A 138,697-nucleotide genomic window follows, 5' to 3' on the forward strand; every position below is an offset into this window, starting at 1 on the left:
TTTGCCATGTCATCTCACTTGCAGGAAAAAAATGAGGGCTAGATTTCACTTTGAAATGAGGATGTCCAGTATGTGTCAAAACATGTTGCCTCTTTTATTAATTTCTTCCCATAAGCATTTCAACTACTCTGGTTTAAATTAAAATTCAAAAGTGAAATGATTTTGAATAAGGCATAGTCAGTACCTGCAAGGACAGAGTCCCTTTAAGGCCTTGCAGTCGGCCCCATTAACATTCCAGTTTTATTGCATGTACCTGGTCTGAAGAGAGTCAGTAGCCACTGGGTGTAGCATAAATTTTTGGCCTTCAGCAAAATGAGCAGCTGAAATGCACATGGTACCTGACCATGCTTGTTAGGCTATTTGCTCCTTTAATCACAGGCTGTGCTAGTGAATGCCTGCCATTCAATTATCTTCAAAACCTTCATCATGTCACTAGACAATAAAATGTGACAGGTCAGGTATTACTGTGTTATGGCCATTTGATATCTAGAAGTGTCCAATTATTTCCTTCAGTGATTAGCTACAATTACTGCTTTAAACTAAGCATTTAAGGACTTAACTAAGTCTTTCAAATATTCATCATGGGATGCCTTGTAAGCTGGAGAAGTGTTCACAGAGAAAGGACCAGGGTAAGCACACCTTGCCTGTGCTGAATAGCAAGTGATACCAGAGCTTTTAGGAAGGATCCATATGCAACACCCATCTTGGGTCATTCTTTCTTGCCCTAAACCACTCCAGTCAGGGATGATGGAATAGTTGGAGGCCAAAGATTCGACTGAAGCACTCTTCTTCCACAGCTAATCCCACAGAAGCCACCAGAAGGTTGCTCCTGTGTATGCAGGCTACGTTGGCCCCAAGGAAGCTGTGTTTCCCCCTCTGGTAAAACAGGCATGCCTTGCCCCAAAGTTACTGCAGTTTCTGTATTTCATTTGAGAATTTGTGTACAGATTTAAGATTTAACCATCTTTTTGGTTAAGCTGGGGCAGTCCTATAATAGCAAAGTCACTTCAACCAATTTAGGACCAGGGCAGGTTTTCCTGGCATCAGGAAATAGCAAGTTGCAATAGGAAGAACAAAAAAAAAAATTTGCATGATCCCACATTGCTTGAGTTTGGGTAGATTATGGAACTCCTTGAATTCAAACTCTTTGCTTCATTCAAGCCACACTGTTTATGATGAGTAACAGGCAGTGGAGTCTTCTGTCTAGGAAGAGAGAGTCCTACAGGCAAGGAAGAGCAGAGGAGGTAGAGCTGGTGTTCCTGCAATAGGAAGGCTATTTGGCAAGGAAAGGGCATGACAGACCCATGGTCTAACACTTCTCAATAAATCTAAATTACATCCACGGTCAAACTAATGCTGCCTCTTTCCCTTTCACCCTGCTCAATGTGAGTCAAACTCTGACGAAGGGGAGAATTTATTGTGATCTTTGAGTTCAAAGGCAAGACACACATTTCACAGAAGGAGCTAGAAATAATACCTGCATAAAGCAGTAAACAAGATCAGCTGGCCTTTCACTGGGGAAAGACAATTTCAAAGGCACATTGCCAATCGAAACCTCTCTCCCACTGCTATCGAGAGTGGCTCCTCTGTTTGGTCTGCCTTCACATCACATTCAGTGTGACAAACTAATAACCACAGCTGGCACTGCCACTGGTAAAGTCAGCCGTTACCTCAGGCAGATGACTGGTAGGAACAGCAAAATAGCTTTGCTTTGCCTACAGCAGAGCCCTGGAAAGTTGAGTGAGGGGATGTGGCAGATGTCCCACCCCAGAAGCAAAGAAAGAGCAAGCCCGGCTCTCCAGGACTTGCCTTGATTCCAGCCCTTCCTTCGTCCTTCCCTGTCCAGCAGCAGGACAAGCCCAGTCCTCCCACATTGGGGCTGCAAAATTCCATTCTGCCAGCACTGCTGAGAGGCTCTGAGCTGGCCCCGTGGATAACGCAGCTCATTGCAAGAGAATGAGTTGCCAGTTTTGTTTCTTGTGGTACAATGAAACTTATTTAAATAAAATCCTGATTAAGACAGGCAGACATGGACTTGATTCACAGCAGGGAAAGCTGAAAACTGCTTGCGACATGCCGTTAAATTACCAATTTCTACCATTTTATTTTTAAAGCAGAGAGCTGTTTCTTTGAACTGGGAACAACACGGCATGCACATCATTTTGGATAATGTTTATGAAAGGTCACTTTGTTTATTTGTTGTTATCAAGTCCAAAGTAAGAAGCACAGGGGACTTTTTCCTCTCCAGTCCAGGAGTATTTTTTGATATGTACCCTATGGCAGGAAAAGATCTGGCCCAAGATGTACAAATGGTGAAGCAAGACAGCCCACCCCACAGTAGGGACCAGTGGGAATCATGCAGCTTCCACAAGCCATTCTCCTGTTCCGGGGATGCATCAATGAGGTGAAACAAACTGTAGTTCTCCCTTCTATTCCTCACATTTAAGTCACAGCCGCTACAGGGCACAGTTTGTATTTGCAGATCATCTCTTTCTGTCTCAGTTGCAGAGGACCTGTTACACATAGCAGGCACAGATGGCAAAAGTTTAATTAGAAACACATTAAGATAGACTAGAACTGTGCACCAAAAATTTAATTTAATGCTAACTGCAAATAACTTGTCACATTTTGGCCATATTTTCTTCTAAATCTTATCTAGCTAATGACTTATCAACTTGCAATCAAATTGCCTGGCTATTATGACTATTCTCATGTGTGTCCATGCAGCTTTTCTGTAGCTGATCATTTCAGATCATTTCCATTTCCTACTGGGATAAGCATGTGAGCAATCCTGAAGCAAACACTCAAGGGTACTTCATACAGATATCTACATACTTCATACTAGTGGTATCTAGAGACAGGAACACAAGAGCTTCCATGTAAAATGGCTATAAATAGAGCCTGACCATGAATTTAAAAATGTAACTACTGGAATTCATATTTGTTAGTCCTTCGAGTCCTTCTCAGATCTTCCTCAGAAATATTTTATCTCTCATCAACTAGCCTAGCTATGGGTTATGGGTCCTGTTTGTACCCTCTGTATTCAGCTGTGGCAGAAAGTCACAGGAAACATGTACAATAGTTACTGCTTTGTGCTCATCTGCAGACAAGAGGAACATGTCATATATACTACCCAATGTAACTGTTGTGCTTGTTTTCAGTGCCCAGGCAGAGAATTAATGGTGTTGATTTTTAGATATCTAGGTTTTAGGTAACTATGTTTTAGATGAAGGTGCGGTGCACAGCACAGAGGAGTTTGCATTGCTGTAAGAGTGAACACTCAGTCTTTGAAACTCATCCCTGGCCTCTATGCTGATAAACCCTTATAGATGTAGCTGTATCCTATAATAACAATTTTTGATGAAACCAGCTTCCCTCAGCAATGCCATATTTTAAGGGATACAGTTATTTAAGTCATGTTCCCTTCCTCTGCAGAGTTACAAGGGGGCAATGACAGCTCACCGTCACCATCCTGCTGCAATTCCACTTGAGGCTGTGATGCAGAACAGTCAGCCCTGGCAGCTGCCACCTCAGAAAGCTTTCATGTTTGAATCACGTTAGATCTTTCAGCAGTTCTAGACCTGGGGTTGCCTAAATAGCACTGATAACAAGCCGAAGAAATCTGAAGCATGCAAATGAAGAAGTGCTGTGCTGAAACTGCTTGTTCCCTCTTATCAGATTTTTTTACTGGGCTTTGGGGAGTATCTATAAATCCCTCCTCTGGTGCTTTGTATTGTTATACCCCTGCCCCTTATCTCCAAGCCATCTTACATAGCTGTTTGTGCAAAATTCCATTTATTCCATACCAAGAATGCTCAGGTAACATGTAGCTATGTGTCCATCTCTCCCTGGGAAGCCTTCTCTCCTCACCAAAAAGCCCTTTCTCCTGTGAGACAAGCAGACAGACAGAGGGATGAGAACAAAAAAAATTGTCCTAGGAAAGCAGGGAGGGTGAGGTAAAAAAGAGAGGTGAACTTGCCAATGCATATTAACCTGGAGGCCAACAGGGCAACACAAAAACTCCATGTCCTACTAGACACCAAGACGTTGGTCACGAAGTTATTTTCAGCTGACTACACTGAGGCTTCTTCTCATCACCATAATGATCAGTACAGCAGCAGCAGTGGATATGTGTTGATTATTTCAACTTAGTTACATAGTTCTGCATCCAAGTGTTTGGCCATGATGCCATGGCTTGTGCTCACTGTACCTGGAATTTCTGTATGGTCATTTGAGTCCCCTGGTAAGGCCTGAGCGTGCTTACTTTCCAAAGCAGGTGAGAATTGAATTCATTCAGCTAATTATGGGTGAGGCTTACTGAATTCTTTATTGTAGTAGTGCTTCAGTGGAACCCTGCAGCTCTGAGTGATTCCCAGCTAGGGACTCTGCTTACATGGCACTACTGAGACTTGCATTACAATAATAAGCCATTGGAAAAATTATTTATTATATGTAATTAAGATGTTGGTTAACCATGACATCCAGAATGAGCATTAGAGCAAAGACACTATGCTAAATTTGCAGCGGTATTCCAACCCATCAAGATATCAGTGTGATTGACAGATCAGATAATCTCCTTAGTAATCCTCTGAATTCTAAACACAGACACCCATAACTCATCATCAGATAAGAATATGCTACCGTTATGCTTTACTATGATGAAGAACGGAGTTTCAGTTGACTGCCTTTATCGCCTCAGTGTTTGCACAAGGTTCTTAGAGCATCTCTGTTTAAAAACAAAGTTTAACTTTAACTTTACTAAAGTCTGGCATATTCATTAATATCAATGACAAATTCTTGCAGGAGTTCTGCTTTTTTTTTTTTTTTTATAAGGCAGTAATGATGTAATAAAGATTAATTAATTTAAGTTATAGTGGCTGAAGTGTATACCTTCAAGCTGTTAAATGTGTCAGTGGAGATCCATTATGACAACAACGGGCATATTATTCTCAATAGGGATTGCTCTATTTGCCAGTATGAGATGTGTGTGCTTGTTATTAAGACAAAACCAGTGAGGAGAGCTCAGATCTGAATGCAGCTGAAATAAGAGCCTTGCTTTACACAGCATGATAAGCCTTGATTTTGTAAACACTATTACTTTGCTTTCATTACATATTCCTGCTGGTATTATTTCAGATCGTCTGCTATTTTATAGGCTTTTATCTGTCATCATACAAAATCAGGCCAACAAAACATGCTTAGCACTTTGCAGCTACAAAAATAAATAAAAACATCTTTATGATTTATGAAGAATAAGTAGTTGAATTTCAAATAGGGTCTGTGTATCCATATCAATATCTGCCTAGGCTTAGGTGGCCCATCAGATTAAATAGGTTCAAACTTATTTAGTTACTACAGCCAACAGCATACAAGGGTCTGTTGGCCTTCATGGAAGAACATTCAGATACCGAGATTAGATATCCTTTTCTGTGTTTTTCTGTTTTGTTTGTTTGCTTGTTTACTTGCTTGTTTTTAAGTTGTAGTCTGTGAAAAGGCTCATTGCCTCACTCTTCTGTGAGTTGAAGTTGGATCAAAGAATTTCCTCAAACCTGCAGCAGGAAAAAAAAAAAAAAAAAGTCTTGTATGACCTGGGATCAAGCATGAAAGCTTTCATGGAGTCTGCTTTCAGAGTCTGAAGCAACAGGATAGCTTTCCATAGGTAGAAATCCAGAGTAATGCCTGTGTCTCGCTGTATATAAGTATGAAGGAACAACTAGTGAATACAATGTCACAACCTAAGCAAGTCTGAAAGATTGGGTAGCACACCAAAAAATATTTCCCAGTACTGTCAGGAGTTGAAGAGTTGGTGGACTATGGCTCAACAGAGCTATGAAAGCCCAAAACATTGTGTATACTTCATTGACTGTGATCTGTTTGTTTGATTAAGGTCTCCAGATTGAAGCCATGTAAGGGAGAAACCCTTTCCACAGAATCTTTCTCAGAAACAGAGGGGCTATTCTGACCTGTATGTAATGAAATCACAGCTTCCTGAAAAAAGACAAAGTGTCAGGGTAAGCCACCCTGCAGGAGCACAGACAGACACACTGAGAGTGGGCAGTGTTTGTAGATGAGGTGAGGGTTCCCCTGTACAGACTTGGCCACTGCAACGTGGCCAGTCCTGGGCCATCAGCCACAGCTCCCACTGATGCTCATTGAGCTACAGATCAGGAATGCTATCAAAGTGCCAGCATCTGGCTTGGCTTTCTGTTGCAGAAGAACAACTGGAATTACTACTGTGGTATTGATTAGCCATCCCATTTGTGGAAGGTACTGAATAAAGAACCAAATATCCTTTCCTTCATAGGTTTAAATTTAGAATAAGACTTAAACTATCATAAGGTTTCCTACCTTGCAGTCTGTAGTCTGTAAATTAGCACATCTAAACTACAGCTCATGCTACTTTCCATATAGTCATCATTCCTAGAGTTCAAAATGTTTTTATTTCCTTCATATAAATCCATTAATATACTGGTATGAACATGTATTTACTGAAGATCACATCTGTGCTTTGGCATATTTATAATTAGTTGTACAGTTTATCAGGCAGTTACAGATCTGTATCTAGCTCCAATCCACTTAAGGATTCGAACCATGTAACTTCCTTTTTTTTTTTTTTTTTTTTTTGTAAAGCAATCATTGCTACTACTTAGAACTGTATATTAAAAAATGCCTGAATTATGTGCATTTCACTATGAATGAACCTATTTCTAATAAAAGCATTGCACCTGGAGTAATTAAATAGCTGTAGAGCTTATAATCACAAGAGAAATTGAATTCTCAGTTGACATATCCAAGGTCCTATTGATGAAGATTCCTGCTGATTACAATTCCTATTGATTGAAAGTGATTTTAATCAGTTCAGTTGTTTTTTTAGGGGATTGACCACAAAATAAATACTCTTTTCCCGTACAAGAATATTTGCATTGCTAGGACCCATAAAGGGATGAAGCTTAAAACTCAGTCTTGGTTTACCTTACCTAGCTGTCCCCCCTGAAAAGATAAAAGCAATTCTTGTTTGAAGACACTGCACCAAATTTTAAGTGCATGGATGTATCTATTCTCTATGGATAAAACATCATAAAATTTTAACATTCCATTTCTGGGATTGCAATAAAGCTCAGCCAGTGCAAACAAGCAGTGCTTGCTTGAGTTCCTATTCATTGAGCAAGCATGGAAATTAACTATAAGAAAATCAAAGCTAATGGCTTATCAAATTTAAAACTCAGTTTCACTATGTAACAAGTAAGTCTCTAAAGAACAACTAATTTGTTCATATTATATGCCTGCAGTATTTTTTTTCTTTTTTTTTTCCTGAGAAATGTAAAACCTGTACTTACAAACCAAACAGCTGCCTAGGAAACAGCTGCCTAGGAGACTTGGAGACAACTCACTGACTGACTCTGTTTCAGGGGCATGAATTTCACCTCCGGAGCAGAAGTTTTGCCAGCAGCCTGCCTATTCAGGGGTATGTGGAAGTAGGCTTAATGAGTCATTGAAGAAGCAGCACTGAAGTCTCCACCCAAATAAAAATTCATCTGTAAGTCAGTCAGATCTAGCCTGTAGAATATAAGACCATAATATGTGGTAACATAGCTGAGCTGATCTTGTCCTAAACCAGAACACTTTCCTGACTTTTCCATGATCAGTACAAGTATAGTCAAGTCAAAAATTCCACCACAGCAGGGAGTATTCACCTTCTCTCACTCTTAGGCACAGTAAGGACAGGCTTACAAAAATGTCTGTAACTGAAGCCCTGAAAACTCAAACTTCAATAAAGAACCATTGTCAAAATACAGGAAGCTTGTATTTGCCTCTAATATCTTAAATGGTTCCTTTTCATAGAAAAATATCTTTGTTTAATAACTATAGTGCAAAAGTCTTCGTAGAAGGATCTTGGATAAGATGAGCTAATGCTCAGTTTTTTAATCTTTTTAGTACCTTGATTCCATAAATTGTTATTTACTGACAACTCCAGAATACTGCGATATTGTGAATTCGTCTTAGTGACTAGCACCAGGCGGGGGATGCACTTTGCTTCCCTCGCATTGTAGTGCTATAGCTGAGGACAAAAGGTATAACATCTGTAAGTGTTTTGATAAACCAGGTTCCTCTAAAGATACTTTTTTTATTATTTAAAAAAATATTTTTAAAAAATATTGAGTGAATTAAAACCATTTGGATAGTGTGATAAATTATCAGAGAAACTGTGAAATACAGAAAAGATTCAGGATGCAGAGTCTGTCAATTTCTTTAAAATTTCACACAAGCCAAGATGACAAACAGATGGTACAGTTAGGAAAATCTAGAAGGCAAAATATAGCCCCCATGTCACTTTAATGATGCCTGTGCTTATCACAGCCTATATTTTAGATCAACTTATAAAGTATTTTTCTAAGTCATAGAACTCTCTTGAGCTCTATTTGCTAAAGACAAACTGGTCTGTAAAGATGCATCAGTCAAGCAGAAGATTAATTCCTGTTGTACCAAGTTGTTGTTTTTGGCACAGAAGTCAATATTTATAAGACAGAAAGCAGCTGTAGTGCACAAGTTAGCATAGTGCATAAATCTTTGCAGCAGGTTATAGCAAGATTATGATACTATCCACAGGTAATACGGTGGAAGCGCTGCCACAACAGAGCCTTCCTAATGTTGGTCATCCATTTACCAGTGTGAGCTGAGCTAATGAGGTCACGCTGAATCACTTTGTGTCGTTCCCCCTTTGGAAGCAATCAGCCCAAATATAAACCAGCCATGTATTAGGAGAGGTCACCCCGTGCAGCAGCTCTGTGAAGAGTGAGCTGTTTGTACAGGACTCCGAGCCAAGTTCAAGCTTGCCCAGAGCAATAGGACGTGTGGCTACCGACATGGGGGCCCGGGAAGCAGATTAACCCCCCATCCCCTCGGAAGCTGTTGGAAGTGAAGAGCCGCTCCCAGCCTTGCCTGCGGTGCAGTACTTCATCGCGCCGCTCTCCTCACCCTGACATGTCGGCCGAGGGGCAGTGGGGAAGGTGGGGGGTTAATGCTCAATTTTCCTTCTGCTGATTGAAGCCTTCACCTCCTGCCTGGCATAGCTGGACCCTGGGGCAGCAGAGGAACTGGGGCTCCACAACGCCTGAGGCTCCAGCAGCCGTGATTGTGCCTTCCTCACGGAGACTTGTCCTCCGACAGACATGATGCTCCCGCCTCTCTCCTGCACCACACCAGCAGTTAGCAACCACCTCAGGTATTACTAACCACTTGGCTTGTGTTGTCAGAGACCATGCAGCACTGCATTCCCCCTGGGTGCTGAGCACTGCCTCTGAAGCAGCACAACGCCTGGCCTCCCACACCTCTGTGTCGGAGAGGGGATGTGGCAGCAGCAGTTAGGACGTGGAGGCTGGGGACTGATCAGCCAAGAAGTTTGGGCAAGCCTCTTCCCTCCCCAGGCTCCAATTCCAAATCCTTAATGTGGTAGTTTCTCTCTTTCATGGCATACGATGAGCTCTACAGAGGGGAGGCTAGAGCTGCTCTCATTTTCAATGTGCAAGGTTATAGACGCTGCCTGTGTCTCCATCAGTCTTTTTCCCTGTACTGAAATGGCGGCTATCAGATTCCTTGCTACAATATCTTATTCCTAAGAGTAGATGTGAAGGAAGTTCAGCATGGAAAGATACTCGGATTTTTCTCCTCCTTCTTGAGAACCCTTTCACACCAAATTCTGTTCTCCTGGCGCTGCTCACACGCGCAGTTACTCACATATGAAACCGTATGCAGTTTCAATCCCTTGGCTTTCTTTCTCTCCTGCTATTGCATTCGTTCTGACATTCCCAGCCTCGCTTGACCAAATTATATGTGGGTTTAGGCGAAGATGTTAGAAATCTAATGTCGAATAGATGCAGATTGAGCCCACATGGGAAGCAGGAAATACAATAGAAATGTGCAAGTCCATTATATGAATTTATCAGTGTACATTCTGCAAGCTTTATAAATTTTGCTAGCATGATCACCTGTTTCTTTCCTAGAAGAGAAAAAGCTAGCAAATATGAATTTCTTGAAATAGGCGGCAGAAAGAGATTGACTTGGAATAAACAAAATAGTTGAAATTAAATTTTCTTGGCAAGATTTGCTTGTGTTGTTCATCAAATAAATGTACATTATGTCTTGCACTGTTACTCAGCTGTGATCCTATAATGTGTTCTCTGCATCCTGTCAGACATATGATCCTTTGTCCCATAATAGACCCAACTATCTCACAACCAGCTGAGCTCAGGGTCATCCCAGGGGCAGGCTGGTTAAAGATGGCTGTCAGTTCACCGCCTGACTCACAGACGCACTTTAAATCACCTTTATCTTGCTTGTGCTGATGCTTTCCAGCAGCCGCCGTAGCAGGAGCATCTCTGTACAATGTAGGAAAACGTTTCACAACATCCCTGAAAATTTCTCTGTGGCTATGCAAAGTTCAGTGCAACCAGTGTAAAGAAAGTACAGCCTGATGCATAATGTGGACCGAGGGCTATTTCAAACAACATTTTGCAAGGTGGATAAACAGTATGGTCATCATCCATCTTGCAAATGAAAACAAAAAATCCAGAGAGTGAAATATCACCTTTCAGATCAGAAATATAATTATTACTCAGCCTGAAATTTCCAGCAAAAAGAGTATTTGCATAAAAAGATACGATAATCTGGGAAATGCATCACCTGATGTTTTTATTGTGATAAATACCTCCCTTCAGTTCCTGATGCTATACAACTTCTTAATGTTTGTCACTACTCTCCGAGGTATAGCAGAAAGACAGGCCTTAATTGTAAATTTACACATGCTTTATTGCCAGTGCAATGGCATGAGCACATTTAACAGGATTGTCATTCCAGTTACTTATGCTGATTCTGACATGCACCTATCACTTCTAAAATTGATAGTGCTTTTCAGTCGGTTAGTAGCATCACAATATGTTGTGTCTTTCTCTCTAAGGTTAAGCATGTTAAGGGCCAGAAAATGGCAGGAGAAGGAGTCCCTGCATACTAAGCAAGTGCCGCTAGCTCAACCTTCTTTTAAGAGAAAAGTAGGTAGCTGGAAACTAGCACATGTTCTGCATTTCTATGCAGAACCCAGCCCACCTGCCCCAGGCAAAGACAACAATCTTCATTATGCGCAGTAGTAAACAACACCGTCCCAGCCCCTCAGAAACTGTTGGCCCTGTTCACAACATGTAATACCAGGCACCCAAGCAGATGGTAACACTTATGAAAGATATTAAAGCAGAAGAAAGGACAGAAGAAAAGGAGGCAACTATTAGAAAACACTTTGTGGCAAGGGAAAAAAAAGTTTTCTGTGTTCCCCCTGCAGCAGGAGTCTGAGTCTGTGAATTCCAGGATGAATGAACTAAGGGAAGTCATGAAACCAACAGCAAACCACAAACAAATATCAAATGAGAGTAAAACACCATCCTTGGCCTCAGCAGAGTTATTGTTGCTCAGATCAAAGCATTGCTTTAAAACCGTGCACAGAAAAGGCCGATAGAAATCTGGGGAAGTAGTACATCTTCCTTTCCTTCCCGTACACCCCCATGTAAATCTTTTGGGGCCTTCCAGAGGGGAAATGGAGGTGCATGCACCTTACATTCGCACCTGACTGACTAGGGTAATATTTTCAAATTGTCTGAAGGGGAGGGAGGGAAGACAGAAGGAAGAATGGCAGGGCAGAAGGAAGGAAAGAAGGAATAAACAAACAAATGAGGGAAGAAAGAAAAAATGTTTGCTTTTATTAAAAAAAAAAAAGGACAAAAACTTCAAGTCATTCATTTTCAGCCACATGACCCACATGACTTTTAAAGAAAAGCAGTTTTTAAGTTGCACACAAAAGCACAAAACTATGGGTAATGGGATCCAAGCTAGAGTAACCAGTGCAGAAACCTGGAAGGAAAAACCTAAAAGAATGATAAGATGCATTAAGGAACAGCAAGGCTGTTGCATTGTCCCATGAGATGCAGCTTAGAATACCTGACCATGCATCTCAGCAATTTCACGTTGTGACTGAAAAGGAGGTAATATCTCCTCAACCTGCAAAGTTGTCTCCCTGCTTGCCCCACATCAGCTTTGCCTTTTGGCCACCCTAATCCTAACATGGGTAAAAGCAATGGAAGTGTTGCACTATGTGCACAGGCTGGAGAATGTAAGCTCATGAGGTCCTGAAAATACTTGGATCCTGCAAATAGTTGGAGCACTGATGAAGAGATCCTGAAGAGCTGGTCTCATAGATGTGAATAAGCATCTGGAAAACATATAGATGACTCTTTCCCCCTCTCTGCCTCCCCCAAATTCTTTTAAATACAAGTGGAAACTGTATGCAAGGAAAAATTCCTTCTCCCCCTCTCTCTCAATAAGAACTTTTGCAGCTCTTCACCCTTTGAGTGCATCCAAACTGGACAAGAAAAATCAGTATTTTCAAGAGTGACATTCTGGCTAAGCTCACATATTCCTCCTCACAACCAAAGGGGTCTTCACATGTGCCGGCTGAAGGAATGTCTTGACATCTAGCTGACAGGATCTTTGGAGCAGACTGCCGTGCCTGCCGTGGGACAAACCCACCTCGGGCAGGTATGTTTCAAGACAGGGCTGCTGACAAGCTTCATTCCTTCCTCCCACCCTCTTCTCTTTGAGATCAGATATTGTTTACCCCACAGACAGTGACTCTGGCGCTACTTCCACTGTCCCTTTTCTGACAAAGTCCCCGTTGGAACTTCTGGGCCTTTTATACAGCACAAATAGAGCAGGAGTTAACCGCTTGTGATGAAAGGGAATTTTCTATTTGACGCCTGCGGGCATTTTCTACTTTAAATGTTTTACTCCAATAAAGAAGTCCAAACCCACTGAGAAGTGAATGAAATCTTAGATTATTTAATCTTCTCTTAAATGCAGATTGTTTTTGGTTTTTTTTGGTTTTGTTTTGTTTCAAAGGCTGATGCTTATTCCTTGCCTTGGAGAATGTTTAGAGACAAACACAATTTTAAGGCTCAAACTGGACTCCATAACCTTTAGTGCTGCTACTCTGGACTGATAGGGAATTGCACTAAACAAAATACTTGCTCCAAGGATTAAACCCAAGAAAAAGCATGCCTTCCCGTAAATCCTAAAAGACACACCCATGCACCGATATATCACTGTTCATTCAGTGTGGACCCTCCAGCATGCAAAGTAGCTACCAAAGATGCTTCACAGAGGAGAATGGCTGCTTGAATTTCCCCTATTGCTTAGCAGCTTCCTTCTCCCTCTGAGGCTGCATACCGGGTGCAGACACCAAGGGTGCAGAGGACCTCGTGCAGCTGTACATCAACAGCAGGGCCACGGTTCTGAACGCACACACTGCCCTCGAGGAAGGGGCCGAGCTCCTTTCGTCTCCTCTCAGCAAACGCACACCTGAATGCAGTTAATATTTCTCAGCTTTTCCATTCATCTCCCGGTCAGGTTTTTTTTCGGTCTCTAAGAGGAAAGGAATTTTATGAAATAAAGATCTAAGGGCTGAAAATGTGTGTGCAGAGGAGGGGGAGTGTGACAAACCTCACAGCTCATGTGAAAGGTTGTTTTGCTTCTAGACCAAAGGGGAGGAGGCCTGATCCTTCTCCCTTGCTAGGTAAGCAGATATCCTGCAGGCAAGCAAAGCTGGCAACAGGCTGAAATCGTGGTGAGAGTTGAAAAGCTTGTTTTTCTATATGCACAACAAACCAGAATTGTTGACAGAAAAGCAAAAGAACATCTGCTCGTGCTGATCTATGAAAGCTTTCCCTGGCTCCATTAACCTCCCTTCTTTCTCTGCCTCTCTTTTCTACTAAGCTGAAAATTATCATTTAAGATGTTCGAGGCTTTCATTTCTCTATTAATCAAATTAAATCTCCTTAGCCACAGTTAAAATCCTCTGTGAGGTGCTTTGACCAAAGATCATTTGCCTTGCAATTAGAACTCATTTTTAGTACAACAGGAGGGAAATAGAGAACCGGAGCTTTAGAATCAATATAGCTATAAATTACATGGAAATGGAAATGGTAGCATCCTCGCTTGAAACAACAGATTTATTATCAAAGGGAGTAGTATTGTATCGATAGAGTGCGTAAGTTTTATAAAGAAAGAGAGAAGGAGACACACTGAGAGAAATCAATGTTAACATGGGCTCGCTATTGCTTTAAATGCTGCATTTGTGGTAACTAATTTTCACTTATTATTTTAAATTGCAAAATGTCACATTGAAAAATGGTTAGTGGCTCAAAAAAACCCTGTCTGCAGTATTTTCTAAGGCAAAACTACACTGATTGTAATGAATAAGGTCTGCAGAAGAGGGTCCATTATACATTCTGCATTTAACCCTGGTTGAGACTGGTTACCAAAGAACCTTCTCCATTCCCAGGTTTTGAATAAGATCGTAGCTAAGGTTGCAAATAAGATTTTCATTTAAACCTCGATGATTTGCATTTATTTTGAATCACACGCACTGTATAGAGTGAGCAAAAATGTCCTTTCTGGTAGTGGAAATTATTTTAAATGCTTTATCTTCCCCTTTCTAAGCAGTGTTCCCCAGTGCCAGATCACAAGTGCAATGCAAAAAAAATCTTGAGGGTCTGACCAAAAGATTGCTTGTTGGGTTTCCATTGCTTTCAGTCTACAGCCTGCCCTGCTGCCTTCTCAGTGAAAAGCAGAGGAGAAATTTTTGCACGTTGATGAATATGGAGCTTGCAGTAGGGACTGATCCAGAGCCCACTGGAATGGTCATGTCTTGTTCTGTCTCAGCCTTGGTGAAAGTGGGAGGCAACCTATATGGTCAACCAGTCTCAAAACACACCACTGTGTTTTAAAAGGGGATTACATGGAGACTATCTGGATTTCTGGAGTCTCTTGTCTAATTAGAGATCATTGGAGAGGTCTCAGCAGAATTTTCAGTGTTTTTGTCTATGCTCCTTATATGCTTTATTGTGGCATTCGAAACCCTGGGGTGAGAAAGATCTGATCTGAAGAGAGAAAAGGTACCTTTACTGAGGGATTTCCATATTCTTTTAGCCTCATCTTTTGATTTGCAGACCAGTGGGGCTCAGGTGAGCCAAAACTCCCTGGGCAATGGGCCACGGTAGGTCCCACACAACATCATTGTAATCATGGGATCAGGTACAATCCTCTGCTAACATCTAAATATTTCATTTTGTGAGCTGATTTTAAAGAAGCTAGGATGATAGCTTGTTAAATTTATCTATGTTCTTTGGGAACATGTGTGTTCACATATATGTGAGCTGGGGTGTTTATCTCCATCCTCATCCTCATCCTTTTCTGACCGGGGGATGGGTCTTCTCCAACCCTTTTTGCATCACTCTGTTTCCATGATCATTGCTTTGCCTCCTAGCACTGCTGGAAATGCAAAAATAAAATATATGGGGGAGGAGGAGGGAAATGTAATAAATTGCAAAGCCCCACGGAGTCTTACTTGTCTGCAGTACCCACCTCCACGTCTAAAGATATTGTTCATGCTAATACTGCTTGCGAGGAGTGTTCCTCCAACATAATATTTCTGCACAGTGAAATATGCATGACTCTTCAATGGCTCAGCTCAAATGGGATCACCTTTCAGTTTCTAGACAGTGTTATTTTTTTAACTATTTTTTTCCCCAGCACAGCATGAGGAACACAACACTACCCCAACCAACACATTTTGTTTTATGATCCATCTGTCCCCAGAACCATGCACAAATGTTGAATCCACTGATGTTACAGAGCAATGCTGCAGGGATTTTATTTCTTGCAAAATAGACTAGTCTGGTTAAAGTCTCCACCTTTGCTGAGTGCTGGAGGGAATATTTTACAACTAAGTTAAGAATGTGAATTAAGGCTTGCATGACATTTCCAGTGTAACTGATGTTTTGCACGGGAGTTTGTTTAGGTAGTAGACTTGATGCAAAAGTGAAAAAAAAAATGTTTTATTGGTTCAAAGGAGTTTCAATTAAAACTGTAGAAGTCCCTACTGTCATGATGGAGCCCCTTTTGACCTTCACCTTCTTAGGAAGCCGGTGAGAAGTCTGGGCAAGTTTTTGTGCTCTGGGGCTCTTACCTCCCTCCTCTGCCATGCTCACCCCGGTTTCTCCCAGATGCAGACTCGCACAGATGTGCTCTGCACCTGAAGGCTCCTTGTGTGCTGCGGCACAGAGATTCCCACTCCCCCCATTCCCACCGCTAGCCCCATCCTCACCCCCACCTCCTCTCACTGCTTAGCGAACCTGGTCTCCTGTGTTTTCTCTGCTCTTTATTCCGTGTCACCGGAGCTGAGTGACTGCTGAAGATGAGAGGGGATGAGGAGTGTGAAGAGGGAAGCTCCTGCCTTTGGTCTGAGCCTGACGGGGAATGATGAAAACCACATGGGCTATGAAAAAGTCCAGTCCAACCCTGTGTTTACCGAGCTCCCTAGAAACGTCAACATCTGTCACCGAGAAACCCCCAAAAGGGGCACCCATTGCTGCAGGACCCTTGGTGGCAGGTCCCATCCCTCTTCCCCGAGCCCGGGCCGGAGCTGAGGGGTGTTGACAGAGGGAGAGGGAGGTTATCGGGGATTTGCTGATAGCTGCATTAATACACAAAGGAGCCCAGAAGCGCGATGCCCTTCCCTCGGCTCTGCGGTGCCACTTCGGGCTCAGGCAGCCGCCGGGGCGGGGACCCTCGGGACCCCCCCAGTCCCTCCCGGCCCGGCTGTACGCCTTGTCCCGGTGAAGACGGTGCATGCACCGGGGATCCCGGCCCCGCCGCCCCTCGGCCGGCTCCCTCGGTTCCTGTCACGGTGCGCACAACGAATTTTCCTTCTATTAGTCACTTCCCGAAGATCAAACCCGAGGACAGCTGTGAATGCAATCGATCCCTCCAAAAGGCGTTAGCGGAGCGCTCAATCAAAGTAGATATTTCCCGGGATTTATTTCTTTTTTATTTTTTTAATAATCGATACCGTATTACTCGGTTTTCCTCTGGCGGCCAGTGGCCTGCCGAGCTAAAACCAGAATAGGCTGGGATTAGCAAACACAGAAATACTTCTGCGCCAAGCCGAGCGCATGGGATGCCAGTAACGGGGAAGCCGGGGCAGGGCTGTCGCTCCCCGGCCGCCCAGCCTCTTCCCACAACAGTCGCGAAACGTTCCGTGAGCCCCTGTGTGCTCCTAACCCTTCTGCTTTGGGATGCACCGCATCCTACACCGACGTGAGTTTAGGGTAAAGTTCGTGGCTGAGATTGGCTCCGTGTCCTCTCGCTGCCCCCGAACGGTAGCGCCTCTCTGGGCTCGTTTGGGCTTGAATTTGTTTTTATTTGATTTTTTTCCCCGCTTTTACAGTCGTGAACGGAGAGAAAACTTCGCAGCGCGTTGAGTTTGTATTTATAAACTGAACACCCGCCGAAGGCACGAACTGGCTATTGCTTTCATCGTCTCTGTTGTGGCTGGTCGTTATCCGGTCACACTTTTATAAGAATCGATAGTCCTGATTTAAATTTACGAGATATAAACTTTCAAGGAAAGTGAATCGGAAAGCCAAAATAATTGTAAAAGTAATGGCTGAAACATTCTCCGTGTGGAACAAATGCTTAAAATATGTCACTGCCCTATAAAAAATAGCACGGAAGCATTTTTCCGGGCCAATTTCTGCTCGTATTACTGAAATGTGTAATCCTTTTGAAGTTATATAGCAAATAGGGCTCCTCGCATGATCAAAATCAACAAAGTTCGCCCTCAGATTCTTAGGCACAAGGGAAGACTTTTTTTTTTTTTTTTCCCAGAGCTCCCATTGATTTCAATGGTCTTTCTGAGCCTGAAACAGGAGTAACTGTGACCTGTAATATTTTATGACACATAAACCATAAAAGAATAATGTTAACAGTGCAAGCCGGCCAAGTAGTGTGCCTGGGGGAGAAAAGGAATGTTTGCCTTGGAAAGGGAGAAAGGGAGAAAGGGAAAAAAAAGAAAGATGCAAAGACAGAAATATTTTAAATCATTTTCGATATTATGATGTTACTTATATACTATTCATTGAATAATTTCTGTCTTCTCTTTTTATATTTCTTATAGTTACCAGTTTACTGAGCTGGCGCAGAACTAACTGCAGAGGAAAAACAAGCAAAGAACGTTGTTCCCAAGTTTACGATGAAAATATGCCGAAACGATTATTTTTCAAAAAAAAAAAAAGTCTCCCCGGCCGAGCGCGGGCAGAGGAGCGGCCTCGCACGGGCGCGGTCCCGGCCCAGAGATGCTCGCCCGGAGGGGTCCCCGGGCAGCGCCTCGGGGTGTCGGGGCGGGTCCCGAGCAGCAGTTTGCCGGTGAAAACCCGCTGGCCTCTCCAGCGTGAGCTGCCATTAGAGAGGTACTAATAAATCCCCGTTAAGCATGCATTTATGCAGCGATTGCGTGAACTTTGGCCTCCGAAGAGTCCCTGCAATTAGCAGCGCTGCGCCCGGGTTTCTCTCTCCTCTTTGCCCAGAGAGGACTGGAGGGGGGCAGGCAGCCCCCCGGCTCCTCCGGCCGCCCCAGCTGACCCTTATCTCTGCGGGGATAAAGCCCCGAGCATCCCTCCCCTTGCCCCAGGACCCCCCACTGTCACCCCTCTGGGAAACGCACGGTGCGGGACGAGGCGCGCCCCGCAGCCCGGTCCCCGCGTGGGAAGGTGCGGGACAGCCCCGACCGGTGCGGGAGCGGCCTCTGCCTCCGCAAAAGAGCGGGTGAGAGCGAGAAAACAGCGCTGGACTAAAAGGGGAGGAAAGTTGCGGCTGCCGGGGAGACGGCGAGAGGGACGGGGAGAGAGGGATGGCTCTGTAATTGTTGCCTTTGCCGAGGCTGCGAGATTAAGCACTGGGACTTATTTTAAAGTGACCCATCACTGAATTCATTTCTGCTTGAACTTTCGGTGAACCTGAGATTAAAGAAGGGAGAGCAGCTAAGCAGTTTGTTGTTAGCTGCCTTTTCAACGGCCCTTTCAGACTGAGTAAATATTGATCGGTTTCAATCTGATTGCCCCAGAGGAAAACACCAAAGCATCTCAATAGCCTCCAAAAGTAAACTTTAAAGGTGAACAGCAGAATTGGCCTTAAGTGTGATAGGAAGATGCTAAACTCCGTTTGACATTTGAACGCGGCTTGGTTGTTTGGTGGGTGGTTTGGTGGGTTTTTTTTTGTTGTTTGTTTGTTTGATTTTTTTTTCCATTTTTTCCCCTGAGACTCTAGAGAGAACATTAGAAAAAAAAAATAGTGTAAAAACAAAAGGATCCCCACAACCTGAAGGCCAGCTGAGTGACTCCGTCAGACCAAAGCACGCTCCGCTTGCCAGTGCAATTTCTCTGTTAGAAACCCCCGCACGCGGGGCAGGCAGGAGGTTCTCGCTTCTCTTGCCCACACCGCCTGCCCTGAGAGGTTGATCGTATCGAAATCATAAACGTAAAACAACAAAAGGAGATGGGATCGGGAGATTTGGGGGTGTCGGCGCTTGAAATAGATCGGGGCTGCGGAAAAATAAAAAAAAAAAAAAAGAGAGAGAGGAAAAAAAAAAGGAGGAAAAAAAAGATAAAATGAGGTTTCGGCTTGGAAGGAGAGGAGATTCTTTGCCGCAGCTCAGCGCAGATCGACGCACTGACAAGTGTCTCGTCTCCCGCATTTAGGCTGTAATTTATGGCCGCTCTTTCTAGCACATTAAGTCAACATCGGGGGAGCCGAGTTGTAGATCCGGATTCCAGCAATGTTTAGATCCAGATTTCGATATTGAAATGCCCTCATTGGCATGCAAATGCCACTTTAACACATCCAAGTCTCTGGAAAAAGGCCATCTGTTTTGCTTTGTGGCTTTACACTAATAAACAAAAGGTAAAGTGTATGGCAGGCGGGGAAATGAAAGAAATAGAGGCAGTGGCGGGAGCCTTTGGAGACAGCCCCGCTCCCTCGCAGCTAGCTCGTCTCTTGATATGGCCGCCGCGCATTGCAAATCGGGGCTTGTCTCTTTTGACACCGAAGTGAAGAAAATCGTCCTTGCCTCTCTGCGGGTCCCGCACGGCACAGCCTGCACGGGCACCGACCCCGGCCCCGGGAGAAGCCGGGAGCGCTCCCCTGCAGATGTGCCAAGTGAAGGAGATGTCACCCGTGTTTGCGCCGAAACCCAAGAGGCAGCGGTGACTTGAGACCCCCCCGTGCAGCTCAGCAGGTCTCTGCTCCCTCCCGGCACCCGCTTTCCCCACACTCACGCTCCCCCCTCCCCGACCCCGCGTTCATCTGACACCTCTTGGAAACCTCAAGCTATTTACCTGTGAGAACTTGCTTTTTATTTATTTTTTTTTCCCCGAAATAAAAAGTTGGTGGTTGGGAAATGGGCTGGGAGTTGCCAGAAGCAGGCTGCCAAGCACCTGGGAGCCATCTCCCCACCTTGGCAGTCCATCAGGATGGCAGCCGGGGGGGGGAAGGAGGGAGAAGCTGGCCCAGCTCAGTGCCCGGGCTAATGAAATGTGCAGCCCTTGGCGAGGGGCCTGCGATGTGAGGAAAGACTGGCTGAAGACAGTTTCTGCTTTTGAAGCGTGCTCTGTTTATGTAAGTGTCAACATCCATCTCGAGGTGAAAAGGTTAGCACTTGACCCAGGAAGCTCTCGTGTTTGTGCTTCAGAAATAGATCGGGGTCATAAATTCCTCCCAGTTACAGTGGAGGGAGAGAAGGGCCTTATATCCTCTAAAAATAATATTATTTGAGCATAGAAAAGGAAGAAGGTTTGTGTTACGAGTCAGCCCGGGCAGCCCGGGAGGAGGAACGCTGGGAGACTCTTCCTCCCCCTCCAACCCTACAAAAGGCCCCAGCAGAGGAAAACTGGGGAAACCGAAGTGCTGGGCCCAAGCTGGGGCTCCTCGGTGATGTCACACAGAGGCAGACACACGAGGTATACCTGAAAGCGGAATATATTTATTACAGACATTATAAGGACCCGTAAATCCTGCCCTGGGTTCCAGCAGCGGGTAATCCCAGAGCTCCGATGATTGTACAGAAAATCAGGAGGTGTCGCTGACACGCGACAACTGATAGACCTCAGTGTACCCGGGGTACATCAAAGCACGGGGCGTCATGCAACGGTCCAGACACCAACCACAGAAATGATACATTCATTTGGCCATTCGTCACATTCACGAGAAGGTTGAAAAGACATCGAGTCTAAATAATCCGAAAACGGGAAGAGGTGAGGTCTCTCGGACGGGTGTACCCTTCGGGCGGGTATAACCCGGCACACCTTTAGGGCGGGGGGGCAAGCACACCGGGTAAGGGTTACAAAACCTAGTGCAATTGAAGCCTTGCTTGTCACACGGAGAGGAACAGCGCTACTCTTTGAGGTATCTGCTCGAGCTTCACGCGTTTGCTTGATGCGGTCGTCGGCTTTTGGCCGATATAAAAGTGGATCCGGTTCTGCGAATGCACTCACCCTGCTCAACCTGATCATCTAAACGTCATTTCTAGAAAAATCTGTAAAAAGATAAATCTCTCGGACAAAGTATTTACAAGCAACCAACTCATAGACACGAACAAAGAATACATTAAATTAAGGGATGAAAGTCCTGTAAGTCGTGTAAACACTCGCAATAGTGCAGCTCTTCGTGAGGTCGTGTACCCTAGGTAACCTGCCTGTCGCTCGGGGAAGGTCAGAGACCCGTCCTTGAGCGTGTAAGGGGCTCCTCCAGCGAAAAGGGACGGGGGGGGGACCGGAAAAGGACCTCTGGGAGGCGAGGTGCGAGCCGGCACCCCGGGGCCCGGTGGCGGGGGGGCACCTGTGGGAGCCGCGGGCACCCGTGGGAGATGGGGGAACCCGTGGGAGATTGGGGCACCCGTGGAAGATCGGGGCACCCATGGGAGATGGGGGCACCCGTGGGAGATCTGGGCACCCGTGGGAGATCGGGGCGAGCCGCCCCGTCGGGGGCACGGCGGTGTCAGTTGGAGGCAGGCAGCGTGTCCGAGGAGGATGAGGCTGGCGAGGCGCTGCAGGGCGACGAGCAGGACTTGTCCGAGGACTCCTCCGCCTTCTCCTCGCAGCCCGTGGGGGTGGCGGGGGAGATAGGCAGCAGCCCCTCTTTCTCCCTCTTCTTCTGCTTCATCCGCCGGTTCTGGAACCAGATCTTCACCTGCGTCTCGTTGAGCTGGAGGGAGGCGGCGATTTCCACCCTCCTGGCCCTGGTCAGGTACTTGTTGAAGTGAAACTCCTTCTCCAGCTCGGTGAGCTGCTTGGTGGTGAAGTTGGTCCGGACGGTGTTGGGCTGCCCCACGAAGCCGTACTCGCCGGCCTTGCCTGCAAAGGGGACACGCGGCGTTAAGTGAGCGCAAATGATTTATAGGCGACGTAATCAATATGTCCACACCGGCTAAGCGATAGGGAGCGGGGACTTCGCAGGATAAGAGGGAAGCCCCGGCAGGGTGAGTGATGGAGTGCGAGGTGCTAAACTGGAGTCAGCCTCTGGTGTCAGAGGAAACTTGATAAGTGGGTTATGAATTACAAGACGTACGACCAAGGGAGGGGAGCGGGGGGGCGGCAGGGGCCGGCGCTGGCTCCCAGCGCTGCGGGCAGACGGCTCCGGGCGCTCCCGGGGGCGCGGGGCACCTGCGAGCCGCCCCCGGCGCCCCGACGGCAGGGAGCTGCCCCGGCCTCCCCCCTCCCCCCCCCTCCACGCCGGGCCACTGACCTGTTTTGGGTGGGTTTCTTTTAACTTTCATCCAGTCGAAGGTCTGCGCCGGCGGCGAGGTCTCGGCGGAGGGGGAGCGGGAGTTTTCCTGCTGGTGGCCGGCGTGGAGGGGGGACAGGGCATGGTTATAGGTGCCCAGGGGCAGGCTCTGCTGCTCCTGCCCGTAGGCGGGGGGCACGAACTGGGCGGGCGCCCCCGCGTAGCCCTGGTGCGGGTGCTGCGCGGCGGCGGAGGACGAGAGGCTGCCCGAGTAGACGGCGGGGGCGCAGGGGGGGAAGCCGGCGGCCAGCTCCGCGTCCTGCCCCAGCGGGTAGGGGCCGTAGGCGGCGCCGAAGCCCTGCGAGCCGTACGTCGGGGCGCAGCCGGGGTGCGCGTAGGACACCCCCAGGCCGCCGTGGTGCTGGTAGGCGGCGGGCTGGCCCGGGGGGTGGTGGTGGCGGTGGGGGCTGATGGGCACGCCGCGGCCCACGAGGAAGCGGTCCTCCCCGCTGCAGCTGCCGGCGCTGACGGCGCAGGGCTGGAAAGTTGTAATCCCGTGCTCGGGGTGGTAGGCGCGGGCGGCGCAAGCCCCCGCCTCGCCGCCGAGGACGGGGTACTCGAGGAAGGAGCTCATCCTCGCCGCGTCCCGCTGCTGTCACGCCGCCACCGGGTCTTCAGCGGCCAGCGGGGCCGCGCCAACTTTCCCACATCCTCCATGGGGCCGGGAGGAAAATGACACGAAGGTACCGCGAGCGGGGAGGCACGTGGGGGGCGGCAGCCAATGGCTGCGGCGCCTGCGGGACTTTCCCGGCTCCTGCCGCTGATAGATCGCCGCGTCGGGGGCATTTAAACGCCGAGCGCTCCGACGGCGCGGCACGGCACGGCGCGGCGCGGCACCGCGGGGCAGGGCGGCGGCGGCCCCCCGGGGGGCGGGGGGGCCGGGCTGCTGCCCGCCGGGGGACGCCCGCCCGCTGAGAGGGGAAGGCTGGAGAGAGCCTGGCGGCGGAGCCCGGCCCGCGGAGCCCGGCCCCTCCAGGGTGAGTGCCTCTGCGGCGGCCCCGGAGCTGTCAGGCCGGTGCCGGGCATCTCCGACGCCCCTCGCCCCCCGGTTTGGGCCCCCCGGGGGGTGCGGGGGGAGGTGGTGGGGACAGCGCGGAGAGCATCAGCCCCGGGGACGCGGATGGGGATGGGACCGGGAATGGGAACTGCTTACAGGAACGGGGATAGAAACGGGGACGGGGGTCGTCCGGAGGATGGAGATGGGGCCGAAGGACCTGGCTGCTCCTGCCCCGCCGCAGAGCCCAGCGCGACGCGACGCCAAGAGTTAAAGGGGCTTGTCCAGCCGCATCACCAGGCGGCCGCGGGCATTAGCATGGAAATGAGGCGCTTTTGGGACTGACGGCCATTGTGCTCTCCCGGACACACCGGCCTCCCCCCGGCCCGCATCCTCGCTCCCCCCGCACCTCCGCCGGGCTCCCCCGCGTCAGCCCGGGACTGGGGCAGGGGAGGGGGAGCCGGGGACAAGGGGGGGACGGGGACGGGGCGGGGACCCGCCGGGCTCCGCAGCCCATCTGCTGGGGCCCCGCGGCGCCGCTGCAGCCCGCCCCGGGCCGGGCGGGGGGAAAGCTGCCCGGGGTGCCGCAGGTCGCAGCCCGGCGGCCCGGGGAGGCGGCCCGGGGCCGGGGCAGGGGAGCTGCGGGAGGTGCAGGGCCCGCCGCCCCGGCCCCTTTGTCCCCGCGCTCCGCCAGCACCCGGGCCGGCAGCGGCGGGAGGTGGCAGATGGCCGGTGGCAGAGGCGGCCCCAGGACCCTTGGGAACCGCGCTGAGCATCGACTGCAGCTTGCCCCTCCCTACCCCCCCCGAAAAAAAAAATAAAAGAAAAAAAAAGTCCGAAAAAGAGGGAGGGCGGCGGGATGTGGGTTGCGACCCCATATTCGGGTTACGTATGCGGAAAAGGAAAGGGGAGGTGAAGACCGGGCATCCGTCCGTCCCAGGGCACCCGTCCGTCTGCAGGGAGAGGGGATGGCACCAACAATCCTAACAATAACCTCGGGGCCGGACGGATGGGAAGTCGTTTTCCCAGCCGCCGGCCCCAGGAGGAGCCGCCTCCCGTGCTCCTGCAGGTGCATTCCCAGCCGGCTCCTCCGTCGCTGTGCTCTCGTGGTCGGCTGCTGCTTGTTTGGAAATCCAAAGGGCTTCTTCTAACCCTGCCACTTCTCCCTGCTCACCAACACACACACACACACACACTCACCCGCAAGCTCCTCCCTCCCTTCTGAACCACAACATCCTCTCCTAGGTGCAAGCTCTCCTACAGCTGTTAGGTCAGCCTTTATCCCGTGCCATCTCCAAGGCCTCCCTATGGCCAGCAGACACCGAAGGGCTGCTCCCTCCGCCACGCGTCTATCCGGATGCTACTACTATTTCTATTTGTTCTGATTTACTGCACAGGCACGAATGGTTAAGGGCCCTCTGGAAAGGTTCCTTTTCTTAAACTCCGGGGGGGCGGGGGGAGGACAACAGAAACAACACTCCAGAGGCGTTTATGGCATTATACTGCATCATTTTAGGCTATGGTAAGGGACATAAACACATTTATTTCATTCCTGTAAACCTGTTGTGATAAATACTGCATAAGGCAGAGGAAAAAAGGCAGGCCTCTGGGACTGTTTACCAATAAAAGAGCTGGCATCTTTTCAGCTTTTTTTTTTTTTTTTTTTACAACAGCCGGCCAAGAAAAATGTATATTTTACTACAAATAGATTCTTTTTGCCCGTAAAATCCGACAAATTACAGCACCTCTCTTACAGGCTCCAGCATCCTGAAATTTGAAATCCTTTTTTTTTTTTTTCTCTCCCTTTTCCGTGCCATTCTTGGGAAGAGCCCCCATCTCTTTTGTTGCACTGTCTCTCTCGCGATGCCTTCGGTTTTTGCTGCCGGTACTGTGCGTGGGGGCAGCAGGATAAGAGCCGAGGAGGCAATCCCCCATCCTCGGCGAGGGGAGGTGCCGCCCCCGGCCCCCGGCCCCGCTCTGCCCTCCGCTGCTCCTCTCCGGGCCGGGCCGGGAACTGGCGTTTCCTGTCCGAGACTGGGGCCAACGGGGCGATTCCGGCGATTTAGGCTTTTTCGTGGGAGTTCGCCTCCGCCCCCAGTGCCCCCGCTGTGGCCGCAGGGCTCATGGGAGACTCTGAGGCGAGTCCTGATCTCCGTATCCCCCCATTTATTTAAATCTAGCGAGCTAAAGGTTTGAGCCTTGTAGCGTACATTTTTTCTCCCCCATACTTTTTTTTTTTGTCCTATTTTTTTTTCTTTTGAGTATTTTCAGCATCCAGGCATCTGGGCACAAAAACGGCCCTGACCCGGCCGATGCAGCCCCGTGCCACGGGAGTTAAGCTGCGGCTCGCCTTCTGCAGGGCAGGGCTGGAGCGGAGAGAAGGACAAGAAGCAGGGCCGAGATTTCGCCGCGGCCGCAGCTCAGCCAACTGTTGTTTTAAAAGAGCAATAAAAATGAATTATGACTAAACGCCTTCTCACTTAACGGTTTTAGACGGGGATCCCCAGCCCCGGCAAATACGTAAGAGGATTTTTATTTGTGCATGTGTTCCTGCAATTGATCTCTTTGATGACATTCTCATTCATAGAAAGAGTTTGATTTATGACTTTCGGAAGAATTGCGTTCAGCCCTTCCAGCTATAACCCACGCATCCCAGCTCCACAGCGTGTTGCCGAGCTGGGAAGGCAGCAGCACTCCTCGCATGGACGGTGCCTTCCCCGGTCCCCGCTCCAGCCACTCTCTCTGCGATGTCCCCACGCTCTCCGGAATGTCCCCACGCCCTCGGCCCTTCGTGGAAGAGCCCCGCTCGCATCTGTTGCTCGCCCGCCGCCCCCGGACTGGGCTCGGTCCCCTCCCGAGGCCCCCACCACCGCTGACCGGGGCCGCACGCACTTTGCCGGAGATTTTCTCCAAGCCCGGCGTTGCTGCCCAAGGGTGGGGATCCCCGAGGAAATCTCAGCTTGGAAGTCACACCCGTCCTTTTTCGGGAGCACCCCTTCGCCCCGCAAAGAAGGGTTTAAAGCGGAATTATCTTCCCTCAAAAGGACCGAGCGGAGGGTGGGATTCCGCCCTAAACGCTTTTTTTTTTTCCTCGCTTTTCTGCCTTTTGATTTTGCAGGGTCTAACTTCTTCTTTTTCCTCCCCTTTTAGGGTTGATTTCTTGGACCGCTCAGCACGTGAGGACTCACCAAGCGTACCCTCTGTGAGCTCTCATATATCTTAAGATTCCTGAATCAGCTTGCTGGCTAACCACTGCATTCTAGAAAAATATGAGCCCCCCCAAAAAGAAAAAAAAAAGTTTTCGTGTATGTAACAGGCTAGTTTCTGCAGGAGACACCCTCCTGAATCTGCTTCACGTTTGGTCTGTAACAGAGAAAGTGCTCGCTTATGCTTTTGTTACAGTTCAGAATTCCCAAGCTTCGTATCGGCACGGAGATAAAATGCTGCGTTTATACATTAAAAGGAAGAAATCTCCGTCAAAGCTGTGAACGGTTTTAGTTTCCTTTTTTTTTTTTTTTCCTTGTGAGAAACCCTTACAATAAAGAATTTGAACGTTTTTTTTTCCTCTCTACTAAATGTCCTAAATTGCCAAAAGGGGAGAGATCGCAGTCAGAATGTTGGATTTTGGTTATTAGTAAATTAACAGTGGAAGGGAGTGGGAGAAAAACCCGCAGTGTTATCAGTCCTGGAAGGAGAGAGAGAGCAAGAGAGAGGGAGAAAGGGAAAGAAAAAAAAGAGAAAGCTCCTTGTAGCAAACAAGAATTTATTCTACCAAAAATACTTATGACAACGCATCCTAATGCAATACAAAAATAAAAAGAAAGTGACGATACAATTCCTATATGATCACTTTCTTACAGACCTCATATATTGCTTTCATAGAAGGACCTAGAATGTGGCTAGGTTAAAATTGAACACAACTAAAACTTCGTAGGAAACGGTAAAATGGCACAGCAAAAGGGAGGTAATAAACAGAAAATACTGACCGAGAAAAGGGGTGGGATGGGGAAATAAAATTAATTCACTGAAAAAATAAAAATAAAAATAAGGAGGGAGAATAAGGAGGAGAAGGCAGGACCCTTGGAGAGGACGTCTTTAATTTCTCAGTAATTCAGATGCTGCAAGTCTATTGTGGTGAGTGTGTCTGTAAAAAAGTCAAAACTGTCAGCAGAAATATCTACGGGACTGTCCAGAGATCCTGGCAAACTGGGGGAAACTGCATCTGAAAGCTGTAGGCAGGAATCTGTGGAGAAAACGTTAAAGTCCTGTAAAGAAGGGACATCTAGGGCCTCAGGACTGTCATTGTTTAGGCCAGCTGCACAGTTCTGGGCCATTGTTGAGAGGCAGTTTTGAACAGTGGGTGACTGATGTTGAAAATGTTTCAGATTTTTCTCATTGCTCGTTAAAGGCGAAACGGGGAAACTTTGGGACTCGCCATTGTGCGCATTCTGCGCCTGCTGCTGCGACAGTGCATTCTGCTGGAAAGCGTAGCCTTCCCTTTCCAAAAGAGCGCCTGAGACGTTGCTGAGGGCTTGCTCGAAGAGGGCTTTCTCCTCCTCCTCGTCCTCCGCCGCCTTCTCCGGGTCCTCTAAACTCTTAAATTTCCCCTCACTGTTTTGGTTCTCTTTGCACTGGGTCTGTCTCTTGTGCTTCATCCTTCTGTTCTGGAACCAGACTTTGACTTGTCTCTCAGTCAAATCCAGCAAGGCTGCAATCTCAACCCTCCTCGGTCTACAGAGATACTTGTTGAAATGAAATTCTTTCTCTAGCTCCAAAAGCTGGGTGTTGGTGTAAGCCGTCCTCAGCCGCCTAGATCCACCGTTACCACTATCGGGGATTTCAAGGGGGTCTGTTAAAAAAAAAAAAGGAAAAGAAAAAGAAAAAGAAAAACACCACCACCACCACACGCACGCACACCCCAAAAGCACCAGCACCAGGAGAGCGAAAAGAAAAAAAAAAAAAAAAAAAAACAACCACGCACACACAAAACGGATAAATGCACGGATTGAATTTCAGCATCCGAGCCCATCGCATCCCGGGGGGAGGTGTGGAGGGGGGGGAGCGCTCTCTCCCTCTCTCCCCGCGTTGGAAGCGGCTCTATCTATATGTCCACATAGCATAAACCAGCAACTGCAACAAAATGGCCGCCCTCGGGTGCAGCAAGCCCATTGTGTCGCCCTGCTGAGAGGCCGGTGCTGCGTGCCCCTCGGCCGCCTCCAGCTCGTCGCCTGCAGCTCGCCAACCTCCCCAGGCCAGAGCAAACTTTATATTAGCCATAGCGCAATTTATAATTAATGCATCAGCCGCCGAGCTGAGCGGGAGCAATCTATCACTCTTCATTACTGTCAAATACCCCGAGTCTAGGACAGCGAGACAAGAGAGGTCAGCTCCAACTCAAATAAATCATCCCGCGGCGGGGCAACTTGGGGGAAAAGTTTGGGGTTTGAGCCCAGCCCCGACGGCCCCGGCCGCCCCGAGCCCCCCGTCCCCCTTCGGGCCGGCCCGGGGGGATGCGGGGAGCCCCCCAAAGCGGCCCGACGGCCAAAGTCTTGGGACTGACCTTTGTGGCTGAGGCAGGCAGGTCCAGCGGCTGAGGCAGAGGCCGAGGCGGGCGGCAGGGCGGATCGCTTGGACGCCTTTTTCTCTTTCATCCAGGGGTACTCCGGGGGCGGCGGGGCGCCGGCGGGGCCCGGGCTGCCGCTGCGGCCGCGGGGGCTCGCCTTGGGGCGGCCGCCGCCGCTGTGGCGAGGGTGGCTGCTTGGGTTCAGGCTGGGGATGGTCTGCTCAAAAGGAGGAGGAATCAGTGTCGAGTGTGAAAGCGTCGAGTTCTTGATTGATGAACTTTGAAATGTATCACCGACAGGGGGAAAAGATGTCAGGCACTCAGCAAGCGATGGCTGACTATTGATAAAACCAATCTCTCGCTCGAATTCGAAATTCATGGCCTTCAACTCGCAGCCCCCGCGGAGAAAAAGTTCCCTCGGATTCAGGGGGCTCGGGGGGGGGAAGGCCCAGGAAAAAGGAGAGAGAGAAGAAAAAAAATATATCATAGAAGATCGCTGGTGGGGTGTTTTTTTTCTAATTCACTGATTACAGCCGTATGGGGACCGTGCTACTATTAAACTATTGAATTCATGGAGACAAGGTTGAAATTGGACCGAATTGGCTGTCACATGATTGCCTCTGCCCAATGACAATTTGGGCTTTAATCAAAAGAAGCCACTGTCTGTTTGATTGATCCAAAAAAGTCGGGAAGGAACGCCTCATTGGGGGCCAGAAAGGCTTTATTTACACTTTTTTTAAAGAGGGAAATGATATCTCTAGTATCTATCCCCTTGGCGTCCCAATCCGAAATGATCGGGGGTGGAGAGGGAGGTGAGGGTGCGTCTCTGTGTTTGGAGGGGAGCCTGCGAGTGTGTGTGCGAGTGATGGTGTGTGTGTGCCAGCGTGTGTGTGTGTGTGTGTGTGTGTGTGCGAGCGGGCGAGTGTGTGTGCGGGTGTGCGGCTGCTTGTCCTGCAGCCTGCTGCCTCCCTCGCCTCCACCCGCACACTCCTCTGTCATTGTTTGGGACTGTCAGGAAAACGCTTTGCACCTCACAAATCATTTAAGCACCTCAATCTGACGCCTTGAGTCATTAACAAAGTAATCCATTAATCTTCAAAGTTTTGACACCGCCAGGCCCCCACATAAGAAGTTGCACCCAGGCAGAAGTCTGTAGCAGAGTCTTGATTTTTTCCTAGGGAATAGCACTTCCTCCAAAATTACTTTATCGCTCCCGACTCAGCCTCCATTGGCTCCTTTTTCTTTTCTTTCCTTCATTTTTTTTGTTTGTGTCTTTTTTTTCTTTTTCATTTTTTCTTTTTTCTTCTTTTTTTTTTTTTTTTTTGGTGGTGGCTATCGGGCTTACAGTACGGAGAACAATTGGCCGCCGGTGCCGAGCCATTGTTTAACTGGATCTTCCTCAGCAACCTTGCTTCTAGGGGAAGAGTCACATAGGCAGCAGCCCTTGCACTTCGTGACTTCCCTCTCCAGTTGGTTTCCCGGGATTGGACCATAAAACATAGCCTAGGAATACCTCTCTGGGCGAGCCAAATCGCGAGGCTGCGAACGCGTCTGGCTGTTGCCTCTTTAAAAAAAAAAAAGAAAAAAAAAGGACCAAAATCCTGTGCCTTAGCTTGCAAACGATACTCCCGTCTGCTGGCATAATTTGCTTAATAACCGTAGTAGGCTGGGTCTGGTGAGTATTTTCGATTACCAGGAAATATATGGGCTGGTAGCGGGTTTGTTTTCACGGGGCCAGGCAGAGCGAAAATTCTGCGGGGGCGATAACTTGAGGCACGGCACTCGCCTTCGAAGCTTAGCTCTCTGCCGTCGTTTCCATTTGCCTCTGCCAGGTCGAGCCCCGAATTTGGAGGGTTTGGGCACTATTTTCCAACCAGACCGAGGCGAGTGATGACAATGATGGCCATGGGAGCCAGCCCGATGAGTCCTACGGTCAGAGCCGGGCCGGAGCTCGCCTTCCCGCGGAGCCGGGCCGGGCCGGGGGCCCGGGGGGCCGGGGGGGGCCGGCCGGGCCGGGGGAAGGAACATCCGAGCCGGTCTCCGTGTCCTCGAGCAGCTGGGGACCATCGCCTGCGCGATGCGTTGCCGTCTCTCTTTATTTTCGGAGTTGCCAAAAAGGGGTCGGCAAGCGTCTTCGTATTTAAAAACAATAATAATAATAAAATAAAGAAGAAGCAGAAGAAGGAAAAAAAAGTAAAAAGAAAAGAAGACCCCAAGCACTCAGCGGATCAGTCTCCGTCCAACTGCACGAAGTGCATTTAAAAAATCGGTTTTAAGTTAATGCACCCACAAGATGTAGCATATCTGCGAAGGCATTGGAGAGAGGGGGAGGGGAGGGGCTGGGAGGCTTTAAATGGGCTTTTTGGTGGTTGCTTGTTTAAATAAAATATAGAACGAGACTTGTCATTTAATCCCTCAAAAGGGATGCCTTACAAATATCGATGCTGTTGGAAAATGCGAGGGGTTTAATTTTCTTGCTTTTAGTCCAAACAAAGCTCTGGTGGTGTCTGCGCGCGATCAATCTTGGCCGCCAAAAGGTTTGACAGCTACTGGCCCTTAAGAACACATTTAAAGCTTCTTGCTCTTTCCAAGATCAAATGTGGCCGAGAAAAGAGGCAGAGCAAGAAACGCGAGTAAACAAGGAAAAAAGCTGCTTTTAAAATATGCTGGCAGAGGACTGCTCTGCTTGTGGGAAAGCCCGGTTTTATTTTGCTTCTCTGAGCCTACCTTGGGGTCGGGCTTTTCTTTTTCTTTTCTTTATTTTATTTTTTTTTCTGGAAAATATTGGGATTAACAGCAGGATGGCAAATAATAAAGAGAGAGGTTTGGACTTTAACCAGGCTTTGTGAGTAAAAACCTGCGTGGGTGTCTCTATTCTGCACATTTGTTTCTTGTGGTCATTCTAATACAAAAACCACCTGGAACAAAACCTTTGGAGAGGGGACGCGAAATTCTTGGGCAAATCAATTACTTCTGCCTCCAGAGGGATCTTTTAATCGGGCGAATCTTAAATGCAAAAATACAAATTCTTACTGGTAACGTACAGCCTCTGAAGACGGGGTAGGGAACGGTTTTTGGAAAGAAGGGGCAAAATCGCCTGTATTTTTCTTTCTTCGGAGTGGGAGGGGGAAGAAACGCCAAATTCCTTATCTTGAACATTTTCAGAAATGTAATTCGTGCTGCTAAAGTAGCCACACGCTAGGACTTCACCGGCTGTACCGTTACCTTTTGTTTTATCTAACGCAGCTTATTGGGGCGGGGAGGGGGGGTGTTGAATTTTATGTACGTGCGCTTTTTGAAAGGAGCCTTGTCTTGCAATGTGGCAAAAAAAATAATAATAATTTCTCCTACAAAATAATCATCAGTCGTTGGTCTGTATCGGGTAATAACCAGGTTTCAATGAAAAAATATCAGACTAAATAAGCCTTCCTTCCATGGTTACATATCTCCCTATGTAATAAACCGCACGGTATAAATATATTTACAATCCCTTTCTTTGACTGAGCATGCTTTATCTATTTATGCAGAAAAGCTCTATATAGCTTCGTGGATGCATGGCAATGTTTCAGCATCAGGCAAGGATGGCTCTGAGAACAAGATAAAGCCCAAAGATTAATAATATTTCAGCATGAGACCAAAATGGCGACATTTTTTCTGTGCTCTGGAAGATACAGATGGTAAACAGCGTGCGTTGTTATCTACACAGCGTAGGAATATGTCTTTATAAACGTGCACAGGTATATTTTACCTAGTCTATTAAGGTCCCTTTTGATTTATCTTTCAAGTTTCGATCTAAAAATTACGGACATTCGGCCTGAAAAGGAAGAAAGATGGGATTTAAACCCACGTTTCCAGTCCCTGCCATCCCCCTCGGACCGATTCGGCCCGGAGACCCCCGCGGGTGCCCGTTTGGGGCCGGTGGCCCTCCCGCAGCCCGGTGTGCACCCCACACACACCCCCTAACACAGGCACACACACACGCACACCCCCGCGGGGGGGCAAGGGTGGAGGGGGGGGCAGGGAGAGCGGGGCGCCCCTCCCCCACTGCTTCAGGCTGCAGCAGGGAGGGGAGGAGGCTGGGGAGAAGGGGAAGGACCCCAGCATCTAATCAAAAATTTAAAAGGAAAAAAAAAATTAAAAAAAAAAAGAGAAAAGAAAAGCTGCTCTCTTTAGGAAAAGGAGAAAAACGGCAGGGGGGGGGAAGACGGGTGGGAGGAGAGAGGCATCCAGAGGCATCTGCGCCCGCCAGCGGCCCCCCCCCCAACTGCGTTTGGGGTTTGCCTGGGGAGGCTCAGGCACCCCCGCCGCCCAGAGCCGGCGGGGCTCGGCCGCAGCCCGGCTCCCCTCCTTCCTTCCCCCCGCAGGGAGCCCAGGCATGAAGCGGCCCCTCCGTGCCCTCGCCCGGCTCTCTCCCGGCCTCCGTGCCCGTGGGCTCGCCCCCGCGCACACGCGCGTGCACACCCACGCGTGCGCGCACTCAAGCCCCGTCCCCCCAGCTGGGCCGCGGAGGGGCGCGGGGGGGAAGATGCAGCCTCTGGCGGCTGTGAAACCCCGATGTGAAAAAAAAAAAAAAAAAAAAAAAAGAAGGAAAAAAAAAAAAAAAGGAAAAAATCCACCATCCCTCTCTCTATCTCTACAACGCTGAAAAGGCGCTACGGAGCCGTTCCGGGGGGGAGAGCCGGTCCTCGTGTGAGCTTCCAGATGAGTTACCGGCTCCCCACGTCATGAAGGGCTCTCCCTGCCCTTCCACTGCAAATAACATGTTCTTAACTCTTTATTATTCAGAATAAAAACTTTATTTTTTTTTCAGAACGTGAGCAGCAAGGAATGTATAACTTTCAAAACAAATCTAGCCTTTTCAGCTTTACACGCTTTCTGCCTAGCTGGATGTTACAAGCATAAATTATTCAAACTGTGATCTTTTATTTTTTTTTTCCCAGATTTTATTGCATCGTCATCATCATCGTTATCATCATTTTGAATAAAGGAGTTATAGTTTCCTTTCAAATGGTATTTCCTACGCGTGCCGATATGCCATCTAACGTATGGCCAGGTAAATACCTCCTGAATATTCAGGGTACAGATTTTTTATATATATATAAATATGAACAAATGGGGATAAATAAAATTTTAAACACTTAGATTATTCAATGTTTGCAAAAAAAAAAATATATAAATAAATCTGAATGTTCACCAGCATACACACATTGAAAGACTTACACGTATTAATAATTGTCCAGGGAGTCCCTGTCCAAGCGCTTTTGATGTCTTTCTCGCTATTTAAAAGAAGTGCAATAAAAAAAATTGCTTCCCCGTGGGATCAATCATGTACGAACAAATTCACATTTAAGAATTCCTTTTATAGAAAATTTGTTCATATACCCTGTTTTGATAAAAGTGTAGAAGGTAAAGTATAAAGCCTATGTATACTCCCAAAGTGAGACACAAGGCTACAGTTCAAGAAGATAAATATCCACTAGTGAAACTATAGAGCAATTCAAGCAACAAATATTGCTACGTCACATAAACTAGAAAATGCTCTTACCAAAGGAAACAAAACAAACTAAAACGAACAAAAGAAAGAAGAAAGAGAGGGGAGGGCACATGGCGATGAGAAGAGAGAGAGGAAGGTGTGAGTACTTCTAAAAAGTTGGGGGCTTCGTGTTCCACTTAGTGACTCCTGTCTCTTACAGATGGGTGAGTTTGGGCGCTTCCTGAATTCTTCCCTGAGAAGGATGGTGAGCGGTAAGGTCTGTGTATGTCGGGTGCGGATCGCAAGGTCCGTGGTGGTGATTGTTGCCCATTGGCCCAGCCCCGCTGTAGTCCATGTTGGCAGAGGGAGGATGAGGGAGATGAGTTAGACCAAAGATGGAAGGCCCAGAATTGGTCATGGTCTCCACGTAGTTGCCCCCTACATAGACGGGGCTTCCCTGTATATGTGGATTCCCATAACCGTTGCCTTGAAGAGGATGAGTATCGTATTCAGGTGTCACAGCTGCTGTCCCCGTGTATCTCTTTTGAGGAGGTGGGCAATTATTAAGAGGAGCGGTATACGATGCAGGGATGCCATAGGTGTTTTGATGAGGCTTGTTAAATGGCGGAGGCGACTGGGGCTCGTAGGGGACACTGTTTACTAAAGAATGCATAGAGTTTAGATATCCCCCTGCGGCTGGAGGGACAGGGCTTCTGCTTGGGGACTGTCCTCCTGAAGAGGTCATCATGCCCTTGCCCTTTTGATCCTTTTTGTATTTCATCCTGCGGTTCTGAAACCAGATTTTGATCTGTCTTTCTGTGAGATTGAGCAAATTGGCCATCTCTACCCTTCGTGGCCTGCAAAGGTATCTATTGAAGTGGAACTCCTTTTCCAGTTCTACCAGCTGGGCACTTGTGTAAGCTGTACGGGCTCGCTTAGAGGAGGCTTGCCCTGGAGGGCTTTTATCACCAGCACAACTCTCACCTAAGTAAATCACACAAAGAACACAATCAGATGGTGAACCTGGACACAATAACCACAGACAGCGCCCTACAACACCAGCACCTGCATGGTCCAGCTCTTGGCCATGAGATGCCCACATGTGTGATGAGTACTTGCCCTGGCATGAGCTCAGTCATGCCAAGCTACAAGCCTCAGCAGATTTTCTTCACCTCATTAGCATCATTATATGGCTATCCTTGCTCCCTGTAAGAATGACAGCATGCAACATACCTTGAACATTGCATAAAGGAATAAGAAAGGTTCAGGGAAATAAAGCTGAAAGTTTTAGAAACTCAGAAGGTGAATCTATGGCTTTGCTTACGTACCAGGCTCAAGCAGCTCTTCAAGAACTACCTGTCTTCTTCACTACTGTGAAGATCTGCAGCTCTCTTTTTGCTGAAAACCCTGATGTATACACATCAGCTACAGAAGTTTGCAGGTCAGGTATCCACATATAAAGTTATATAAAACTGACAGTATACTGTTTCTAGGACATCTAGCATAAACATATGGTAGTAATTGGGAAGTATAATGCACATAAGAACATACGGTGGCTATGCTTGCATAAAGGCGTACAGACATATTTAAATGTTATTGCTTTTGTATAAAATAAATACGTGATATGGAAGACTGTAAACAGCAGTATTACTAGAGCTCTAAAAAGCACACTGGAGAAGACATTCACTAAAGTTTTGGACTCTATTTCCAAGACACGTTTAAGAGAAAAATAGGAAGAGGTTAATATAAACACAACTCCTGGGCATTGGAGCTAGCACTGGTGTTATCGATTTGGGTTTCCTTGAGTAATAAAAGTGTTAATATATACTTCCATCCCTCAAATAATATTTTGTGGGCTTAAGTTTACGGCACTCCAGAAGATTTTTGTTTACCAGGCTTGTAACTTTGCCAATCAGCTTGTTAAAATAGGAAGAGGTTCTGACTGCGTGCAGGGCATTGATCCTGACTGCACATGATTATGAGCTATTTTATTTGTGTTACACTTCAGCAGATAGGTCACTGTCTTATTAATCTAGCAGCACTGTGCCAACAAAGTACTTGGGACGGGCCTCTGGCTTAAGGCCTGGGCTGCTCCGCACTGACATGATTTACTGGAGTGGGGATTACCTACGAAATGTGATAGATGCAGGAGGGCACAAGTACTTGAGCCACAAGGAAATCGGATCACTTCGGATCCATCCTGCAAGTCTGGGAAAGTTTCCCAGGGGAGTGATCGCTCACTGAGCTCCCGCTGCAAGCAGCAGGAGCTCCTCTCCAAAAGCTCAAGGGGGTCAGCTCAGAGAGGAAAAAAAGCCCCCTCCCTTCCCTCCCCAAAGTGAAGGTGGCCAGGGCTGCCCTCCTCCCCGCAGAACACGTGGCCAGCCCAGGGGCACCCAGGGAGAGGGGGAGCGTGTTTCATACCTGAACTGGAACTGCTGTTTTTCTGTTTTGTGTTTTGCCGAGACTCTTTCATCCATGGGAATATCTGTTTGGACATGGTGGGCGAGTTAAGAGCCGGGCTCTTGGTGGGGTTGGCCGGGGCAGTGTTGCTGCTGGCATTTTGAGATGGTGAGGCGGAGGACGGAGGTGGAGGAGGCTGCGCCTGCTGGGCCGGAGGCGGCTGTGGTGGGGCCTGCGGGTCCGCGAGGCTGGGGGGCTGGAGAGGCTGGCTGGGGAGGGTCCTCATGCAACTCTCACTGATGTCATTGGCCTTGTGGTGGGACACGGAGCTGCCGGGGGACTGGAGGGAGCACGCGGGGCGGTGGTACTCAGTTTCCACAAGTGACGAAGACGGAGGATATTGCTGCTGACTCGCATTATAAGTGAAACCATTTGCTCCTTGGTAGGGATAGGCACCATAGATTGCAGAGCTGTCGTAGTAGGTCGCTTTTTGCATTTCGTTGTTTCCCAATATTTATTTCGCAAACTGACAGGGTCTTGACACCCTTGGAGAATAACATTGGCACCCCTCTGTCACGTGGCACTCTTCCTCCAATGGCCTCTCCGGGCAGACCTGGGGTGTGGGGAGAGCAGAGCAGGGTGAAGAAATGGTACAAATCCATCTTACTTTCAATAGCTAAGTGACATGAAAGCCATAAAAGAAAAAGTGGTCAGCAATATTTAGCAGCATGACTTGGCCTCAGGCGCAGAGCATTTCGATATAAAAGCTGCCTGGATTTACTGGCAGCTACAAATATGTGCTTTGCTGCACCGGGATAGTGGCTTTCTAGGGTTTTTTCCTTTCTTTCTTCCTAAGAAACAGAGTGGGGCACCACACAGCAAAGGGGTTGATCGTTTATCACCGTGAGGCTGTTTTAATACCGGTCTCTGAGATAAGGGTGATCGAGGAATCGCTAATGCGAAGGGGCTGGGCTATGCCTTCATTCCAGCTCCAGGATCCTCTCCTGTAACCGGCATCGTTTTATTTTTAGCCCTTCTCTCCAGGTTACGGCTCTCCATCCAACTTCAAAGAAATACATGAGATTGTTCCTGTCTACGTGTGGCAGGGGGCAGGAGTGGGGTGGAAAGGTTTTCTAGCTAGAAATATTTACACACGCTGATCCCGAGTGACGGATTTTGGCTTGTCTATGAAACGCTCGATAGGAAAATAAACAAAGCCAGCGCCTTCTCCCCTCCGTGCTCGCACACCACCTCCAGCCGCCCAGGTCAAGCACCCTGGCAGCAGCGGTTCCTGCCCGGGCGAGCCCCCGCACCCACCCTGCAGCGGCTCCCGCACAGCCCCGGAGCGCGGCCAGAGCCCCCGGCTCTGCCCCCACGGCCCCCATGCCCGCTCCCACCCGCGAAAGGCTCTGGAGCCTTAGCTGGACCCGGCTCCATGTGAAGCCCCTTCAGCAAGGCCAGCAGGGGCAAGTTAGGTACTTTGGAGGTTGTTGGTTCGTTTTTTTTTGTTATTTTGTTGTTGTTGTTGTTGTTATTTTCAAGACACTAACTTTTCGTGGAATCAGCCAGATTCTACCTGTTAAAACATGATGGATTGGGAAAAAAAAAAAAAAAAAAGAAAACACACACCAGGAACCTGAAAAACCAGCGTTCATCTCCATGACCACGGCTTGAACTTTCCTTCCAACTTAGCGATAATAGGTTCTGTCTTGGAAACTGCTATGTAATTTGATGTATGAGGGTCACTTGGCTGGGGAGAGGGTGGACACAAACCCAGAGAATGCTTCTCCTGCCCGGGCGAATCCCTTTCTCCTCCCTCTCTTTTCCCCCCAGTCCTTCTGTTCTCTCTGTTATTCTTCAAATTAAATTCTACTGCTTACCTGCCTGAAAATAACCAGCTAAAGAATTGCCCGCACTAATGAGAGTGGAGACCTGTGCGCAATTTTGGATCCAGCAGCTCTTTCCACATGCACACACATTGTTCTCAGAAATTAAATGTGTTGCTCACCGTCCCCCTATCCCCTTGTTGACAAACAACTCCGTCTTTTCGGGAGTCACATCAGTCCTCATTTCTTTTGCCACTTCCCCTGCACTTAAGCAGCTGGGTATTTTCCCCCAAAACATCTAACGACGACAAATGCTTAGGGGCGAAAAGGCTTACACAACACTTGCACCAAACGATCTCATTCTAAGCCTTTCAAGTTATACAAGTTCTTAGAAAACAGTATTCCCTTTGTTATAACACAACAAAATTAAGGTAGCACACCTACAGCAGGGCGGCTGCCCTATTATTGCACTAAGCGAGCTCTCTGGATGTTATTAAGCTAATAAGCCGATGGAGATCTGAGGCGCGCACACAATTTCCAGCTCCTCGCCTCCCTTTCCTAATGATATCTTCTGGGCCTGCTGTGATTTTTCTCAATTCCTTTGCTTCCGGAAAAAAAAAAAAAATGAGCACCGCTGCCAGAGGAGAATGAAGAGCCAGCAGTGATTTTTTAGAAAAGGCACCCGCCTTGTACGGTCGCGACATCAAATATTTCGCCCTTCCCTGGGCTCTCCAAGTTGGGGCGAGCCCCGCACCGCGCCGGGGGCTGAGCGCCGCGGAGAGCTGCGCGCCCCGAGCGCGAACAATGGGCAGCTCCCCTTCGGAGGCAAAATGCTAGTGAATCTTCGGCCCTCTGCCAGGAAAGGAAAATCAGCACCCGCCTTTGGCTGCGAAAGTTAATCACTTCCTACAAAGTTATAAAGGAGCGGGGTAACCTGAGGAGTGCACGGCCATTACTCGCGAAAAGAGCACTAGCGGGATTTATAATGCCAGGGATCACGATAATAACAGCGCCCTAGCGGGAGAGGAGGGGGAGAGAAAGTTTGCCACCCAAACTGGTGCCTGGGATGGGAAGAGCTCTCCTCTCCCCCATCAAAGACAAAAGGCCAGCTCTCGCCAACACAGCTGGGCCCCCAAATTTTCCAGTGCCCGTTTCAGCAGCTCCATCTCCATTTGCACAATACACCTCTCTGCCCTTCACCAACCTCTCCCCCCGCCAGACAGACCGGAGACAGCAGATGAAAGCTGCCTGGGGGAGGCATGTCCCCCCTGTCTCCCCCGCTCCTCAGTTCAGCTCTCCCCTACCCTCTCCTTCCTCCCCCTTGCCCGTCCCGAAAACCACCACATCTTTTCCCTGTAACTCCCAGCCGAGCCCCAAACTCTGACTCCAGGACGAAAAAAAACAGGCAGCCCCCCGAAAGATTTCCTGAAAGATAAAGACAAAGTTGAGAGAAGGTGGGGGGGTTGGGGGGAGAGGAGAGAGAGCTGCCTGAACACGAAGTGTAAGGGTATCAGTCACTGCCTGGAAGGAAGCCCCAGCTTGTGAACTCTTCTTGAACCGACATTTAAGTCTACGGTCATAAATCACTGGGACATAAACTCCGCCATTCACGACTGATAGCAGCGTATTTGTGGCCTGCTTACCTTAACTTCTGACGACTGAGGCGGAAGCCAGCATGCTCTCTCTCTCTCTCTCTCTCTCTTTTTTTTTTTTTTTTTTTTTTTGGAAGCTCGGCGACACAGCCCAGGGAGAGCAAGGACTAGTTGCCCCAGCCAAGTCCCTGCGGCTGCGGGATGGGCACCGGCTCAGCTCCTCCGCAGCCGGCCGGGAGGGGCGAGCCCTGCTCCGCAAGGGATGGGGACGGCTGCTCCGGGCACCCGCCTCCCCCGGCCCCCTCCCGCTCCACGCTGCCCACCCTGTCCCAGCCCGTCCCCGGGCTCCCCCGGTAAGGGACACCGGAGGACGGGGACGTTTCCCAGGGCTGCTCCCCGCGCCTGGCGGGGATGGGAAGAAGAGAGAGGAAAAGAAAAAGGGGGGGGGGGGGGGAGCAGTGAAAAAAAAAAAAAAGGACAAATTAAAAAAAAAAAAAAAAACAGAAGGAAGGAAGAAAGAAAGGCGGCCGCCTGGGGAAGCCTGGGGGCTGGGGGAAGGAGCGGAGGAGTGTGGCAGTGAAGGAGTGCGGCCCCCCCCAGCACCCGGGCGTCACCAAAGTCCAGGAAAATTATGCTAATGAAGACAAACGGCGCTCACAAAGGGTCGCTCTCACCAGCCTCCGGGGTTGCTGTGGCGAGGTTGTTTGTTTTGTCCCTCTTACGAGTGGGGTTTGGGGGCGGCCGCGGAATAGCCCCGCCGCCGGGAGCCCCGCAAAGCCCGGGAGGGGAGCGGCCCGGAGAGCCGGGTCCGGGGAGCCAAGCAAAGCCCACCAGGAGCCCCGCTCTGGGCAATGTTTCCAGAGCCACGCTGGAAATCATTAGAGTTACTAATTATTAACTCATGCATGCGTGAGCGCGCACACACACAGATGGACGCCCGGACACCCCCCTCGCCCCCCCAAATCTCCCCATTGCCCGGGACGGGCGCAGAGGCGCTCCCACCCACCCACATGTGCTGCACAGCCGGCCCGGGGTGCCCGCAGCCCCCCGGGGGGGGCCTATGGGAGCCCTCCCTCACCTCCCGCTCCACGGCAGCTCCGGGAAAGGCGCTCGCCTTTATTTTTCCAGCACCCCAAGCTGCGGGGGGCGGAGTCCCCCCTTTTTCCCTAGAAGAGAAACCCGGGAGCGAGGGCGCAAGCCGGGCGCTCGCACGGGAAATTCAAGCAATTGGAAGCCGCTGCCCCCCAGGCATGAGGGGCTGTGGGCTCCGCGTCCTAAGAGGGGGCTCCGCAGAGTGCCTAGATGTAAATTTGACGTTACTTGGTTAATGAAGGCATTAAAAATAAAACTTGTCCGTTAAAAGCACGAGGGAGCCCGGCGTCATCTTAAAGCACAAACAAAGCGAGGGGGAAGCGAGAAATAAAAAGCACTATAAGGCTGGGGTGGCCTCTTACGCATACCAATGGTTTTTGTCATTTATGGCTATGCAAGATTTATGACTTCATGCACCAAAGCTGTAAACAGAGCACTAAAACAGAAAACACTTGCTCCTTATGGCATAAGTGAGAAGGCACCACATGAAAGGGGAAGCGGGCAGCGTAGGAGGAGAGGAGAGGCAAAAATCCCGCGTATGCATTTTGCTTCAAACAACCCCTTGAATGTTGCATCGGAAGAGAAGTCTTTTTAGTCAATAATCAACCCCACACTTTCTTCTGAAACTGCTGAGCCGCCATTCGCCCTGTTTGCCGACCAAAAAGCCAGAGGCACCGCTGAGCCCCGACGGAACCCTCCGGGATAAAGAGGAGAAATTTGGCCAAGGGGGAACCGAGGACTGCAGAAACCTGCGGACGCCGGGGACCGGGCCGGTTTGGGGAGCGCTGCCGAAAGCTTGTGCCATCTTTTCCTAGGAGTGCACTGAACCGTCGGAGCTGGCTATTCGGGCTGCATGTCTGTATTTAAGAGCGGGGACGGGGAGGGGGAGGGGGGCTTTTTAAAACTGGAGGGATTTGCAAGGGACTTTAATTGTAAGAACTGAAGTGGTTCCTCGCAATACTGAAGTATTTCCTCCCTTCGTCTCACTGCCTGCAAAGAGTATTTGCCTCTTAGTCCCGTTTCCCCCACGCCCCCTCTCTCCCCAAAGAGGTCATTTTAAACACGAGAAGATGATTTCTTTTTTATGTGCCTTATGATGGAGGGATAAGTGTCCCAACGCACAGATTCCCGCTGCTTTTATCTGTCTTTCCCTCTCAGAGGCCGAATATTTTCTTTCTGCCACATTCCGCAGGGAGCGATAGGGCTCTGCTCGGGGAGGGACAGGGAGCCTTTGGGGCTGATTCTTGACTCGGGAACGAGCCGCATTTTCTTCCAAAAAGTCTCGTTTTCAGGACTGTCCGCCTTCGTGGAGTTGTTCTTAGTTTCCAAATAAAATAATGCCCGGAAAGCTCTTTATCCTGGGATGCTCCGACGAGCGGTCAGCGCTATAATTCAAGGTTGATATGGGGAAGGCTTTTAGGGATGAAAGGGCAAGGCTGCAGGAGAACGGGACAGATTCTGGAAGCGGCGTCTCTGCGAGTCGTTAGGGAGTTAGCAGGAGATAGTAGAAGGACTGGGCTATCGGACAGTCCAAGCAGACGTGGTTAATCGCGATTATTGTTTATGTTCTCTACCAGCAAAGAATCGCAATGGACACTTCGCTATTTGCTCAGCAGTCTGAGGTTATTTACACAAGCCGCCGAAATGCCCCGCTCCTACAAAACTCTTCTCGCTTTCTTTCGCTCCAGACCAGGACTGTATTATTTATGAGTGTTTTAACTGGGTCAATATGCATCCGAACTGGCTCATAAATCAGAGGAAACGCTGCCAAGTAATTGAGCTTCAATTAAAGCTTACACTTTATTTTTGAGGCGCGTTTTGGCCCATTTCAAAACATGGCAAAGCCAACCTCGGCTTTTAGACATGCTAAAAGAGCAAAGCAGCTCTCTTTCCCTGGCATAAGAGAGACGCTGTGTCTGATAAAGGACAACGTGCTTCAGGATGGTCTGAAGGGGAAATAGCATTTATTTGGGTCAGTTCAGTCCTGAGAGCGGCTTAAGGAGCAAGAAAGCGAGAAATCAGCGCTAGCATCTCGGCCCTGGGGGTCCCTGCACAATAGCCACGAATAGGTTCAAGGGGAAATACCCATTTTTTTGGTTTGTTTTCAGTGGGTTTTGTTTCTCATCCTTCTCTTTTCTGCCTCTTTCCCTCCCTGACCCCTTAGAAGAGTAATTGCCAGCACCCGGTAACTGGGGACAAAATGGTACAGCAGAAATAGGCGCTGACCAAACTGGAGGAAAGAAAGCCTCGGCGCTATGACCTTTCCCAAAGCCGGGACCCACCGGGGAAATGTCTTTTTTTTTGTAACATTTTGCCCTCCTTGGATAACCACGTAATTCTTCAATTCTCGTCATTTTAAGTGCATTCCTTATAATGTAATTACATAGACATATTTATACATACTTGCATATACTCAAATATTTATACATACGGATATGTATATATTTATGTAAAAGACGGTACGGATATGAATTTAGGACTAGTATATGTTATCCTAGAAGATAATTTCCACTGCTATCCCTATTATTCTCGCTTTCCAGATCCCCGTTCAGAGGGGAAAAAAAATCAACACCACATTTCCAAGGCTGATTTATTGTTAGTAGCCATGGCTGGCTCTTGGTGAAGCTCCTTCTCACCGAGGAGAAATAAAGAGGAGCCCCTGGCTCATTTGGAAAGGGGAAGCCACAGAGCTGAGCCCTCCGCTCCCGGTAAACAAAGTACCACTAAAGCATCATAAATAAAATGGCAGCACAATTGCATACTCATCGATTTCCAGAGCGGCAGCGGCCGAACAAACACACATAAAACAACAACCGCCCCACACTCGAGCACGACCCAAGCCGAGGAGCATCCCTCCCGCGCCGTCCTCCCCGACCTCCCCAAATACATCCAGAAATAAACATACAAACATCAAAATTAAAAATTAAAATTAAAAAAAAAAAAAAAAAGGAGCCCGGCAAGAAAACAAAACAATACGAGAGGCTTTCCCATCTCTAGCCGATCATAAATAACGATAACATGGCAATCGAGGGGCTGGAGCGGAGGCAGCTGGCCATCAACAGCCGTGTGGGATCTCTATGGAGAAAAATAAATAAAGAAGCAAACTCTCCCTGCTCCGCTCGCTGCGAGGGGAGAGTTGAATATTTACCGCAGCAAATTGAAACAAAGGGGGAAGCAGCCTGGCTCCGGGTGCACACACACGCACGCACACACACGCACTCGCTTCAGCCTTTTCTACTGACCTTTGCCTCGAAGAGCAATAACTCACCACATAAATGAACAATCAACGGAAATACCTTAAAATAAAATCCATCCTTTCTAACGAAGCATTTCGTCCTCTCCGCTCGACAATAATCTTTCCATAAGGAACGAAAGCTGTCAGCGAAATGGCCAGCTCTTGCGGGGACGGTGATGGGGGCAGGAAAAAAAAATAATAGAAAGCGGTGCTTGCTCTGAACAGAAACTGGAAAAGCGTAATCGCAGACGGAGCCAGACCGGGTCTCCACTCCAAACGCCACAATAATGCGCTGTATTATGTGCTCACGTGGTCATACGTCAACTTAAATCCTTTTATTTGAAATAGGGAATCATTGAAGGAACAGGGTTTCTTAGAGCGAGCCTTGGCTTTTTAAAGCCTTAGCCCGGTATGTTGAAGAAGAGTTTTAAGGGAGGGAAGAAGAAAAAAAAATCAAGAGATGTAGCTGACTAAGGTGGGGGGGGGAGATTTGTTAGAGTCTTTTTCCTCCCACATCAATATTTCTTTATACAAAGCCCATTAAAAAGTAAGAGGAATTCTTCTCGTAACATGGGATTACACTGCACTTTGCTACTTAGCCTAATTAACCGACATTTGTTCCCCAGACCCGCCACTCTGCTCCACGTCGCGTGTCCTCTGCAACCCCCCGAAGAAAGCCCAAACCCTAATACCATTATTTCCAGCCCCCTTCTACACGGGACGACCACCAACCTCCCCCCACCCCCAGACGCCTTTACCCTGCCATTGTACAGGGCTTGCTCAACTCCCACACTCTACATCAGGGCTCCTGTAGAAACTAAAAAGACCTATAATTACCTGACAAAGGCAAAAAAGAGTCTCTTCTAAGAGGCTAGTTGATTTTTGTCCTTGTAACACACTATGAAGAATACACCTTCCTTCACCGGCATGCCTCTGAATTTTGCAAAACCTTTTGGGACCTTGCTGTTAAACCTGTGCTTACGCATTTCCTATACAGCTAGTTTGAGTGATGCACAAAATTATAGGTTTCTAACGATGAAAAAAAAAAATGGGAAGGGGGAGCTCTCTGCCTAAGGGGGGGAAAATAATAATAAAAAAAAAAAAGAGCAAAGCTCTATTCGGTCCCCGAGCCAGCCCACCACGCGAGCCAGCTTCGCCTGTGTGCGAACACACTACATCTTCCCTGCAAGATTGTTTAACTTTTGCTATTGACACAATAAGCTAAACAAACAAAAGAAACCCTAAACTCACATAACTTTTCTGGCTAGAGTCAAAGAAAATCAGATAGTTGACGCTTTTAACGTGTTTCTGACCGAGTTCTGTGAGTCCAGCATTTTGCATCATGATGTATATACCTTATCCTAAACCTTTCCACCATCCCCCATAAGCTCGAAGAAAACTTTCAGCTAACTACACATCCCCTCTTAGTGTTTCACCTGCACTTCCTTGAACAGAATGGAAGGCGATTTCTTTTTAAAGGTGATTTTTACAGTTACAGGCATGTCTTCCGTACCCTCACTTGGACTGTAAAAGTGGGCCACTGGAATTTAAACCCATCAGTAACAGTGTATATGAGTGGACTGTGCAGCAAAGTCAGCGTGACATTACAACAGAGGAAGAATTTGCAATTTTTCAAGTGAGCTCCTGACAGGATATACATATATTATCCCTCACTAAGAACTGGAATAAAAATTATATACCTCTAAAAGAGAGAGAACATTATCCACACACGACATGTCTAAGGCTGCAACTATCATCACGACTTGAACTCCATTGCCCTCACACTAAACGCGAACCAAGACTGATATTTACTGAACGAGATAGATTCGTGGCTCTTTTAAAACCAGTGCGTTGAGATCTCATAAAAGAAACATAGAGAAAAGTTCTTCTGCAACAATGAAACCGAAATTAATGGGGAACGGAGCAGATGTTGAAAAAAGCAGGGCAGACTTTCTTGGGTCTGTTGTAAAAAGTTACTGACTGCTTTGCGTCAAAAGCAGAAAGATGGCTTTAGAAGTTGCAGTCCTGAGCAAATAGAAACTACAAAAGCAATAAATCACAATCATAAGTCAGCTTAAATGCCTTAACGCTAGCTATGGCTATTGGCTTCGAACCCCTGTTTCTATGAACATCTTTATTAGTATTAATTGTCAAGTTAATGCTAAAACTACTGTTTAACAATTAACTTCGTGTATGTAGTGGGGAAACTAATTAATTCTTAAGAAAAGTAACTTCTTGACGTGTGAATACCTTACACAGGGTGTGCTTTGGGAGGGTTGAAGGGGGAGTCTTCCTAACTTTACACTGTCCTGGGTCGCAGCTGAAAATGATTCCTTTCCGCCGAATTTAGAAAAAGCTTTCTTTGCTCTAGTACCATGATTATGAGTTTTCAAATACGAATTCAAATCATCTTGTAAGTAGCAGACGCTAGATTTCCTCCGCCAACCCCTATATTGCTTTGTTCCTGTTCCTGGACATTCAACATTGTGTTTTATTACCTCGATGATTTGGAGACCTGAAACACGGTTTCTAGGAGGAAAAAAAAAATGTGGCGTTTATCAGTAGGTCTGCTTCTGATTTTTCTGCACTTTATACACATGGCTTCGAGCTGAGCTGAAATTCCAAGCTCAGTAACCACAAACAGATCTGGGTTCATAACGTACATTCATTAGGCGAAAGCCTTTGTGCGAGCTCTGGCATTAATAGCCACTCTTAGCACTAATGCTATTTAAAGTTACCTTCAACACAATTAGATTTAGGATTTTTGCCGTCTTTCATGTTTACGTTTATGCCAGTTGTTAAGAGGTAAGGTGTCACTCCCATGTGGAGAAGACATGGGAATGACCATACGACACAAGCATTTATTTCCTTGCTTCTTCGAAAGACTGGAAATCTGCTGGGATACAGAACTGTTTACCTACATCTGTGCGTCTGATAGAGATAAAGTTGCTCTTTGATCACTTCGAAGCAGATAAAGAGTAGAGCTATCGACTCTGCCCTCGTGGAAGAAGTTCTGCTGGGAGTCAGCTGAGGCTGGGAGCGCTGGGTCAGTTAAGGAATCCCAAATATCTCTGCACGAAATACCGTGGACGCATGCCACCGGAGGAAGGTTCCTTCGTAGCGTGTTCTCCCTTTTAATTTCCTAACGTAAGCGTGAACAGACATTTGCAGCGCCTTTTTGTAGTTAAGATTTAAGCAGCCCATTAAGCCAACACAAAGAGCCCTTGTAGTCCTGTAATTTATGGCCGCTTTTAAAAGGTAGTAAAATATACTAATTGTACATCAGCGTCCAAAAATAAGCAGGTAAATCTAGCAGGAATTTAAGCTAATTCTCTGTAATCCTCCCTCCTCTGAGGCTGGCTCTAGCAAATGCTCGCTATGAGAAGCATCGCGTTCCTCCTGCCAGCGGAACAACCGCATCCAGGAGGCAGGCACCAGCCACCACCCCACGGCCGGGGCGAGGCAGGCCGGGACGGACAAATACCTGAAACTTATCTGCGGTCCATTCTGGTGCGTGCACTCAGACAAAAGGCAGGTTTTTCTAGGGTCGCCACCTGAACTCAACCTTTTCCCGTCGCCAAGCGCGCAGGGCTGGCGGCACCGCTCCTTGAGCAGGAAGCAGCAAGCAGCGCCGAGCCATCCCGCACCGCCATGCCTCCCGCTATCTCCCTCGCCCTTTGATTTGAGAAGGAGCTAAGAAGGGACAAAGGCATTCTCAACCTCTTTGGCTCTTCCAATGACTTTGCATCCTTCCTGTCCCCTTTATAAGGCCGGCTATCACTCAGGTCCCGCACGCTTCTTTGTCTGCCCGGACACGCGCATTCACCAGCCGCGGAAGATGAATAGAGCCAATCCAGAAAAATCCCGGCTGGGTTAAATATTTATCACACCGAAGCCCGGCTCCGGGGGGCTTTCCCCTGCGCGCAGGTACGAGGCAGTGGCTCCCTCGCCCCCCGACCCCCGGGGCTCTTACCTCGTCCCACCGCGAAGACTGGGGCTGAGGCTCTCCCGGCTGCCGCCGCCCGCCCGGACCGGCTTTCCTGGGTGCCCGGGCTCTCTGCAAACAAGCAACAAACAACGCCTTAACGGGGAGCGCAGGGGGAGGTAGCCGCTCACTCATAGGCGACACCGGGCTCGCCGGGAGAGCCCCGGCGCCGGGCGGGCACGGCCGGAGAGGGCGCGGGTCCGAGGCGAAGCGGGGCGAGGAGCGCTGCTATCTGAGAAATAAAAGCGGGAGGCTTTTTTTTTTTCCTTCTTTCTTTTTTTTTTTTTTCCTCTTTCCCGTAGACAGCTATGCCTTCTGTCTCCAAGTGTTTGGAAATATTGTCATTCCAAACTCTTGTTACATGAATGTCTGCTTTATTTTCCTCTGGGAAACCTTTGTTTAGGATCATTTAATCAAGAACAGACATTAAACACAACTAGTGGTGTTCATCTCTGTTGAATAAAACGCGGAAAGAGTTCCAGTTCTAATGCGGGGAGTATTGTGGTTGGGCTTTTATTCAAACAGTTAGCCAGGGCCCGATCCTGGCACCACAAGCACAATAAGAGACTAACAGTTGACTTCACTGAAACAGCATCGGGCCCGAAACTTTCCTTAAAAAAAAAAAAAAAAAAAAACAACACTGAAAGCCATTGAAGGGGGGGTGGAAAACTGGACGGTCTCTCTTCCCCTAAAACAAACCATATTGCACAATCCAAAAAGACAATAGTCAGATTATTCGGATGCCACTTACTGAATCACGTTTACATATGAATTTGTCAGATATAATAACGTACCCCCTGTATTCATTCTCGCTAATAAAAGCCATCTAACGCATCTTAAAATAGTCAGTAAATGTAAATGCTAATAATTAAATAATACAGTTCTTGTGGAAGGATGTCATCTGAGCCTTGGAAATATTAAGTCTGTCTTGGGAGAACTTTTCGAGCAGATACTTTGCTTTGGCAATTTAGTAGTTCCATAATAACTCTAATAATTTTAAATTTGGTGTTGAACTCCAGTCTACATAAAATCATGCAATAATAGCCTACTAAGCTGTTTATTGCCGTCTCATAAATTTCAGAGCGCTGACTGCTAAAATCTACTGGCAAACACAAAAGAAAATGGAAAGTTCAATCTGCGATCTCTGAGCCCGGGCGCTGCTGCCTGGGGTTATCCTTAGCTCTACCTTGCTCTCCGCTCAGCTCCGGAGCAGAGGGAAACCCCCTGGCATTTTAGGCTCCAGCTCATACCTTACCCGTTTTGATCCCTAATCAATAGTCATGTTACAAGCGGCAATAAACATTGATCAAGCACGCCGTGACTGGATTGCCCCACTCGTGTTAAATATGGAGTGTGTATCTGAAAACGGTGCCAGCGACTTTCTGTTATTTATTTTGGAGCTATTAAGTCACACCACCATATTTTACACTGCCACAGTCCTTTAAACTATGCTTCTTCTTGAAAGAATTGCTAAGTAGCAATAAAGCACTTTACAAACGCTATGACTTTTTTTTTTAATTTGTTGTTATCCCAAACTCTAATATTCATTGCGGCACTTTAAGTTCGTACATAAATCGTTCAGACTAATGAGTCATAGAGAAATTCGCCCATGACTTTTCCTTTACAATGCTCACTGCCTTTCCATTGCTTTTTTGGCCCTGCATTAGGAGCCGGTGATTTATTAACGCCAGGAAAATTGAACAAAGCAGGTCCTCCTGCACTGTGGCACCCAGCCTTCCACAGTGTGAATTAGAACATTATCAAATGTGTTTGCCTCGGTAACGCTTAATCACCAAAAGCCGTAATGTGACCACAAGGCAGCTAAAACAAAGATTTAACATTTCTAAATATTAAACTTGTTAAGCAAATGCTCAGCAGACAAAGCAAGCACAAACAATTAAAGTCATCAAGCTAGAAATACACACTACCTACTTACCAACACAGACCCTACTGCTTGCTTAAGAAGTTTAGAATCTTTCAAGATAAATCAGGTGGGATTTTTTAAAGGGAAAAAGAAAAAAAAAAAGGAAAGAAAGAAAGAAAAACAAACTCCAGTAATAAGGAGTTGAGTTTCACTTGTGAGAGAATCACTCCTAGTGAGGACTGACGGCCACAGATCCATTCCTGACTATCTGCATTAATTATTTAATGAGTCACGTGACCCTAAAGATTAAAATTTCAATATCTCCCCCAGAACAGACGCAACACCTTTATCTGCGAGCGCAGGGATCCTCGTACTTGGGTCCCCTAATCTCTGCTGGCTTTGACAGCTTCTCAGTTTCTAGGGAGAGCGCTCGGACATGAATAATACGGGTTTGTCCTGCTCCGTAGCGAGATGGGGCAGCCTTGCAACTTCCCCCCCCCCCCCTCAACACACGCACACACATCAGTGAGTTGAAGCCAGAGCCTCATTGTATGCGGCGTGGTGTAGTAATGCGGGGGGGCTCAGGATGCTGCTGCCCGGGGAAGCATCGGGGGCGGTATCCCCCCGGCCCCCCCACGCCCCCGGGCTGCCCTCCAAGGCACGGGTCAATCCTGCCTTCGTGCTGCCCCGGGCGGAGCCATGAAGGCTGCCCGGGGCCGGAGAGGGGGGCGGGGGAAGGCGGCCGCCGAGCTCCCCCTGCCCACGCGGGGAGCCCCGGCCCTTGGCCCTGCCGGGACACGCGTGGGCCGGGCTTGCCCGAGGGGACGGCCCCGGGCCACCCCCGCGGGGGGTCCCACCCTCCCCTGGAGAGGCTCCGGCGGGGCCAAGGGGCCGGGCCCGCCCGGATCGGGCCCCAGAGAGGGACCAGGGGGCTGGGGGAGGCCCCGGGAGGGGGGGGGGTGTTATTCATGGCGAGGCTGCCAAGATCTCTGCCTGTGTGAGGGCTCCCCCCATCCCTTCCCCGTTATAAACACTGAGGAGCAAGTCCGTGGGACGGCCAGCACCCTGAAAAAAAAAATCAATAATATATATATATATTAAAAAAATCACAGGATTGGGTAACCCTCCGATGCAGAATGGATCTAGTTTTTAAATACCACAAGGCGCTTGTCTCAGCTGAGTTCCTCGTGTAATAAAACACCAGGTATAGCAAGAGATTGCGGGAGAAACGGGGAGGGAGACCTTGGAAAACTCCCATTTTTCTTGCTGGGTGGAGGGGAGGTGGGGAGCGGGGTTAACGGCGTGGCGTTCCCTGCGGCCATTAAATTGACTCCGAGGTGATTTTGTCTTTCTTTGAGATGTTGACAAACTTCCACTTCCAGCGTTTTGGGCCGCGCTCGCCATTGTGGCCAGAGCAGATAAATACGTGTGTGAGAGACACCGGGAGAGCGAGGGAGAGGGAAGGAGAGAAAGAGACATTTAGGTCCAAGTGCCGGATTAAAAAGAATACTGTCTTTAAAGGTCAAGGGTTTGAAGGGTCAGTCTGCTTCTCTAAAAAAAAAAACAATTAATGGGATAGAAAATTTGTCCTCTCGGTGAACTCCTGGTTGCCCTAGCAAAGGGAGCACAATGCGAGAAATTTAAGCTGGACGATGTAATTTTCGAAGTTATTGTAAGACGAGCGGTGTGGAAGCGGGAGCAGAGGGCTCCCAGCCCGGGAGCACCGCGCCGCTCCCAGCAGAGGTGGAGGGGGGAAGGGGGGAAAAAGGAAAATTTACCTTAAACGACGAAAATCTGCCATGGGGTATTTTGCAGTCCGCTGTTCAATCTCCACCAAGAGCATGTACATTTTTTTAGCAGACAGCCAAGATGCTGTGTCTTTACACATGACCACTTTTTTTTTCTTTTTTTTTTTTTTTTCCAGGAAAATCCTTTGCGTCTTCACAGACTTTTCCAAGAGAATGCCTTTCAGAACCGCTGTTGAATTACAAAGAAGTATTTATTGTAGGAGGTGATTAATGATTCTCGCTAAAATTGCTATTTGCAGCGTGATTTCATTTCTCTTTCAATGGGAGCAAACAGGTTTATACGCATAGGCTGCACACCAAAGAAATCCTGCATTGCCAGTTAATACGTTTCAGCTGGAATTTTTCTCGCTTGTGCTAATGTGGGCTCTAAGTATATGGAGGGACTCTCGAGCAACGCACAATACACGCTTGCAGATAGTAGCTGCCTTACTTACAGCTATATTCTCCCCCTTTATAAGGAGGCAGCTGGCAATTTAGGGTTTAGCAAACAGCAATACGTGAGTAGAAGCGCGCTTTTCAGGCCTGCTTGCTGGTCGGGTTCGGAGACAGCGGTGTTTGCTCAGTGTATTTACAACCGCCATATCTCTGATGCTGAACATACTCTGCCAATGACACGTTAAATTTTTCACCCGGGCGCTACGTGCTCCTCGGACAGGCAGAGATGCTCAGCATAACCGGGGCCTGCTGCAAGGCACCCGAGGGGTGGTGAGGCACCCACTCCTCTGGCCTCCGCCACGTGAAGGGTCCAAAAATCCCTCTCGGATGTGTTTGGCTAAGCAAACTAAATCTTGGCCTTCGGCGGTGCTTCCCTGGAAGATTTACTAGCGCTGGAGTTCCTTTCCATGTTTTTTCCTCCCCAGCTCGGTGCTGGTCCAGAGAAAGCCCGCGGAGGCAGCGACGGGAGGCTCCGAGCTGCAACCTCTTGGCCCCCGGTTCGCCTCCATCGTTTGGAGGATCTCGGTCAGATAAACCGTTTGAGTTGTGCCCAGCCTCGTGTCACTGCTAAGGCTTTCTTAAAACATTTCGAAATCGTCTTTAAAAAAAAAAAAAAAAAGAGGAAGAGGAACAGAAAAGACAGCTAGAGAAACTTCAGGTTACCGCCCATGTATTTCCCTTCGAAGTGCTAGCCAATTGAGAAATCACAATCGGACGAAAATGAACGAATAAATCACGACTGGCTAGAGATTTAAAGTGTTATCATGGGGAGCATGTGTGACTTCTCCTCCAGCAAAATCCGCCAGGGGATCTTATTGGCTCCCAGTAGAAGCTCAGTTTCTCTGTGCTGCGGTGGAAACGGTCTCAAGCCCAGCGATGGAGAGCCGGACTAATTCTGCCACAAGTCTGCTAAAGAGAAGACCACTCACCTACACAATACAGCAAGACCTTTCCTCGTCCTACTGTGCCTTTTTTTTTTTCTTTCTTTCTTTTTTTTTTCCAGGCAGGCACTTAAGATTCAGGACGCTTTGCACTATATTTAAAGCAACCATTACCTTATTGACAAGATTAATCCAAGTTAAAACAATGCGTTAAACCGTTGTTTTCCGTTCCTGGTGCCAACACCAGCGAAGCACAAGGTGTAGGAAACAGCACTGAGGGAACTTGTGTGTTTCAAGCGTTTAATTCTTTTGTACAGAATAATCTTTATTACCAGCATTTGGCACTGTTTACATTACACCAAAAATCCACAAAATTGTACATGGACCCAAACGATTGAGACGGTGCCAAATATGAAGACAGCAACAGTCTTTATAGCATTTTTTTTAAATAAATGCAATAGGGAATGTGGAGAAAAACTAATATATCACAGCTACAGCGGGGGCTACACTTAAAACCAGTTAAGTTACCTTTGATACATAAAACACTTCCCTTGAGACAGCGTGAGGGGACAGTTCTCGTAAGTTTTTAACCTCCGTGAACATGTGCGTTCACTTTCCTGTGTTGGCGTGTGTGCATACGTGTATGTGCACCCTCACGCACACGCACACGGGAATCCACGACCACGCCACGAAACAACGCTATTCAAGTCAATGCCTTACACAAGTGTCTCACGAGGTCTTGGCTTTGTTTTTAACCGTCTTTTATTTTTAAAGTGTTCTCTACAAAAAAAAAAAAAGAGAGTCCGTCTTAGGTACAGAGAATTCGTCCGTGACAGCATCCAGCACTCTCTTACACCGAGGGCAAGAGAGTGTTTCCATAAATAGAAAAAAAATGATGGGCATGGAACCATTATCTATATACAATGTAGACAATCGTCCGGGTTTTGGTTTAAACATGTGCCCGTTCTTGGGCACGTCTCGTCTTCCTTTTCTGCTCCTGTTTTGTTTTACACAGTTAGTTTGGTCCAAACGGCCAGCCACCAGCACGGGCAGCTGGAAAACCCCAATAGATAGGTAAATATATATATATTAAAAAAATAATAATAATAATAACCGTATTTATAGCGCGGCTGCGTTGGGTGTAGACCCATCGAGCGGATGGGGGTGGCCCTGTGTCTGTGCTTTGGACTGCTGGCTCAGTGTGGACTGGTTTGAGGAGCGCATCTTTGTGTTAGGCAGTTTATGGTCTTTCTTCCACTTCATGCGCCGATTCTGGAACCAGATCTTGACCTGGCGCTCGGAGAGGCAGAGGGTGTGCGCGATCTCGATGCGTCTCCTCCTGGTCAGGTAGCGGTTGAAGTGGAACTCCTTCTCCAGCTCCAGGACCTGCTGTCTGGTGTAGGCAGTGCGAGACCTCTTGGGCTCCCCTCCGTTGTAATTGGGATTGACTGAACGTGCACACACGGACACACACACGCGGAGGGGAAAGAAAAGGGGGGGGGGGGCGATGGAACATAATCATTATATAATAACTTGACACCAGGTTCAAATAAGATACATAACGGCCAAGAAAAAATTGTTTCGCAGCCTATCGACAGTGGGGACAATTCGAGGAGCAATAAAAAATGGTGATGGGCATTTGGGTTAGAAGAAAAGCTTCAAAGACACATGGCCCAGAGCCACTGCAGGGCAATTAAATTTATGGGGGCTATAATTACTGCCCTAACAGTTTGGCGTCTCGTAAATCTTTGATAAAGGACCCCGGATACAAAAGGTTTCTCACTTTTTTTTTTTTTTTTTTTTTTTTATTAGGAAACGCGGAGGGAGAAGGAGGGAAGGAAAAAAAAAAAAGCCACACACGCAACGACCCGTCCCGGCCCCGGCTGCACCCTCCCCCCTTTCCCTTCTCTGAAGGCTCATCCCAGCCTCCCCCCTTGCCCGGGGCAACTCACCCGTGCTCACATGGATCTTCTTCATCCAGGGGTACACCACCGGCTCCTTCCCCTTCAGCCCGGCCAGGCTTTTGTCGGGCAGCAGCGGGCACCCGGCCCCTGTGCCGGCCCCGGCGGCGGGGGCCGCTTCGCAGCGGGCCGCTGCAGGGCATGGCCGGGGAGCAGGGGCTGGGCCGGCCCGGGGTGGCCCTTGGCGGGCGGCGGCGGCGGCGGCGAAGCGCCCGGGGGCGGCTGCTCGGGGCCCGGGGCGGCGCTGCCGGCGCTGCTGTAGCTGTAGGGCGCCTGGGGTAGGAGGGTGCCTGCGCCGGGTACAGCGCCTCGGGAGGCGGCCCCGGCGGCCCGGGCGGCGCCGCGGGAGCCTGGTAGCTGGGCTCCCTTGCGCGGCCGGGGGAAGTACTCTCGGGCAGCGGCGGGACCGGGTGCGCGGCGGCGTGCAGGTGCGGCGGCGGCGGCGGCGGCGGCGGCGGCGGCGGCGCGGCGGCGGGGCTGTGCGGGTGCGGGTGCGGGTGCGGGTGGTAGCTGGCGGAGGAGCTGCCGGCGCTGCCGCCGTGCTGCGTGGTACTCCTCGCAGGGAGGGAATTTGGGCTCGATGTAGTTGGAGTTTATCAAAAACGAACTCATTGGTCATTAATTTGTGAAGTGCAAAAATACTAATTTTTCTCGCGTTGTCGTTTTTTCTGGGCTCGACGAGGCCCCTCCCCTTCCCCCCCCCCCCCCCTCCCTCCCCTCCCCTCCCTCTCCCCCTCCCGCCGCTGTCAAGTGCTCGCCGCTGCCAAAGTTTGGGCCTCCAGCTTTCCCCCCCCCCCTCCCCCCGCCGCACTCCCCTCCCTTCCTCTCTTCCCACCCCTGGAGCGCGTACAACACACACACACAACACACGCGCACACACACACACACACACACACCCCGACACACCATCACCACCTGACCGCCAGCGCCAATTACCGCGCGGGGCCGCGGACCCCGGATCAGGAAATGGAAGGAGGGCGAGCGGCCGCAGGGCTCGGGGCAGCTCCGCACCCGCGGGCCCTCCGCGGGGGCCGCTCCCGGCTCCGCCGCCGCCTCCGCGCCTCCTCCCAGGGCGGCCCTGACGGGGGCTCCCCAGCGCCCCGCGCCCGCTCCTCACCCCATCCCATCCCATCCCCGCCGCCCCGGGCCGTCGGGGTGTCAAGCAAAATAAAACTAATCCAGACCTGACATTTTTTTTTTTTTCCCCGCAACACTTTGGGTTTGATTTTTTTTTCCTCTATTTAGCGGAGCGCAGCCCGGCTGCGTGATCCGGGGGGAGGCCGGCGTTACACGGGGCGTTGCATGACCGGTTTAAGCGAGCCCATCTCCAAATAGACTCGAGTCGGGGCTGCCGGGCTGCGGCCACCTCCTCTGCCCCCCCCCCCCCACCCCGGACCGCAGAGAGCTGGCAGCCCCCGGCCCCCTGCGCCTCTGCAGCCGCGGTCGCTGGAGAACGAAACGCAAAAGTTAGCGTGGACGGCGAGGGAAGGCCGAAGAGAGCCCCTAAGTGTCTTGTGGGGCGGGGGGGGGGGCATACAGCGAGGCTGGAAATAACGGGGAGGAGAAGAGGAAGGGGGAAAGGGAGGCGGACACGGAGGTCCCGAACACTTCCTACCGGCGGCTCGCTGCTCCCTTTCCGCAGAGCAGCGTTTTGCAAACTACGAATTTAAGCCCGCCGCTTTGGTATGCGTGGTGCTGGGTTTATTTCTGGATTTCTAATTCCACGAGAAATCGCCTGCGCCTTCGCAAAAGTAACTCACAAACCCTGGTGTAGGAGGGAGAGGGCACTCGAGCACTTCTGCCTTGCTAAAACTGAGGCTGTTAACGATATTTTCAGCTCAGAGGGGAAAGAGGCAACCGCCCTGACCTTAGGTAATTGAAATTTGATGGTGAAACTAATTACACTCTTATTCTAAGGGGAAAAAATACTTATTGAACGCCATCTACTCTCGTAAATTGGGAGTTAGAAGCGAAATTTTCGGATTTATTTTTTTTTTTCACATTTTCACGAAAAGCATAAAACCACGTAGAAATATTTACCACACCCCTCGCGAATATAATTGCTGAGTGGGTAATCTCATCCTCTGGTATGGGAAAATACATCTAATATATCAAGTGTAAATACGATACGTTTTAGATCTTGCCCTCCTAAAGATATTACATTAACAGTTAGCCTGGTTTAAATTCAGATTATTGCCTTTTGCAGTTTTATAGATAATGGATACATGCAATAAAATTCTATTTGAATATATATTCTATCTAACTAGACACACCGCGTATCGATTTATATTTTCTACACACGCACACACGCACATTGCAGGCGGCTTGTAATATGTTAGAACATTTCCAGCACTTGGGTATACTGGGGTACTTATCTAAACAATCACTCATTTCCTGCTCATATCGAATGTCTAATTTGTAAAGAGAGTTAAAACACATTTACTTACTCATTTCCAACAGCACATCTATGGAAGTCTTTAACTAGTGTAATAGATAAGTTTCTCTATTTACTCTGCATGGAGAGGAAATGCGGTTACACACACGCACCCAGAGAGAGCCGCAACTGTGCAGCAACACCCATTTGAAAGGAAAGGCGACATTGTTTATTAATAAACAAGCGAACAAACAAACAAGCAAGCAAAAGCAACACGGCGACTCATACTGTACAAGACTAAAGCTCCCACCTACGTTACTGTAAAAAATGAAAGATTGTCAGAGACCCCCGCGAACAGAGAGCAGTTTCCCGGCGTCCAGGAGATGCATGCACGCACACAGACACACACATACAAATACCTGCTGGCCAGCACCAGATGAATTACACTGGATTACCGTACCCATTATCCTCGGCATAAGGGACTAGTCCTGAGACACTATGGCTAGAATGCTACAGCAGATACCGTGCTCCCGAGCCACGGTAAAACACAACGAAAACTGGTGTCCTGATTTGTAGGCTGAGCGCTCTATTCGGAGAGCTGACCGCGTTCTGCTTCCTATTATTTACCGTGATTAGATCTCAAAGTATACTTGTTTCACTGCACCTCTTTCTACTGTGTATCTCTGGTGCTCGGTTAAACAGAGAATGATGCGATTTTGTATACGACTGTAAATCTGCAAGGTGACCTGAGCTGCGCGGCTGCAGTCTGTTTTTTCGTGTGGTTCTATTAGTCTGCGAAGATGTGCTGAGGCAGGACCTCCAAAAGGCCTGTTCCATGTCTTTGTGGTTTTGTTATCATAAACAAGAACCCAGCCAAGACCACCAAGTGTTATCTTGCACACGGCCATTTCGACATTTTACTGCAAGATTTATGGCTGTAATAAACAATCTCAGAAACCCTTTTTTTTCCCCCGGTACTTCCCTTTAACAAACTTGTAGCATCATCCTAACCTCTCAAGGAAAGAAAAGGAGAGGAAAAATAGGCCAGGTCCCTTATTTTTGCAAGAGGACTGAAGTCTCGGTTTCGCTGGTGAAGGAGACTTTAATCAGTTAATAGAGGAGCCAGAGTTTCCTGGCCGAGGCTGGCCGAGGAGATGGGGACTGCACTGGAATGAAGTTGAGAGGGAGAGACTTAATTGCCATGCACCAAGAAGAGCCAACCTCATGCATACCCAAAGGGGGGGAGAGGGGGATCCCCCTTTTTCTCGGGAAACGTGCGAGCACCCCTGCTCCCCTCCACGTGCGCGGCTAAACCGTAATGACCACGAAAGAGAAAATAATAACAAGAATAGCAATAACAGCAGCAATAATAGTAATAATAATAATAATTCAAGTCAACCTTTCGCCGTGCCCGGGCACCCTCCACAAAGAGAGTGGTAGGAGGAAGAAGAATCGCACTAGCAGCCTGGTTTGAATTTGATTTGAACCATTTTGAATATATTTAGCCCCAGCTTTCCCCTCTTGAATGCGAGGCTGTCCCAAGTTTCAAAGTGACCGAAAAGTGACACCGTGTGCATTTTGTTTCTTATTAATCTTACACATTGACAGTCTTTGTTAAATAACAAGGCGTGCCCTTCACCAGGCGACATTTTCATATTTGTTAGACGCGGTGACCTGAAGTTCACCTCGGCCTTGGACTTAGTTTTTCTAAAAGGTCTATAACAGTGTCTTTTAGATAGCGGGGTGCTTTGCCCAGGTCACTACTTCTAAGGGAAAATTAAGAAAAAATCGCGGGAAAATGTAAACGTTATGGAATGTATCGACTGTATTCCCTTCTTTGTTCCTGGAATCATAAAGCCCCGAGGCAGCTACTGCCTTCTGCGGTTGCAAGCACCCGCTCTATATGGTCGCTACTGGGGCAATGCTCACATTTTTGCCCAAGTTCAGACTTTTGTGAAAGCGGGGACTTCACTGGCACTGGCTCTCTTCTTAACAACTGGATGTTTGGCGGGATTTGCTCGCTCTGTCCTGGCATGGTTAAATAAACACACAGAAAATGTGATTTGTGCCCGGATTTGAAATGAATGGTCTTTTGACCATACCTTCCACACCAGAGAGCAATGTGCTGAATGCAGAGAGTGAAAGGGGAGAAATAGTTTGTCTCAATTTATTAACTGTTCCTTTTTTTTTTTTTTTTTTTTTTAACGGAATAATCTAGACAACCGATTCAGAAGACTCTATATTTGCTGAAGTTGAAGTTTCAACTTCCTTGAAAATATCCTCATTGATATTTTTATTCTAGGCTGGATTGAAAAATATGGAATTCGAGAGGCTAATTGTTTTGGTAAGGAAGCAAATGAATTTCAGTCACCTTCTCTTGAGTAACCCAGTTATAGCAACAGCTTTCGTTCTGGGTGTATCAAAGACTCATTGTTGTTCTTGGAAACAATCTGCCTGCTATTCTTTAACAAAATAGATATTTGGCTATGGCTTTTAGCTTGTTATCAGGCTTCGCTCTTACACCAAATAAATACTCTAGATGTGAAAGGTTAAACAATATCTCCGGTGAGGGAAGGCTCCCCAAACGTGCAATGCCAGGGCTCGCTGCAAGTTAGCAGCAGCAGGGACATGCGAGCAACGTCTACACACCAAGCAAATACTTGCATGCACACCTTTTCTGCGCTTCGGCAGGTACTTCGGGCAAAATCTCCAATAACAGCTTTGGCTAGTCTGAAAACTAACACCTTGCAAATTTGTTCCCAAGAAATATCGCTCGGCTGCCACGATCCAGCTGGGTCTGTAGCGAATAATTCACGCGTGCCCAATGCATCGAGGACGGTGTAACCTCCTGCCTTTTGGGGTCGAAAGGCAGCTATGCGTGGATGGCGGTAAGGTGCGCTCTTTCTCTGCCTTCCTCATGGCACTGTCCCCTCCTCCACACCTTGCACAGCTGCTTATCAATATTTTGGAATCTCCTTTCCCCCTTCCATCCTCATCACTGCAACCTGAATCCGGCAGCGCCTTGCAGTGCTCTCCCCAAAATGCAGTTCCCTGTGCCACTTCTCCCTCCAGACCCGCCTAGCCGAGGAGCTAAAGCTTCAACACCGAGGCGGCACTGGGAACAAAAAATCCCAGCAATGTGGAAATAACTCTCTGCGCAAATAAATTCCTCTAAACTTTTTTTTTTTCCTTTCTCCTTGGCGGGGGAGAGGAGGGAAAACATCCCTTCCTGCTCCCCATTTCACTGGCAACTGCTGCCTCGGGTAATTCCAGAAGGCTCTGAGGTCCATCCAAATCACGGAGCCGCGCTGGGCGCCAGTTTCTCCGCAATATTTTCCATCGGTAGCACAACATGGCCCCATCGCTCCGCGGTTGCGAGAGCTCCCTCGGACTAAACATATAACCCGCCCGTATTATCTGCAGCATGTCCTGTTTAAGCCCAGTTTAGTGGTCGCTACAGAAACGAGGGCAAAAACAAAGACGCGGCTAGGATCGATACACACGTTAATAGCTTTGCTCCTATCTTATCTTCCTGCCATTTTGCAAAGTGAGAAGGCTTAACATTAAACCTCTTAAAGCGGGTTATTATATAATAAACAAGGGTGAAACATCTTGCTACCTGACTCTCGGAGGAGGCAGCACCAGCGGCTGGCGTGGGGGTAACATGCGTGTTTACCTGCCGCGCCTGAACCCGAGATATTCAGACACAAATGTGGCCGATAATTCAAGATGAAATACAACGTGTATTACTCTTGAAAAGAGGAATTTTCTATCCTTTCCTCGGTAATTGAGGTCATTCAGCCAGTAGGGTTCACCTGGAGTCCATACTGCGATACACACGTAACTCAAAGCTATTTTATCTTTTGTGCTGATAGTCAAGATCTCGGCTATAACATTGACATCAAACTCTGTCTGGGCGAATGACTAAGAGTGGTGCAAAACGTAAACTTTTGACCCTCAACTTTTTGACCTGCAGTTGTAACGCCCTTAACCACAAAGATATACAAAAGCTATGCAGCTTCTTTTAGGACTAAGAGAGTCGCACTGTTTGTTTCAATAGTTCTGCCGTTTCCCCCCGCTTTCTAAGGGCTTTTTTTTTTTTTTTTTTTTCCTTCTTCTTGCTGATGAGAAATCGGATACTTTTGCACTTTTAATTATTACTTTTTTTTTTCTTTCTTTCTTCAATCTGGCAGCTTTGTAAAGTGCTGTTAAATCAGTTTGCACACCCTTTCGGCAGCGTTGGAGGAAAGCCTGTTACTCAAAGGCGCTATATGGTTACAATTGCAGGTGAAATGCTGGGTAAGTTCTGGGCGTGAGGTTGGAAGGATGTAGAGACTGGCGTTGGGGGAAAAGCTACAGCTCTCTGCTGCTAGGGTCTTAGTCATTTCTCCTTGATTTAAACATAAAGAAACAACTCTAATTGTTTGCGAAGCCTTGTCTAGGCAAACGAGTTGACTGTGAACTTGGTCTAAAGCGAGCTCTGCTGGTGATTCCTAGGGTGTGCAGATTTATCTTTTCTGCATTTACTTAACCTGGCAGTGAACTGCACGGGCTGCCATTTGTTATCCAGAGACAGACTTCACCTCAAGCAAGGACTGTTCCACAAAATTGCAATAATTACCCAATAACCTTCATAGCAAATATTATTATTGAAAAGACATTTTTGGGGGGTTATAGGAAAGATTCCTTATGCGTGCTATAAGGCGAAATCCTTGCAAATTTTACACGCTCTCCGTGTCAGATTTGATATTGTTTGTGCGTGTAGCTACACGAACATGTGACTGTGATAGTCGATGAGTATGTGCCTTCCAGAGAGACGTTAGTGGGGATGCTTTCATTTAAAAGGAATAATATTTTCAAAGATGATCAGGCGGCTGTGGGAGCTGTATTTTTTTTTTGCCCTCTGGGTAGCAACTCCAACAACAAACTGGGGATATTTTAAGGGCAGGCAAGAAAAAGAGCTAAGAAAGCAAGGCGATGCCTTAACTTGGCCAGGAGATTTACTTATGTCTGCCTTTAATGCGTTAAATCTGTATTTGCGGGGAGGGAAAAGGCATTGCTCCAGTATCCAGGGTTTGAAATCGAAACCTCCTGATCCGCCCCTCCTGATCTGTTCCATTCAATTTCCCATGGAGCAGATTGCAAACCCTTCTATTGTCACCCTTCCACAGATACACACTTATTAAACGTAAGGAAATGGCAGAATAATAATTTCCCCATAATGTTCTGCAATTAGGGCGTTTGCGCGGCTTAGAAAGCGCTGCAGAACCGTAATTTACGGATGACTTTCAAGCGAATTGTTCTACTTCTGGTTTAGAGAAAGTTACGACTTACAAAGTCACTAGTTACACACATTAAGAGAGTTGCCTAATCTTTAATTGGCCTAACGCTTAGACATGACACACTACACTCAAGTATTTCTTTCAGAGGATTAAGTAAACTATATTTCAATGCGCTCAACCCCACTTGCCATGCCTAAAGTAAAACAAACTCGCACGCATTAATCCCCAAAACACAGCAGAAAAATAATGTGCGCAGATAAGACCTCTCTCTTGATTCCAGGCGATTATTCTCCATGACATTTTTTCACTCAGAAAACAATTAGGACCTGGGAATATTTTTGTAGAGTTCGGCAGTCTGGAGTTGTTTGAATTTAAAATTTAAAAAGTGGATTATAAAATCTTAATGAGCTTCTGGTTTTGAGTGACTTCGACTGCCCTGCTTAGAACGAGGCAGGGCCAAAAATATTGAGAAGTTGTCATTTCTAGCTAACTTTCTCTTGTTGTTAGTGTGTTTCTTGCAGTATGTGCGGGTTTATATGCTTATGGGTTTCGTGATTTTTTTTTCGCCATAGTTCTTGAATTTCTGTTCTCAGCTTTACGAGAATGTACTCTAGAAAGCACATCCAAAAATGTGAAAGTAATAGGAGCAAATCTTTTCGCTTTAGACCATTACAACGCAGGATGATATCCAGGTTCCAAAAATACTAGTTGAAAGGGTGTGGGGGTGTGTTTGTGTATTCACCAGATAATTCAAATAACGCAATGTTGTCGACTATTGAGTAATCATGAATGGTTCGCGCCTAGTATCGTTCTCTGTAACAAGAAAAGGATTTTCCTTCGGAAAAGGACACGTATATGAATGAAGCCCAAACTTTTAAAGTCCTTTCATGCCTTTGCCTCGAACTATCAATTTTTTATGGCACATAATATAATGTAATACACGCCTATCATAAAAAACTTTCTGGTATTCCTATTGATGAAACTGTGACAGCTAGTGTACTATAAAATCCCCAGCTGTTTATTACGGAAATAATTTTCAAATCTGTATTTGGATATGCGCTTTTAAAGCCTTTCCCATTTTTTGAATATAAAACATATGCATATGTGTTTGTTTAGTGCTCACAGAAAGACCCTCAGACACAAAGGCTTCGGACTTCATTTATCTTACACAGGAGGTTGACTCCAAATATTAAATATTTGTAAAACTTTGCAATCTTTGAGCTGAGCCAACCTTATATACTACCGTTTCTTTAACATGAAAAGGAGAAAGATTTAAGAAAGGGATCAGTCGGCAATGTCGGTCGTGGCCCCGGTGCAGACCTTGCAGAGGTACACGCCAACCTCACCCTCCTGTACCCCTCTGCTTTCCCCTCTTTTTGCTCTCAATGCCACATATCGTCCAAACTGCAGCTTTCAGGCGAGGTAGCGCTAGCAAAATACAACAAAGCCTGTCTCCCATCTCGCATCAAATTGCCCATTTCTTCTTGAAACTCGAGTTTATGACACATCGAGGAAAACAATGCAACCTGCAGAGGCGATTGCATTGAATCCCTTCTGATCCAAATCTGAGCGGAGATACCCACAGCTGGTTTGCATACAGAAGTATTTTGGAGCTAATTCCCAGATCTCTTCCCCGGCCCCCGAATAGTCCATCCACACCCCCACGATCCCTCTCTCTAAGGGTAAGGATCAGGCCTTAAAGCTACCCAAAGAGAGACAGAGTTCCTTTCACCCTTTCATTCAAGTCCTGGAAATTCAAAGACTAAAGTTAAATCCGGCCATAAAGTTTATTGCTGAGTAATCACACTCTAGTGAGAACAGTCCACTTAAATAAAAAGAATGTGGAAGTAAACATGCAGCTGGGGCCTACCCCACAATGGCAGCCAGCAATATAAGGCAGAGAGGGAGAGAGCAGAGCTATAGGGATATTTACAATCTTCAATAAACCAAGCCCGTATTTCATAATTTGCAGCACTCTAATGACCTGTAGTCTCTTGTATTAATGCTACAAGTTACAGTCAATTGGTTCGCTTAAAAAAAAAAAAAAAAAAACATTCGCAGGAACATATATATGTATACACACGTACACACCCTTTGTATGCATAAATACACCGGTATTGGATAAACAGATGCATGCGCCCAGCTTTATACAGGCGTATATGTAGATTTGTACAGGCATGCACACGCGCACGATTCAAATATATTTATATTTGTATATTTACACGTAGGAGCTGGAAAAAATTACAGCAATGTTCTAAATATGCTCACTCGCAAGACACTACACACTCGTGGATGGACGTATACACATAGCTAAAGCTTTCTGCACGACCCATCGCAGAAAATAGGAATCTTAAGCACTCCAGTGCAGTCCGTGCCATTTTAATACTTGCTCTGATGTGCAACATATTTTGCCAATCCAAAGATTATTACCATATCAGCACGCCTCCACCTCTATCATGCCTACTTAAGACACTGCCCAGATAATATCAAGCCCTATCTATTTTGTTTCCCTTTTTTTAATCGCCTGCAGTAACTAGTCCTTGCTAAACAAAACCTCTCCAAACTTGGAGAGTCTATTGGAGCAAAGGAAGTAATTATCTTCTGCGGTAGTCAAAGTGATTAAAGCTAGGCCCCAAAATCCATCTCTGCCAAAGTCGCTTATTGTGGTTTACTTTGATTTGATCGTTAAAATAGAGCTCTAGCTGCTGCGAGTGAAGGGATGGGGGAATTTGCAGCGCAACCTGTATCATTAGTGGTTGCTCCTGCCTCTCGGGCTCGGTGGGACAGTCCTGAAAGGCTCGAGGCGGAGAGAAAGGGAAAGGGAAAGAGAAAGAGAAAGAGAAAGAGAAAGAGAGAGAGAGAGAGAGAGAGAGAGAGAGAGAGCGCCTCGGCTCCCAACTGTACAAATAAACTTTAAGGAACTTGTGCACAAAACTTACCTTGACTTGCAAGGAGCCATTTTTCATACAGTACTGAGAACTTGTGGTTTGGATACTTCTGTACCTAAAACTGACAATTTGAATGGCCAGGAGGCACACGTAGCCTGCAAAAGAGTCAAATGAAGTCCAGCGTCAGTGAGATTATATGTTATGTGGTATATAATGTTGGATGTCAACTCCCCAAAACCATAAAACTTACTTTAATGGCACCACGTGACTTTTTATAGCCAGTGAGCCTATCTGTCTGTGCTATGGATGATTTTACGATCTAATTCATAGACAAAACCCTATTCATTTGGCACCCAAATGTCATATAGCCGGAACTGGGGCTTATAAAGTTTACTGTTTTATAACTTTTAAGGGAAGGCATCAATGTAACCAGTCAGTAAATGTGCAAATCTTTAGTTGCTCTTAGAAGCTCAGAAGAGTTAACCATTCAAGCTCTGATGGGGTAAGTAACATTGCGTTTATAGAAAACTAATCGTAGCGAAGAAAACCAAAAAAAATCTGTAAAGGGCGAAAAGTGGGAGCGTGGCTATCGAGTGTTACTAATAGACGCAGAGGGCTCTAACGTGGCTGTCCTGCAAATATACTTAATGAAACCACAGGAGAAAATCTAGAGCGATGCAAACACGTCTTGGAGTTAGCAGGGTGTTTTAACAAAGCACATGTTTTTTCAACCATCAGCAAACAACTAACAGTTGATTCACCCACAAAGGGTGTTGATTGTGGTCCTGCAACGCAGCTTTCCACCTAGCCAGAAACCATTAAGGAGGAACTTATGGTCAAACTTTCAATTAAAAATACTGGTATCGGACAAATGCAGCTCTACCACTTGCAACGTGCAGCGTGAGCCAGGTAAAATATTATTACAAACTCTGCACGGGTTAATATTTCTAAGAGGCAAATCAGGAAGCACAACTTCTTGCTTTGCACAAACCAGATCACGAAAACTTTACAATAGAAAGTTTATTTTTTTTGTTGATTTCCAGTCAGTTTTTTTTAAAAACAAATACAAAAAAAAAAAAAAGCTGATCACAGTTTGCTCAAACAGCCAGACTTTGACTATATTTGTAACTTTGTTCACAAAAAAAAACATACATCACAGAAGCTGCGCTTAATAAGAGCCACTTCTAAGAGTTCGTGCAAAGAGTCATATACAAAGGCACAGCAAGGACATACTGCTTGGAATCACAGTTTTCGTCACAGATTCACTATTCACTACACGTAGGACAAGTTCAGTTGATTTCATCATTTCACCTCTACAACAGCATTAATTACACAGGAATTATATAGGTAGTTTGAATAAAAATATTTTTAACAGCTTGGAGCTATACAGACATTAACACTTGACCACACATGCACAGTTAAGCAGGTTGAGTGCAACACATAACATTTGTACTAAACCGGGGGAGGGTTTCTTTCTCTCTCTCTTTTTCCTTTTTTTTTCTTTTTTGTTTTGCTTTTTTTAACAGTTACTTCAAGTAACACATCTCGCTTCATATAAATAAGTTAAAACATCTATTATTTTTTTCAAGACAAAGCCATTCAAGACAAAGAAATGTACGATAAAAGCAGATCTACTTATACACGCGAGAGAATGGTAATAAACAGGCTCATGATTAAAAGATGAATAAGGGCGACAAGAACAGGGTTTCTTCACAGAAGTAACACAAGGAAGTTTTAGAAAGTCAACTTAGTACTGACATGAGACGCAGGGTCAGCTAATACTGCTCAGTACTTTTAATTGATCAAATGCTTAGGGACGGAATGCCCCTCCTGCAGCTGCCATGCTCATACTTTTCAGCTTATTATCCTTTTTCCATTTCATTCTCCTGTTTTGGAACCAGATCTTTATTTGTCTCTCTGAGAGGCAAAGAGCATGTGCTATTTCAATCCTTCTTCTGCGGGTCAGGTATCTATTGAAGTGAAATTCTTTTTCCAGCTCCAAGGTCTGATATCGGGTGTAAGCAGTCCGAGCCCTTTTCCCTTCTGGTCCCCCTATGTTGTCTGGAAGAGAAAAGTACATGATTTAGATTCTCAGCAGCGACTTGGAGCCTTCATGTCTTATTGCAGCTACGAGCCACCAAGACCGTTATTCTCAGCCCTGCTCGGTTTTGTTTCTGGTTTGGATAAATGCTCAACAAGTTTCCCCCTCCAGCCCCTTTCCGAAAAGGCTTGGGGGAGGGGGGCTTTGGTGGTCGTGGGAAGTTTTCGCTCGGATTTTGCTTTCGATTTCCCCCCAAAAGAGAAAACTACTCTTTCATCGAGCGCTTAGGGCTCTCCCCCCGCAACGCCTCCCACAGCTAAGCTGGCGTGGAGGATGCCCGAGACGCTCGCCGGGCTTTCGGGGCTGGGCGAGCGAGGCAGGGGCTTGCAGCCCTTTCCCACGGCCGAGCTGGGACGGCTCCGGGAGGCGGCGAGCCCCCGGCCGCTCCCCCGGCCGCCAGGGCACAGCAGGTAGCGAGGGCTGGGGGCTGCTCCGCTCCCCCGCGCCCCTCTGCCCGCTCCCCCGGAGTCCGGGGGGTGCTCGACCCCCTCCCCCCCGGCTTCCCAGCAGTGTAAAGTGCCCTCCTCGCCCTCGGCTATTCTCTTTTTACCACGGCTCGGCAAAAGAAAGGGGGTCGGCAGCGCTGTTCCCACTGGAGGATCCCCCTGGAAGAGCAGAGCCAGGGGCAGCCCCCGCTCTCGGTCCCCCCTCCGGAAGGCGTCTGCTGCTCCCCCACTCCCTGCGAGCCTGGGGCCGGCGGTGGGAGCCGGGCGGGCTGTGTTCAGGGGGCCGTGCGCTTTGCTTTCGGGGGGGACTTGCCCAGACAACGGAGCGGGCTTCCCTGAGAGCGGAGTTGTGCGCGGAGGCTGCACGCTTCTCACGCCCTCCTCTCCCCCTCTCCCCGACCTTCCTCGGCGCAGACACCCGGTTTACATTAAAGGCTGCTTTTCCTCCAGAGAAATAAAGAAAGAACAGGGTATTTGCTTTACCATGACTTATGTGCAGTTTTCGCATCCAGGGGTAGATCTGGGGCTGTGAAGGCTGGGCTGTGCTTTGGTCGGTCGGGGCACTTGCCTGCTCGCTGCTTGCTGGAGTGTCTTCCTCAGTCCCAGACGAGGTGCCAACCCCGTCCCTGCTGATGTGCGTGTTGCTGCTGGAATTGGACGAAGTGCTGGTGGAGTTGGCGAGGGAGTTTTTCACCCCGTGGTGACTCTCGCTGACAGGCGAACCGGCCACGGCGGTGCAGGGCAGAGGGTCAGGGGGAGGCGAGTGGGAAGACGTCGCGGGCTGGTTGTACCTGGGCTCTGTCGAGGCAGAGGTGGTGTTGGCCGGGTAACTGCGGGGTCTCTCATTGGCACCAAAGTGGGTGGAAGCAGAGCGCCCGACGCTGAGGTCCATGCCATTGTAGCCGTATCCGTACCTGCCGGAGTGCATGTTGGCGGAAGTCCCTGTATTGCTCGCTCACCGAGCTGTGATCTCCATAATTATGTAACTGGTAGTCCGGGCCATTTGGATAGCGACCGCAAAATGAGTTTACAAAATAAGAGCTCATTTGTTTTTTGATATGTGTGCTTGATTTGTGGCTCTTGGTCGTTTTGTGCGTCTATAGCACCCTTGCACAATTTATGATGAATTATGGAAATGACTGGGACATGTACTTGGTTCCCTCCTACGTAGGCACCCAAATATGGGGTACGGCTTCAAATCACGTGCTTTTGTTGTCCAGTCGTAAATCCTGCCTGATGACCTCTAGAGGTAAACTCGTGCACTGGTGGGGGAGCTGGGAGGGCGCGGGCGGCCCGGGGCGCGCCGCCGCCGCGCGTCGCCGCCGCCGCCGCCCGCCCGTCCGCCGGCCTCGAGCGCCACCCGCTGGCGGCGCGGGGGCACGGCGGCAGCTCCGCGGGGTCGGCCCGGGGTGACGGCCCCCGACGGCGGCGCGGAGAGGAGCTCTCCGCCGGGGAAGGGAAGGAGCCGCCGGACGGCGCTTCCCCGCCGCCCCCCGGCGCTTCCCCGCCGCCCCCCGGAGCTTCCCCGCCGCCCCCCGGCCGCAGCTCGGCGGGACTCCGTGCCCCCCGGCCGGGCGAGGCTGGGCTGCGGCACGCACAGATCCTGCGGGATCCATCGTCGGATGCCGGCCGCGGGCGAGTCCCTGTCGGGGTTCCTATGATCGTCCCCTTTCTCCCCCGCAGCGGGTTTCGAGAGGCGAGCGGGTCCCGCCGGTCGGCGGTGGCAGGTAGCTACGCGGGCTGGACACGGCGTTTTTCCTAGCTAGGGGGGCAAATTCCAGGCGGCTGCACGGTCGCCGAGACTTTTCCTGCCTCCCAGAAAAAATACGAAGCCGGTGGTAGCCATTTTGCATTAGGATTCCCGAGATGTGGCTTTTAAAATGTTTAGAGCAGTAGCCCAAACTGTGCTTCCTTGCAAACAAAAGAGCCTCGATGCGTATACAAGTGGATTTGTACACAGCTTCACACGCACACTCACACACGCACATTATAATAGAGAGGGCTATAACGTATATATTAATCAATATTTTCACTGCGCCTATATTACTTACACAGAACTCGACATGGAACCATGCAGTTACTTTTCCTTAGAGTATCTATTTATTTTTTTTTTTTCAGTGCGAGGAAATGCGAACGTGAATCAAGATACCACAAAAGCGGGGGAGAATATCCCCGAGTTAATACGACAGACACTTTTCTTTAATTCAAAAGAGGAAGAAAAAAAAAAAAAGACGGACCCAAGCCCACAAATCCCCAAGAAACGTAGTCCATAATTCAAAGCCCCTTCAGTGTAGAGCCGAGCTCACCGAAATCTCGGTGTAAGCTCAACAGGAACCACAGAAATTCGCCCGCTTCAAAACCTCTTCCCTCGCTGGTCCTAAAGTTGAACGCCGTGCTCTTACTTTAATACCAGTAGTGCAGATTAAACTCAGTTTAGCGGCATTTAGAAATCTCCCTGCAATTCATTTTTCGCTTTAACTGCAAGCTTATACGCAACTTTTTATACGATTTTTTTAAAAAGGATTTTTCTTCTTTTTTTACTATTTAAATATCTTATACGCGTGTAAAACTTTTTTTTTCTTCCCTACAGATCATAAAATCCCAAACACAGCATAACGAGACAGCCTGCCGTAGCGAGAACTAGTAAAAAGATAAAAACAATATTTTCTAAAATCTCTCGTATTTCTACAACATGCACATTCACAATCACACACACAAAAAAAAACTAGCTTATCTGTTCTCACATAGGCACGCCAGGGACACTCACGCACACACACATGCTCACCTCAAATATTTAAAAATCTGGGCCGTGTCTCTAATACTTTAAGCAACACCATCTACGCTTTGGAAAAGTGGCTATGTATATACATGACCGCAGCTCGAAAGCTAGGGCTTCTACATATTTTAGAGAAAGTCACAGTTGATTGCAAATGTGTATCTTTTCACCAAGCCTTTTGGGAATTAATAGGCTGTGACAAACCTATAGGATTTTAGTAGCAGAAGGAACACAAGGTAAATAATAATAGTAACAGTAAGCGCTAAGGAAAGGCCTGGTAGCGTTTATTAAACATGGTTCTACTCCCCTGACTTTTCCTCTGTTTCTTCGCTGCTGGGCTGTGTGGAATTTATGAATTTGTTTTCCTTTTTCCATTTCATCCGCCTGTTTTGAAACCATATTTTAATCTGGCGTTCAGTAAGGCAGAGAGCGTTTGCAATCTCAATGCGTCGTCTTCTGGTTAAGTATCTGTTAAAATGAAATTCCTTCTCTAACTCTAGCGTTTGGTATCTGGTGTAAGTTTGCCTCCCTCGTCTCCCATGAGTTCCATATACTGTACCTGTAGAAGTAAAGACAAAACGATCGCATTGGACAGGGCCCAGTGATTTCAGACCAGAAAGAGCGGTTAGTATATTCTGCCTTCTTTCGCAGGCACAATCTCATGGGGGCCGGGGGCTGGGGGGGTGCCCTGGTTTTCTGGAGGCTTTTTTTTTTTTTTTTTTTTTTGTCCCTATTTTTTCCTTTTCTCCTGGCTGAACAGCTGTAAAAGCGGACGTGCGTCGTGCTTCTGGGGTAACTGTGATACAAAGCGAGGCTGTAAGGTGGACCTAGGGGAAGCGAGGTAGGTAACACCCTTATAAATCGCCGAGCAGGAGCTGCCCTCTGCATGCAGCCAGCCTGTGCGCACACACGCACACACACACACACGTGTGCGAGCCGGGGAGCTGCACGCATGTGTGCGGGTGGCTGCGGGCATGCATAGATGCGTGTGTTTACAAAAACACGCTCTATCGCCGTGGCTATGGCTACGGAGGGTCTGTAATTTAAGTCTCACGATAGACATCAGCTAAAGATCATAGAACAGCCTTTGCCATTTGCTCCGGAATTTATTGCCCTCGACTGCAAAGCAGCATCAGAATGGTCTTGCTGAAAGTTTAACTTTCCAAAAAAGAAAGGCAAGCCACAGTCCAACAAGCGTAAACCCGGGAGGGGGAGAGCGGGGAGCTATTAGCGAGCACTGCAAGGAAACGTGTTAATGGGATGATTCCAAATGAGTGCCAGCCCGATGCAGTCCTCCCCGTCCCCCCCGTCCCCCCCCCCACTTTCCTCTCCGCCAGCACCACTCCTAGACGGAACAGTTCGGTTCTGTGAAGTTCACTTGTAAGGCAGAGAAAATCCGCGGTGCCCTGGCGGTGCGCACACGGCCCCAGAAACGTGCTCCCAATATCCAATCCTTCCACGCTAACGAGCTGGGGGAGGGGGGCGAGGAGGAATGTGCCACAAACGCATTGCATCCTCAGCGCAGAGGGCATAGTCCTTACATCGCTCTCTGACAATGAAGGAGCCGAGCTGAAGCTTTGGGGTGGCTTTAGGAGAGGGGGGAAAGCTCTCTGCTCCCTCTCTTGTGTTGTTGCTTTTATTATATATATATTTTTTCCTGCTTCCCAGGGGTCCCGCAGTAACTTTCCCCAGCGGACCCCCGAGCAGGGCTCTGGCCACCGCTCGCAGGGTGCCAGCGTGCCAGGGCTGAAATAACCTGGGAGGGTTTTACGTTACACACTGCCCTGCAGGAGCCATTTCTCTCCAGCAGCCCGGACTCTATCTAAGGGGGAAAAAAAAAAATTTTAAATAACTAAAATCCGGGGGAAAGAAACTTTTCCTGTCCCCCCCCGCGCCCCCCCTCCCCATTGCATTCAATGCCTTACCAGCACAGGAGTTCATCCGCTGCATCCAGGGGTAAACAGGGCTCGTGTACTTCCGGTCGGTGCCTTCGTCATTTACAATTTTGGCTTGCACGCCGCTCGATTTGTACTGCTGCTCGGGAGAAAAGTGCGGGTAGTCCCCGTGTCCCCTCTGCTTGCCACTGCCGGAGGGAGAGGCGCTACTAATTTCCTTGTCCGAATAAAAACAAGAGGCTCCGTACTCATAGGAAGCCCGATTGCAAGCAAGGACGGTGTTGGACTGTTGGTAGAAACAAGGTGAGGTGTAAGTCTTGTCCTGCAGGCTGCTTGCCCCGTACGAAGCCGGAAAATGCCTGAGAGCATCATAGCCCGCCGGGTAAAGGGGGATCTGCCCGAGGAAAGAGTCCTGGCCACTGGGCAGGCTCCCAGGGAAAGTGGGATTCACGAAATAGGAACTCATTTGCTCTCCCCTCGCCCGGCCCGTGATTTGTTGTGTATTAGTACATCTGGCTATAACTATTAGTAGTCATCGAAGTGGTTTGTTTCTGGATGGCCGAGCGCCAAAAGCGACAGCAGAAAATAGGAGCAGCTGACGGCGGGGCGGCCAATGGGAGAGCGAGCGGCGCCCGCTCCCCCGGGGCCGCCGCCACCGCGCCGCGAAGTTACCGGCAAGCCCCGGCCCCGCCGCGCCGCCCCCGGCCCGCGGGGACCGGCCGCGCCCCCGGCCCCGGCGGCGCCGCCCCTCTCCCGGGGAGATGCCCTAAGATCAGCAATAATAATAATAATAATGATAATAATATAGCGAGCCGCAGCGTGCCGTGACAGCGGAGGATGGGGACGCGCCCCCCTGCCCCCGGCGGTTTAATGGGGGGTGGGGTGCGGCCGGTAAAAGTTGGCTACCCCCTCCCGGGAGCCGGGCAGGGTGAGCGAGCCGGCCCCCGGCCCTCGGGAGGAGGGAGGCGGTGATGGATGCTGCGGAGGGAAAGTTTAGAGCACGTGAAAAAGGGGAGCGGGGCTCCCCGCAGCACCGCGCAGCTACGGTTTTTCCGGGGGGGCCTGCCGGTGTTTGAGCCCCCGTGGCCGCCGCTTCTCCCTTCTTCCCACCGCCATGCCACAGCCGCGACCCTCCAGCTTGGAGGCGATTTTCTGCGGTCGCCCCTCAGCCAAGGCTTCCAGCACCAGCTTTTGTGTCGGGGGCTGCACCTCCTGCGTGGGTGAGGTCTCGTGTCTTAATGAACACTCCGGTAATTAACGCCGAGGTTCTGGCTGGGGCAGGAGGCGGCGGCCTTCTGGGGAAGGGGAGTTTTGGTTTGCACCAAGTGCCCGGGAAGGCCCTGAGAAGGGCCGGGCGAGCCCCCGGAGCCCCGCGAGCAGCCCAAATAAACTTCCACGTGTCTGCCTTCCCCAAGCACCCCCCCGCCAAAGCGGAGCTGAGTGAATGAAACATTCAAATTCAAAAACGAGCCAGTAGGACTATTCCTAATTAATATAGCTCCGCTAATGAGTCAGCAGAAGCCAATCGGTTTCGTTGTTGCTCCAAATAATTGGATCAAGCGCGGATGTGTGTCTTTAAGAGGGAAAAAATACATGAAACAAGCATTTCCAGGTTCATTTTTCAACATGGCAGTTAACCCATAGCGGAAATATAATTCTTGGCCCAGGGCAGGGACAGTAACAGTGCTGATGAAATTCGCTGAGATGCTTTTAATTCAGCCGTAACCCTGCAATTCCTGGGGATAGCACGAGGTTGTTCATTGCAAGCTGTGTTTACTCATAATCCGTTCCCATTACAACAGATTGAATAGCCTAATTTTAAACGTGCTCTGGCAGAAAGTGGCATTCGTGCAAGCCCCGTTTCCTAAAGTAGCTTTAAAAGGCGAATTTTGTTGTTGTTGGAGGACTATTTATCTCATTTCCGGGGCGGATTACGATACCTATAAAACAGTAGTGAGTTAAAACATCTCTCCACAATAGTTTGTATTGTTTGCAGTCTCAGCTGGACTTTCACATTCAGATGTTGATTGCCTCCAATTTTTTTTTCTTCAGCTTCCTTAACCTCTTCATCCCGGCTAATCCATAAACACACCTGGTAGTATTACATCTCTCTAGCTACAGGCTTTGGGAGGTCATTCGAGCAACGTGTATTTACTGCAAGCCAGCCTTCCCCAGAAAAAAAAAAAAAAAAAAAGTTTTTTGCTCTCGGCAAGCAGAGTTATAAAATGAGGGGAAGGACAGCAAACAAGCACACAACACGGCAAGCACAAAGAGGTTTTAAAACGAGCAGATTTTTGCCAACGTGTGTCAGAACGAAAACGCACCGTGAAAAATCAAGACTTGGGGCAAGCGAAGCCCACCGCCCCTACTTTAAAAAGTTGTGGCCAGACGGCCTTTTGTTTGAATCCATCGCACGGAGACCAAACTAGAAAAATCGCTCAAGGCTTAGTTATATTTACATTTTATAGCATTGCTTACGCACTGATTTATTTCTCTCTCTCTCTCTCTCTTTTTTTTTTTTTTTGACTCTTTCCTTCTGTTTCTCAAGTTCTTGCTCGCATCCAAACCAAACCGCCCAAAGGCCGACCGCGAGCAGCGAAAACATTTCTTCGTTGATCCCATGATATTGTAAGGAATTAAACGTGCACGTTTGCCTGGCTGGGTCGTGTTAGAGTGCTTACAGTGACAGCTAAGCAATCTGCACTGCAATCTCCGCTTCGGTCACATTCATGCGTCCTCTCCGCTCCTCCCCCTACCCCCAGAAAACCCCAAATTACACCGACCCGTTACCCCCGAGCTCTGGCCCTCCCGGACACATTTCGCAGTACTTTTCCTTCCCGGAAAGCCAGCCGGAGCATTTTGCCACCGTCACAAAGTCACACTTTGCCACGGCCACTTATCCCATCCGCCTTTTATTTGTTTGCGGACTTCCCCGCACGGCCAGCGCCTCCTCCGCCAAGCATTTCGCCTTCCTCCCCGCGCCGAAATCCCCGCCAGCGGCTCCAGCCACCCTCGGATGCAGGTGCGGGGGCAGTTACCCTCTTAAGCTTCAAAGCCTCCTTCTCCTCGTATACAAATCCACTTTACAAATCCTTCTCATGCTCGGCAGCGTCCCCAAAAACAACCTTTAACTAATAGCTTCTAATCCAAACAGTTTGGGCAACGCGACCCGCTGTTTAGACTGGAGGGGTATTAGGGAGCTCGCTGGGGGGACTCGGGCTCGTCCTGACCAGCGTGATATTTTGCAGTTGACACACACACCGAGGGAAAAGCGGAGGGGAAGGGGAGGGGGCAGCTGCCGGAATACCCGGGGGTGAGCTCTGATGCTCCCTTAGAGGAGAAGTAGGCCGGATTTTTTTTAATCTCTCTCTTTTTTAAAAAAAAAAAAAAAAAAAAAAAGTTTGATTTTAATTTCAGTCTTTTATTATTATTTTTATTTTTATTTTTATTTTTTCCCCGTGGGCTCCCGCAGGAGCGCTCCCAGGGCTGCCCTTCCCAGGGGCTGCGGGGGCCGCTCCGCTCCGCGTCCGCCTCCGCCGCTCGGCCACGCCGTGGCAGCACTGAGCACCCGCGGCCCCGCAATAAATAATCCGCCGCTCCCTGCAGCTCCACTCCGGCGGATACCGCAATGCAATGCAAATGCGATGCTTTTAGCAGCCCGGCTGCACAAACAGCGCACATTTCCAGCGCTCCGAGCCGCTCACCCGTGATGGCTGGCACCGAGAGGAAGGGAGCGGGGAGGCGGCGGGGACCCGGGCTTCGACCCGGCGGTCGTTCCCCGCCCGAGCCCCCCTCCCGAGCCGAGGGGAGAAAGGGAAAAGCTCCGTCTCCGGCGCTGAAATCGGTTTCACCGCCGCCAAACCCGCTCCGCGCAGCCGGGGCGCGCAAAGCTGCCGGGGCGCTGCTCCCACGGCCCCGCCGCAGGGCGCGGGGCTGCTGCAGGCAGCGCCCGGGCTGATAAAGAAAATCAAAGCCACATTCCCCGCTCCAGAAATAACCTGAGGAGACATTGTGCTGATTGGTGTGATTTTTCTTTCCTTCCCCCAACCCCCCCCCCCCCGAAATAATCACAAATAAATTACATCTACAATTCAGCTGCCGCAAATGAACTTTAAGCTAATGCTGCGAAAGACAAATTACTGCTTTTATATTTCTATATTTTTTTTCATCCTGCGGGGGAAAAAAATATTAAATATCTCCTCGGATTGATATCGTAAACCTGAAAATAAGCTGAATGTCACAGCAACCCCCAGGCAAATGCAAACAGAAATAAACTTCGTGAAAAATCCACGGCTTCCCTATTAAATAATAGCAAGTAGACGTTTTATTTAGGCATATTTTTGCATGCACTGGTTAAATCGAAATAAGCTGAGCTGTGGCCACATCTATTTTTGGCCGGTAGCATTTCCATTTGGTTTAATTGCACGTCTAATATTTAAACGTATTAAACCATGTTTCCCTGCTTACGGTAGTGTCATATACATTTCTCACCTTTTAGGTTCTGGCTCACAGGAGCCCCTGCGACTTTGACAGCTGTCGCTTTGGCTGCACAGGAGACGAATCGCCCTCCTTTTGGTGCCAGAAGAAGCAGGAAATTAGCCAGGTTGCAAGTTGAAAATCTGCCACGCCAGTGCTTTGAATCCAATATGCCACACCTTCCAGCGGGGGAACTGGAAATTGCCATCCCGGATCTGTGTTCTAGGCGGCTGCTTATGCCGAACCTCCGCACACTTTGTTCACTATTGCCTTACAAAGAACAAATGAAATGGGGATTGAAAGCCAGAGAGATCCGAAGCAGGACAGAGCTCAGCAAAAGAATGCGGCTCTATTCTCGCAAGGGAAATTATAAAAAAGTTCATGTTCACGGTTACCATCCACATGACCGACAACGACCAATGGAAAAACCGAACAACTCATAAAGTTGTATTGCAAAGTTGTAAATTTTCATAAACAACAACGGATTTATGGCCTTTTCCTCATCACTAAGAAGAGGCAGGTCTTAGAGAGGCGCCATCTTACCACAGAGGCAGCTCTGGAGTTTTTTAAAAGACCTGGAGTTTGCACTAATTTTATTAAAATTACAATTAGTACGTTGACCAGGAACTGAGCGCAGCAGAAAAAAGGAACTTCCGCGCAAATTATGCTCTCCTTCTACCTGCATTTATCCGGCCGAATAAAGGGACTTTTCGGGCTTTTTTTTCATTTTTTTCATTTTTTTCTTTTTTTAATGATTGAAAATATTTGATCCCCTTGGCGTTATGTGGTACATTGAAAAAATTATCTATTTTTAAAGCAGGCTTGTTTTTCCCCTTTTTAATCCCATTCTTATACCCCTCGCATCTAGAAAGCCGCCCGCGCGTATCCGATCATTTACACTTGGAAGTTTCTCATCGCACTTTTTGTTCATTACCAAATATTATTTCACTGTCTACGATTTCGGCGTGGTCACGGGCCGCCTGGGCTGGGATCGCGATTTCAAGAGGGCACTGGAACACGGTGGAAGGAAGCCCTCCCATACAGAAGGCTTTCCGCTTTATTAATCAACTGCTGTGGGGAAAAAAAATCACGAAGTCGAGATAGAGAAATTGACTGATTCCTATCCATTCATCACCTTGGATTTTATTTTTTTTTCATACCGATTACGGAAAAAAAAAAAAATCATGTGGTCTAATTTCTTTATTTGTCCATGTAAATTATTTTTATGCTTCCTTCGAACTGTATCCCTAATAAAGTAACACAATTCATTGTCAACAAGCATATTTATTTTCTGTGTAACATAAAACACATTTATCGTGGGAGATACTTGAACACGGTATCACTTCCAAAGAGAGTTCACAGACATTTTTTTTCCACTTCCAATACTTACACGGCATATCCAAATGTTCACAACGAACACATCGAAACACATTGTAACATACAATTTTTTGAATAAACTTTAGCCAAACCTTCGAGACGGATTTATACAGAGTTCTTAACAATACATCATGCTACAAACTTTCCCAATTAATTACATACTTCCCAATTTATGACATGACCTTACAAATGAGCTCCAAGACAAATATAAATGACAAAAAAAAAATCGTTCAAATATACAGTATCTGCTATTGTAGGAAAATTCACGGTATTACATATTAGCACATTCGGATAACCAGGACAAACAGGTTTTTTTTAAACGTGGTTACATGGTCATTTAAATTCACTTTTCAAAGAACACTTTCAGCTATATTAAGTAAGATCAGCCTATAATACGAAAACGGCCTTTAACTGAGGCAGCCTAAGGTAGAAGCGAACGGAAGATATTAAACCGCTTTGTACAATATTGGCATGTGTTTGCTTCCTCACTCGGAATAGTAAAGATTTGAGAACAAAGATATATTGCAGCATATGGTTTTCATTTATAATTGCTTTGGAATAAATATATTATTTTAAATTTAAATATATTCAGCCTTTTCGGTACCAAATTCTATACCAAAGCTATTGATGCGTGCTTTTCGAACAATTACACTTACGTTTCTAAAAGCATTTTGCGATTCACATTAGTACGTTATCTTCTTTTGACTACTAAAATACAGTATACTTTCGAAGATAGGTAGGCGGAGCAAGATATATAGGTAGTCTGGAAAATAGGTAGTACAAATCATTGCTGTAGACTGTAGTGGTTTGTGGAACATCTTTTATTCCCTCACTTGCTGTTTAACCTTTTGTTAGTGTAGCTGTTAGTTATGATACTTTTCTAACAATAACAAAATTAAAAAAAAAAAAAAGAAGAAAAAAAAAAGAAGTGCAGAGCTACTTATTCAAAATTAGGTAGTTTTTCTTAATGTGAGCCTAATGCACTTTTCCCCTTACAATATGATTGGGACTGTTGAGTCAGGTAGTTACTTCGGAAGGTCACGTTTACTTTATGTGCAAGCAGCAGTTCTCCCACTGAAATGTCCCCTGGACAAACCCACCCAAACTTGGGTGAACGAAAAATCAAATGATTGTAAGATGATCTTAGGAGATACTACCGAAGGGTTCGGCACAGGGCAGGTTTAGGGAGGACGGGAGAGTGGAGAGAGGGCTGGAAAACCAACCCAAGAAACGCTTTAATGTTTGCAAACGCTCGCTTGCAAGATGATTATTAAAGGGAACTGATTTTTTTTTTTAAATAAAAACAGTGGGTGTCTGTTTTTTTTTTTTCCTTTAAAGGGAGCTTTTATAACTGTCACGTGCATACATTATAGTAAGAGATTGCTTCCTCGAGTGGGACTCCCTAGTCCTCCTCTTCTTCGTCTTCTTCCACTTTCTCAACAGACGCTGCTGCTGACGTGGGCTCGTTGGGAGCCGGAGTGCTGGAGCTCTCTTCCTTATGCTCCTTCTTCCACTTCATCCTCCGGTTCTGGAACCAGATTTTGATCTGCCTCTCCGTCAGGCAGAGGGCATGAGCGATCTCTATCCTCCGCCGCCGAGTCAGATAGCGATTGAAGTGGAATTCCTTCTCCAGCTCCAGGGTCTGGTAGCGGGTGTAGGTCTGGCGCCCTCGCTTCCTATCTGGACCTGAAAGCAGGCACACAAGTCCAGAAGTTAGGCAGGAAGAGAAGAGGAAAGTTTTCTTTTCTCTCCCCTATTTCTACTTTTTTATATATATAAAAAAAATAAAAAAAAACAAAAACAACAACAAAAAAACAGCAACAACAACAAACCAACCAGCCAACCAACCAAAAATAAAAACCGGCCAAGCGAGAGTGAATAATTCCCTTCTCTCACTTCCACCCCCCCCACACACTTTGCCCTAACAAAGACATTTCAGCTACACGACCTGTCCTACTCAGGCAGAGCAAAAATTAAGTTGCTTGAGACATAGGAAAAGTGGAGAGAAAGCATTCAGGAGAGGAGGTGGGGGAGGAAATTGCTTTTGGGAGGAGGAACTTTCCCCCAGGCGATGTATTTCCCTAAAACCTTCCAGACTTCGGCGTTTCGCAAGGGGAAATAAAAATCTGGAAGGCTGGGCTGTATTTATTTTATTTTAATGTCGGGGGCTCCCTCCACCCCCCACCCCCTACCCCGCCCGGCCCGTAAACAATACATTGCATTTAGCTCCAGAAGAGAGCTCTCGTTTTTCACACACTCTCGCCCCCAGCCTCCCCCCAGCCTCTCCTCCCCCCCACCTCCCCCACCCCCCCGTTTTCCTGTTTAGTCCATTTCTATAGATTCTTATCTCCGTGGAAAGGGCAGGGGGATGAGGGCGGCGTGGCTCAGCAGCGTGGGCCGGCGAAGCCCTCAGCAGTCCGTCCCCCGCTCCTGAGCGCCCCTCTCCCCTCTGCCTCCCCCAGCAAGCGGGAGATTTCCTTGCCCGACTTGGGCAGAGGACAGGGGAGACACTCACCCGAGGGGGCTCGGAGAGCACGCAGCCAACTCTCCACGCTCCCCTAGCAAACAGCGCAAATAAACTCGATGCTAAAATTCCATAGCGAATGGAGTTAAATAAATTTACGAGGCAAGAACCCATTAATTGGGCAATAAAAAGTTTTATGATACTCATTTACATACAATGCCACGGGCTTTCTACGCAATGGCGCCTCGGCTATAATTAAAACCATAAAGGCTGTGCTGACAGTAATTTTGGCGACACGCTTTGCCTGGCTGCCACAGCTCCAGCCCTCTTTCTCCGCTTGCCCCTACCTGAAGACCTCATCCAGGGGTATATCCGGAAATTAGCCTCAGCCTGGTTGTGCAGGTTGCTTTCCTCCGCTTTCTCACAGCTGGGTTTGGTTAGGTCATTGCAGAGGACGGGAATGTTCTGATCAAAAGAGGAACAATGCAGGTTGTAGGCATCAGAGCCCAGGCTGTATCCGGAAGAGAACGGGCTTTGATATATGGTACTGTTCACATTGTACAAGCCGGGCATGGAGGAGGCGAAGGCACCCGCGCCTGGTCCATAGCCGCTTCTCTGGGAGTTGCTTGCAAAGGAGCAAGAAGTAGGCTCTGCATTTTGGAAAAGAGAAGCCCCCGCCGTATATTTGCTAAAAAGCGCATTCACATAATACGAAGAGCTCATAATTTTGACCTGTGATTTGTTGTCCGGCAGGCTTCAGTGTCGGTTTTACGAGGTAGCGTGATATATGATAACATTACCCCCCCAGATTTACACCAAACCCCATTTTCTTTTGGACTGAGCTGCCTCCAGCACGTGACCGGTCATATGACGCCGCCCGCCAATCCCCGCCCGCCTCACAGGTGGTGCCGGCCGCGGCCCGCCGGTGCCCGGCCATGGACGGGGCCGCCGCCGCCCCGCGCCGTCGAGGCGCAGCCCCCGGCCCCCCGACGGCCCCCGACGGCCCCCGACGGCCCCGCCGCCGATCCCGGAACGGGGGAGGGCGCTCGGCTCCCCCCCCGCCCCGCTCCATTGCCGCGGCGAGGGCTTAAGCCATGTGGTCCTCGTTAGACGGGGAGGGGGGATTAAAAATAAGAATAATAAAAAAGCTTTAAAGGAGTTAAAGAGCTCGGTGTTGGTATGACTTAGTCTTATTATCGCTCTGTCGCCCCGCAGAAGGTCCCTAAAATGCTGGGGGGCTGTTCGGGTGTCCTCCCGGTCCCGCCACGCCCGCCGCCGCCGGTCCTGGAGCGACGGGGCAAAGCGGGGAGCCCTCCTCGAGGGATCCCGAGCCTCCCGTCCCCCTTGGGAAACAGCGCAGCCCGCCCCCCGGCAGAAAAGTAAAACAACAAAAAAATCGGGGAAAGGGAAAGTATGCAGGGAAGCAACTTTCTGGACGCCTTAAAAGAAAGAAAAAAAATCCCTTAAAAAAAAAAAAAAAAAAAGGAAAAGCAAACTCCCTAAATTAAAGGAATCGCCTGCAAATCGCTTCAGTTCTCAGCTTATTTTTTTTCCTAAATGCCCCCTTTACCTTTCCGTCGTACGCACCTTCCAGTCCTCAGCGAGAGGCGGCAACGTTACGCTCAGACCGCGGGGAACGTTGCTGCTTTTCTAAACACTCGGCTCCCCAACAATGAGAATGGCTCTCCATTGAGGATGCTGCACCGTGCCCTTCCTTTAAACGGATCGTAAAATGAGTTTCCTTCCCTCAGACAGGGAGTCCTGGTAAAGACAGCTTTTACTGCCTGCCTGTATTGCACATCATAAACTGGAAGGAGCACAATGGAATTGCCCCGGAAATTCTCCTTTCAATTATAGTTTGGTGCCCCGTGTACAAAGACTTTCTCACCAGTTAAAATTGTTCTTGGTGATATTTCGCACGGACCCTAAACTTTACGTTTTGTAAACGTGGAAGCCCCTCTCCCCACACACACACACCTCCAGCACGCACCCTTTGGGACTCTTTATGCGCGGTTATTGCAGCCCCATGAATATAGGATACTGACAGAAGCGAGTAAATTCTCTGCGGCGAGGTCCCTGAGATATTGGTGCTTCCGAGTATGCAAATGTGGCGGCTCTATCTAGATATTTGCCAAGTGTTAAGCACGTGAAAAAGCAGTCGTTATTCGCAGGCGCAGGGGGGAATCTGCAGAAAGAGGCTCCTTCGTTCATTTATTCCAATATTAGACAATATCCCTACGGTTGCGAAGCACAAGGGGGGAACACGCCGGCAGAAGAGGCTGCTGGAAAGGAATAAAGGCCCAAGAAGTTAAACGAACGCGAAGCAAACAAGACGACGACTAAGAAGATCAAAGAGCCTGAAGTAGATGACATTAGACCAATAAATTGCTCTTCTGGTGACAACATACCAAGATGCAAGAAGAAAGGAACAGCAAATATAACCGATGTCTAGACTTAAATATTGATAACATAGAACCGAATAGATTAGTCGGGCGAGTGTATTTCGGGGTCTCTGTAAAATATGCACCTTCATGTGTTTAGCTTTGCGTGCCTGTTTTGTACCGCCGCCTTTTTTAATATTTCACTTGCAGCTTATTTTTTTGCTTTTTTTTTTCTGCCAACCCGTCAAAAAAAATCTCAAAAAGCCTTCACCGAATAAATCTTAAAAGGAGACTCAAACATCGGTCCCCACCGCCTTATTTACTTCCCCCTCCCTCTGCGTATTGGTCAAACAGCAGCATAACGCTGCCTCTGAAATAGCCCCCGAAATGTCTCATTTTGTCGCCTACAAAACAACGCCGGATCCCCGGCGCCTGAAAATGCACTTTTCATTTGAATGCATTTTTTTATTTCTTTTTTTTCAGTCGAGGAAACAGCGAGCGAGCACAGATTGCAAGGTTTCCGTCACCGCAACATTCTCACATGCTTTAAAAATAATCCTCCAGGCGGGATTCATTGTATTTATTTTTTTTCGTGGGAGAGATGGACTACCTCTCTTTGCATTCTGAGCTTTTCCGGGAAGTAAAAGGTAGTGATAAAACGGTGCTCATAAGTTATAAGCGACCTGGGAGCACTCCACGGTTATGGCTTGTGTGTTAAGCAGTATCTTGATGTGGTTCCTACTAGACAGGATTTTGTTGTTTTGGAATCTGTTCTCGCCGTAATTTATCCACGATTATAATGGAGCACGCTGTGCCAAGTTATTACTTAGTATGACGATGCATAAACACTTTTAATTTTAATATAATTTTACTGCCCAAGGAAAAAAAATAATTAATCATAGTAAGTTTAACAATGCCATTGTAGGCAAACATTTGATAGGAATGCTCTTATTAGAAAGCAGGGAGTGGCAGTTACTCTTCATCCCTAGAAAGAATTAAATCTTTGAAATAGGGTGGGGAAAAAATAGCACAGTGCTCGCATTCCTTTCCGATGCTGAATTTCGATGTTAAGATATTGGCTTTGATTTAAGGAAATGTAAATAAAACGCAGAGAAAGTAGTTCTCTTACGGGGTACTATGCAGCGATTTATTTACTTGTCTGACTTTAACTTGAAAAATACAACGTTCATACTTCAGACCACATTTTATGCTTCCTTCCCTCCTGCCTCTATTTTCTTTCCAATTACTTTTTCCCCCTCTCTTTTGGCAACCGGCGTCTGAAAATGCACCAGAATTCCCCACTAAATCTCATTCTCGAGACGCGAAAGCCAACAAAAGCAAACGGGAGAAAAACTACGAAAACGACCGGGGGAAATCAAAATAGCAGGGCAGCAGAAGTTAGGAATGACTTTGAGAGACCCGTCAAGTTTGCAGAGCATGACTGCTAGCATCTGTATAATATAATTACAGCGGGTCCCACAGAGCTGAAATTGCTGAGGACGCAAGCGGGGCTTTTTTATTTGGATCAAAGACAGCTGTTGAAAAATTTCACTGGCCGGTAAATAATTTTCAAATTAAAGCTTTGCAGCGCTGCCGCCTCCCCGCACGGCTGCGTCTCCAGGCACGCCGGGCGGGTTTTTCCCGAAACCCCTTCGCCTTGCGACCCTCTCTGCGGGCGAGGCTCCCTCCTCGTCCCCTCTCCTCCTGGGCTGATCGAGGCAGACCCGAGAAGCACCGTGGAGCCGTGATTTTCTTTCCGTCCTGCCCGAACCCTTCAATTCCCCCCAGTTTTCCAATATTTCCTTTCTCACCAGCCCTTCAGGACACCCTGTTGGCAGGCTCAGAGCTTCGCCAGGGAAGGGCGAAGGTTTGAGGACAGGGGAAGATGAGCTGGCACTTGTGTGACAGGGCTCCATCCGGCTCTGTGAATTAGTAGGAAACGCATGGGGGGCTTTGAGAATAATAAACGCAGGATACGGCCGTGGTGCAGAGCAAGTTTTTACCTTTGCTGTTGCTGCACCGAGTGATGCCATCCCACCCGTGCCATAATAAGCGGGGGATAAGGGAGAAAAAAAAAGTGGGGGGGGAAAGGAGGGAAAAAGAAAGGCAATTATAGGTTTTAGTGGGGAAGAAATGAGCGTGTTCAGCCCGAGTTATGCTCCCGCAAAGTCGACATTTTAGGAGCTGTCGGGGAGGTGGCCGAGCGCTTGATGGCGGGCGGCGGGCCCGTTCCGCGGGCTCGGAGCGCCACCTGCCGCCGCCCCGCTGCCGCCGCAGCCCCGCCGCCGCCGCCCGGCCCCGCGCCCCGGCCCGCCAGCTCCCGGCAAGATAAATGTCCGCCGCCCGGGCTGGATTTAAGCAGGGGAAGGCCAATAAAAGGTTGTTATTTCCGCTCGCCCGCTTTATCTAAAACAGCCAGACAAAACAAATGAAAAGGCTTTTGTGGAAAATCTTAATTGTGGCTGGACAGTTGTAAACTCATTAAGAGCCGAATTCCAGACAGTTTGCAGACCCGTCATTTATTACACACTCTTAATGCTGATTCTTTGAAGTTGCCTCTGTCTGCAACAACAGAGGGCGTCCCAGCATCCCCAAATACTGGCTCAGGGATCAATTAGGGGCTTTTTGTGTGTGTGCACACCAGAACGAGCTCCCTTTCACTAATTAGAACTCATCAAATCTTAGCCCGGATTTCTTTTATTTTTTTTTAAGGTGAAGCCGAAAGCATTTTTTTTCCCCCCGCAGTTCTGCACATCTGTAAACTTCTTGCCGGTTCCCTAAGTTTTGTCTTGAGCCCTGCAGCGTTTTACACCCCATAAACGGTTACAGCAGTCATTTTCTTTTATTGCACTGTATGGCTCTGAATTTTCCTAACAACAACTTCTGCCAAGACCATAAGTGTGCTCCGTCTTATTTTGCTTTAAATACATACATAGGTAAGTGGACGTCCGTAAACCAAGGCGGCTTTTATTGTTATTCGACATATTTGCAAACACGGGGCGGCGTGGCGCAGGAGCGCGCTGGGGATCAGATTATGGAGGACATTCACCCCGAGCAGTAAGATGTCTGCCCAAAACAAGGGAAAAATTCAGCAAGCTCACAGACTTCAGTATTTTCTTTTGTTGCTGAGCTTGGTTTGGCTTGGGGCGGCGGGGGAGGGGTGGGTGCAATGGGGGTGTGTGGAAATCTTCCACTCCGAAGAAACCTTCCTTCTGGTTAAAAAAAAATTAAAAAATATATTAAAAAAATAATCCTATTTTGCCTTCTCCGCTCTAGCCGGCTGCCAGCCCAGCTCTCTCCCTCGGCTAAATCACCGAGTAATATTGACACCATAAATTCCACCATAATTGTCAGAAAAAATTATCTGTACCTATATCTATATACATACATATATAATCTGAAGCGCTAGTAAAATGCAAGGGGTTGTTTTTATTTGCCACGGGACATTTAAAAGGAAAAAAAATCCCAAACGAGAAGGCAAGGGAAGGAAAAAAATGGGTGGCGTTTTAAATAGCATATTTTGCATGGGCAATTATCTCTAGAAGGGAATTTAAAATGAGCGCACGGGCAAGGCGAGCCTTTCACAAAGCTTACTGAAGAACACTTAGTTCTGGACATTTTCTCGGAGGCTAATTAACCATCTCGGTTTAAATGTCGCTGCCTAATCGGATTTACACTACTGTCCGCACTCTAGGAAGTTGGGCATTTTGGTTTGGTCCGAGCCCCCCCCGCCCTGCCAGAGGAATTTATTAAAAACGCGTTAACTTCAGCCTATGCCCCCGCTCCTATCTGCCAGGGCTTCCTTTTTGCATCGCTAAACGCCAGCTTACGAAATTATATCCGGGAGCGGGGAGTTATGTCTCCTCTCCGTGAAGCGAAGGCGTTTAGGACCCACATCGGCCCGTTTAGGACCAAAATAAGCCCCATATTTTCCCGAGCTGCGTTTATAGGGCGGTAAGTTTGCCTTGGCTGAGGCTTAACGAAAACGCTCGCCTCGCCTCCGCAGCCCTGCCACGTCTGCTGGTGATTTTCGGTGGGACATGGAAGAACCCCTTCTTAATAATCTTAAAACATCACAAAATATAAAAGAATCAATATATTTTATTTGGCAAAAAGTTAAATATCATTTCAACACAACGATTTGGTCAGTAGGCCATGAGGTAACCATTTCAAAATAGACAGTGTACGTTCTGCATCGACATCACTTCCCAGATTTATTTTTTTCTAAGCGATAAAAATTTACAATAACCAAATGTAGGTTTTTATAGCGTATAATTTATTATCAATAAAATTAACCTTCATTACAATAACCATCAAATTATTCGATTAAAATTAAAACGTAAACCATAGGTAGTTACCCTTTTCACATATACGTATAGCTCCGAAATCTGATAACTGCTCACTGGTGCAAAAACAATATTTAAGCTAGTCTGTTTATTTACTTTTTAATATATAGATTATATATACAACTGACAAAGACAGTACTATATATATATCAACTGTGCATACTAAAACGACTTGCTTCGAAATATTTTGAGAACCATAATTCCCAGACATCCCGGACAAACTTCTTTTCTACTTTTTTTTTGTGTGTTTAAATTGGGATATATATAATATATATATTTTACAATCAAAGGTTAACTGTCTAATTATACAGAAAAGACTTAATACACTACAGAGCTATACTCTATGCAATTTTTATAATAAACAACCTGAGTTCAAATTGAATTCTAGCTTACACAATTACATCCGGTACAGCACCCAAGCACATAAATTGAGTCACAAACATAATTACCACAATAAAACACAGTGTTCAAGTATTAAAGCAGAGATCTCTCTGCCGCGCAAAGAGCGAATAAAATTAACTACGTAGACTAAACTATACAGTCCGTAAATAGTTGTGCATTATGAAAAGGTAGTTTTTTCTGTTCTTTTTTTTTTTTCATAAGTGAAGAAACAGGTAGATTTATACAAGCCAGCTAGACAGCCTTTTCGTGCTAATGCCCCCTTTTTCTTTCCTATTAGAAAATTAAAAGTCTTACTGTACCTCTCCTGGCAAACTGGCCTCTCCATGCTACAGTGACAATCAAGGTACAATCATAACCAGAATATGCCATGGAAAAAAAATGAGGCCTGGACCCAGACGCATTGCATGGCAGGGCTCGAGGGGAGGATATTGTTGTTGTTGTTGTTGTTTTTAACTTTGTTTTTGTTTTATTGTACGCATTTTCAGTGTAACCCGCGTATCACCATCATTCGTCCTTCGCTCGGTCTTTGTTGATTTTCTTCATTTTCATCCTCCTATTCTGAAACCAGATTTTCACTTGTCTCTCAGTTAAATTGAGGAGTCTGGCCACCTCGTATCTACGGTCCCTAGTGAGATACATATTGAACAGAAACTCCTTTTCCAGTTCCAGCGTCTGATGCTTGGTGTAAGGGCACCGCTTTTTCCTGGTGGACCTTGCGTGGAGCCAGTTTGCAGCGGGGTTATCTGCAAGGGAAACAGCAGGAGAAGTTCAGGCTCGGGGGGGGGGGGCGGGAGGGGGCTGTCGAGAGAACAGCACGCAGGACCACCGAGGGGTGCCCTGACTTTTTTAGGGTCCCGCCTAGGTGTCCCGATTTTGGGGTTTACGACGTGGCTCTCGTTGCCCCAGACATTCGGGACGGTGGGGCACAATGGGCTCAAAGCAGAGAGAGGTCACACGGAACCACACGCGGCACAGCCCCGCCGCCCCCGCCTCCTCTCGCCCTTTTTTATTGTTCGGAGGATGCAATTTTAAAATCCTCTTTCGCCTCCTCTCCCTGCTAGCTCCCTCCCTCCTTCCTGTCCTCCCCACACACCCCCCCTCAAACGGCCAGCCCGGGGAGTGCCCAGCCAGAGCAGCGTGTCGTTGAAATTGTTTCTCTTTTTAATTTTCGACCTTCTCCCGTGTCATCACTGGCAAGACCCAAGGAGCTGGCGAGCCAGTCTGCGGCCGGCACAATTAAAGCCTGGGCTGCTTCAGACCTTTATTTGCATAGCGTTGTTAGCAGTAGCAATCCCGAGGTGCCCTGCTACCGGTCCCGCAGCCCCGGGAGCAGCCGGCCCAGCGTTTTCCACGGAGGGGGGAGGAGGGCACCGAGTCAATGGCGAGGTTTCTGCTCCCAGCTCCGCGATAATCCCCCCCAAGTCACAAAAAAAAACAGATTCACATCCAATGCTTCCCAGGCACCCTCTCCCCGTCCCTCGCTCACGCCCGTGAGCGCGGCGCAGCAGGAGGATGCGAGCCCGTCCCGCGGAGTTTGCTCGGGTGCTGGGCTGGGGATGGGGGGGGCTTTATTTTTTTTTCTCCTTTAAGTTGCAGTTGCAGGGTGGGGTTTTTGTCCTCCTTGCAGCCTGGGATGCTGGAGCCGTCCTGGATGCCAGCAGAGCCCACGAAAGGCAGCGCTGCCTTTCTCGGGTGGCTCCCAGCTGCAGCAGCCGGTTCTCGGCAAGTCATTAGCCCCGGCACCTCGACACCTCCCCGCGGCCGGCGCGGCGCCCTGAATGAAGTCCATTGCCCTTCGCGGTGCCACTTACTTGGATCGATCTGGGGTTTCTCTCCGTTTGCCTCACTTTCTCCATTGCTTTCAGAGAATGCGCCTTCGTGGCTTTGCTTATCCCTATCAACTGGAGGAGAACCACAAGCATAATCAGACAGAGACAAAGTGTGAGTGTCAAACGTGGTACAGTCACCCCTTCTGGCCGCCAGCGGTTCAGGTTTAATGCCGTAATGCCTGCTGGTAGGTAACCCGGGGAAGGACAAGGAGCCCGGCACAGGCTCAAGCCACGAACGCATGTACCTGCCGTCGGGCGGTGCCACGGGCGCCTGGTGGTGCGCGTAGGGGTGGTAGACGGCGGGGACGCCGCTGGCGCCGCCGGGGTGCGCGGGGCTCCAGGGGGGGCCGAAGACGGGCGCCTTGGGCTGGAAGCTGCAGGGGGCCAGCTCGGGGTGCTCGCCCAGCGCCGCCGGCCTCGGAGGAGGAGGAGGAGGCGGCGGCGGCCCCAGCGGCGGGGGGGCGTAGCGGGGCGCCGCCAGCTCGTCCCCCTCCGGCACCAGGAAGGAGTCCACGTAGTAGTTGCTGAGGGTCCCGGGGGCCGACATGGCGCGGCTCGGCGCGGCGGGGGCGCCGGACCCGCCGCAATTCGGGGCTGCGGGGCTTCCCCGCACCAACTCGGTGCCGGCGGAGAAGTAGAGTCAGTAATAAGTTGGGGGCAGCCCCGGCGCCCATTGGCTGCCCCGGTCACGTGGCGGGGGGGAGCAGAACAATAAAGTATAAATCAGTCCGCGGGCTATTAACGGGGCAGTGTTCTCCAGCCATCATTTTTATAGCGAGGCCATATGTTTTTATGCAAAGGGATACGCGAGTTATACGGCGGAGTTTGTTTTAATTGCGGCCAACTGAGATTAAAAGATCAGATTCCGCCTCACGGCCTCTCCCCCTTTTTCTTTCCCTCCTCCCTCCCCCCACCCTTTATTTTATTTTTTTTTTCGTTTAAGCGGACTATTTTATATCACAGTTAATCATCCCATCAGTGGGTCGTGTTTCCTGCGAAAAAAAAAATAAAAATCACAAAACAAAACCCCTCCCGATCGGAGACCTTCACATAAAATTATACAATAATTGAAGCAATAAAAAGAAAGGAAAATAGCAGTTGCGGTATACTGTATTTAAATATATATTTATTATATTTCATAAGGAGTTATTGTTTCGGGAGCCACGGGGTTGTTATTAAGTCACTAACTATGAGCGCGCTCATTTGCATCGCTGCGTTTCACAGCAGTAAAAATTTACGAGTGCTCGGAAAGGTTAAATTATACCATTGTGTTTAGTTTGGGAGATCACTGTAAATAATCCCGTTCCGTTCAGTCCCGGGCTAAGCAGAGAAAAGTCAAATTCAACGCACCCCCTCGCCGAGGCCGGAGGAGGACCGGGGCGGCCGGCTGTGGGCTCGCCCCCTCGCCGGGCTCACCGAGGGCGGCAGTGACCGAACCCCCTCCTCATCCTCATCACCGAAGCCCCCTCCTCATCCTCATCACCGAAACACCCTCCTCGTCCTCCCCGTCCTGCCCTTGGACCCCCCCGGGGGAGAGGGGCCTCGGGGCTGGCCGGGCTTTCTCGCCACGATTAATCCTTCAATATGCAGCGAAGCAGCGGGGGGAAAGGGGAGAAAAAGCCCTGTCTTCCCCGCTGCCGAAAGGCACCCTGCTTGCCGGGGCGGCTATAAAAGGGGCGCTTGCATTCGCTCGCACCGCATTCTGCCGACCCCAAAATATTTGCGTGCGAATATGGCTATTTATTTGCCGCAGGGCACACGCGAGCGGCACCAGCCCCTAGGCACCAGGCTGCGGTCCCCCCTCGGAAGGAGGGGAGGGCGAGCGAGGGGAAAGTAAAGCCGCGGCCAGATCCAAGTCCAGTGTTAGGAATTAAAGCAGGGGCTGAGCTGCTCGCAAACGTGCCCGCGGGTCCGGGCTTTTCTCCGGCGGCCACGCAGCCCGCTTCTCCCCGGGGCTGGCCAAGAAGCCTGCAGGATCCGGATGGGGGGCACGAGAAAAATCTCCGCTCGATTTGGTCGAAATATATTTATTAGAGCCTCGCGAATCTCAGGGAAGGCTGAGGCAATAATTAAAATCACGTGTAAATATTGTGTGTGCAAAAGTGTGGTTCTAATTAGTTTTACATCGCTATGTGGGCTGCCTCTTCCTTTCTCTCTCTCCCTCTCTCCCCTCTCTCTTTCTCGCTTTTTCTTTTCATGTCTTCCCAACGGTTTAATCAGAAATCTTACGGAGATCCTATTTTAACAACGCTCTCTCCCCATTCAGGATTACAAAGGCCCATAATGAAACTATTATCCCATATTAGAGTTAGAAAATTACAGAACAGTTACAAGATCTCTGCAAACAGGGAGCCCGTTATTTTCTAACCATTTAAAAAATGCAAATAAAGATCGCCTCTGTTATTTTTTTGTGGCCATTGTATAGACACGCCGTAATAGAAAAAAATAATTGTATTTCTTTCCTGGAAAGACGGAACTCGACGTCATTTGTATTTATTAGTAAGGAGTCAGCTGTGGTGAAATGTGATTGTAGAACTTCCTTTTTCCATTCAGAAAAAAATAATCTTAGCTGCAGGAGTCCTGGATGTTTATATTCGAATTTGGGTTCTCAACTTGCAGCGGGTTTCATTTTTTTGGTTCCTCACCAAAACTAATAGCAAATGAATAACAATAACAATAACGTCTTAAAGAACGCGCCTGTATTTTTATTTCCCTGTAAAATTCAGAATTTGTTCACTGCCAGCAGCCAAGCGGCAGGAGAGGGAGTACAGAGAGCAAGAGTTAAAAGACGGCAAATAATTACAGACATTTTTCACGCGGTCACGTTGCAGATAATAACACTGGAGCATTCGCCTCCTTTTTCGTCCTTTTAGACTCACTTTTCCCCAAAGTACATTTTGCATACGAGCCACCACAGCTCGTGGCGGGTAGCACGGGCTTCGTACACTTTGCATCGCGAATTATTTCGGCATTTTGGCCACTTCACACGGTTGGGCGCAGCACACGCCAAGCAGCCCAGAAATCGCCCTTCCCATCAAATCGCAATACCAAATCGCACTTTCCAGGAACGAAGCCCTGCCGTACCTCTCGCGGCTGAACCAAAACGCTCCCTGAGCTCCATCCCGGCGTGATCAAAATAGTGGAGCTCCCACGCCGTTAGCAGTGAGCCCCGGCTCCGAGAGGAAGGAGGACCCCGGGATTTTTAGGCTGGGGGCATCGGTGCGCGCAGCTCCAGCAGCGGCGCACCGCGGAGCCCCGGCGCAGGATTGCGCGGCCGTTTGCGATCCCCGCTGAACGGGAAGTTCAGGATCGCCTTTTCCTGCCGGTGCTACCAGCGCGCAGAGGTATTTTGGCACGGCGGGCAGAAAAAATGATTCAGAGTTTGGGGGAAGCGGTCCAAAAATCAGAGTGATGCGATGCAAATGGACAGAGGCAAACCTGTGTGTAAAGGCTGGAGAGGCACGCACGCAGACACATGTGCCCTGTAAATACACCCGCATATGTACACAGAGCCAAGACAGACGCACAGTGTGTATAGAGGCAGACACAAACACTTATATTGGACTGCAGCGTAGACATCTGCTGCTGACCCAGCCGAGGCGTCTCCTGCGAAGATCCAGCTAGGGTAGGTCTGGCTAAAATCCGCTCTCTAACTACTCTGAGTGCCTGCAGCCCAGTTCGGAGTTTCGAAAAAGTTTTTTTTTTCTTTTTTCAGCAAAAATAATCAGTCATTAGTTAAAAAAGAAAGAAAGAAAAAAGAAAACAAGCCCCAGACGCGTGACTTTTCCTGCCCTTTCCTGCGTCAGCCTTTCTGCTCTCCCGGGCACCCCGATGGCGGGGCTGCCCCCCGGGCGGGCGGCGGGCAGCGGGCCCGGAGGAGCGGGCGGGAGGCGGACACAAAAGGCGGTGGCGGCGGCGGAGGGCCCGGAGAGGTCGCTGTTGCCCGTTCCGCCGCCGCGGAAGAGCGGCCCCGGGCTCGCCGCAATCGTGATCGTAACCGAGGCCTTGTGGGCCGCGGGGCAGCCGCCGCCCCCGGGCGCCCAGCCCGCGGAGAGCCCCGGGGGAGCGGCCCCGACGGCGGAGCGGGGTTTCGGAGCCTTTCCGCCAGGGTTCCCCAGGGAACCAGTGGCCAGCCCGGGGGGGGGGCTGCGTGGGGGAGAGCCGCCGGAGGGGCCGGCAGCCCCCGGCACGCGTGGGCCTTGCCGGCGTTGGTGCGCGGAGTGGTGCGGAGCGGAGCGGCGCAGGCAGAGTCGGGCTCTTCCCTCCCCCGGGCGGCCGAGAGCTTTCTGCTGGCTGGGTTTTGATAAATCCGGACAGCAAAAGAAAAGCAGCCCCCCCCCTCCCGTCCCCCTCCCGAGCTCGACCCGGGCTGAGCAGAACGCAAAAACGCACCTGACCTTGAATGCAGCCTACGAGACATATTAAAATCCCGCAAGCAGGCAGGGACTCGCTTAGGAGCTAGCTAACCTTGAAGAACTTGTCAAGCTTCCCCCCTCGGCTGCCGTGTTTATCTGAGGAATCAAAGGAGCCTCCGTTGCAGGTGGGGAACAATGGCATTGGGACTTGACGCCTACAGATAACTTCAGCTTTAAGATTTCTTCGGGCACAAAGGACCCTCGCACCAAGCATACCTGGTGATGATATCAACTGAAGTAATTAAGGCAGTTTCGTGCTGTAGAGAGAAAGGTGGAGCCCCAACAACATGAAACTACCTAAACCACAGAGCAGTTCTCAGGCGCTAATTATTACTTTCCCCATAGCCGTGGTCTTTAACGCAAGGATCCCGCTACGAAAATAAAACCAGAGACGTGACTACAGCATCCCTCTCACCCGCCCGCCCGCCCGCCCGCACACCCCGCCGGCACCCCCTCCGCGCCCCCCGGCCAGACTCGGGTGGGTTAATGAAAACGAGAGAGAAATATCATCATAACCTCCCCTCCAGGCAGCTCTCGCCTCTCCATGCAGATGCAAACGGGAAGAAAAGGCCGTGCACGACAATGTTACATCATAAAAAGCTAACGGCTCCCACTAAGCCCGGGTTCAAAGTCTACCCCCCCCCCCCCGCCTCCCAGCATACACATACCCGGGAAGAAAGCATTAGCTGTCGCTCTTCTCCCAGCCCTCGTTTTGCCTTTCCTTTGTGCAAGACTCTGCTAGCTAAGCATGCAGCAAAAAGAAGGGAGGATGCAAAAAGCAGCCCGGGTGAAGTAAGCTCTCCCGCATGCAGCCAGGTAGGGAACAGCCTTGTCTAAGGGGGGGTGGAAGCGGCCCGGTGGCACGAAGGGGACTCTCATGTGTCCTCGTCCGTCCCCCCCCCCCCCCCCCCCCCCATGCGCTCACCTTTACGGTTTCTTCTGAGCCCTGAGATAAAGCTAGGTTTTGTCACCGTCCTCTGGAGCTAAAAGATCTCCGCACACTCGTAGGTGCTTGATTAAAAAAAAAAAAAATCCGTTCCCGACCCTCAAGAAATAGTAATTTGCTTCCTCAGTCTATGCAGCTCCTCAGTCAACTGAAACCACTCGTTCAAGACAGCAACAATCCAGATATACTAGCAAGTCATAAAACTGAACAAAAGCCGACAAACCTTAGAGCACCATCGCTATATGGCCCAGACAAATTACGACCGTCTAGGTAATATTTAAATAGATTCCTAAAGTAATTGCAGGGGGTTTAAGCAGCTATTCCTGTTGTAAAAGTTCTTGAAGACATAAAGTAGAACCTGAGGATAAACAGTCACAAAAAGAGGTAAAATTAAAAGGATTCATTCCACTTTTTTTATTCTTCTATGAGAACATAAACATCGTCTTTTTCACGCACAGCAGCATTACAATATTAATTTATTCCGATTTAAGGTAAGAACTAGATATAGCTAGAACTAACATTTATAATAACGATAGAATGCATTTGCTTAAAACAGTATCGGCATTTTAATAATAATAGACATTTATACATATCTGTAATTATAGTTTTTCCCCTTCTTTCTTTTTTTTTAATCTTTTTAAATTTTTTTCATCTATATGCTTGACCCTTTGATGCATGTAACTTCACAGTATAAAGGAAGACGAACATATTCTCCCTTGCTATCTTAGACTCTGGCTCAGAAAGTCCTTCTGATGTTCAGGATATACACTTTTCAGTGAAATTAGTGAGGAAAAAGTGACTATTTTTTTCTCAAGGGGCAATTGTTGTGTGCTTGTTCTGTGTTACCAATGGTAACGTTATTTATAGACAAAAAAAAAATCACTAATTCCACATATTTAAGCAAAACTACATTAAGTAAATATCTACAACCAGAAAGAGAGAGAGAAATTCAGAGGTAAGTGTCATAATTTAGTCCATGAGCAACACGAACTCTTTTATACCTTTAAAGAGAAGAGATTTCATTTTCCTGGCCAATTTTAAAGCTGTAATGTTGACTTTCAAGGTAAAGGGGGGAAAAAATCGCTCTTAACGCCAGTTCCCATGAAGCCCTTTTAAAGGATGCCTGCATTTCATTATTGTAAGTCCTGCTTCTCGAAGGAAAAAGGGGGGAGGGGGGAGAAAAGGAAAGGAAAACAGAGGGGGAAAAAGCAGAGCTCCCAATATATAGAAATATGGCAAGGCTTAAATTATTAATTCTGAAGCTACGTACAGTCCAAGTTACACCTCCTATAATTTAAAAGAATGCACCTTTAACCGAGCTCGTTTACTTTTCGGAGAGATATGAAGGGGAAAGATATTTGCAGCTCCTGAAATCATATTTCTGGGTTTCAAAGCTTGAAAGAAGAGTTCGGGCCCGGGGAAGCCTGCAGGAACCAGGGAGGTTCACACATGGCATTTTGTGCATTAGCATGGCTTTCTTCCTCCCCCCCGCCACCCCAAAGTAGCTATTAAGAGGTTAAGGACATATTGAGAACGTCTAAAATCGTTAATCCATACAGGTGCAGATGACTACAGCCTAGGAAAATGATACTGGCTCTTTAAACCATAAAGATGTGTTTATAGGTTCATCAAGAGAAATTAAAGTTGGCTGTGAGCTCCCGAATCCTATTCTCTCTGTTCATTTTCTTCAGTTTCATTCTGCGGTTCTGAAACCAGATTTTAACTTGTCTGTCTGTGAGGTGGACTGTGCGGCTGATCTCTAGGCGACGCTCACGAGTCAGGTACATATTGAACAGAAACTCCTTTTCCAGCTCGAGAGTTTGATGCTTGGTATAGGGGCACCGTTTCTTTCGGCCACTTTTTGCGGTTAGCCAGTTTGCTGCATTTTCTCCTTTTGAATTGCCTAGTTTTGAGAAAGTAAAAGAGGGACGTTACCGGTGGGTAGGAGGCGATGAGCTGGGGAGGGAGAGGGGGAAAAGTGTGCGTGTGTGTGTGCGGGTGTGCGCACAGGGGTTCGCTCCTGCAGCTGCGGCCCCAGGGCAGAGCTGAGATGTGGGGAGCCCCGGGGGGGGGGGAACCTCGCTTCCGAGAGCTTCAAAGCGGTTTCCTAAAGGCCCTGGAGCTGGCCGGGAACAGCCTTGCCTCTGCTGGGATGCTCGGCGGGGAGCGCGGCCCGCTGGGCAGCTCGTCTCCAAACCCCCAAAATAGGCTTTTACCCGCTCCGACCCCACTGCTGCTGGAAGACGACTTAGTGGATGGCCTGGGGTCTTTTTTTACTCCCCCCTCCCCCGAGACACCTGTTTCCCCTCAAAAACAAACGAACAAACAAAAAACCGTGCGGATCTGAACTTTGTAAATGTGCTCTGGAGGCTGAAAACAAGGTGAGCTGCAGAGCAGGAGCCTCCCTGTGTCCTGCCCCTGCCGTCTCAGGAAGCTTCGCCATGGCCCTCTCTTCTCCAAAGGTTTGGGAGAAAAATACAATAAAAATAAAAGAGAAAAAAAATCACCCGTTGCAGGGTGTTTATTCCTATCGTTGGAAGAGGCTGGGAAAGAGATAAAACCGATCCCTCGGTGGCTCGGAGTGGTTCGTTGTTGTGGGGGCGACTCTCTAGGAGTTTGTTTTTCTTTTGCTTGCTTTTTGTTTTAATCCTATTATTTTCCAACGGGGCGCCTGAAGGAATAACAGGGCGTCTGAAATGCAGCCAGAGGGAAGCGCCTGAAAAGCCTGCAGCCCAGGGAAAGGGAGTTATTTTTTTGCCATGGGGACCAGAAAGGGAAATAAATAAGCAAATGAATAAATAACAAGCCTGTTATCTAGTGTAGACGCTGAAGGATATTCGCGGTGCATTCATCAGTCTAATTTGATAGCAGTTCATAGATGGCACATTTCAGCGCGGCTGTTATTCCGAAAAGCATTCTGGATCGTAAAATATAACTTACCGCGTTAATAGGTTTATTTATTGGCACTGCCTATTGCTTATTTTGGATGCTTTACAAACATCTCTGTTATCTGGTAGGCACCTTCGCATCGCAGGGGAAAGATTGATCTCGCTTTGCTATACGTTTAAGCCGCATGCAGGCTAAAGTTGCCCAGAGCAGAGGCTCTAAGGGTTTTAAACTATAGGACGGACATGAAATTTTTACGGCAACCCCATGCCCGAATATTACAAAGTTCACAAGGTCAGTGTGAGCAGCGCTTCTTGGCAGCCCCGCAGGGCTGCTGGGATCCTCCTTTCGCCTTGCCACGCTCCTCGGCCGCTTTTCCTTTCTCATTACCACCGCTACCATTCCTCAAGCCTCACCGCCACCGTCACCGTTATTTGCTTACCTACGGGCTCTTTCTCGGGAGAGGCTTTGCTGCTCTCCGACGGGGCTGGGGAGAGCTCCTCGGCGGTGGAAGACGAAGCCTGGGTCTCGTCCTCCCGCTGGGAGCCGCACGCCAAGGGGCTGGGGGAGCGCTCCTCGTCCTCCTTCCTCCCCGCGTCCGGGACGGGAGGCAGAGATGGAGGCGTCTGGAAGCGGCCGGGGGGCTGCGGAGGGAAGGGGGCAGCCCCGGGAGGCCCCGCGCCGTAGCTCTTGGAGGTGCCATAAGCCTGGGAGAGGCGGAAATACCCCGGGACGGGAACCCCGGTGCCGTTGCTGGCTGGGCTGACCTCGGCGCTCAGCCTCGGGAAGGGAGCGAGGTCAGTGGCGGCCGAGCCTTTGGGGCATTTCTCTGAGTCATAGAGGCAGTAGGAGCTCTCCTCCTTAATGTTTTGAGCGAAGGAGCACGAGGTGGCCTGCTGGCTCTCCGGCTCTTCCATGCGACAGGACCGGGGGGGGTCTAGCCACACTTCCATCCCTGACACGTAGGGGTGCGAGGTGGGGACCATGCTTTGAGAAGTACCTTCATTGCGTTTGCTCAAAACGGGGAAAAGTCCGCAGCTTTGCAGCCCGTAGGACAGATCGGACGCTTGTGGCAGGTAGATCCCACTGTTGGGATAGTAGCCGCCTCCGCCTCCGCCTCCGCCTCCTGCTCCCGCCGCTTCCCCTCTGCCCGAGCTGATCAAGGAGTCTACCAAAAAAGAGTTTGCGGCCGGGCTCTCTGAGCATGACATTGTTGTGGAATAATTTGGCGAAGGGAGCAGATAGCCCTTTCTGGCTGACATTTCTTGTGCAAAACATGCTGAATATGATTAGAGATACCCCCGCACCACGGCGGACGTTTGCAGCCAATGGAAGCCCGGGCCTCCCCAGCAACCCCTCCCCGTCTGGTTTCGTATGCACCGAGCTGCTCTCAGGTCGACCTCTGAATTTGGGATATGGATGTATATTAATGCGGGAGATGGATTTCCACCCGCACGCGCGGCGCACATGGGCGAGCGCCTGCGCCCGTGCGGGAGCTGCGCGCCGGGGAAGGGGCAGGAGTGGGGCTGGGGGGCACCCACCCCGAGACGTGCTCCCCTGCTATGGCCCGCACAGCGATAAAACAGCCCCGGCCGCCCCGATGTTTATTGTACCTAGGCTGAGGCTGCATCCAGATGAAGTTTTTATTAGCGCTCCTCTCCCCGCGGTTGGGCTTGCCGGAAGCGATGCGCGCTCACCTCCCCGCGCAGCCCGCGTGTGTCGCGAAATTAATAAAGCCGCGGGTTTTATGGCCGGGCTCCGCTCGTTTTATTTGATTGTCTCGTTTTTTAAGGAATAAAAGACGTGTTATTGTTTATCACGGATCATTGGGAGCCGTAAAGGGGCCTGGTGTCTCTTGCGTTAAAGTGCTGGGGAAGGGGCTGCTTCCAGCTCAGCATCACCACCACGACGCCAGTCTGGGCTTAAATTTCCTAGAGATAAAACGCTCGCTGCTGCGCTCGGGGATCTCAGAGGGAGCAATGCCACTCTGGGAGGATTAATTGTGCGGTTGCAGCTTCTAATGCTGTAGTTAACGCTGGATTCTTCCCGAGGTCTGATTGCCATTTAAAATCTAAAGCCAGACATACGCCACAGAAAGAATCCAGACGCGAGCAGTTCAAATGGATCCTCGCATGATGCTGCGCACCCTGTTTATTGACGTGTTTATATTTGGGCCGTCGTTTTGATTCCTCCCTCCCTCCATTTGGGTCATTCACTTTTCGCCTCTTCAAAAGCACCGTCTCTGTCACAAGCACCGTACTAAATAATAGAAAGAAGGATAAGTAGATGAATCCTGAGATACTAGACAGCTCTGTCCAGCCAATATGTAATTGTGGCGGAGGGAGCAGACAGATAGCAGACAGACAAGCACGCAGACAGAGAGACAGATAGATTTTCTAATGAATCGCTTAATGATCGCTTGCTTTCACTTCCATCATCTCTCGCTTATGCCATTTGGAAGTCGCCTATCAGCCTGCCCCGAGGAATTAAGCCTTCTTCAGCCTAAGCGGAGCCTGCGGCTCTCAGGGCTTTTCCAGCGCTCGCTGCCCACCCCTGAGGAGCCGGCCTCGCTCCTCTCCCCCTCGGCAGCCCGGGGAAGCGGAGGCGGCCGGCTCCCCGCTCCCGGCCGCCTGGGAGAGCGGGGGCAGCGCCGGTACCGGCGCGGCCTCAGCTCTGCCCCGGACGGAGCCACCGGGCCCGGGCACTGGCCCCCGGCTCGTGGCTCGGCGGTCCCCAGCCCCTCGGTCCCCCGGTCCCCCGGCCCCTCGGTCCCCGGTCCCCAGCCCCCGGCCCCTACCCTTGGCTTTCGCAGCGCCCCGCAGGCGACCCGGGGCAGGCTCTGCCCTCCGCCCCACGGCTCTGTCACGCCTCACGTGGTCGCCCCCGCGAGCCTTTGCCTTGCCGGGGGGAAAATCTTGTTTGCCACATTTTGACATTGGCCCGGACGAGTCGCTCCGTGCAGGAGGCAGCGGGACGTGCCTGTTGGTTTCCGCAGGCGAGTTAAGCTGCTGGGGCCCTCCCGGGGCTCCGTCCTTCATCAGCTGGGGCAGGGAGAGGTTGTTACAACTTTGCAGGACCCATAAAACCTTGATGGAAAGGCGTCTTATTTTTCCAGCCTTCTCGAGTGAGCACCAAGGCACCGCTCCTTTCTGAGCGCTGTAGGATGGGGTGATAGGAGCCGGCCCGACAGCCTATAGAAACCCTCCGAGTTTTTCCCCGCATTTGCTCCTGGAATACTGTTTGTGTTTCCCAAAGCCGGCTAAGCCCACGATGTGTTAATGTGTGATGGACAAACCCTTATCAGATTCCTATGAGGGCCGTATCGCTGCTAACAAAATTAATACCATATAAGGGACCGTTTTATTGGCCAGTATACAGGAAGGCCATTATCAATAGGCTTAGCGTTATAAATGCAGATCTAAATAAAATGAAACGTGAGCCCCGACTCCTCGTTCCCAATACATTTCTCTACACGAGTCAGGTATAAAAATTACTCCGGGGAAGTCCGCTCTTGCGGTATGTTTATTTTGCATTTGCCAAATTAAATAGAAATGGATTGCAAACCCAAAAGCCATACGGAATCGAGGAGTAACACTTGAAATCCTTCCAAAGCTGTTTTTAAAATAAGCAGCTCCCTTTTAAAATTTGGATTAAAGGGGGGAAAGGCCTATAAAAGCACGTTATGATCCTCGTCAGCCTGAATAAAAAGGACTCAAAATGCATCGCAACAAACACGAAGCTGGCTGCTTCTCTCCCTCGGAAGGCGAATGCAGGCAAAATCAGACAAAAGGCGCAGAGGCCGGGAACAGCTCGGACGAAGAGAACCAGGTTTTAGCTTAACTTTCCCTTCGCCCCCCGGCCAGGCCACCGCAGGTTTCCTAGCCAAAGGTCTGGCGATGCAGGGGCTGGGGTTCAGCACTCGGTCGGGAACGCAGAGGACCGGCAGGAGCCGCCGGTCCTTGTGCTTATAATAACGCCCGGTGCCGGCTTGATGGTCAAGGCACTCCGCCTGGATCATGAACTCCGCTCGCCGTTGCATTCTCCCCGCTTTCTTTAATCGCTAACAAGGCCAAGGCAAATAGTAACCAGCATCATCAAAGCCAGTGGAGTAAAACTAATAACGTTCACTTGATTCTTAACTATAAAAGATAATGGTCAATTCTGCCTAAACTGAACTAATTTGGCATGCATTGGGTGTTGCTACCGCATTTCCAGCGCTTAACAATGTGTCCCTTGGAGCTTAACCTCCATTTAAAAGAAATTTTAAAGAATATTGTGGACGCCAGGGGACGAGAAATGCTTTCTTTTTAATTCTGCTCCCGTAAGGAAAGCTATCCCAGGGTCTATAAAACCGAGCAAATAAAATTCTGATAAATATCAAAAGCAGCGAGTAGGTGATTTCGCGCAGAATCTAAATTCGCGGCGTACATAGACAACACTATCAAAATAAAACTTTATTGATCTAAGAAAAATATAATAGATGCATTAATAGCGTCGTTAAGCCGTTTTATTGGTTGGACTAAAATTAAAAACAAAAAGGGAATAAATAAAAACCGACAGCTCAGCCTAAGCAAACTCTGACTGGAAATTTCAAAACGCATCATGTTAAACCGTGATTTATCTTTTTATTATTAGCCTGTATAAACCAAAAGATCAGCACTGTTAATCCAGAGACCCATTTTGTAAGCTAATTAAAATATGCTTTTATTTGTAGACAGGGGCAAACTGCAATTTGCGAAAATGTAAATGGCCTTGCAGTTTGTTGCAGGAGTGCATGCGCCGCCTATCTGAGAATATAGTTGCAGATTACATTTTATACATCTCGAAAAATTAATGCAATCAGGGTATAGTTATTTAATATTGGAACTGTCAGTTGTCAGGAACGTGCATGTGTGCCAGATTCCTTCTTTTCTTTCTTTCATTTTTTTTCTTTTTCTGGATTTGCTCCAAAGAAGGCGGATTTCATACAGGAGGTTTAGGAACTGCGTCCGTGCCAAGTTAGGTGACAAATGACGGCCCCACTAATTTTATCTTTACTAGAAATTCTTTCACGCTGGGGGGGTGGGGGGGAATTGGCTTGTTGTGGCGGATTATCCTGTTAAAAATTAGGCTGAGATTTAATTTTATTCCAGCCATCCGGAGGCTTGTTCTCCTAACTATATTTCAGAGTGTATGTGTATCAGTTTACTCATTTGGATTAGGAACATATTTTGCAAGTAATTTTGACGAGCTCCGAATTCTAGTATGAGGCAGAACAAAATACACCCCGACCAATTCATGAAGGCTTTATCTCCTCGCCATTCCTCCGGCACTGGTAAGGAGAACGGTGCTTTCTATTGTCTGGAGAGCCCCAAACACCATGCAGAAGCAACAGCGGTATCGGGTTATATCTCTATCGGTAAAATCTTAAATATACAAATCTGTCTTTTAAGTGCACCCTTTTTATCGAGAGAGATGGGCCGCGCAGCTGTATTAAGCGAAACTTAATTGAAACTGTATCCCCTCTCCCCTTTTTGTAGCCCTTTTTTCTTTAAGATCTGGATGCATGTACAAATGTATTTTTTGGTTGCGGTATAGCTTGGCTCTCAGACACAAACGTTGGCTTGAAGTTTCGATTTCAGAGCATTTAATGAAAAGATTGTGACAAAAAAAAAAAAAAACAACAACCAAAGAGCTTATGAAAAAGCCTCCCAGGGGTTTGGATGTGGTATGTGAACTGAAGTTGAGTACACGATTAATTAAACACAGTGTAGACACTGAGTTGGCCTCGCCTCTTCCCTCCAAAACATGCAAACCCAAATCATGTGAAATAATAAACAGTTATTGTAAGAAACAAGCTTGTTTTTTTAAAATATTATCCTATGACCGCGGCCGTCAGTAAACAATTCGTAACCAGAGGGCGCTTTAACTGCTGCTGGGGTCCCTTTGATTTATTCAGTGGAGTATTGAATGGGGCAGGGAAACAACAAGGGGAAAAATAAATATTTGATCAAATATGCTGAGTTTAACTCGACTGGCGTAAAATGAAATGTTGCAAAGGGACCCTCGGCAATTGCCTTGCTCCTTCTCGAGACGTGACTTCTTACGTCCTGGCGTTTCCGAGGGGAGGTCAAAAGAGATCAGTGTGCCCAAGCTTTTAATGGAGCATCTTTGATGAAATCGATAGGTTCCGATAATCATCTGAAAAATGCTCTCTGCCGACTGAACATGTGCTTTTAACTACGCTTGCAGCAGGTCCCCAGGAGCACAATTTTAAAGGGCGCTGTCTTAAGAATACTGCAGGCGAGTTGCATTAATTTACATACGAAGACTCCTTTGAGAGCAAGGACAATTTTTTTTCCCTCAGATAATTAAATACGGCATACCCTCTCATAGGAAACAAGCGGATTAAAATATGTAGCCAAACCAGTATCTCCATACAATACCACCTTTCCTCCTCCCCCCTTCTCAAATGGAGACATAACAAAAACATGTGAAACTTTTATGGGCGAGAAAAGTAACCTGGAGTTAGGGATACTCGTAGCGAGGATAGAGTTTCAAAGCTACAACCCCGAGCAACCCTGAGTACATGAGAATGTGTGACTGTTGTTTGTTTACAGCACATGGTCTAGTTCGGATGGATAGATGGATAGATAGATACCCAAATCTGGTCCTGCACGAGCATTGACTTAACGTGCAACCGCATGCGTAGTTTTTAGCACAAATGTGTCAAAACTTGTTTACCACAGGCTGTGTCCAGCTGCGAGGAAGCAGGCTATCCTTTTAAGTTACCAAACGACCCTAACCAAACTACAGTTCAAGTCCAATAAGATCGTCAGAATTGTCTGTCATTTGCAGTCTGGGTTGCCATAGATCTAGTTGATTGAAGACACCTACTGTTCCACACATAAATGTCAAGTTTCATAATATTTCCAGCGCTACAATTTTTTATAACTGGAAGAAATCTACAAGTTTCTCTGAAAAATATTTCCAGATCCCCTGGATTTTCCACGCCGCCGGCCAAAACTTTATGAAGAGACAGAAAAAGGTCAGCTGCGACTTCGAAAGTCCCTGAAATATTATTGCCCGGGTTTAAGCCCGACTTTTTTTTTTTTTTTTCTTGCCTCGCTCCCTCTGCCCGCGGTTCTCCTCCAAGGTGCCTGACGGAGCCAGGTCGGGGCAGGGGCCACCCCGGCGCCCTGGTGACACCCCGGTGACAACCGCACATGCCTCACAGGGCACCCGGCGAGCACTTACCTTCGCGCATTTCCCAACCCACAGCCCAGCGGCTCTACCTCTCCACCTCTTCCTCCCCTTGACTTTCGCAACGCGGAGCCCGGAAAGTGCAAAGAATTGAACGTGCGGCTGCAAAGTGAACAAAGGCCAAGATTTCGCAGGGCTGCTCCCCTCGCCCCGGGCGGCTTTGACATTGATCTGAAGATCGCCATCTTGTGGCAAAGCGGCCCCGACGCCGCCGCCGCCGCCGCCGCCGCGGGCGGCCCCCGCTGCAAGCCGTCGGGTGGCGGCGCGGGGCGCCGGGCAGCGGCCGCTCACCTCCCCTCGCCTCCCTCTGATCCGCAGGAGCAGGAACAGCCGCCGAACCGCCGGCCTTTATAGCGGGGCATTCCGCCTGTGCGAGCGGACAAGTCACGGACACTTTTTATGGCCGCATTGTCACAGCGGCACAGAGGATGCGATTTTATTGGGCTAGGAAATCAAACCCCGAGCAGAGAAACTCCATGGTTTAACTGTCTCTGGGATTGGCCATGAATGCCAGTTAATTTTTAACCGAGGAAGGAAGCTTTCTCGCTAAACTTTCATTGTCCTTCGGCTCTCCATCCGTCCCTCTGTCTCTCTCCCGCCGCCTGTCCACGTCCATCCGTCCGTCCGTTGCCTTTGAGCTCGCCTTCCCCCCCAGCACGCTGGACAAACAAACAAACAAACAAACAAAGTCCCCTTTCCCCCCCCTCGCTCTCCTAACGTTTCCTTCGACGGGATGTCGCCTGGCTGGGTGGCGGTTGTCAGCAGAGGCCCCAAGTCAGTAAGTCCTTCACCTCAAGGTTATGGGTGATGTCCAAGCAATACAGAAGTTCAAAGTCAGTAAACAATGCGAAAAAGGAATGTACTTTCTTCTCGCGATTAGGAATAGGGTCAACATTAAAGATCCTAGCACTCTTCCCCAAACACATTCCCATCTCAGCTATTGTTTTCCTTTGGTTTTCCCCCCCTCCTAACTTTCTCCCTCCCCCCGCCCGCCTCAGCCCACCCCCTCCTTGCCTTGGAGATCAAGGACAATTTCAAACAGGCCATTTCCACCACACTGCCATGCGGAATTTTTTTTTCAAAGACAACAGTTTTCTTAGGGCTCTCACGCTCCTCAGCACATCCATCGGCTGCCCCGGACCTTCCCTTTGGTGCTGGGCGCATGAAATATGCCCCAAGCGCTCCCGACACCGCGACCACTTCCAGAGCAGCCCTCCTGGCTGAGGGTGCTGGGGAGCAAACAACAATGTCACAGCAAGCCCTCCACACAAGACCTTGCTCTACCGGCACTGGCAGGACAAGGGAAGGGCCTAGCACGTAGCCAGCTGTGACCATGCTTCGTTTTCCATTCCTGAGCCCCGCCGGCACGGTGCTCGAACAAGCAAGCCCAGGTTCCCTTGTTTACGCCAGGGCAGAAGATTTAGCAGCGAGGGTTCACAAAAGGATAAGCATTTCTCCCGGAATGACTGACCAAGGTCAGGAGGAGTTTCGGGTCCCAAAGTCCATCAGGCAAAATAACGTTGCAGTAATGTAACACCAGAATGAAAAATATAAAGTTTCCATTTTTTTTTATTTTCCTTGTGCGCTGTTCCACTGTATACATGCAACCAAGTACTTCCGCATATTAAAAGAAAACTGTATATACATATAGTCGATACATATTGAAAACAGTGATGTCATATAAAGATACTGCATTTTGTGAACCGTGTCAAAGAAATTACATCCATTCAGCAAATTTATTAATCAAAAAACATTCTTATCACCACTTTGTTGCACATGTAAAGAAATCCCACACCCTCGAGCCCCGAAGGAAAAAAATCAGGAAAAAAAAAAAAGCATTCGAACAAAATAGGTCATGGGTTCTTTTTTTATTATTTACAAGTCTTGTAAAACACCGTTCCTGTATGAAATATACATTCAGATATTCTCAACAGCAAATTACCTTAACGATAGAACACCGTATCCTTTGTAAACTGATATAGAATTTTAAATATTTTCCTTTTTTTTCTTTTTCTTCTTTTAAATTGCATTTTTTTTCACGCTTTGGTTCCTGCAGGGAAATATATATATTTATAGATATTTAAAATAACTCCAAACAACTCTTCATTCTTTGCATATGTCGACTGGGCGACAAAGTCGAGCTCGTGACATTTAAAGTAGACAACAACAAAATTACCATATTTACATTGTTTGGCTTCTGATTAAACTCCTCACTAGCCACCTTTAAAAGAACAGGCGATTGAGTTATTTTAATGATCCAATGTGTGTGCATTGCACAACTCCAAGTTTCAATTAAGTGTTGTGTGGTATTTGCTAAACTGTCGTTCTCCACAGGTATTTCCTGAAGAAAGTTTGTGAGCCAGAAGCCAGAAGGTTAGTTTCCTTTATGTATTTTTTTCTTCTAAAACGCTGAAATTCACACTTTTTTTGCCGTGTGACTTTATTTTTAGCATTTAAATATGATTTGTCTCCAGAAAGATGGCAACGTGTGGTCAGTTGTCATAAATAAAACGAGAGCTAGTTAAAATTTGCTAAATCTTTGCGCTTTTATTTTTTTTTCAGTGATTGTTTCTTTACGACATATGGCAAATTTATACCTGATTTTTCTTTCTTTCTTTTTTTTTTTTTTTAGTAAATAATTAAGTCTTTCACTTAGTTTTCTTCTTTCTTCCCCCTCCCCCCTTGCTCCCACCCCCCTCCAAAGGAAACACTATTATACCCATCACTACATCCATATTACAACTGCTCGTGGTTGGCCTCGTGAAGGTGTAGGCATGTCACCCCCCCTTAATTTTCTCTTCCTCCCCTCCAATTCGCATCTCAACCCCATGGGCGATGGTGGAGCGCTGCCTGCGAGATAGAAAATCGCCGCCAGGAAGGGCAGGAGATTATTTCGGAAAGTTTGCCTCCTGCAGCGGTCCTGGTTGAGGGAGCAGGGCCCGGCGGTGTCCTCGCACGTGTTGGGCACCGCGGGTTTGGGGTGGGGGGCCGGGGGCGCCGTCCCCGCCCGCGGCTGCCGAAATCGGGAGCAGGATGGGGCGCGGTGCCTGGGAAGGTAAGAGGTATGGGCTTGGCGCTCAGAGGTGACGTGCACTTTAGAAATGGATGCCATGTGTGTCAAAATCAAACCGATTCCAGTTGATATGTAAATATATCTATATATATATAAAAAGAAATCGTCGTGGAAGTCCCAGAGCGGATTTACATGTATGTAAAACCTCGGATTCTTCTAGTCCCGTCAGATACACACCTCCTTCCTCCGTGTAACCCCGTGGCTTGACCTTGTCAAGGGCGAAATCGGAATTTAATCTCGTCTTGAAAAACCCTATGAGTTTTAAAGTAGTGGATTAGCTGAGTAATATTGTAATCGGTCCCTGTTAATTTTTTTTTCTTTCATTCTTCTGTTTTGAAACCATATTTTTACTTGGCGGTCGGTCAGATTGAGCATTCGGGAGAGCTGCAGGCGTTTCTCTTTGTTTATGTAGACACTGAAGAAGAATTCCCTTTCTAACTCTCTAATCTGGTATTTGGTGTATGGGCATCTCTTTTTACGGGTACGTTGTCCACCTGTGGAGCGAGAAAAGGCAGAAGGGTTTGTCACTCAGCGCTGCCGCCGGTGGGGGCTGAGGAGGGCCGGGAGGGGTGGGGGGACCGGGGCACCGGGGCAAAACACATTCATATGGAAAAGACGCGTTTTGCCCACTCTGGGGCCGCCCTCGGCCGGTCCTCTGCCTGGGCGGCTGCGGGGGTCCCGGGCCCGGGACCCTCCGGGACCCTCCGGGACTCGCCGGCTCCCGCAGCGCCGCGGCCCCCGGCACCGGGCAGGGCGCGACCCCCGCCGGGAAGCGGGGCTGCGGCCTCGCTCGGCGGGAGGAAGGGGCAAAAGGGTCGAGGGGACGGCGGCCGCGGCTCGCCAGAGCAGGGAGCGAGCCTTTGTAGGCGGCCTCGGCGGGCGCCAGGCGCACGGAGGCTCCCCGGAGAAGCCTCCACCTGGCTGCCTCCAGCAGCGGCCCGGGGGCACCGGCACCCCGCCGCCAGCCCTGCCGGCTCCCCGCTGTCCCTCGCTCGGAGACCGAGTCCTGCCGCCCGGCCCCAGCCCAGACACAGCCCCGGAGCCCGGGGCTGCAGCTGAGCGCCGCCTGCTCCCCCAGCCCGCCGCTGCGAAGCACGGTCTCGGCTCTGCCGAGGTCTTCTCCTCGCGATTAGCCAGCACGGTTTTTAAGTTCATTAAGCGGAATATAAAAGGTTTCAGGGTTCAGGAGCTCTTTACATGAAACACAGCCGCTATCCCTTTAAAAACTTCCTTTTCTGGTACAGTTCATTGTCGAGGTATTTTTTTCCCCCAGCCGTATACTAGCTTTGCCTTTTAAAAAGCCCACATAAAAAAATCAGACTTTGACAGATTGAATAACAATTGTAAGTAACAAACTGTTGGACAGAAGGCAACACGTAATTGCCACAGCGCCTTAGTAAAATGGCTTCCTTTAGACAAAAAGGCCAGCTTTAGGTTAATTTGTTTCTTTTAATATATTGCTACAGTTCAGGCGGCTACTTTATCTGTTAAACGCTATTCTAGCGCAATCGTTAAAACGGCGATGGCTTTGAATTCAGCTCCTAACTAGACTCCTGGTGCAACACATGGCTTTTATAAAATCACTGGATTACATCGATATCAAAGGAGTCGGGATCCCCCCTTTTTGCCGCATTTACAGGCATCGAACGTCCGTTATTATATTTTCGAGAGCTGACCGCAGAGCCCCTCTTTCTTCTTATTAAAAAGAAAAGAGGAAGGAGAAAGAAATTTTTTTTAAAGGCATCCATTGCCCGGTGGGTATTTCACGGCCAATTTCAGCACTAAACACGTGATCTCGCCTTTTATAACAAAGTTTTGTTGGGGGAAATCTAAAGGCCCTTCATAAACCTTATATGCTTATAAAACAGCATATAAAAATTTAACAGCGGCGGTGCGCTAGATTTCAACCTCCCTTTCCTAAAGCGCTCGGGCGCTGCCTTTATACGTACTGGAGCTGCCGGATTTCTCCTCATTGTTGCCGGAAGATGACTCGGGGCTGCTGCTGCTCTCTGGCCGCCGCCTCCTCTCCTTCTCCGCGGCCACCGCCGCCGCCGCCCTGCCGCAGCCGCCCTCCGAACTTGAAGTTGCCGCCGTCGCCCCGGCGGCCGCGGGCGCTTTGTCGCCGCTCTTGTCCAGCGAATAGTCCGCTGAGGACAGGTTATCCGCGGTGCCGTAAGCCGTCTCGAAAAACTGGTCGAAAGCCTGGGGCAGGACCCCGTTCCTGCCCACCGTGCTATAGAAATTGGAGGAGACGTTGGCGCTGGGGTGGTAGACGTTAGCTGTGTTTTTGCCGAACATCTCGCCCATGCTAGCAGTGGTGGTGGAAGGCAAGCAGTCTCTGTGCATGATCTCCTCTGCGGAGTAGCAGTGGGGCAGATTGTTCCTGGGGTGCCATTTACTGGAGGGATCAATGGCATATTCCCTGAAGGTAACTTCTCTCACAGGTTGGACCTGGGGCAGGTTGGAAGAGTAGGAGTATGTCATAGGGCGAGAAGACGGGGTCTGGGGCAAAAAAGAAGGGAGGCTGGAAAAATCAGGACCCGAGACGTAGTAAGTACAACTTGGCAAATACATGTTAGAGGAACAAGGAACACGCTCATCAAAATCCATCATTAGGGCTACCTCGGCTTCTCCGCATTAGCTGAGCTTAACATGATTCTCTAACGCAGCTGCCCCTTTGAAGCGGATCCGTGAAGGAGGAAAATTGGGAGACGTCGGCTGACGTGGAGAGCTCGCCCCAGCCCGGCAGGGAGGTGCGGTCACGTGACGCCACGCCAAATTGACAAGCGGCGGCTCCGGGCCCTCGCCCCTTCGGAGCCGGCTCGGGGGATGCAACAGATCGGCACGGCGCCGGGCGCCCCCCCCCCCCGGGGTAAAGCAGCCCCCCTCCGGGGCATTGCCCCCCGCTCCGGGGGATGCCCCCCCGAAGGGTACGGCACCCGCCCCGGCCGCCCGGTTCCCCGGCGGAGCGGCTTAGCCATCCCCGCAGGGCTAGGTGAGAGCTCTCTGTTTGTTTGTTTGCTCGCCGGGCTGGAAAAAAAAAAGAAAAGAAAAAGCAATGAGCGAGCAGGAGGAATCCAGCGCCGAGCCCTTCGAGGAGGCTGCTGGCTAGCAGGAAGCTCCTGAAGGAGCGGCCGTGGCTTTTTTTTTTTTTTTCTTTTTTTAGCTCGCCTTGGTTCGCTCTGCCTGCCCACCGACCCAAGGGAAAAAGAGAAAAAAAAAAAAAGACGCAAAAAAAAAGCCCTCGCCCTGCAGGGTTTTGCTGGAAACGTTACTAGGAAGAATGTGCCAGGGTCAAGTCTGTACTGATTTTCATGGTGAATAGATTACATGCTTGCATTCATGTTCACTTCCGAAGCGCTTAGTGTCTTCCTTCCCTTACTTACATATTAACCTCAAATACCCCGCGCGGCTTCATCCCAGCTTTACTAGAGGTAGCTCCAGAGATTTCACTCCCCGATCGCAGGTTCCCTTCCCTCGCCCCCCCAAACCGTCGCTCGCCTATGTGCGACGCCAGAAAGCCCTTTAAACTGCAGACCGCTGAGCTCAAAAGTGTTTGCTGATCTCTTCGCCTCCGCGCTGCTGCTAAATACTTGGGAAACCAGGGGATGTTGGGCTGCCCCGCTTTGACAAATATTCGGGGTTTAATTGCCAGAAGCCTAGTTAAAATGATTTGACATACTATTAACCCCTAGGAACAAACTCGCCGTACCGTGATGCTTGCCTTTTCGCCTCGTACCGTCGCTGAAGGCTGAGACCCAGGGAGACCTATTTTAAAAACGTGGTTAAACTTTTACTATTGTTGCATGAAAGGGATGATATAGAAAGCGGATTGTACAGGGCAGAGACTAAAAAGCACTTCTCTGCCAATAAAAATGCACACCCCACCGAATGAGCAGAGCCAAAGAAAACAGAGAAATACGCCAAAGAATACAGCACCTTTTCAGGCATGGACATCCCTCGGCTGTTGGAAAAAAATATTTTTTGCTAGTCTGATGCTCGATTTCAGAAAAGAAATATTTGGGTTCCGGCTGGATTTAATCAAAATAGAAAAACAGAACGGCAAAAGGCTATTGTGAAGTCGGTGCTCTTATGAAATTAGACGTGCTTCGAGATCTGTCCCCCCCCTGGGCTTGGGAGGCTAATGGAAGGGAAACTAAAATGCTAGGGAAATAATATTTGGATTTCCCCCCCCCCCCTTCTTCTGCAGTGCTGTGGAAGTATTTATATATCCGGAGAAAGTTCTATAGTAAATTCTGGAGATCTTCGGTATTTAAATGTCAACATCGATTTGTTTATTTATTGCTTAGCTTATCGTAACTGACTCAATAACAAATCTAATCATGTTGTGCACAGAAAAAATATTCTCATTATGTATTTTCCCTACATTATAGTTAACTATTACATTTGAATTCAAGCTGTAAATTCAATATTATCAAGTAATTACTTTGTAGTGGAGTAAACTAATTTATTAGCATTAATGTTTATATGCCTTTTTCTTATTTTACAAGGGTTACCATTCACAAATCAAATGCTCTGGACGTATCCCCGTAATGAACTCTTTATTTTGGTTTGCTGCAAGAACTTCTCATGCTTGCTGCATGTCTGCGAGCTGAACTTGAAATTAATGAATTAATCTTCAAGCTTGACATATTTGCTAGAAAGTGGATGGAAAGAGATTGCATGTCGTCAAAACCGCCAGCAGAAGACTGCATTGTCGTTTAGGGATTGTAAAAGCGTTTGGGGATTTTCCCTCCCTCTCTCTCTCTCTCTCTCTCTCCCCCCTCCCTCCCCACACAACTTGGGCTTGGGGGGGTGCAAGATCTCTGGTTGGCTTTTTCCTTAACGCTATACTTCTGCTCGCATCTCATTTCTCCCCCAGCTTTTGTCGGGGGGTGGTGAGGGTGGGAGTCCTCTTTTGGTACCCGAGCGCTGTTTATTTTTCCTCTGTCCCCCCACCCTCCGACTCCGTCCACGAAGAAATCTCCCCCCACACCCTGCTCTCACACAGTTCCCCCCCCCCAGCAAAAAAGGAATGTATAAGGATTTCAGTGACTTTGAGATAACAAAGGCGCCACCATTGCAGAGCCTCGCCCCGCCTCTGTGTGATGGCAAACAAATTCTTGCACTTGTATTAGGGCTTTTAAGGCTATAATTGAACACGGCGCGTCTAGGAGAACCGAAAACAGTTCTAGACTGACCTGCGGTTTTATAGCACTTTGGCAGTCAACTTCAGCTTGTGTCAGAGCAGACATGACAGAGCTGCCCGGCGCTTAATCGCGGGACGCCACCTACTTGGACTCACTGCAGCCCCCCTCTCGCACTAAATAAATTTTAGAGCTAGGAGTGGGGAGCAAAAAGCTGGCGCAGGTTTGTATGGGGCTCTTTCCTGCACCTCCCTGCGGCCGGGGCTGCCGAGCCGTGAGGGGCTCGGCCGTGCCAGAGGTCGGGGCTGCCTCCGGGAAACAAAGGGAAATTAAGGCAAGAGGGGCGAGGAGGCACCAGCAGCCCGGCCACCCTCCTGCGAGACCAGGCGTGTGTGGGAGAGTGTGTGGGCATATGTGTGCTTGCACAGCCTGCGCACGTGCAGCCCCGATGCCTGCTTTTGTGTTGCTCGCGGGCTGCCCACCCCCCCTCCCCCCCCCAAAAAAAAAGGAAAAAAAAAAAGGAATAAAAAGGAAAAAAGGACAACCACCCCAAGCAGGATATTTGCTCAATCCTGCTTGCAGCGCGAGGGGACCCCAGAAATCAGAGATGGTAATGGGGAAGGCTGCGAGAGGCGCAGCGCGTCTGGGAGCGAGTAGACACCCAAGGCACACAGACTGTTCTCTGCTTTATTTGCTGTTAAGTGAAACAGAGATAATGTACGCTTAAAGCCCCGGAATGTGTGGGTAATTGCAGGGAGCCTGCTGTTAAGTTGCTGTGTTCAGCACAATTATCAATGTTGATTATTTGGTCTAATGTTGAATTGCTCTTTTAATACAGTAATTGGGACTTCCGCGTTGAGGAAGGGGGGAAAATCGAGCCTTCCCCTTCCTAACCTCAGTGAAAACAACATCAACAAAGGGAGGCATTTCGTTTTGAGAAGCAAAATGCATTCGTTACGCCTTCCCGAGTATTTCGGACGGATTAGAGAGGGTAACGTGGCTAAAAACGGTACGAATTTTGCAGCTCCGCTGCAGCACATTTTGCGCAGGACGAACGTGGCCAAGAGGTGGGGAGGCTGTGAGCACATTTACCCATTTAGCTAAGCTAAACAAAGCGAGGAAAAAGCTACATCTCTTCTTTGGAGGAATATAAACAGAGCTAGGACGCCTCGATAGCCCAGCTTTTATATATACAGATCGCGTGCAAAGGGAACTGTTTAACTTACTACCGCTGTTCTCCAAAAGGTCAAGTTCTATAGTATCCAAACTGTTGTCTTTTTTTTTTTTCGTACTGCGTTTTGTTTTAAACATTTTCAGCCCACCGTTTACCTTGCCTATAGGGTGGGTGCCTGTAATTAACAGGGGAAACGTGTGCTAAAAGGAATTTGTGTCAAGAAGAGCTAATTAAAATATTGCCCGACCACTGCTTTAACTCTCTTACTCTCCCTTCGCGTAGGCACGGCGAGGATTGCTGCGGGTCAACCACAGGAAAGTATCTCAGGAATTACGACAGCGTTTTGTAAACTTACGGGATGATTACAGTGTACAAAGACTTATAGGAAAAGTGTAATACGAGGGAATTCACAGCGTTTTTGCCTACGAAAGGCACGTCCCCTCCCCCTTTTTTTTTTCCAATGAAAATAAGGCCATAAGGCGATAATTCTTCTCAAAATTTGCCAGGAATGCAGCTTCAGAAACGCACGGTGATTGTTTGGATTTAAAATATTTCGGGCTCAGAAGGTCTTTACCGGCGTTTGTTCTTTTCTGTGCGCTTTTTAAATTTTTATATATATTTTTTTCTTCTGTTATGGAAAGGAGCTATACGAATCCATCTATTAGAAAAAAAAATCTAAATACGTTTCCTTCAGCACCGTAATAGAAGGAAGTGTAACAATAGCTATCTACGATTTTTCAAATATTAATTTACCTCGTAATTTGAAGTGATTTTTGATAACGGCAAGGGGGAACCCTTGTGCTGTGATACAGAACAGGCTATGTATTGTCCCAAACCTGAAGCAGTATGGTTGTTACTTTGCTAGGAAACTGCAGAATACGTGTAAAAAGAAAGGGCAGATTTAAACAGAATCCAAGGCAAGGTTATTCTGACTTTTTTTGTTGTATTTAATCTGATTGCGTTATTTCAAAGACTTGAACTTCTCTCGAAAGGCTGTGGTCATCTGGGAGTAGAAAATTTTAGATTGTTTTTTAATATCAATTACCGAAACCCTTTCCTTACTCTATCACCTCTTAGTCGCAGAGATGGAAACGTTTCAGGGGGTGTTTTTTTTTTGTTGTTTTTTGTTTTTTTTCAACCTCCCAATCCACCCGTTTACTTTGAACATTAGAATAAAATGGCTTCGGACCGAAAGAAAAAAATCTACCCTGCTCTGTAGATAAACCACGGTATTTTGCATCCCTTTGCGACGATGGACCGGTCCATCTGCAGTCAGACTCTGACTCCTGTAGTTGCAACAAGCAGAAATATCGGGGGCGTTTTTCAAAGCAGGAAGCTTATTCCAGCAAGATAACTTCTCTTTCTCGAGTACTATTTTCTTGCCCTTTTGCAGCCAAACGATTTGTTGTTCTAACACACTCCCAGCATCTTTACAAGCGCGGAGGGTTTCTTATAACGCTGTGTGTCCTAAAACCCTGCCTCTCCAGTACTCTGTGCCCCCCACTCTGCTTCGCTGAAGCCCTTCTCAAATTTAGTTTGTATTTACTGCTCGTAGCTTGCTGCTGGAAGACAATAGAGGCAGATTTGGCAGTAAAGGGGGCGTAAGGAATTATTATCGTAGACGGTCAAACATTTCAGAAATTGACCGACTGGCGATGCTGCCATAAATGTCTCTTTTTCTGCACATGAATGCTCTGCGAGGTTTTCCCGACACGTGAAAGTGCGCACTCATTCGTTTCTTTTTTTCCCATGTACCCAGATACAGGTGCAGGAGACTTCTGACAAAGCCAGGGTACGGGAGAGGGGTGTCTGGACCCAGCGGCGGGCTCTAAAACGGGTGCGAGAGCGAATTTCCCACCGCTTCCCACCCAGACCCACTGGGAACTGGGACATTAGCGTCGGTGGCAGGAAGCAGGTTCCAGTCACCTTTCATGTGCCAGTATTTTATGTGGGATTAATCCGAGCGGTGGAGGTAACATCCCCAGCGATTCCTTGAAAGTGCGGTGTTATTAAACAATGCGGTTATGCCTGCGGCCGGCAACATCTCGGGCGATGTTCCCATGCAAAGTTCACCCGCAACCCGGAATGCCGCTTTACACATTTAAAAAAAAAAAAAAAAAGAAAAGAAAAAAAGAAAAAAGAGAAGCCCGCCCAAACATTCCCATGTCGACTTACATTTAAAAGTATCGCTACAACTGATGCCTTGAACTTGACCTTAGATTTGTTAATCCAGGAAATATATTCAGAGAGGGAAAAAAAAAAAAAAAAAAAAAAAAGAACTCCAATCGCGTTGCCTTTGACAAACGGGGATTCTTCTGCCTCCAAGCTCAGGATGCAAACAACACAGGCGGGTTATTAGATATATGACGTGCCCTCTGCATTAAGGGCAGAAAGCTACAGAAAGCGAACCGCCCCAACGCCGAGACAAGTTTGTCGTAGTTAGGGTGTTCCTGTGATGCCAAGCTCCAGAGTTTGCCGCACTCGGTACAGAAATTCGAGTCAAGGTAATCGACCGGGATTCTCAGCTTAATTGAATTTTATAGGATATAATGTTCTCGCTAACGCACACTGAATGTTAACAGTGATTTATAAAGGCTTTTTATTTTTTTATTTTTATTTTATTTTGCCCAACTCGCCACGAAACACATCGGATTTTACTGTACCACACCGCTAACTTTATAGGAGAGCCCTTTTCCCATATCGTGAAACCCACAGAGGTAAAGAGGTTTCTCCATCAGGATAGTTCCCGGGGGCGGGTACAGGAAGTATCACTGTGCCGGGGCTGTCAAATCAACGACTTCAAAGCCCCAACTTCATATTTTGATAGACTTTCCGAAGTGCATTGTAACGAAGGTACCTGTACGTGGGTAACCTTTACAGGGACGTATTTGTCTAACACGAGTTGAAAACATACGAGGTGAGTGGCAACGCGATGCACAGAGCTCGGGGAGGGCTGCCCGTCGCCTAGTTTGTGATATGTCCCGCAAAGACACCCATCCAAAGAGCTCTCCCTCTAAGCCTAACATGGCTGCTCTCGGCCGTGCCGGGGTGAGCACAGGCTCAGGGCAGCGGCTCCTTGCCTTCCCCGTTAAGACACCGCCACCTCTCCGGGTGGCACCGCCACCGGTCCCCGGGAGCGCCGGTGGAGGCTTGGCACCGCCACCCGGGGCAGATCCGGCACAGTGTGCGGCTCACGCCTCCTTTCTCTTTCGTTTTTGTTTTCGCTTCGGGTGCTCAGACAGCACGGGGATTGCATTTTGCAAAACCTGGCGTATTTAAGCCTTAGCCAGCCACTAGCTGGAGACGGAGCAAGATCGCTTTGTACTAAAATCTGACATTTTTAATGCCTATCCGAAGGCATGTCGAAGCCTAAAATCAGGGAGCCTTAAAACACCCTGCTTTTCCATTACTCCTAACCCAAGCCGACTGTAGAGGCCGATTTATACGCTCAGGAATAAATAAAAGCACTTTGCTGGATGCAGAATCGAGGCGATTACGACGCGGCTCGGATTAATTCAAACTGGCAGGTTACACCGCCCGGCTGGCATTTTTTCCCTCTGGATACACACACGCACAACAGCAGGCAGGTTACATAGCCTCTCCAAGGGAACACATCATTCCCCCGCTTCCACACAGACCCTCCTCCCCATTTCACGAAAGAGTAAAACCATTTCGGAGGCGACCACGCACAGAAGGCCGGGAATAAAATCCGGGATAAATTTCCAACGCAGCCCGACCCAACTTTGCAAGGCGAACCAGCACAACACAAAGCACAAAGCTAAGCAAGCAGCAGCTCCATCTGCAAGTCTGCCCGCATCCTGGGTGCTGACCCCAGCGTCTCCTGGCCCACTTGCCTGCCAAGAGGCTTCTTTGCTTCTTTGCTTCCCACCTATGCTGGGCTGGGAAACAGCATCGCTGGGAAAGGTGGAGCCAGGCTAGGAGAAGCAGTCTTACTTTTCGAAGCAGGCTCCTCGTCCCAAATAGCATCATCCCAGACAGCCTTCCTCCTCTCTCTCGCAAGTCCCCGCGGCAGCAGTGGTCCCACTGCTCCTACAGCGTGGGAGAGGGGGAGCCGGGTGGGTGGGTGGGCTCGGGGGGGAGCGGGGGGCCTGGGAAACCCTCCACAAAGGCCTTCCGAAGGACTTTTCCCCAGCCATGCACGGGGCTTTGTGGAGGGACAGGGTGGGTGTTTGTTGTTGGCTTCTTTGCTTAGTTCACCACCGAGCACGGGGAGAGGACAAACATTCAGCCGCTTCCAGGAAGAGCACGCAAATCTTACCCCAGCATCCAGACGTCTCTCTCCCGTGCAAAAATATATCCCCACGGAGACTGACAGCTAGGATCCCGCGCTGGGCTGGAGACCTCCAGATCCATAAGGATGGACTGCACAGTTTTTGGTTTCCTTCCCTACAGCTTAAACATACCCGGTCCGCAAAACATTCCTTCTCTTCTCCCATTGACTTGGGTTGCCGTTGATTTGGGTTTTTATTTGTTTTCTGCTCTAATTCTCGGTTGTCTGCCTTTGAACGGAGAGAAATGTAGCCACTAGGGCACATCGTCCTTCCTACCAGCTCCAGGCTGTCTACAAAATGCAGCAATATCACAGGCTAATTATTATTATTGCTGTTATTATGACTGCTATTATTGCTGTTTATTTTTTTTTCCTCTCTCTGTCTCTCCTAGTCCTCTAGGAATTCCGATGGCGATTTGCACACAAACAAGGTGATTGCAGGAGGCTAAAATGCTGTCTAATTCCTCTGATTCCCATCGCACGAGATGGAGGGAAAAAAAAAAAAAGAAAAAAAAAAGAAAAAAAAAAAAGAAGTCCAAGTGTTTTTGATCACGGGACACCCGGCCGTTCCTCCCCAGTACACCCCGGGTCACAGTACAGTAATGACCGTGGGTTGTGCGTTGTAGGACTTGACCTTTCCTACGTAGAAGAGGGCGCTTTCCTCCGCGCTACGGGGAGGGGAGGGAGGGGGGAGCGGCGGGAGGAAGGGAGATGCTCTCTTTGGGGATGTTTAATCACAATTCAGATCTAGGAACGGGCAAAGCTTCTGCCTTTCAGCACGCCATGTTGAAGCTATTCACTGGAAAAAAAAATCCTTTTTTTTTTTTTTTTTGGGGGGGGGGAGAGACGAGAGGGAGGCCGGAGGGAGGAGGAAAGACTTAATGAACATTTGCATTTCGTAGCCTAGTTCATGAATCAACTGCATTCAAGGGGGAGGGGGTCCGGAGCAGTGAGGCAGGGGGCAGGGAAGGGCTCGCAGCGTGGTTAAAACACCCGTGGGCCGGGCCGGCCCCCACGGCCCCGTCGGGCCACGAGGGACAGCCGCCCCCGGGTCCCCCCCCTTCTCCTTGGACTCCTTTACCGGCCTAGGACGCGCAGGGCCATCTCTTCAAATCATCATTAAAGTGCATTAAAACGCATCTAAAAGTTATGAATGGCAACAACCGGCCTTTTAGCGCCTGCCAATATTTTTTTTGTATTAAACGCTGTCTTGATTTTATTGCTAACCCAGCCCACGGAGAATGCTGAAATGCACGAGGAGTGGGGTTTTATTTAAGCATTAGCCAGTTCTTTTTTTTTTTTTTTTTTCCTAATTTATAGGCTAAAGGCCGTGATGCTTACCCGTTCGTTCTGACGAATACAAAATAAAGTCGCTCTGGAAGCGCGGGGCGATTTTATTTTATTTTTTCTTTTTCTTTCTTTTTTCCTTGAGTATTTCAATATTGAGCACCATATTTTTTCCCTTCGCTTCAGAAGGACTTCTCAGCTAGCTAGCACTTTTAAGCAGAAGTCTTTTTGAGAAAAAGAAGGCGGAAAAAGATACAGCTTTGCAGTTCGACTTATCATTCTTTTTCGGAAATATGCTCCTGTCAAGGTTTATTTCCCATAGCAAACCACCTTTGCTACTGCCAAGAGCTCGAGGCGCAGATAGATTAAATACCGGATTATTCTCTTGGTGGGAAAAAACACAAAACATTTGCTCTGCCCTTCCGTCCGCATCCAAAACGTAAGCCCATTTTCTGTCCATGGGAATTTCAAATTGCAGGGACCAAGGACGCCGAGAATTAGGTGATTATAAACCAATATATCCAGACACTCGGAATTAAAGTACACGCCGCTGAATCTTGCAACAATTATTTGAAGTGAAACTGAAGTGATTTTTCTAATCTTTAATTATGCTTTGCATTTTACACCGGGAATGAAATACTGCTCTGACATTAATGTTTCAATAAATACGTTAAATATACAGTAGTAACATGCTCCCTCTGTCCCTTGCGTCCCTCCACACAACCACTTCTATACGCAACGTTTTTATTTCTAGGGGAGCTGAAAATATAGAGACTATTTTGTTTGCTCTCGGTTCGTTTTTTAATTTTGTGTTTGTTTTGTTTCCGAATCCTGCTTCCGGGACATTTTTTTTTTCATGTCTGCAAATAAAAGTCCTCGCACGTATAACTCCACAAAACAAGGCAGGCACGATAAGCTCCCCACCACCATTTTAAAGCATTCTCTGTAGCGCGGGGAATATAAATAATAATTCTCTCCGAACCGCGTGCATGGACGTGAAGTAATGTATCACGGCGGCTAATTATTTTCGTCGGTGATATATTTTCTTATAAAACATATTAGGGACGTATTTTAGGACGCTGGCGGCAGATTGGTGAAAGGGGAATATGTAATACAACAGCAATTTGTTCTTGAAAATGTATGTGCCAACAGCTTTTGGACGGTAAGCGAAGGCAATAAATAACGCGGACACAAACACACCTACACGCCCGCTCCCCCAGGCCCCTTACACCCAGCGGGGGGACGGAGCGATGGGTGCGTGGATGCCGGCAGAGGCCGGGGGGAGGCCCGGGAAGGGGCAGCAGGCACCTAAATCCCGCAGACCACGGATCCTCCGCCTCTCAGAAAACCGCAGGCATCCCCATCGCGCCGCCGGGTCGGTGCGGCGGTGAGCGAGGCGCGGAGCTGCCGGCTTCCCCTCACCTGACCGAGCCGCTGGGCTCCGTGGCAGGGTCTCGAGTGGGGTCCCGGAGCCCTGCGTGGGTCCAGGCCGGAGGCAGTGGGGTCACCGAGCCGTCCCGGCACCAGCCGCAGCCCCCGCCGGGGCGGCCGGGGCAGGCACAGGGCGGCCGGGGGATGCTTCGTGGGCCTGATCCTGCTCCCCGGGCTGGGGCTCTCGGCTGCCAGCCGGGAAACGCGACGTGCTCCTCCTGCCCAAGCCTGCGAGAGCCTCGACGCTGACTTACATGGTAGCGGGGGTCCGATCCAAAATGTTACCTTACTCCTGCCAGCGGTCGCAAGTCAGCCGCTCCCCTTTTTGCCCTGTGAAATATATATGCGGCGCAGCTATTTGAACGGTAGTGGGAATTTAAATTCGCTAATCCACGGTCTAGAAATGCTTAGGAGATTTGAACGGTAAGCACTTCAGTGTGAAAACATAATCTTCAAACGGTAGCTCAGACGAAGAATTAACTTTTTTTTTCCTTTTTATTTTTTTTCTTAAAGCTGTTTTTTTACTAAAGTCGGCCGTATTCTCGGTGAGGCTTTCTTTCAAGGCGCCCATGAATTATAACGCTCTGGGGCACGGTGTGAAAATAGAAGATACTGTCTAAGATAGGCAACGCAAGTCACCACGGGCTCGACTCGCGCGTATCACCCTCATCTCCGACCTGAAATACATGCAATTTGCGGCGTGTCTTATGCCATAATTATACACGTTGCGAAATATAACGGAATAAATAGAATTATCCACCCGGAGCGAGAACAAGTGTAATTCACAAGTGGCTTTCTCCAGGCCATTTAGCTCCTGCGGGAGCAAGCGGGGCAACGAAGTGAAGAAACTGCGCCTGGCCGCTGCCTGCCGCCGCGGCAGGTATCTGCCCACGAAGGGCAGGTACCGTCGGTGGGGGCTGCTACCGCCGGCCCACCCCGTCCAGTCCGCAACCCCCGACCCCCTCGCAGGATCCCAGCGCGGCATTTTGCAGCTCGGAGCTAAAAATCCGCCTGAAGCTGGGCAGGCCGCCGGACTGCGGTGGGGCCGCGGAGGCTGCCCGGCTCCTCTCGGCCTCGGCGGTGCTCCGGTGGGGCTTTGCCTCGCAGCCTCGCTGTCGGGGCTGCCTCCTTTTCCCCTCCCGGGGTCACGCTGTGCCACCAAAGCAAAGCCCGACTGCAAGGCCTGCAAACAGGCCGCCGCGTCGCTCCGTCTCCCTGGCTGTTTCAGCAGCGAGGCTAGGGGAACCTCGCTCAGAAAGTCCCCGAGCGGCCCCCGGAGGGATGCCACCGGTGTTCCCACGCTCCGCGGCCGCAGGTCACCCACCCGAGCATCCGCAGCGCTCCGCGCCCCGCGCCCCGCGCAGCCCCAGCCCCGCAGCCAGCCTCGCAGCTAGCCCGCAGAGCCCGGGAGACTCAGCTCCAGCCTTGAGCCAGGAGCCCCAGGCACCGCAGCTCCCTGGAAAACAGATCTCTCTCTGCTTCAGGTACTTTTCGTGTAAGTTATTGCACGAATGTGTTACGCTCGGAGCCGAGCGCCAGCAAGCTCCCCGCTCTGATCCCCGCTGAGGTAGGCGCTTTTGAATTTCAGAAATGTAAGGCTAGAAGTCTACACTTTGCGCGGCACATGATACCCTCTAAATGCACCGTAAAGGTTCCCCGATAGCTCTAATTAGAGCTGCAGACCACCTCGGGAGACAGGGCGGCCAAAGCGAGCCTCCCTTTGTGCCCCCACAGAACCCAGCCGCCGCTCACACCGCCACCAAGCTCACAGCACCGCGCATCCCTGGGGCTCCCCGAACCGGGCACCCCGATTTCACTAACCAGACCCCGCTATCACCATCCGGACCCCGATATCTCCAACCGGACCCCAATTTCACCAGCCAGACCCCGCCTCGCACCTCCCGCCGCCCCCGGAGCGGGGGAGAACGGGTCTCAACCTGTCCTGCCTCTCAGCCCCCTCCGAAGCACGCCCACGGCCGCGCAGAGCCGCGGGGCTCCCCACGGGCCGCGCACGCCCACGCGCGGTGCCGCGGCCGCGCAGCGCTGCGCGGATCCACGGGGACGCTGCGCGGGGGCGCGGGCGCCGCGCGGCCACGAGGTGGCGCCGTCGGCCCGCGAATGCCTTCGGCGCCGGGAGCTGTCAAAAGTCAAGGTCACAAATCGGCTCTTTTTTTTTCTCCTCAAGGTCAAGGTTTCGGGCCTTCCCTGTCCTGTCATCGCCGCGAACGCACCCACCTTCCCGCGGCCGTCCCCGCGTCCCCAGGGGCTTGGCAGCCCCACTTCCATTTTCCAGCGAGGGCTGCAGCGCTGCGCTGGTATCATCCTCTTCCTCCCCCTGGCCCCAGCCCCTCTGCAAAACCTCTCCTTAACTTTACGGAAACATTTAGAAGAACGCTGGATACCAGGCGTGCCTGTTCCCAGATAAATACCGTGCAGGAAAAAAAAATCCACATATACACATATATATATATAAAAGCATATATGTGCGTGTATATACATATATATATATGCGTATCTATATACATATAAACTACATAAAGGAAGACAACAATATCACGATTATATGACAGATAGATACATTATGTGTATATATATACATATATATATATGTATTTCTTATGGAATGCACGTAGGTACCGAAAAATAAAGAGTATTTCTTGCAGGTTTTATTACAGTGACTATTTTATTAACAGTATTAATACTACTATACCTATCTACACGTCTTGGATTTTCACTTTTCAGTAGAAATATAAAAAAAATGAGGGTGCACAAGTACATTTTCACAGTGCGCTGATTTTTTTTTTTATTATTTACAAGATAGCTTCTTATAGTGAATAAAAACAAAATAATGTGCTGGTTGAAATAACTGATTGGATTAAAAGGTGCTGTAAAAAGAATCCCTAAACGTTCTACTGCGGCCTCATAACAGACAATAAACAAGGAGAAACGACTAATTACTTATAGATCAAAATATAGATTATATAAATCAAAATACTTCTGGGGAAAAAATGTATTTCAGTTCGAAGTTCTCGGATATTTTATTTTTCCAGAAAGGGATATATATATATTTTTTTAACTATGAAGAAATGCCAATGCTCACGTTTTTGTATCCACCCAGAGTCAAACATTTAAAAAATTGCCCGGGGAATTAAAATATTAATTCTTGAAGATAGTTTGAGGTTTAAAATAGGCAGAGTCCTTTAAAAGGTATCTATTGTACGGTCTGCAGGAGAAAAAAAAAAAAAGATGACAAGAAATCATCTTTTGTAAATAAAAATTAAAACCAACAGATATCTCCAAGCAAATATTTTCCCTTCTATCCCCAATAGTTTGTGATGTTTCTAATTTGCTATCAGGATAGATCCTCCACAGAGCTTCCTTCATTACTGATGTCTCTGAAATCCTTATTCAGTACCTTCGAGGTTTATTATTACTTTTTTTTTTTTTTTACATTAAATGCATTGCTTAAAAACATACAGTAATTGTACTTTTTTTTTTCTTTTCACTATGGTTTACCTGAGCAGTCATTCAACATACAGTTTGGATTGCAATGGAAGAAAACAAGCTTATGTGTACACATCGACCTCCTCACGTCAACCAGCTCTCACACCGTGGCCACGAAGAGTGTTCTGAAATAGTAAGGTCATAGAAGTACTTACAAGTTTCTCAGAAAACTGTGTGTCTTAATTGAAAGTGTATCTCTCGGGGCTGGGCATGTGGGCTTTACAGTTTGTCAGTTACACTGTCTGCTTGGGATTTCAGGAGAACTGTCAGTTTTAACCATTTGTTACAGCAATATTTTAAAAAATGCTATAATTCCAAGGATACAGATCTCTTGCTCTGAAAGAAGAGGTTCATTGTCTTTTCTTTTTTTAATTATTATTAATAATTACTTTAATCTGAACAACAACAAAAAAAAGTTCTGAAACTTTCGAGCTGCTGCTTCTCCATTTTTAATCCATTAACTGGTCGTCTTCAATTTGTTGATGACTTTTTTCTCTTTGACCCTTCTGTTCTGGAACCAGATTGTGACCTGTCTCTCTGACAGATTCGTGGTCGCCGATATCCTCCGCCGTTTGTCTTTGGTTATGAATTTATTTGTAGCGTATTCCCTTTCGAGTTCTTTTAACTGAACCTTTGTGTAAGGCACTCGCTTCTTCCTCCCCCGCCTGTACGAATTCGCATCCGAGGGATGCGAAACGACGTCTGGAACAGAAAAACCGTGCACGAAAGCGTTAGGAGAGCATTACGGACCGCCCGGGACATCTTGGAGCGGCGCAGGGGGGAGAGCCCCGCTCCTCGCCCCGCTCTTCGCCCGCCCGGAGCTCCGCTCCCGCAGCACCGCCCCGCACCCGGGGCTCCCCTCGCCTCTCCGCTGCGGGTGTTTTTCTTTCCAGCCGGGCAAAGCGAAGCCGCGGAGCCCCTCGGAGCCCCCCGGGGGGGACACACACGACTCCAGCGGGAGTTCCGCGGAGCTGCCACCGCTCCCCCCCTCCCACCCCGCTGCGGAGCTTGTGGCACCTGGTGGCCGGGCGCGGAGCCCTGCTCCCTCCCAGCGCCCTTCTCAGCTGTTTCCTCTCCCGGAGCCTCGGGCGGGATGCGCCGGGCGCCGGGGAGGGGGCGGCACCGGTGCCATCCCCGCGGCGCCGGGGCGGGCTGGGGCCGGGGAGCGCGGGCGGGGCGGGGACGGCGCGGCCCGGGGGGAGCCCGGGGGGAGCGGGGCGAGGGGCGAGCGGGGGGCGGGGGGGGGGGGGGCGGCCGGGGAGCCATGCAGGTGTATTATTACCCGGGAGGGTGGACTTCCAGAGGTGAGGTGGCTGGCTCTGCTCCTTGGGGCAGTACACTTGCCCGTTCCACCCGTTGGTGATGGCCCAGGGCTGGTAGCTGTCCATGGGGAGGAGGGGGTCGTGCCGCGGCTCGCCGGGGCCGCCGATGGTGGGCACCACGGGCATATCCAGGTAGCCGGGCACCGGCTGGTAGGGCCCGGCGGCGTAGCCCTGGTAGAAGGCGAACTCCTTGGCCCGCGACGTGAACTCCTCGCCGGAGACCGACGTGTCCATGTACTTGTCGGCGAAGGTGGAGGCGGGCTGGGCGCAGGACTTGATGGCGTTGTGGTGGGTCATGCGGCACGGGTAGTAGCCGCTGCCGAAGTAGCCGTAGGGCAGCGCGGCGCCGGAGGAGCTCTGCACGGCGGCCGAGCAGGGGCTGCACTGCTTGACAGCGGGCTCGGCCATGCCGGCGGCGGGGGCCTCGCTCGACGTGTAGGCGGCGGCGCTGGGGGCGGCCAGGGGCGCGGGGTGAGCCATCAGGTTGCGGCAGGGGTTGGCCGCCGCCGCCGCCGCGAAGTTGCTGCCGGCGTGAAACCCGTCCATGTTCTTATTGATCTCATCCAGGCTGTTGTCGTAGAGGAACATGACGGGCTCGATCCAGCGGGGGTGGAGGAGCACGGAGGCTGTCATAGCCCGCTCCGCATTGAGACTAGTGGCTCTTTTTTAAAAGCCCCAAAGACTGAAAAAAGAGATACTAAATCTCCGGGACTTGACCAAGGCTGACGCGCCAGTGTCGCGCCAGGCGGGCCCTCATTGGGCCGCCCGCCCCCACGTGATATGCAAAGCAGCTGATAAACATCGGAAGGAATAAAGCGGAGATAATTAAATAATGCCACAACCGCGCGGGGACGGCTCCCGGCCCGGGGGCGCGGGCACGGGCGCGGGCACGGCGCGGCCCGGCCGCCGCCGCGCGGGGCACGGGCGCCGCGGGGGGTGGGGGTGGGGGGGCGGGGGGGGCCTGCCCTCCTTCCTCCCTCCTTCCTCCCTCCTTCCTCCCTGCCTCCTTCCCTCCCTCCTCCCCTCGCCACCGAGGCGTGAGCGTTTCGGCCCTGTTGTTGCCGCAGCGCGCTCCCCGAGGTGCGCGGCTCCCCCCGGCACCCCGGCCTCTTCCCCCCCTCCCCGAGCATCGTCCTTGCCCCCCCCCCCCGCCCCGGGAGCAGCGGGAGCCCCAGCGGCCCCCTCCGGCCTCTGGGAGGGCCGCCCCCAGTCCCCCCGTGCCCCTGTCCCCACGTCGCCCCTCGCCTCTCCCCGCCCAGGTACCGCAAGGACCCCGCGGGGACCCCCCCGGCCCTCCGGCCCCCCGCTGAGGCTTCCGAAGCGGAGTGTCCCTGGGGCCTTCCCGGGTGTTTTTCCGCCTTCCTTCCTGCCCGTCGAAAGCCCGAGAGCCGGCTCGCTTCTCTCGCCACAAATCCTCGGCAGCCAGATAAGATGAGCGGAGCAGGAAATCCAGATTCGCTCTGTTTACTGATTCGTTTCAGGCCAGGCTCGGGCAGCGGGAGGGTTAACTGGATCTCCGCCGTAACTCTGCTCTATTATTTGTTACTGTAATCATAATAATAAAAGCCGGGGCCTACATTTCGGCTTGCATCTTCTTTGGCCGTAAAATAGCACGTCGGCTTGTATAGCGTGCGGACGGACCCACGGCGCCTTTTTGTGCTGGGAAAAAAATGGCTTATGGGCTGCTTATTTTTTTTAAGGTCATTCTTCTATGAGAGCGAAGGCTAGAAAAAAAGAAATCGCCTTCTCTTTTTCACGGCAAGCGCTGGCATTTTTCATGGGGAGAAATGATCCCCACTTTTAATATCCACCGCACCTCCCACCGGCTCGGATGCGTTTCCCCCCAACTTTCAGCTATTTGCGCACAACCTTGAACCCGCAGTGCTCTGCCACGGAGCTATCAATAAACTTGACCCAAAGCAGCGTTCGTCTCATCGTTAACAGCTCTCAGCCCTAACGTGTGCGGACAAAACATCCCCAAATGCTGCCATACTGAAAACTAATTTTTGCAGTTGCATGTTGCTTTGTTTTGTGCCTGACAGTTCGGCGTATTTATTAGACTATTGTGCTTCCCATTGACGTTGTAGCATTGTTTTGCCCGCATTGCTATGAGCGCAGAGTAGTCCCGGGACGTACATTGTTACCGAGCAGCCTTTTCCTTGCCTATCGCAGCCGGCAGATCTGCCAGCCCTGAGAAATGGGTGACCATCTATTTTTTTCCGGGCGATTTTTACGTGCGATGGGCTGGGATACCTGAAGTCGCTGTCATTCCCCCCGCTAATCTGGCAAGGTTTTAGCCCCCTTTTCTCCTTCATTGTAGCCAATAAACGGTTCCCATTTTGCCTTAGCGTACTCCTTTCCGCATTCTTCCTCATGGCCAAAAGCAAATATTTATTCCCCGCATATTTTTCCCTTTCTTCCAGGCTCCAGTTCTGAAACCTGTGGATTCCCCCGGCCAAACGTTGCTTGACTGGCACGAATCGGGCCGGTTTATTTTCCCCTGCTTTCTCGAACTGCTTCTCAAAATCGCCCTGCAGCGGGGCGGGGGGGAGAAGGGGGAAGGGAAGGCTGCTCTATGGGGCAGCGCTGTTTTACATACGGGTTAGACACGGCTAGAGGCCAAGGTCAAGTTGAAAGTTGCAGTCTAGCCAATGTGAGAACTGTCATTCACAGTCCGGAGATCTGTCTGATTTGTTAAATCGGGTGGCCGTGAGAGCTGCAATCTCCCCAGCTCGCCCCCCCCCCCCCCCCCAGCCCGCCCCCCTAGCCGAACTAATTCTCCTCTCTCGCAGCAGCGGAGCTCCGGTTCTCGCTTATCTGCCCCGACTTTCTTTTCCAGACTCTTTCCATAGGGAGGGAGAAGCCATGTGAAACTGCCGCTCGGAGACCCGGTGCAAACTGTACAAGTGGTGGAGGGGGGGGGGGAATAGGGGAAAGGGGGGGGGCATCCGGTCTGCTGAGTTTTGGTGGTTGTTTTTTTGTTGTGTTTACCCACTTGGATTTGCTCCAGCTCTGTGTGCAAAAGGGAGAAGGGAGATCAGATTAAAGAGATCTCTTTTCTCTCTTCCATGTATCTCTCCCTCTATTTCTCGTTAGGGAAGAGGGCCATGCTTCTCGGTGCTGATAAGGGCGGTGATGCAGCTCTACCCTTCCCTTGTTTGCTGTGACGTGGGTGGGAGTCCTGTAATGGTACCGTTTCCTCAAAATAGTCAAAATGGCATCTGCAGGGTGCGTGTGCAGCCCCAAAAAAGAAGTTATTATCGGACAAGAGAGTTGATGCGTTTGTTTTCCTTCCCGAATTTTGTCAGGACTGACTTTTAATAAATTATTGACACCGAGAGAGGAGAAAAGCCTCGTCAAATATTTTTATTTTTTTCCCCAAAAAACAATTTTCATTCCCCATCTATGAGGCTATAATTCCTTCCCGCCTTAATGGGTATCTGCCATTAAATATCAGAAAGGAACCGGGAGGGCTGAAGGCATCGGGCAGAACAGATGTTCTTCGAAAATCATGGACCCTGTAATGAACACCAGGGATAAAAATATGCTTGAGCCTATCCCCCCCCGCCTTGAACATACATCACTCTCTACCAGTTCTTGAAGAGCTTTTATTTTTCGCAAAGTAAGCTTTGAGATGTGCTAGCTAAATCTACCAAAACTAAGGAAGAGTTTACTTGAACCCACTGATTGGATTTGGCCATTGTCTACAAAGGCTTAATTTTGAGAAGTTAACTTGTTAATTGAAAGCTTCCATTTATGCAACAAAAAGACTAGTATGATTTTTTTCCCCTTTTCGTGTGAAGTAAGGTTAAGATACAGCAAATACAGAATTATGACAGAGCGCCAGCATTTTCCAAGAGATTTCATGCAAACCCCCGAACCGCTTTGCATTTACATAGTGTGTAAAACATCTCGGAGAGAAATACATCTGTTAAGTCGTTTCCCCTAAAACGAGTATTAATTCCTTAGGGAGCAAGAGGATGAACAACCGTGATCCGCAGGAGGATTTTAAAAGGTGCAGAATCCTTTCAGAGTCAGACGGTTTTAAACCGATTTTCAGATTCACTGCAGTGCCAATGTCAGATATAGTGATGTGCTTTAGTGGCATATCTGCCCCTTGGCTGTACTGAGAGCGGTGACCCACCTCGCAGGTGTAAGCAAGAGCAGAATTTGTCCCTTACAAGCCACTGTGTGCGCCTGGAGCCACGAAGCCAAAGATAGCCTTGCCACAGGGAGGACCGCAGGATTTTGGCCTTAAACGGGAAAATATAAACGATTTGTAAATCTCCCTACGTAACAGGAATAAGGCCATTCATTTTTCTAAAGAGGCCTCACATCTTCTCTTTGCTTACACTACCAAAAAGTACGTTCGGCTTCAAGTCAGGTTTTGCAAAAACCGAGTTTGTCGGCACAGATTATCTAGACAGTTTTCTTAAAAAGCAACCCTTTGTGTGATAACACACGCGTTCCTGCCGCAGGAATGCCCCACTGAGAGGAGCTTTAATTTCTTGTAGGATAATCAAAATGGTACGAATACGGAAGAAAAAGTGTAGTCAGAGGAAATCCACTCTTACTTTTCCCTCCATTGTTTAGAGCTAATTAATGAGCATTAAGAAAAAAATCGTGACTGACTGCTGAAAATATGTGTTTGTCGCAAAGTTAAATCCCTCTAAACCTGCTAAAAGATCTTCGATGATAATAGAGCGGATAGAGGGTGATCTTAGTTACTAATATTACTCTCCGTCCTTTAGAGTCCAGAAGTCTTGGAAGACGCAGGAGTAAAATGATAGCAGATCCTTAATCGAATTCGATTTTCATGAGCAAATGAAATTTACCTGCCAGAAGGTTAATTTGGAGGCGAACTGTCACCGCTGGTTTCGTCCATAATTTCTAAAGCATCAAGGATTGAGATAAATATTCCTGAGTCCGTTTTAAAGACACTTTGTATTTCAGGATATTCATGTGTTTCTAATGGAACTGAGCAGCTTTACGAGCAGGGTTCGCAGGACATCTTAACTCTCTCCCTCCCACTGCGTGCTGGGGGGGTCCGAGATAATTGCAAAATAAGAAGAATTCGTAAAAGGAAATGCAGAAAGGGAAAACGCCGGGAAGATTTGCGAAGAACTTAATCCTGCATTTCTGCTAGGTATAAAAAGTCTCAAAAAACCCTCAGCAGCACATTAGGTACGGACCTACCTATTTCAGTCTACCCAAACTTTCCAGCTGCCACCTCCTATAAGTAAGGTGTGTTCGAAAATAATGGAATTGCTTTTGGCCGAAGTGTGGGACACAGAGTAATTTTTGTGGAGTGAGTTCTCAGCAGATCACTCCCCTCTGTATTATTTTTCTTGTTTCAGTTCTAGAAAACAAGCAGGAGGTATTTCAAGTGTTTAAAGTGAAAATGGGAATGATCCTGATTTCTGTCTCACCGACAAAGTCTATTTTCTAGGTTTGTTTTGTTTATTTTACTTTATTTTTTGTAATATTTTCACTAGCGTATTTCAAGGGGGGTTGAGATTATTTTCTGTTTGTGTTTGGCAGATGAAAGTACAAGAAATCTGTCGTTACATGTTGTTAGCCAGCAGAAAATGTTTCCCTTAAACTGTCGTGTAAATGCACCGATGAACAGAAGCCCTTGCAGGCTCCCTGTCAGCCGCAGACTGCCTGAATGCAGTGATAAATCCCACCTACAATTTCAATTAATTTTGCCTTGCCATGCAAACTGAGACGGATTCCTTCGCAATCAGCTCTCCCCGTTCGCACAAAGCAACCCGAGAACATTTTTATTTTAGTCTTAGCAAATTCTGATAAGCGAGGAGGCCAGGCTGTCTGAGCAGATATCCACTTCAGCAGTTTTTATCAGGTCAGTTACCTCTTCCAGTTAAAAACTTTCTAGTACGGATGGGTAGTATCAATAGATAATACAATGATAGTCGAGTTAATCTGTCTTGATACTGTTGGGCTATCATCCGGTTTTCAGGATTTAGCGTTTGGAGGGTAAATTCATTTTTCGCCTGATAGATATATCAGTGGGTCATATTTTTTGAAAAAGAAAATAAACCCAGGCTACAGTGAGCTGCAATGGCATATCCTCTCTCTATTTCTGCTGGGAGCTTGTAATAATTGCTACCACATGATCACATGGTGTATTGTTGCAGCCTGATTACAATTAAACTTATTCCTCCACCTTTTTCATTACCAAAAAAAAAAAGAAAAAAAAAGTTCTTCCTGAGCTTCAGGCCCACTTTGCGCCGTTTTTATTTCCCTTTGAAAGGCTGTCGGAGGGAAGCTGGAGTCTCTATTTCCTTAACAATGCGGGAGAAAGCATTTCCACAAAGCCCTTCTCACCATAGCATTCCTGCACTAGCGTGACATGTACACAGCGTCCCTTTAGGAGGGCTCAGTGGCAGCAGTGGACGCTGCTGTCTCCTGGAGAAGTTGCAGGGTCTTTATATTTATTTATTTTTTTGGATGCGGACTCAAAGGCCGTATCTTCACCTAGGGGAAACAGCGAGGCTTGTAATGCTAAAGGCGACTGGGCGCAGTATCTAGAGAAAGAAAGAGAAGGGAGAAAAAAAGTCATACAGGAAATATTGGACATGTTTGCCTTTACTGGAAGACAGCTGTTTGAGTACATTCTCCAAGAGGTTTTTTTGGTTGCCTTTTCAGAAGTGGTTTTAGTGATTAAAATGTTGACTTGATGGAGGCAGTTTATCTCTAATGTCTGGGTCTGTCTAACAGCTCTTTTTCCTCACTTTTCCAGTCCTTTACTCAGATGAGACTGTACATACGCGGGACTATAATCGCGGCTGTCTTAAGAAATATTCTTCAAGGGCCGGGGGCTCACACACCCTGGCAGGAGCGGAGATTTACCTTCTCAGGACACCCTCGGTGGAAGTTACCCCAACACGGGTGGGGATCCTCGCGGAAGGGAAAAAAACCCTCAGATGCAACACCCTGCATCTGGCAAAACTCTGCAATTGTCCCAGGAGTTGGAAGAAGGGGCAGAAGTGGCTGCCCTTCCCCTCGGGGGCCCCATCTCCATCCCTATCCCTATCCTTTCCCCAGGCAGCTCTGCCCAGGCCAGCCCGGCGCGGCTGGGAAGCAGCCGGGGCACGACTGCTCGACACACCTGGAACTCCCCTCCCCACCGAAATCCTTGCCAAGCCAGCCCGGCCGGCCTTGAAGGGTTCTGGGCTGCGGCCCCAAGCCCGGGGCTGGGCCTTTTAAACCGCTACACCTGTGCTGGGCTGGTGGCCCCGTCAGCCGGCCGCCCTCCTGCAGCCCTGCGGTGCCCACGGGAGGCATCTTCCCACGGCGCGCACCCAGCAAGCGCCCACACCCCAAGTGGGTGCCGTGTCCCCTTCAGCCCTTTCGGGGTGTGTGTGAGCTTGTGTGCATGGCCACACACATGCCTCTCGCTTGGCACGTTGTGGTTGTCCCGAGTAAGGGAGTGGGGCACCCCTCGGTCCTGGGATGGGGTTCCCATCACCCTCCCTCACCCCCAAACGCATCCCTCTTCGGGCTTGGCGACAGCCTTCTCCCCTCGTGGGTGGGATCCCATAGGGACAGCCCTCGGGGAGAGCTCCACAAGCAGCACGGCGCCATCTGCACGGCTCTGTGAGCGGGTTCGGGGCAGAAAAAGCCAGCTGGCTTCGGCTGAGTCCTCGGCGGCACTGAACTGCCCTTGCTTTATGCCGTGGGTGCTGCCTGTGTCAACCACCTCCCAGCAGAAAGTTACCCGATACCGCGATATGATCCCGTGTTCTCCAATTAGCTTTACATTTCACCACGCACACGCATTTCTGTTAAAATTTTATTCGGTAAAAGGCTAGTAAAACCGGGGTCTAGAAAATGCTTTCTAGCGCCTAGAGTACATTTCTCAGGTATATATATTACGTGCCGTCTTTAATAACAACAGACGTTTGCTACTCTTCATGTTAGATGGAACTAATGTTTTTCCATCCATACCGTGAACACATTCTCTAAATAGGAATTATACAGTGTTTTCCTTTAAACATAACACCAGCCAAATGCACACTAGCTGATAACTTGCATCTCTGGGTGAGTGTATTACTCCCTTTATTTTTGCTGAATCATGAATTTTTCCGAAGCTTATTGTATTTTATGTCTTCTCTAGATAAGCAGTTACATATGTGGCCCTGTGGAAGGCTGAATCCCATTCTTAAATACACGACAGCTGACTGTACTTCCAAGAGGTTATTTACTCTGGAATCGACTTAAACCTCTGCGTTTGAGCCTCGTGGTTCCTCGGGGAAGGCGGGAGCAGAGTCGGTCCTTACTGACCCCGCACACCACTAGTTCCAGCTGCCCACACCTGGGCAGGGCGGCGTGGGGCACTAGCCAGGACTCCTCATTTGGGGCAGGGACTTCACGGTGGGCGCACCGGCTCTCCGTTTCATCGCCGTCCTTGCCCAGATGCCACAGCCTGGCACTGCCACCTGGTGCCCCCAAATCCACGCACGGGTGTGCGCGGAGCCGGAGACAATGGGCCAGGCTCTCCCATTGTCTCCGGGGCAAGAAGGACAGGGCCGAGCCCAGCACAAGCAGCCGGGGAGATACCCGGGGAGAAGGAGGGACGGTGGTGCCAAGCGGTCGGAGCGGAGCCGAGGGCACACGCCAAGGTTCCCACGCTCTGAAGACAATTCGCAACGTCCCAGGAGCCAAAGTATATTTAGTCCAATAATGGCACAGAGCAAAGGGAGTGGTTTCGTAGCAACCTCTGCGACATGCGAAATAACGAGCGGCTAAACAATAAAGGTTAGTCGCTAGCCAGGCATGCCCCTTGGTCTTGTAGCACAGATACCTAAAGGAAGAAATTCCGCAGTCCCCTTGCACGCAACCCGAGGCCGCTTTCCTGCAGATTTTACTGCCGTTGTGCCAGCGACCGAGTATCCTTGCTCAGAGCCACTTCCTTCCCATTGTGAGGAAGATCCTCGCTGCCTGCCAGTAATTACCAATTGTCATCCACTTTCACAAAGCCATATTTCTTTGCAATTTCTCTTGCCAAGTGTGTGGGGACTATCTGTCATCTCCTGGCGCAGCCCGCTGCCAAACCGCCCCCCTAAAAAGAATTAAAAAAAAAAAAAAGAAGAAAGAAAGAAAAAAAAAGCAGCTGGATGTAACATAAAGCTACATCTCATAGATCATGTTGCAAAGGAAACGTAAAGGCTGATGTGCCTTTGCTCAACAGGGGTGTCCAGATACGTCTGACATGCGTTCCCCGTGTCCTCTGCTCAACAAATTCTCGCTCCGGGAACTCGACCTGGAGAAGTCCATCACGGCCCCGGTCTGAAACCCCACTAGGAGGTGTGCGGGGAAGGCTCCTGCCCCAGCAGGGCTGGGAGAGCCTCGCAGGAGCCGGGGGCACGTCCCGCAGCCCCGGCCTGGGAGCCCACCTGCGGCAGGGGTGGCGCTCGGCTCCCGTAACCCTTCCCAAAGCGTTACCCGCAAGGAATAACTCCACTGTGAGGTGATGAAGGCACGAACAGACACGTCATCACCACTTCGGATGATGTAAATATTTGGCAAAAAAAGGAGAGGCAGCGAGTCGGACCCATTAACTTTAGAGGGGGGCAGCGGGGGGAGCGTTTCCGTGTCTGTGAGTACCCCGGGGGTCACTAAAAGGGAGGTCACAAGTTTGCACCGAGGTTCCCCTGGGGCTCGGACACTGCCGATCTAACCAAGTAATCATAATTTCATCATTAACTTTCAATAAATTTACTTATGCATCTTTTATCAGTATGCATCTTTTGTCATTATGCGTCAATAAAGCATCTTCAGTAGGATGGCAAGACCACGGCAAAATAAAAATAAAAATAAAAATAAAAAAGAAATAAAACCCAACCAACAATAATTCGCCACTTCATCTGGGAAGAAGGCATTGTGCATACAGCTACTCTAATGAGAGAATTACGATGAAGTTGCGTTTATCAGGAGGGGAGGAGGAAAATGACGGATTGTACTTTTTTTTTTTTTTTAAACAATAACCACAGGACCGAAACCTTAAAACCTGTGAGCAAGAATATCCCAGCTAACATAAAAGTTGCCTATATATAAAAAGAGAATCCCATATAACTCCACAGCGGAAATCGGTTAGCAAGTATCTTCTGCCGGTTTGCAAACATCAAATGTTCCTGCCATATGTCCATTCTTATTTGTATAGCGGCTGAGAAACCTGAAACGTATATATGCGATATTAAAACAAAACATAAAGATTTTCCCAGAAATCTGTGAGAGGGGAATGTAGGTCTGAGGCGGGGGTTAAAGGAAGTAAAAAAACAAGTGATGCTATTGCCAAAAACTTTAATATTGAACAACACAGCTGAAGCTTTTATCACGGTACGAAATTTACAGCCTAATAATTCAAACCCGTGTGCTCGTAGCAAGATGTCTCTTCCCCTCTCTGGGTACCCAAAGGGATGGTTTTGCTTTCTGAGGCGAGGAGCATCCCTGCGAGCCAGGGAAGTCTTTGGGGACTGCAGGTGACTGACGACTGGAGGAAACAACAGGAGGAGGAAGAGGAAGAGGAGGGGGAAGAAGAAAGAGAGGATGGTGGTATTTAGGATCTTAAGTAGGTTCTGATACGTGGGGTGGAAAGAAAAATGTGTCCTTTACAGAAATCACGAAGGAACCAGACTACGGGGAAAAACCTGCGTGGAAAAAAAAAAAAAAAAAGGAACCCAGAGACAAATGTGTGGGCTGGAAGAGCAGAAGTTTGAGTCCTCCCAAGGCGGAGGAGATATCCAAGCCTCCACCTCGGCATCCTCATAGTTTGGGCAGGTGATGGGGCTTCCGTGTCTCAGTTGCTACATGATTAGGTACCAGCTAAGAAGCTGGAGGCGATCCGAGCTTCTTTGGGAAAGAAAAAAAAAAAAAAAAAAAAGATAGGTGGGCCGGGTGGAGACCACGACATTTCGAAAATACCCACCCAGCTCCGCGGGGAATGGGAACGCTTGCGGTGTCAGTGGGACTCACTGCAGCTTGGAAACGCCTTTCGCGGCCGAGCATAGGCCACCTATTAGACGGGGACAGCCTGGGATGCCCCCCATGGCGGGCAGCTCAGGTGCCAGCAAAACTTTCACAGCTCGGGGCCGACC

General features: G+C 48.9%; 11 protein-coding genes and 2 long non-coding RNA genes across 22 annotated transcripts; 2 read left to right on the plus strand and 11 right to left on the minus strand.

Annotated features, from left to right (window-relative positions):
* Nucleotides 1-20,894: 20,894 nt before the first annotated feature.
* On the minus strand, nt 20,895-23,403 carry HOXA1 (homeobox A1). The gene is made up of 2 exons (XM_035556491.1): nt 22,675-23,403; nt 20,895-22,283 (listed from the first exon to the last, which is right to left on the minus strand). Exons 1-2 carry the CDS (start codon nt 23,285-23,287, stop codon nt 21,928-21,930), a joined length of 969 nt encoding a protein of 322 aa, XP_035412384.1. The 5' UTR covers nt 23,288-23,403; the 3' UTR covers nt 20,895-21,927.
* A 174-nt stretch (nt 23,404-23,577) lies between these two features.
* On the plus strand, nt 23,578-27,265 carry LOC118252812 (uncharacterized). The gene is made up of 3 exons (XR_004780259.2): nt 23,578-23,690; nt 26,295-26,764; nt 26,858-27,265. It is a non-coding gene; the product is annotated as an uncharacterized LOC118252812 (long non-coding RNA).
* Nucleotides 27,266-27,371: 106 nt separating this feature from the next.
* On the minus strand, nt 27,372-29,665 carry HOXA2 (homeobox A2). Its single transcript, XM_035556490.2, has 2 exons — nt 29,268-29,665; nt 27,372-28,556 (listed from the first exon to the last, which is right to left on the minus strand). Exons 1-2 carry the CDS (start codon nt 29,647-29,649, stop codon nt 27,811-27,813), a joined length of 1,128 nt encoding a protein of 375 aa, XP_035412383.1. The 5' UTR covers nt 29,650-29,665; the 3' UTR covers nt 27,372-27,810.
* A 4,387-nt stretch (nt 29,666-34,052) lies between these two features.
* On the minus strand, nt 34,053-78,095 carry HOXA3 (homeobox A3). Of its 6 annotated transcripts, XM_035556344.2 has the most exons (6): nt 78,076-78,095; nt 66,418-66,521; nt 52,516-52,714; nt 48,862-48,945; nt 37,165-37,756; nt 34,073-35,727 (listed from the first exon to the last, which is right to left on the minus strand). In XM_035556344.2, exons 5-6 carry the CDS (start codon nt 37,637-37,639, stop codon nt 34,958-34,960), a joined length of 1,245 nt encoding a protein of 414 aa, XP_035412237.1. In that variant the 5' UTR covers nt 37,640-37,756; nt 48,862-48,945; nt 52,516-52,714; nt 66,418-66,521; nt 78,076-78,095; the 3' UTR covers nt 34,073-34,957. The 6 variants fall into 6 exon arrangements, with proteins under 6 accessions (XP_035412236.1, XP_035412239.1, XP_035412237.1 ...); XM_035556345.2 differs by lacking the exons at nt 52,516-52,714; nt 66,418-66,521; nt 78,076-78,095 and adding an exon at nt 50,810-50,879; XM_035556343.2 differs by lacking the exons at nt 52,516-52,714; nt 66,418-66,521; nt 78,076-78,095 and having other exon boundaries at nt 34,053-35,727; nt 48,862-49,453.
* On the minus strand, nt 53,754-56,434 carry HOXA4 (homeobox A4). Its single transcript, XM_035556348.2, is given in 5 exon segments — nt 53,754-55,309; nt 55,814-55,949; nt 55,952-56,097; nt 56,100-56,370; nt 56,372-56,434. Coding segments are annotated over 5 exon segments (945 nt in total). The 3' UTR covers nt 53,754-54,980.
* On the minus strand, nt 67,426-70,067 carry HOXA5 (homeobox A5). Its single transcript, XM_035556349.2, is given in 3 exon segments — nt 67,426-68,427; nt 69,397-69,850; nt 69,852-70,067. Coding segments are annotated over 3 exon segments (813 nt in total). The 5' UTR covers nt 69,960-70,067; the 3' UTR covers nt 67,426-68,176.
* HOXA6 (homeobox A6) lies at nt 71,953-78,225 on the minus strand. Of its 4 annotated transcripts, none has more exons than XM_050708550.1 (3): nt 78,076-78,225; nt 73,615-73,723; nt 71,953-72,248 (listed from the first exon to the last, which is right to left on the minus strand). In XM_050708550.1, the coding sequence occupies exons 2-3, from the start codon at nt 73,637-73,639 to the stop codon at nt 71,989-71,991; spliced, it is 285 nt and encodes a 94-aa protein (XP_050564507.1). In that variant the 5' UTR covers nt 73,640-73,723; nt 78,076-78,225; the 3' UTR covers nt 71,953-71,988. The 4 variants fall into 4 exon arrangements, with proteins under 4 accessions (XP_050564507.1, XP_035412245.2, XP_035412246.2 ...); XM_035556352.2 differs by having other exon boundaries at nt 73,615-73,870; XM_035556353.2 differs by having other exon boundaries at nt 73,615-73,772; nt 78,076-78,216.
* Nucleotides 78,226-79,324: 1,099 nt separating this feature from the next.
* On the minus strand, nt 79,325-82,771 carry HOXA7 (homeobox A7). Its single transcript, XM_050708551.1, has 2 exons — nt 82,249-82,771; nt 79,325-81,123 (listed from the first exon to the last, which is right to left on the minus strand). The coding sequence occupies exons 1-2, from the start codon at nt 82,622-82,624 to the stop codon at nt 80,840-80,842; spliced, it is 660 nt and encodes a 219-aa protein (XP_050564508.1). The 5' UTR covers nt 82,625-82,771; the 3' UTR covers nt 79,325-80,839.
* Nucleotides 82,772-88,365: 5,594 nt separating this feature from the next.
* HOXA9 (homeobox A9) lies at nt 88,366-91,501 on the minus strand. Its single transcript, XM_035556446.2, has 2 exons — nt 90,842-91,501; nt 88,366-89,773 (listed from the first exon to the last, which is right to left on the minus strand). Exons 1-2 carry the CDS (start codon nt 91,404-91,406, stop codon nt 89,535-89,537), a joined length of 804 nt encoding a protein of 267 aa, XP_035412339.1. The 5' UTR covers nt 91,407-91,501; the 3' UTR covers nt 88,366-89,534.
* HOXA11 (homeobox A11) lies at nt 89,752-112,112 on the minus strand. Its single transcript, XM_035556447.1, has 4 exons — nt 111,371-112,112; nt 108,291-109,915; nt 90,842-90,931; nt 89,752-89,773 (listed from the first exon to the last, which is right to left on the minus strand). The coding sequence occupies exons 1-2, from the start codon at nt 112,032-112,034 to the stop codon at nt 109,683-109,685; spliced, it is 897 nt and encodes a 298-aa protein (XP_035412340.1). The 5' UTR covers nt 112,035-112,112; the 3' UTR covers nt 89,752-89,773; nt 90,842-90,931; nt 108,291-109,682.
* Nucleotides 96,620-102,260, minus strand: HOXA10 (homeobox A10). The gene is made up of 3 exons (XM_035556445.2): nt 101,904-102,260; nt 99,549-101,365; nt 96,620-98,123 (listed from the first exon to the last, which is right to left on the minus strand). Exons 2-3 carry the CDS (start codon nt 100,366-100,368, stop codon nt 97,849-97,851), a joined length of 1,095 nt encoding a protein of 364 aa, XP_035412338.1. The 5' UTR covers nt 100,369-101,365; nt 101,904-102,260; the 3' UTR covers nt 96,620-97,848.
* On the plus strand, nt 111,703-113,898 carry LOC118252787 (uncharacterized). Its single transcript, XR_004780251.2, has 3 exons — nt 111,703-111,849; nt 112,091-112,416; nt 113,117-113,898. It is a non-coding gene; the product is annotated as an uncharacterized LOC118252787 (long non-coding RNA).
* Nucleotides 113,899-125,621: 11,723 nt separating this feature from the next.
* On the minus strand, nt 125,622-128,980 carry HOXA13 (homeobox A13). Of its 2 annotated transcripts, XM_035556470.2 has the most exons (3): nt 128,841-128,980; nt 127,538-128,259; nt 125,622-126,957 (listed from the first exon to the last, which is right to left on the minus strand). In XM_035556470.2, the coding sequence occupies exons 2-3, from the start codon at nt 128,208-128,210 to the stop codon at nt 126,713-126,715; spliced, it is 918 nt and encodes a 305-aa protein (XP_035412363.1). In that variant the 5' UTR covers nt 128,211-128,259; nt 128,841-128,980; the 3' UTR covers nt 125,622-126,712. The 2 variants fall into 2 exon arrangements, with proteins under 2 accessions (XP_035412363.1, XP_050564849.1); XM_050708892.1 differs by lacking the exon at nt 128,841-128,980 and having other exon boundaries at nt 127,538-128,314.
* Between the last annotated feature and the right edge of the window lie 9,717 nt (nt 128,981-138,697).

The sequence above is a fragment of the Cygnus atratus genome, chromosome 2 (genome assembly GCF_013377495.2).
Source record: "Cygnus atratus isolate AKBS03 ecotype Queensland, Australia chromosome 2, CAtr_DNAZoo_HiC_assembly, whole genome shotgun sequence".
Lineage (NCBI taxonomy): Eukaryota > Metazoa > Chordata > Aves > Anseriformes > Anatidae > Cygnus > Cygnus atratus.

Bases quoted from the DNA above. Each gene is read 5' to 3' on its own strand.
- HOXA1 (XM_035556491.1), bottom strand. From the start codon at position 23,287: ATGAGCTCCTTCCTCGAGTACCCCGTCCTCGGCGGCGAGGCGGGGGCT. The intron at 22,284-22,674 runs GTCAGTGGCCCG...TCCCCTTTGCAG, and splicing joins AAGAAACCCACCCAAAACAG to GCAAGGCCGGCGAGTACGGC.
- HOXA2 (XM_035556490.2), bottom strand. From the start codon at position 29,649: ATGAATTTCGAATTCGAGCGAGAGATTGGTTTTATCAATAGTCAGCCA. The intron at 28,557-29,267 runs GTCAGTCCCAAG...TTTTTTTAACAG, and splicing joins TGCCTGCCTCAGCCACAAAG to ACCCCCTTGAAATCCCCGAT.
- HOXA3 (XM_035556343.2), bottom strand. From the start codon at position 37,639: ATGCAAAAAGCGACCTACTACGACAGCTCTGCAATCTATGGTGCCTAT. The intron at 35,728-37,164 runs GTATGAAACACG...TGATTTACTTAG, and splicing joins AAACAGCAGTTCCAGTTCAG to GTGAGAGTTGTGCTGGTGAT.
- HOXA6 (XM_035556350.2), bottom strand. From the start codon at position 74,050: ATGAGTTCCTATTTCGTGAATCCCACTTTCCCTGGGAGCCTGCCCAGT. The intron at 72,249-73,614 runs GTAAGGCATTGA...TTACTTCTACAG, and splicing joins GCGGATGAACTCCTGTGCTG to GTACAGTATATGGAACTCAT.
- HOXA7 (XM_050708551.1), bottom strand. From the start codon at position 82,624: ATGAGCTCTTCGTATTATGTGAATGCGCTTTTTAGCAAATATACGGCG. The intron at 81,124-82,248 runs GTAGGGGCAAGC...GCCTGCTTTCAG, and splicing joins CCCCTGGATGAGGTCTTCAG to GTCCAGATAGGAAGCGAGGG.
- HOXA9 (XM_035556446.2), bottom strand. From the start codon at position 91,406: ATGTCGGCCCCCGGGACCCTCAGCAACTACTACGTGGACTCCTTCCTG. The intron at 89,774-90,841 runs GTAAGTGGCACC...TTTCCCTTGCAG, and splicing joins GAAACCCCAGATCGATCCAA to ATAACCCCGCTGCAAACTGG.
- HOXA10 (XM_035556445.2), bottom strand. From the start codon at position 100,368: ATGTCAGCCAGAAAGGGCTATCTGCTCCCTTCGCCAAATTATTCCACA. The intron at 98,124-99,548 runs GTAAGCAAATAA...TCTCAAAACTAG, and splicing joins TCCCGAGAAAGAGCCCGTAG to GCAATTCAAAAGGAGAAAAT.
- HOXA11 (XM_035556447.1), bottom strand. From the start codon at position 112,034: ATGATGGATTTTGATGAGCGTGTTCCTTGTTCCTCTAACATGTATTTG. The intron at 109,916-111,370 runs GTACGTATAAAG...CTCGCTCCACAG, and splicing joins GGAGAAATCCGGCAGCTCCA to GTGGACAACGTACCCGTAAA.
- HOXA13 (XM_035556470.2), bottom strand. From the start codon at position 128,210: ATGACAGCCTCCGTGCTCCTCCACCCCCGCTGGATCGAGCCCGTCATG. The intron at 126,958-127,537 runs GTAATAATACAC...TTTCTGTTCCAG, and splicing joins CTGGAAGTCCACCCTCCCGG to ACGTCGTTTCGCATCCCTCG.